Below are 144,179 nucleotides of genomic sequence, written 5' to 3' on the forward strand. Positions count from 1 at the left end.
GTACAAGTCCAGGAGGGGGCAGTGCCCTCCCCTTGCACCTATATTTGGACGCCCATGACTGTGGGATAGCAGGCATAGTAGTTTTGCAACAGGTGAAAGGTTTAGGTGGTCTTACATTACAATCATATTTAAAAGTTGATTGCTACAAGAACCATATGAAAACTGTTTGGTGTATGTGATTCCCAAGGGAGCAATTAGGGATGATTTTTTAGTTAAATTTGTTACTGCAGTGACTACAGTTGTTGCCAGGGCTTGCCACTAAGGTAAATCAGAGGTTTTCAGATTTCAAGGTATTTTCTCAAATGTTATCAGGGCCCCCTTCGTTAATAGTATGGTTACAGAAAAGTGAAAACAGTTTCATAACAGTTTTATTCTGCTATAGTTTTTGGCCTGCCACAACATCACAAATAGGGCAGGGACAGTGCTCAGAAATTTGGCTGGGGCTGTCAGAAAATATGGCTTCCATAGCTTTTGGGCATTTGGTCAGGACAAACCCACCAGACCCTCGGGTTTCGGGTTGACTCGTGCAAACAGACAACACAAATAACATTACACCCCATCATACTTTCAGTAAATGCCACCTCAACAATTAATAAATGGGTGGTTCACATTTAAGTCAACTTTTAGTATGTTATAGAATGACTAACTCTAAGCAACTTTTCAATTGGCCTTCATTTTTTCTTTTATATAGTTTTTTATTTATTTGCCTTCTTCTTCTGTTTCAAGCTTTCAAATGGGGGTCACTGACCCCCATCTAAAAAAAAATGTTCTGTAAGGCTATAAATGTATAGTTAATGCTTTTTATTGCTCATCTAACTTCTATCTCCTATTCATATTCCAGTCTCTTATTTAAAGCAATGCATGGTTGCTAAGGTAATGTGGACCCTAGCAACTGGATTGTTGAAACTGCAAACTGGAAAGCTGCTAAATAAAAAGCTAATTAACTCCAAAAGTACAAATAATAAAAAGTGAAAATCTATTTCAAATTGTCTCCGAATATCAGTCTCTACACCGTACTAAAAGTTGTACAACCCCTTTTAAGCTAGGATACAAGCTATATAAAATGTACAATTCTTTCAGCACATCCTGCTTGATACAAAATTAGGGTAGACACATGATGGTCTTTATTTTACTATTCTGTCCATCTTAAATGATATTTAATGCACTCTCCACAGGTATTTAACTTCAGCTGTTGGCCCTGGTGGCTGTGCAGTTTAGTCAGTCTATGGAAATGGGACCACACAGCAGAACTGAAAAGCCTTACATTTTGAGAAAAAAAATCAAATTTTAAAAATAACAAACTTATCTCAGTGGTGACTATTCTTGCTGCATAAATGACCCACTGTGTGGTGTGAGGCAAACTGTATGGCTATATTTGGTAAAATTCCACAGAGATATATGAATAGTGACAGTTACAGTTACTTCAGAGGACCTGGAACATAACCAAGAGACCCTTTGCTTGTATCTGTTATCTGTGTACTTCCATTTTTCTGTATTTCTAAGTGTCTGGCTCTAGTTCCTCATAAAGTATGTTTTTGCAGAACAGCAATATTTATTTTTATAGAAATATTCGATTGTGGGCATGACCAGAGGAATTTTAGAAAGCAAATAGTGTTTTTCCCCAAGCAGGAAGATCCAATGCACTGCAAGCAATGTGTGTCCATGATGAATAACCAAGAGGAAGTGTCTAATCCAGAAGGTATAGTTGAAGGCTACGAGGGAAGCCAGACCCTGGGAGACGATTGCACAGACTGCATCTTGCAGGCTCCGTCCTCACACTGAAGATAAGGTAACTGCGCAGCTACATGAGCTCAGCATAAAATCTCTTGGTCTCAGAGTGTGTCCATATTGAGCCCTCCAGGGAAGAGGCAGAAGAACCGGTATTGGTGGGGAATGTTTCAGTGTGACTGAAAGCGCAACTGGTCAGCCAACAGGCTACAGACCTGGAAGAGAAAATCGCAAGTACAAATTGGAGTGAGGAGGCAGTGCGCCTTGCTGCTAAAGGAGACCTCGTAGTTGTACTTGGGAAGTGGGTGAAGAGAATGGGTCACTTTTCCCGAGGCTATCTTATATGCCTTATAATGTCACTATGGAGGAATCTGTGCCACTGCAGTGGTTCTATAGAAGGCAGCGCTTTCCATTTGGACTCAGAAGGCAGCACTTCAAACCCCAGCGACCAGGACTCGGGAATGGTACAGCTGCAGCATGTTGTCATCCCTGCCAGGCTCGTACCACTGGCACAGGTGAGCAGAGTACTTACTAGAAGATTCGGCATTCAGGGAGTCAGGAGGCACAGGTTTTGTAAAGGTCAGTGGGGGCCTTGTTTAGTCTGATTACATAACTGTCTGCAGTGAGGTAAGGGGGTCACTTGTTTCTCCAAGAAGTTTTCCCCTCAAGCAGGGCAAGAGCAATGGCACATGGTATTAACCATCTCACTGTCATTGCTGTTAATCTGGTTATAGCTTTGCAATGGGATCATGGCTCCCCTGGACCAGTTGTTTTTGTATTTATTCTGTAAGAGAGTTGTATGTTTTATTGTTTGTTATTACCTCTCTCAGTCTCTTTTTATTTGGGTCAGTACTCCCTACTGTTTGTCAGCTCTGCCCATTGATTTGCAGTTCTTTTCCTGTTTGCCAGTCTTGCTTCTAAATAATCTCAGAAAGTTCCTTGATAGAGAACATTTATTAACCATGAAAAAATGTATAAAATGGTGACTGACCAGCTGACCAGCTGACCAGCTTCTATATACACTTATATACTGTGTATATATATGTGTGTGTGTGTGTGTGTGTATATATACATAAAATACATATAGTGGACTATAGTACAAGCAAATTCACCACCTACAGTATATATTATTTCAAAAAAACTTTGTAAAGTTACTGGTTGGGGTGGTTTAAAAGTAGCCTGTTTGATGCTGGTGGAACCTTACAACTCATTCTCAAGAGACATACAGTATATTTTTAGAGTATGTGCACTGATTCAAGGTCCCTCTAGCCCATGTATACTTTGATTAAACAGTTTGGTATAGTTAAGCTGCATTCAAACTGATATCATTTATGATGCTTTCTGTGGATAGTTGAACCTACTGTACCAGAACCTCCAGCAATCCTCCACATTACATCTGGAGGTTTGCTGACAGGGTCGGACTGGGCCAGCAAGACACCAGGATAAAACCTGGTTGCTGCACTGGACTGGGAGTCAAAATAGGCCCTGGCATTCCAAGAGGCCCAAATAGCCCCCCAACCAGCCCAATAAATAGTGACTGTTAATGGCATCTTTCAGCAGCCCCTCTGTCAGTCCCTCTGCCAGACCCGGCCTGCCTGGTTGGTCCCGCCATCCAACCCTGGTCTGATGCCTGCTCTGAGCCAGGTGCGCCTCCCCCACCCCTAATTGTGGCCACAATAAGAGGAATGCATTGTATGCACGCACATGTGCGGGAAGGGAGGATTAGGTATATGCTGACAGCAAGTTTTGCATCTGGCATGGGGGGCCCCTGAGGTGACAACCGAGATGGGCGATGGAGATACCAGTCTGGGGAGAACCAAATAAACACAAGAAAGGGGTTCTCGCAACAGGATCATGCTGGATATCAGCCTGATTTTATATCGGATATTGGGGAAGCAGAGCATTGTAGCCCGCTTGTACACCCTGGCCTTCGGCAGTTCATCGCCTGGTGCACAGTGTTGGAGGGATCGGCACCCTCCTCAGCAAACGATCCAAGAAAACACTGGCACTCAAAGGCAAGCAAATGCAGGGTTATACCCTTGCATATTTTATTCTGCAAACGTTTCGGGGTCAGACCCCTTTTTCAAGCAGATACTGGTCTGGCAGACTTTTTGGGAAGGACTGTTCACATATTCCCTTGCCAATAAGTTGCCAACTCAGGGTAGGTTTTGTTGGTCCATGTATGGCCAACTAAATGGATAGTATATTTGTGCTCTCGAGGAGATTTTGAGTCCCCAGATCCAGTGATTTACACTGCTTTTCTCTCATCTGTGCTGCTGATTTTAAAAAAAACAAAACATGCAGTTAAATTATGCGGTGAAATCATCTTGCTTATCCAATTACTCCCATAGCAGAAGTGCCCTGAAATAATCAGTTCCCAAAGATCTAACACAACAATTGAACCTGGGACCCATTACTAACAGCACTGTAATCCACCTGTGAGTGCACACACTAAAAATATTTTCTAGTCCAAATCAACTCCAGATTACTGTCCTGCCACAGTGTATGCTAATGTTGGGAAGGGGGCCATCAGGTTGGTTGATGATGACTTTTCCCCCACCCCAGCCCCCGCCACAATATTTCCTATAGACACCCATGGATGATTACACACTGCAACTGTGACTCCCAGGGGCTGATAAGGATTCCCACCCTTCATCCAGGCACAACTGCAGCACTTTTCTATAACATTTTATTTATTTAGCACTTCTAATTACAAAGCTGTAAAATAAGGTCCACCAATGGTTTGTAGTGTAATGGTTTGTAGTGTAAGTTTGGTGCCTGAGGTACACAAAAATTGACCACAGGCCATCGTTTATGTGCCTAATTGCTCCTTCTCCCATCATAATGTGGAGCCGATGAACAGGCTCTGTGTGTTATCACAAGTACTCACTTGGAATTACGTTTTGCTCTTATGACCCTTATTTATTGATTTATGAAAGGTATACATAATTTTCATATTTTATAAACTAGGAATTTTATTGGCAGCCTTCACTTTACAATCTCTTGTAATGTCCAAGTGTAAAATTTGCAAATCAGTTTTGTACAAAATAATTTCTAGAGGAATGGAAGTATCTGTACAACGGAACATCTATGTTCAAGGTAACATATTTGTGGAATACAAGGTATATCTGCAATGTAATGTATATGTGACACTTCCGGTGCACAAGTGGAATTTAAGGTATATGTGCTAAGTAATATATATATGTGTAAGGTAATACCTATATATTTCCAGTTTTACAATTTCTTTTGCAGCTATAAAATAAGTTAGACATTGAAGTACCCTAAACAGCACCTGTCATCCAAAAGTTGTTTCTTTACTACATGTGCAGCCTCTGCTTGGGGGAAATGATAGGCTACCCTGCACCTGGGAGGGAGCACCTGGTGCAGGCGGTCATGTTGTGGCACTGAGAATACTACCACTCATTACACACACATTCATGTGACTTCATACGCATGTGCATAATGAGTGCACCAGAAAAAGCAAATTATGCACTTGTGCTCCGCTAAACATGGCCGCCTGCAACCTGCTGCTGGCAGCATAGCGCTAGCAATGGGCATTTCTTCTATTAGACCACACTTCCAGTCAGGGAAACAGAAGCAGTCTGGATAACAGGTCCCCAGGGCCGGATTTATATAGTGGATGCCCCTTAGTCCACTGCCGTTCATTGCCCCTGTCCCCACCCCTTTATTTGTGCATATTTTCATCATCTGAACCGGACAATGGGGATTAGTGCATGGTAAATTTAAAAAATGATTGCATCTCCAGCACATCACCTGTGTTTTTGAACCAATGTGGGTGTGGTTGGGCAGCATGCCGCCCCCCTAAAATTCTGCCGCCCTAGGCCCTGGCCTAGATAGCCTTTCCACAAATCTGGGTAAACCCTGAAAGAGTTCTTAGGTATTAGATGATGCATTAAAATTTGTGTATATTAAAGGGATCCTGTCATCAGAAAACATGTTTTTTTCAAAACGCATCAGTTAATAGTGCTACTCCAGCAGACTTCTGCACTGAAATCCATTTCTCAAAAGAGCAAACAGATTTTTTTTATATTCAATTTTGAAATCTGACATGGGGCTAGACATTTTGTCAATTTCCCAGCTGCCCCTGGTCATGTGACTTGGGTCATGGGTGAGTGCTGACTTCTAATCTTCTTTTCTGTGCCCAAAGCCTACCAATAAAGCCAAAATTAGCTGGTATATGTTTCTAAAGCTCCACGAGTAAGACTTTCCTGATATGACATTTAACCTGTATAAAAGGAAAATCATAAGCCAGCAGAAAATTTTGACTTTTAGATAAGAAGGAATAATGAACTCTGCTTTACAGAGAAAGCAGAGGGGCTTTAAGTCTAGGATATAGCACTTCACAATTGAACAAGATCAGGGAGATGACCAATTTGTTAGGGAATAATCTAATTTAACAATGACTGATCTGTTGTACAGAAAAGCTCAATTGTTCTTTCAGGAAAGTTGATTCGGTCAATGTTGATATTAATTGAATCCTCTAAAAAAAGAAACTATTTTTAGGCAATATAATTGCTCATAGTCTACTATAGCATACTCTATTCCATACCCCATTTTAGGCAATATAATTGCTCATAGTCTACTATAGCATACTCTATTCCATACCCCAGTTCATTCAGTCTTTTTGGGGCTAAGAGATCAATTCCCTGAAAGGCTTGGCCAGTGGTAACAATTTTGATCAAATCAAATGAGATTTCCTGTCAGTTATGCATCTATTTAAAACTCCTTCATAGGTTGAATGACTTGAATTGATATTGATAAATTCCATTGCACAAAAAAGTATAAATGTACCCTTCTAATAATTCAAAATACCTGGGGGCAGATTCCCTAAAGGGTGAAGTGACTAATGCTAGCGAAAATTAGCCAGAGATGTCATTTCATAACTACGCAGATTCCCGTCACTTTGCTAGTGAAAGAGATAGACGCTAGCGTTGCTTCGCACTCTAACGCCACTTCAGACCAGGCAACATGCAATGGAGTGGGTAGGCCTTCCTCAATTTTTTGTTAAAAAAACGCTGGCGTCTTTTCCCTTTTTTTGAGTGAAATCCTGCAAAAGACCTTATATTTTTTTTGGGTAACGGGTTCCCCCCTACATTTCCTAACATATGGGACATAAACTATACATTGGGCTCATGTGTACGGCATTATAACAACTCTTATTTTGTAAAGGTTCCCTGGGCTTGTGTTATGTAATGTATTTGCTGCAACATATACATCCATTCAACTTTCACTTCCCACCGTATGCAAATTAGCCAACGCTAGCACAACTTCGCCAGTGTTCGGCGCCCTGGACGCACCTTTGAATCTTAGGAAATTAGCGTTGTCCTTGCGAATTTACGTCCTTGCAAATTTTCGCGTGCTTAGGGAATTTGCCGTTTGTCACCTTACATAGAAAACATTGCAGGGCTTATTTCCATTCCCAAACAGTGGAATGAGTCCAAGACTACCAAACTTTGATGAACCCTCTTGCCCTCTGCAGGAATCGTAATCAGAACTTCAAGCCAAAAATGCTTCTCAGGGTTGCTGCCGATGACATGGGTCACCCATCTTTGTAAATTGAAATTTGCATTTGTGGGGGGGGGTGTTTACATGTCCTTTTTTATACATTGTCCAGGGTCTGCTATGGGATTCATTACCTTAAATGAGCCAATCTTTTGGGAGGTCTAAAGTAACTAAGGAAGGCTTAGACAATGTTAAATTACAATTTTTGCAAATTACAATTTTTTTTACAAATTGAGTCTTTTTGATAAAATTCAGCAGGGCTTTACACTTCAGTGTATTTCTGCCCTTCCAAATGACAGTATAATAGTGCAGTATATAATTGTAAGAGCGAAGCTTCAAATGGTGCACTGAGAAATATTATGTTATTTTAAGTATTTGTATTGCAGTAGGAATCAAAAATATAGTCCTGCAGTGGGACCATGTAACGTAATTCATATGTTAGAAGTGAACTCAGTAGTAAATTTGGTTTTGTTAGTAATTTCTGTCAAAAGACGTCTTCAGAAAATGTCCTGTGGCTTTATGCCAAGCCAACACAGAGCAGTGTTAGCCAAGAGGCAGATAACTCATACTCAAAGTGCTTGATGTATGAGGATTCCTTACACCTACTCCTAATAAGTCGTATTATTGCCATGGCTGAGATATTGTCCCTAAGTTAAGCCTTTGCCCTATAACCTATAGCTATACTGATATATTTTTATACTGATATATTTTTCACATGCCTAAATAATCCCTTGATGCACTCTGACATTTTCTTAATAGCACAAGGGCTGGTATTCCATGGGGTATTATGATGCTCTGAGAACTATATAACGTTTTCACTTCTTTGGTATGTGGGGGAATCATATTGCCTGTTCTCTGAGAGCTTTGAATCCAATACAAAACATATGAGTCTTCTTATTTACACAGAACATAATAAGTTAAGTTAAAACCACATGAGAGTTAAAATCAAAGCCACCAAAAATAACCACTGACTTTCAATCATCATTTTTAAAATGCCTCAATTAAAAGTATAATTGTTTCTGTACAACCCTGTTAGTGGAACAGTGTGGCTATTCACATGATTAAATCTATAAATGTATGGCCATATTTCTTTTCTGAAGGCACTTTCATCATATACAGTAGTCTTTTTTTTATCTTTGAACATGTTTTCATTTTCATATGCTACAAATTATTCCTACCCTGTTCAACCCATTTGGGCCCCATGATACAGCAAAGTGTTTCCCCCCATCATAATCGAGCATACTTAAGCTAATCTAGTGGATCTAGTATAAGGGCCTTTATAACATTCTTTGCTAATTTTATGATACCTTAACCACTATTACCAAATGAGCACATAAACAGCAAAAAATAAAGCTTTTATAGCCCAGGTACGAACTACTGAAATCCGACTACTGAAATGTAGGAGTCAAAAAATTATATTAAACTAGTATATGTAAATTGATAGAGCTTACATTGTTCATGGCCAAAGAAAGAAAAATGTTTAAGGTTACACAGCTTTCCACAGGATCTTTTTCTTAAAGGAAAACTATACCCCCAAAATGAATACTTAAGCAACAGATAGTTTATATCAAATTGAATGACATATTAAAGAATCTTACCAAACTGGAATATATATTTACATAAATATTGCCCTTTTACATCTCTTGCCTTGAACCACCATTTTGTGACTCTATCTATGCTGTCTCAGAGATCACCTGACCAGAAATACTACAACACTAAGGGGCAGATTCACTAAGCTCGAGTGAAGGATTCGAATGAAAAATACTTCGAATTTCGAAGTATTTTTTTGGTACTTCGACCATCGAATTGGTTAAATTCGTTCGAATTCGAACGAAATCGAACGAATCGAACGAAAAATCGTTCGACTATTCGACCATTCGATAGTCGAAGTACTTCCCCTTTAAAAAAAACTTCGACCCTTTACTTCGGCAGGTAAAACCTACCGAAGTCAATGTTAGCCTATGGGGAAGGTCCCCATAGGTTTGCTAACCTTTTTTTGATCGAAGGATTTTCCTTCGATCGTTGGATTAAAATCCTTCGAATCGTTCGATTCGAAGGATTTAATCGTTCGATCGAACGAAAAATCCTTCGATCGATCGAACGAAGGATTAGCGCTAAATCCTTCGACTTCGATATTCGAAGTCGAAGGATTTCAATTCGAGGGTCGAATTTCGAAGTATTTTTAACTTCGAAATTCGACCCTTAGTGAATCTGCCCCTTACTGTAACAGGAAGAAGTGAGGAAGCAAAAGGCAGAACTCTGTCTGTTAATTGGCTCATGTGACCTTACATGTGGTTTGTATGTGTGCACAGTGAATCTTACGATCTCAGGGGGCGGCCCTTATTTTTTAAAATGGCAATTTTCTATTTATGATCACCCAATGGCACATACTACTAAAAAAGTATATTATTATGATAATGGTTCATTTACATGAAGCAGGGTTTTACACGTGAGCTGTTTTACTCAGTATCTTTTAATAGAGACCTACATTGTTTGGGGGTATAGTTTTCCTTTAAGATACATTGAGGTTTTATGTGGAATATATTAACTAGAAACCCATTAATCAGAAGGCTTGAAAATATGGCAGTGAAATTTTCTACAGAACCGTATAAAACCCCTATACTGTAGGATGTAGGTTTAGGATGTAGCTTCATCTTAAAGTGGACCTGTAACCCAGACACAAAAATCTGTATAATAAAAATCCTTTTCAAATTAAACATGAATTCCAATTTCTATTTTTTATTAAAGCATTCATAGCTGTTGTAAGCTCATTTAAAAATCTCAGCTGTCAATCAAATATTGCTGCCCCTCCTCTATGCCATGGGCATAGAGGCGGGGCAGACAATTACTTTCACTTTCCATTCAGCACTTCCTAGATGTCACTGCTCTCCCCGCATTCTCCCGTTCTTTTCACCATTTAATTCTGTAAGCAGGGAATGGGGATCGGGTTCCCCATTCTGGTGCAAAAACAAGATTCTGAGATGATGCAAGGCTTTCCTTAAAAACAGTGTCCACAAAATGGCTTCTGCCTACTTGCTATCATTTTGAATTCCCAGACTGAAGGAAACAAGATTCAAATAATTTATATAGTGTAATTAAAGTTCATTTTGCTTGACTAATGTGATAAAATAGGATTTTGAATAATTTTTTTGGGTGACAGGTCCCCTTTAACAATTCAGCAGGTAGAACCAGGCAAAGTAGAAAGGGTAACATATTGGAAAGTTTAAACTTTGATACATTTGTGGATTAACCTTTATTCGTCTGAGCGAGAATTCACCTGGAGAAACGTCACGAAAGTTTTCTAGCGCTGAGGTTTTTTGCTAGCAGATTGTCATCTTTGCTTATTAGAGCACAATTTTTCATAAGGTGCGAGGTGCAGAGCCAGGGTCAGACTGGACATTGGTGGGCCCACCGTATTCCAAACCTCTGGGGCCCTCAGTGCACATGCGCAAACGGCGGCACGCCGGAGCTGCCATTGTATGTTTTTTGGGGGGGGGGCGGCAGATCGGGGGAGGGGGTCTGGGTTGCTGAAGGACCATGAGGGCCGGAGCCCACCAGGTTTTTTCCTGATGACCCGCCAACCCTGTGCAGAGTACAGCTAGAACAAGGATCCAAGTGCTTTATAAAACAACAGTAAGGGGGTGTGCGTTTGTGCTCCTTACTGCTCTCGTCTTTAGCTTTCATGCAGGCTGTCAGTAAAAGACCCCCTTTAATATACAGAGGCAAATAAAATAGAATTAAAGGATAGTCACATCATTAGCAAAAGCTGCCTATAGCTCTGTTTTTTGAATGGTTGTTCATGGTCCCCAACATATGCTATTGTTTCTTAAAGGGTTGGTTTACGTTGAACTTTTTTAGTAAGTTTTTAGTGTGCTATAGAATGGCCATTTCTAAATATCAATTGGCCTTCATTTTCTTAATTATTATATCATCTTCTTCTGAATCTTTCCAATTTTCAAATGGGGGTTGCTGACCCCAGCAAACAAAAAAAAAAACAATTGTCCTGTGAGGCTACAATTTTATTGTTATTTTTTATTTCTTATTGTTCTATTCAGATCCTCTCCTATTCATATACATATTCATGTCTTATTCAAACCACTCCCTGATTGCTAAGGTAATTTGAACCCTAGAAACCAGATAAGTTGCTGTACAAAAAGTGAAATTATTAAAAACCACAAATAATACAAAGAGTTTATGATATTACTTATATTTATAATAAAACTCTCCACATCATACTAAAAGTTAACACAAAAGTAACCCCTTTTTATAATGTTTTTATTGATTTATTTTGTCTTAGCAATATAGGTACAAACATATCTGGTGAAAATGTGTACAAGATCTGGCTGTAGGAATTGATTTGAAATTGTAATTCGGAAACAACCAGTACAATATCAGCACATCATTATATGGATACATAACTGAAAATAACTTTACGTGATTTTTACATTTTAAAAATACAATTTTCCTTGTCAAGACAGTGCCACACCAAAATGTTCAGAAACCCATTTATCAGGGACAATAAGACAGCATACTGTATATTGTCACGTTCAAGTGGCTGCTGACATAAAAGCAAAGTCAGGATATGAACGTAATAGGACCCTTAGGAAAACAAATGTTTTAACTGTGACCTTGGAGTATTTCCTTCCATAAATGAGGATTAGTCAAACTTGAACAGAATAGTATGTTTTACTGCACTGAGCTGTCCCATAAATACAGTCTTGTAACATACAGGAAATATAGCAGGAACAGGTAACAGACTGTACTTCTCCATATGGGATACACAAATTGATTTTTTACTACAAACCATGCCAAATGTACTTCATTGGTACAGGTATGGGTCCTATTATCTAGAATACTTGGGAACTGGGGTTTTCTGAATAATGGATTTTTCAGTAATTTGGATCTTCATACCTTAACTAGAAATCATGTAAACATTAAATAAACCCAATAAGCTGGTTTTGCTTCCGTGAAGGATTAATTATAAGGTACTGTTTTATTATTACAGAGAAAATAAAATTATTATTACAGTTATAAAAATCTGGATTATTTTATTATAACAGAGTCTATTGGAGACAGTCTTTGCGTAATTCGATAAAGGGTTTCTGCATAACATGTCCCATACTTGTATCAGGCATCTTTATAATTGTGGTGTTTCAGAAAGTTGTTCTTAGACATGTTAAACAACAAAAATGTTTCCTAGAACATTTGCCTTAACATATTCCCAATAAACTAGTAAGCAAGCATCAGGTCAGGTAGCAAAAATTGTCAGTAAGTTATGCTTGAAAGTTTGTGAACCCTTTAAAAATGTTTGTATTTTTATATGACTGTGTCCCAAAACATCATCCTTTTTTCAAAAAAGTCCTAAAAGTACACAAAGAAAACCTAGCTAAACAAATGAAACATAAATGATTATATTTGGTCATGTATTAATTGAAAAAAATAACATATCTTTATGAAAAAGAAGGAAAGTATCCCCTTTCAATCAAACGAAAACACCCAGGACAAATCTTGGATCCCTACTAACTTACTGGTTTTATTGGGGCGACTAAAAAAGGAAATGGAGGTAATACTAGTCCCCTGTCAGTATTTCTGTATTGTGCTTAACACTTAAATCAAATAGCTCCTTCAGTATTTATTATCATCACTAAATAAATGATCCTATAAAGTGCAAGTGCTTAAATTAATTAATTACCTCTATTGAGGCTTTTAAACAATTAGTTTATATTTCTAAAGTGATTCAGTGCTGAAATAATGTGTAAAAAAGTAAATTAAATTAAATTACAATTAATTACTATATACAATCATTTGTAATTCATTACCAGTTCTTATTTCATTTGTGAACAATAAGGAGTTAATAAATAATTTATATTCCAATACTAAAGTGCTAGAGTGCCGAAAAAGTTAATAAATTATCTAATTGATCAATTTTAATAAAAAAAGAGATTTAGTACCTCTGATTTCGTGAGAAAGTAGGAAAAGGAAATAAGTATGGGTGGAGAAGTCCTGTGTAATCTAACTGATCATTTGGCTAACTGTGGGACCCCACAAAGAGGGAGAAGTCAGTGCTTCTGGGACTGTGGTCTCAATTGTAACCTTATCTAGCTGTAGTTGAGAACTAGCTTTCTAAAAAACCACAAATCCCAGAGCACTTATAGTGAAAACAGATAATAAGAATAAAGTTAAGATCTCCTTAGTCAGAGCTAAAAAGCAGCCACAATATCGCTTTCCAAGAAGAATAGTTAAAAAGAACCCCCCTAAAGGTTTTAGCTAAAATGGTATGAACCGTTTATATTTAAAGGTAAGAAAGTGACTAAAATAAGTGAATCCATAGGATGCCTATATATGGTATATTTATTACTGTAGGGGACAGGAAGAATCCTTCCCCTGTTTGTCTTCCAGTGACATCATCCAGCCCAGTTGCATGCTGGATAGTGACCCGATTGGCTGGGAACCCCAGTGCATCCTGGGGAGAAAGGGTGTGCCTGACTTTGGAGCCAAAAGCACAGGGTCTCCCAGGAAGAGAGCTGAGAGAGCCAGCGTGAGTAGCTGTAAGACTGTGAGGTGCAGAGAAGAAGCTGCTGAATCTGGGGAGATTGAGCCCAGCCTGTCCCCTGCCAAGTTGCTGCAAACTCAGAAGGAGAAAGGTGCCACTAGTGAGACTGATTCTGCTGCAGAGCTGTGTGTGATCTCCAGTGTGAATTCCTCTGAGAGCACCCCGGTGAGTGAGCCACCCAAGGGAGGATACTGGCACGGATACAAGCGTGGGGCCCCATACTGAAGACAGCTGTTAACCCTTTACCTGCTACGAGAGAGCTGCTGCCAACATTCAAAAGGGAGAGGTACTTTTGGGGAATAAGGTAGCGCTACCTGGGGAGTAAGAGCTCTGGGGAAGGGACAATCATTTGACCTGTGTTATTATTAACCCCTTCAGGAGGATTGGGACTGTGATATCTACCAAGGACTGTGATATCTACCAAGGACTGTGTGAAGCAACAGTTAATCACCTAATAGTGGTTTAGGGAGTGTCCCACGTGTCCCCAGTGTAGGAGTGCAGAGTGTATTAGTTGCCCAAGTGTTTACTTTTGTTTATCTAAAGTTTATATTGGTTCAAATTGCAAACTGTGTGTTTTATTATTCCTAGTGTAACCCCCTGAGGTGTCTTCCTCAGTGTTCACTAGGTGGAGGCACTGCGCTGTAATTCCCAGTTCCCAGTACTTTTCAATGCAAAAGGGACTCAGGGCCCCTGGATTGCCAAGGGTAAGTGGTGATTTAAAGAGACAGTAACCAAATTAGTGTTACATTTTGGAGGCACTGCTGAGATGTCGACTGGGAAGCTGGATATGTTTGATGAAAATATGTCTTCATTTGAAACTCCACAAACTGTTCGCCAGTGGTGTACTGCATTGGGACTTAACCCTAGAAAGGTTGCCGCTGTAGGGCCTATGGTGCCCAGAGTGAAAGAAGAATTTATTTACCAAATTCTCGATGGGGAACAGACTTTTTACCGCCCAAGAGTGGCTGCGTCACGGAGAGATTCTGCTGGGGTCCTACTAAATGTTCTTATAGAAAGCCCTAAAGAGATAGATCGTGACCGGGTTCCCCCTGATATTGATGCTGAAAGTGAAGGGCCCTGGAAGATTGTTCTGCCTGATATGTCTGATGATGCAGATGAGTTAACTTCCCAGGGTGATGCCCTTACTACTCAGTATGCTGTGAAGGCACAGGAAAGTGTGCTGCGGGACAAGACATTGTTTGATTCACCAGCTGGGAAGAGTCAAGTAAAGAGATGTCCATCCTGTGAGAGCGTGGTCTCCAAGGGGAGTCGGCATAGCTCTGGTTGCCGGCTGGATACCCCAGAGATTGTGAGCGCGCTGGGACAACTGACTGACCAACTAACACAGCTGGCCTGGAATGGTAATTTTAAGAGACTTAAAGTGTTTTCCGGCACAGATCCTGTACCTACTGGTGAAGAGTCCTTTGAGAGCTGGAGAGACTCCACTGTTGTGTCCGTGAGAGATTGGACTGGCCCCGAGACGACTATGAGAAGGAAGATCCTTGAGAGTCTCCGCAGTCCTGCCGTGGATGTTGTTAAATCCTATATGGTTGGCCACCCTGATGCTACTTCAGGTGATCTGATTGAAGTCCTGGAGGTGACGTTTGGCCCTGTAGAGAGTGCTACAGAGATGCTTCATCGCTTCCACTCTACCTTTCAAAAAGAGAAGGAAGATTTGTCTGTTTATCTTGTGCGGCTAGAACAAGGCCTGAGACTGCTAGTGAGCCGTGGTGCAATTTCAGACGGTGAAATGGATCCTCTGAGAATTCGCCAATTGAAGAGAGGGACCCTGAATAGTGACCCTGTTGCCATGACAATTAGAGCACACTACCAGGATAAGTTACCCCCTGGGTACATTGCTCTGATGGAGAGAGTGCGGCGAGAGGAGGCGGATGCCTATGTGAGGGTCAGACGAAGTCCCACTTCAGGGCATACAGAGAAATCCCCTGCTGATGCTAAACTGTTGGAGGAAAACAAGAAGCTTCGCAAAGAGTTGGAGGAGTTAAAAGCTCAACTGTCAGAGAGAGCCAGACCACCCCCAGCTGAGGCTAAGAAAATTCCTAAGTGTTACCGGTGTGGCAAGCTTGGCCACATCCAGCCAAACTGTCCAGTTCCTGATGAAGGTGAAACCCAATCTGCACTGTGTAAAGTACGCCGCAGGCGTAGAAGTTTCTTTGGAAGATGTTACAAGTGCCAAGTGATGGGTCATCAGGCCCGGAATTGTAAGACTTACAAAAATGTTACAGTACAGAAGTCTTATTATGAGCCTTCCATCTGTGAGAGTGACTCCCTTGAAGAGGATAAGGTGTTGAGTCGAGAGAAGACTACTGTGGAGAACCCTATTGGCATGAAGGTGGTCCCTGAAACCTCTGATACCCCCGATAGATCTAAAGGACTGGGTCTGGGTAAGCGCAGGTCTTCATGTAGGGCAAATGTTAGGGTCTCAGGTAACAGTAGTGACACCAACATTATTGACTGTTTTACTGTTCAGGCATGCCAGGGCGTACGGCAAGCGAGGTCGTTGCCGGTTTGTCCAAGGGGAGAATGTAGGGGACAGGAAGAATCCTTCCCCTGTTTGTCTTCCAGTGACATCATCCAGCCCAGTTGCATGCTGGATAGTGACCCGATTGGCTGGGAACCCCAGTGCATCCTGGGGAGAAAGGGTGTGCCTGACTTTGGAGCCAAAAGCACAGGGTCTCCCAGGAAGAGAGCTGAGAGAGCCAGCGTGAGTAGCTGTAAGACTGTGAGGTGCAGAGAAGAAGCTGCTGAATCTGGGGAGATTGAGCCCAGCCTGTCCCCTGCCAAGTTGCTGCAAACTCAGAAGGAGAAAGGTGCCACTAGTGAGACTGATTCTGCTGCAGAGCTGTGTGTGATCTCCAGTGTGAATTCCTCTGAGAGCACCCCGGTGAGTGAGCCACCCAAGGGAGGATACTGGCACGGATACAAGCGTGGGGCCCCATACTGAAGACAGCTGTTAACCCTTTACCTGCTACGAGAGAGCTGCTGCCAACATTCAAAAGGGAGAGGTACTTTTGGGGAATAAGGTAGCGCTACCTGGGGAGTAAGAGCTCTGGGGAAGGGACAATCATTTGACCTGTGTTATTATTAACCCCTTCAGGAGGATTGGGACTGTGATATCTACCAAGGACTGTGATATCTACCAAGGACTGTGTGAAGCAACAGTTAATCACCTAATAGTGGTTTAGGGAGTGTCCCACGTGTCCCCAGTGTAGGAGTGCAGAGTGTATTAGTTGCCCAAGTGTTTACTTTTGTTTATCTAAAGTTTATATTGGTTCAAATTGCAAACTGTGTGTTTTATTATTCCTAGTGTAACCCCCTGAGGTGTCTTCCTCAGTGTTCACTAGGTGGAGGCACTGCGCTGTAATTCCCAGTTCCCAGTACTTTTCAATGCAAAAGGGACTCAGGGCCCCTGGATTGCCAAGGGTAAGTGGTGATTTAAAGAGACAGTAACCAAATTAGTGTTACATTACATTGTAGTTTTAAGGCCTCAGCCTCATATTATTTAGATTACCCTAATGTCTCTCTGCTGCATATCAGAAGGCTGCGTTTTATTTACAAGGCTTCAAAGGTGCATTGCATTCAGTTGTTACTGCTCTTTTACTAGTTTTGCTTCTCTTGAATTATGGGCATGAAGAAAAAAAAAAAGAAAAGTATATTATTATTGAAAATGGTTTATTTACATGAAGCAGGGTATAACATATGAGCTGTTTTTTGCAATATCTTTTTATAAAGACCTACATTGTTTGGTGGTATAGTTTTCCTTTAATTGTCCTTTTTTTTATTATTTATAGATTTTGAATGACTTACCTTCATCTTCAGACTCTTTCAAGCTTTTAAATGGGGGTCATTGACCCATCTAAAAAACAAATGCTCTGTACTGCTACAAATGTATTGTTTTTGCTACATTTTATTACTCATCTTTCTATGCAGGCCTTCTCCTTTTCATATTCCAGTCTCTAATTCAAATCAGTGCATAGTTGCTATGGTAATTTGGACCCTAGCAACCAGATTGTTGCCATTGCAAAATGGAGAGTAGCTAAATAAATAGCATAATATCTCAAACACCACAAATAGAAAAATGAAACCAATTGCTAATTGTCTCAGTATAGCTTGCTCTACATCATACTAAAACTTAATTTAAAGAGATACTGATATCAGAAAATAACCTTTTTTATTATTTATGTAACATTGCATTGTTTTTGAATGCTCTTTATAATTTTGCCATAAAAGTATCTGCCTGATGCTTTTACATTACCTTTCGTACTACCCTGTTCCTCTGTGAGGGGGCTGCCATATTTGTGCAGCAGTAGTCTGTTAGCATTAGAAACTAACTGACAGGCTGAGAAGGGACTGTCAGGTTGGTAAAACAGTCCTGTTTAGGAACTTCAAGTGACAATTACAAAAGCAGAACTACGAGTGAAAAATTATCAACCTCTTTTCATCCTAATTTGCATATGCATATTTTACTTTATTGTTTTGTGAAAAAAAGTCACTTGATTCCCCTTCCAGCCCTTAATTTGCATATGCAAATTAGGATTCTGATTCAGTTTGGCCGGCAGAAGGATTCGGCCGAATCCGAATCCTGCTGAAAAAGGCCAAATCCTGGCCGAATCCTGTATTCCCTACTTTTAATGTAGATTCATATATTGAAAAGAAAATTTTTAGTGTCAGTAACACTTTAAAAGTGAACCATTTAATAAAATAATTGAAGACAGCCTATACCAGCATGTTTATATAATGAAAAATCTACTGATCATAGGTTAGCATACCCGGCAGTCTCAAGTAGCTCCCCAAAGTCTTTCCCCAGTTTTTAGTCATGAAAATGTCATGACAGAGTGAAAATAAATGATTCATCAGTTTCTATAGATGCTTGGGACCTGAGGTTGTCTGAATAACAGGCCTATTGGTAATCTAAAGCAAATCAGTCAAAGCATTTTTTTTAAAATCACATTCCTTTATTTCTGAGCTTTCTAGAAAATGGGTTTCTGAATAATGGATCCCATACATCACAAAATATCCACATTTGTATCAACCTCATAGTAGCTAAACTCAAAGCATGAATGTAAATGGGATATATGCATCCATGTATAAATATATATGCACACATACATATGCTATGCAGACAAATGCAGGGGTCACAGGTCAAGTATGTTTTAGATCCTATGCTGTGTAACTGAGCCCCTAACTGAGCCCCAGAGATTAGTTACACTGTTTTCTTTTGCAGAAACGACGGAGTTAAATTTAAACAGGTCACTGGAAATCAAAGCCACTTATGTTTCATATAGGAATATGGTAGTTTCCCATGTAGATCTTAAATGAAAATCAGATGTCAGAGAAGAATAATTCAACATATACTCTACCAGCAGTGTTCAGTCGTTCTTGTTACAAGATGTTTGCAATGTAGGTGTTTTGCAATAATGCAAACCAAAAATAATTTTTAGTTATATATTAAAGATATAAACTGCTTAATTCAAAATCATCTTGAATAACGCAGAGCAACACCTGTAATTACATAGCATAATTCATATCATATCTGAAAACTCTAGAAAGATCAATTAAAATCATTGGCTATGATAATGTATATTTTTAGTACAGTTCCAGAAGTTACTGGTGCACTGTAACAACAGAGGTTGGATATACAGAATGCACCCTCTTCATATAGCCTAGAATTGGTAACTAACTGTCCGGCTTTTGACAGCCCAGCCAGCATACTTACTGAAAAAAAGCATTTCGTATCTTGTCGGTGCTATATATATAAATGATGATGATATCCTGACTTTATCTTTGATCTCCTGCACCGACTCCAGAAAAAAACGTTTCTGAAACTTAATTAAAATAAGAGTCTTTTTAACAGAGAGCCCAGCAGCTGCACTTGGATACTTTTGTAACAATTTTAAGATAAGCAAAGAATCAATTGTAACTATTTAAGATAAGCCTTAGTGATGTGCAGGCCGGCCCGATACCCGCCGGTGCAGGCCGGCCTGATACCCGCATGGTCAGGCCAACTTCACTCGCTTCTCTGCCATCGTCAAATGCCGACTTCTGGGTTCGTCTTTTATAGACACTGCGCCTGCTCGTCCTGCTCCTTTTGTGGCATCATAGGCAGGGGCGGGAGAGCGCGGGTCTATAAAAGCAACCCAGAAGTGTGGATGCTGGCGGGCTAAGCGAGGGTGGGTGTGGGTCAGGGAGATGCTGACCTGCACATCACTAATAGGCAGGTCTCATGGGAGAACTGAGACTCACAGCTTAAAGGGCAACTCACCATCATTAGCAACACTTTCATAACCTGCCACATTTTGTAAAATGGACATAGTAATTCGTTTTTGTCCCTCATTTTTCGAATGTTGGAAGGTATGGTATCAGGATAGGGTTTGTTTATAGTAGGAGGAAAATCCTGACAAACACAGGCATACTCTTGTTGCTGTAATGTTGTGCTGCCTTCTAGTAACAGTGTTAATACGTTTTGTCAGTGCTACACTAAATACACTGTAATGTTGTTTTGCAATTGACAGAGTTAAGCTTTCAGCTGCTGACTTTCTTGCAAAGTGTTAGTTACATGTACCCATAAAATGAGCTGCCTTGGAGATAAACCTCTCAGCAGTACATTCCAGAATTTCAGTGTCACATAGAGTATACAAGGATCCAAATTAAACCTTTGTCTCACTATATATGGAAATTGTCCCAGGCGGCATATTAGTAACCATTTGTATTGCTGCAAAAGTTGCAGATGAGTTTTTAGATCAAATACATTGATTTATCTGAAAGTTGATAGGATTAATTGTATGGGTAGTTATTATTCCTAAAAACTATTCTTATGTTCATGATTACATAAAATGTATATACAGAGAAGCTGGTTGAGTTGAGGCTATAACAAACTTGTAGTTAAACTCTCTATTACACATGTGTTTTCAGATTTTTTTAATATAGGATAGGGCTTTGAAAAAGAAGCAAACCATGGTCAAATGTACCATCGGCAGATACTGAAGAATGTGGCCAAAAGCAAGACAGATAATTTACTAGTGCCAGCACAAGCAAGAGTCTGAAGAAAGAACACCATCCAATATCAGTTAATTGGCCCAGGACAGTCTAGTAAAGAGAGACCATCAGTAAAACATGGTATACTGGAAGTGGTTGCTATTTATACTTCATCATGGTGTGCCAGGTTATGAATCATTCATTAATCCATGTGCTAGCCAGGATGCCTCATATTCACCACAGCCCATTCTGGCTTTAAGTTTTGGATTTGGTCAAGGTCTCTAAAATGCAAATTGCAGAGGAAGGCATTAATGTGGCAGCACATAAAAACAGCATGCTTTAATCCTCTCTCTGCAAGTAGATTAGGTTCTATCGTTTACAGCTTTTGGTTAGCCAAGGAACCACTTTTAATCTTGTGGTTTATCATTTATCAAGCATACTGATTATTGGCTCTCCAACGCAAGGGGTTGCTGTGCCTGAAATATTCTGTGTAAAGCAAATCATTCTGTTATATGTAAACTATGATGATAAAGCAGTTATTGTCCAGCAAGATCTACACAAATGCAAATTTGAAACAAAAATGTGATGAAATTGGAAAATATGAAGTCATTGTATAATATAATATCTAGATGAAGATAGTGCTAAACACTATAGCTGTCATACAGATCTATGGTGAAAATAAACACCTGATAGGAATTATCCTTCGCTGGGGCACTTTTAGAGATTCTGTAGTACACTGGCAAACCACTCCAGACCTGTTTGTATCATTTAGTCACATGCAAGATCTCTCTTACATATCAAAAACAGTTTGTAATAAGTCTGAGTTTACTCATATCAAATGAAACGGGGGCATTGCCTGCTCTTGCCAAGCCCAAGTTACTTTCCAGACATTATGCAATCAGTGTAGGCCCTCTTAGTATCTTTAAGGAAATATGATGTACTTACTGTATCTCTAAACATTGATTGTTAGAAGCCACAAGTTCCTAGTACAAAAAATTTTAGCCTCATGACAGCTGTGAATTAATAACACTAGTTATTTCCCTGTACTAGAAGGTAATTTATTATTTTATTTGAAATGCTTGGGGTTTTCCAGATTTTTTTCAGTCATTTGCATCACCATTCCTTAAGTCTGACAAAGTCATATAAACATAAACATTGAAAAAAATACCAATAGGGTTCATTACACCTCTGCCATTAGTTAATAGAGCTTATAAATAGCTTATTTTATAAGCATAAATACACTCCAAGTCCTGCTCTTTATTCTGCCAATCTCTTTCTTAATAATTATCTCCTAGCCTCATCTTACTTTTGCCTCATTGACTCTTCTTTGTTTGTTCTGCAGTTGACTTGAGCCTGTGCCTTTCTGTCCTAGGCTTTCTTAACTACTGGTTAAGCATATTTCACCCATATAACCAAGGCCGGATTTACATAGTGGGCGCCCCTAGGCCCACTACCGTTCGTCGCCCCTGTCCCCTTCAGGGGGACAGGAGCAATGGGGATTGGCGCACGGGAAATTTAAAAAATTATTGTATATCCAGCGCATCCCCAGTGTTTTTAAAACAATGTGGGTGTGGTTGGGCAGCATGCCGCCCCCCTAAAATTCTGCCGCCCTAGGCCCGGGCCTAGGTGGCCTTTCCACAAATCCAGGCCTGCATATAACACCCTGCCTGCTTTTAACATGATTACCTATTCTCATCTTTTGATCAATGGACTCGAAAAAGCTAGCATATTTCTGCTTCTGAAATAGAGGCCTATACACTGAGGGGCACATTTACTAAGCTTGAGTGAAGGATTAGAATAAAAAAAACTTCGATTTTCGAAGTTTTTTTTTTGGCTACTTCAACCATCGAATTGGCTACTTCGACCTTTGACTAGCATATTTCTGCTTCTGAAATAGAGGCCTATACACTGAGGGGCACATTTACTAAGCTCGAGTGAAGCATTAGAATAAAAAAAACTTCGAATTTCAAAGGTTTTTTTTGGCTACTTCGACCATCGAATAAGCTACTTCGACCTTTGACTTTGAACTAAAAATCGCTAGACTATTCGACCATTCAATAGTACTGTCTCTTTAAAAAAAACTTCGACCACCTACTTCGCCACCTAAAACCTACCGAGCATCAATGTTAGCCCATAGGGAAGGTCCCCATAGGCTTTCCTAGCTTTTTTTGATTGAAGGAAAATCATTCGATTCGAAGGATTTATTGCGGTAAATCCTTCGATATTCGAAGTCGAAGGATTTTACTTCGATAGTCAAATATCAAGGGTTAATTAACCCTCGATATTTGACCGATAGTAAATGTGCCCCTGAATGTGGCCTTCAAAAATATTTTTAATTTGCTCCATATGGTCCTAATTCTTGTTCCTTTTATGTTTATGCATTTTCATAATTTTTTTTTATTTATTTATTGCTTTTAAGAGATGTCATTTGGGATTTTATTATTCAGTTTCTGGAGAATGTTTACCCTGTAATTGCAATGGAAACTCTCTAAAGTGTTTGGATGGATCGGGAGAATGTCTGGTAAGCTCATGTTACCTCTCAGATTTTTTTGTTTTAAGTGATTTGATTTTAAAAACTGTAAACAAAGACCCCTGCAGAAATGTTATTAGATCCTAGAGCAAAACTGTGTTTGTTTCCCAGGACCCTCCTGTACATATACAGTATACAGGGAGAGGACCGCCTATTCCTTTCCTGGACCTCACCATGTCAGTAGAACCCTCCTATCCAAATCAATAAAGCTGACTCCTGAACCATGACCCGGTGTCCAGTAACAAGCTTCAAATTTAAGGTCTCATTTGGGAGGGCCCTACTGACATGGAAAGGTCCAGGAAAGAAAAATCACGGTAAGTATGATGCAATTTTCCCTATTCCCTTACCCTCTCCATGTCAGTACTTACTGGGATGTAGCAAGCTACTTAATCCTGGGTGGGAGACCAAGAAAAAGTGCTGCAATAAGTTTATTATTTTCTAACAGCAGATCTGAGGACATTGGTACCAAATTAAGAACAAATTTTCAATCTTTCTTTCTTTCTTTTTTATTGTTTTTTTTTAATTTGCCTTTTTCTTCTGTAGAGCTTTCAAATGGGTGTCACTGACCCCATCTGAAAGCAAATGCTCTGTAAGACTACAAATTTATTGTTATTACAGGTATGGGATCAGTTATCCAGAAACCCGTTATCCAGAGAGCTCCAAATTTCGGAAAGGCTGTCTCCTTTCCCTTTTATCCAAATAATGCAAATTTTTAAAAATTACTTCCTTTTTCTCTGTAATAATAAAACAGTACCTTGTACATGATCCTCCAAACTAAGACATAAGAAATCCTTACTGGAAGCCGAACCAGTCTATTAGGGTTATTTAATGTTTACATGATTTCCTAGTAGACTTAAGGTCCAAATTATGGAAAGATCCATTATACAGAAAGCCCCAGGTTCCATATCTGTACTTCTTTTTATTACTTATCTTTCTATGCATGCACTCTTCTATTCATATTCCAGTCTCCTGACAATTACATTCATGGGTCATTTCTATTTTCTTTGAATGGCCATAAAGCAGATCAACTGTCAAGATTTCAGCAAATCACATCTAAGTACCAGATTAAACTGTAAAAGAGTGCAATAGTGTGGATCAATGGATTAATGAATTATCTGAAGGTAAATAAAGTCTAATTCTCAAGTACATCATCAGCAGCATTAGTTTTTGCAGGTTATGAGAATTCATTCACTGCCTTTTATAAAGATACATTAAACTTAACTAATCAAACCACCTATTAAAGTGGATGGCTTCTTAACTCATATTACTGCATGTTTACAAAAGTGGCAGATGCCTGTGGTGATGGAATTTACTGCTCAGTGTCAAGGGCTGGTTCTTAAACACCCCCTTAATTTATGCAGTAGAAAAGCTGAAACTATGAACACATGAGCTAAGAATCTGCACTAAAATTTTATCATATAACTTGAGCATTAACTGAAAGGAAAAGTAGTAAGGATTACATTTAGAACTGACTTTATCAACCAATTTTTAAAGGGACCATCTGCCATTGGCTTCTAAATGATTTGGGCAAGTTTTAGCTGGAGTATATACGGATCTGCATTTTTAGCAGCTTGAGAGCATAATAAATCTAGAAAGATTTGCTATTTTTTCCTCTAAAAATTTGAGTTTTTCCCCTCAACCAGAAAAATTTGAGGTTTTCCCCAACCAGAAAAAATTGAGGTTTTCCCCTCAACCAGAAAAAATTTAGGTTTTCCCCTCAACCAGAAAAATGTGAGGTTTAATAATTGGGCCCCTAAACAAAACACTATGTTCTATTTCTCTAGTAGAGTTTTAAAGGGGGAAAAAAAAAAATTTTAGAGTAAAAAAGAAACTCGAGATTTATTATGCTCTCAATCTGCTAAAAATGGCAGATGATCCAGTTAATCTTTGGAACATGTGTTTACCTTATGGATTCTCAAGAGTTTCCGGCTGTTTGCGCTGTTTTTCGTTCAATAATCTGATGAATTCGGGTTTTTATGGCAACAACTCGATAAAGTTGAGTTTTCAGAGTGTTACTTTCAAAAAGTCGTACAATTTGAATTGACACTCGATTTTGTCACAACGTTTGCAGTGAATTTTTATTAGTAAATAAAGGGGATTCAGGTTTGGGAGTTTGCAGTGAAACAGTTAAATACCTGACAATGTAGAAGGCAGGGTGCAAAGTACAAAAAAAGTCTGCCTTGATTTTGCAATTTACACCCAGCCTTCTACTTGATTAACTACACAGAGACCTGTGGCTATCTGCATGAATAAATCCCTGCTGCATATCCATGAGGGGCAGACAGGGGAGGCACATAGTCGTCCACCCCCTACCCATCCCATTACTGCTCATCATTTAGTTGCCCAAGTTATGGAGTCCTGGAAGACACAGGCCGCAACAAAGCCCTGTTCTTACCACTTGCCTTATGACAGCTAATGAATGATTTATAAGAATTATATTATCCCCCCCCCTCTCAGCATGCTTCTCTCTTGATTCTCTGTTCATGCAGGAGTTGGGAATATGATTTTGATTAACGGTTAAATCACAATTATTTGACCTAACTCAAATAATTGATTACAGCACAAACCAAATACAACAAAATAACTGACTTTAGCACCATTCCTGGATGCAGGGATACAGGATTTCTAAAAGAGTGAGCTATGATACATCTTCTAGGCAAAATAAGCACCTACCATGGCTACAGTAGACCTAACTGTCAATCAAAATCTGACACTGGCTCCTGCATAAAGAGAAAATGAAAATAAGCCATTGCTAAGAGAAGGATAGTGAATAGAAACTTGCTTATTTCATAAATGGGCCCAAATTAATAACTGATTATGATGACGCTTATACAGTATAAAACTTTCATTTTAATGATTCCCCATTACTAAAAAAAAACAAATCAATTATTTTCATTCTGTATTTATTAACAAATCATTCACAAATGATAAATTCATATGTATCATATGATACCAGATATTACTTTTCACTCACTTCAGTGGATTTTGTAGTTTTTTTTCATATACAGGTATGGGACCTGTTATCCAGAATGCTCAAGACCTGGGTTTTTTTGGAAATGGAGCTTTACATAATTTGGATCTTCATACCTTAAGTCTACTACAAAATCATTACATAAACTCAATTGGTTGGTTCAGCTTCCAATAAGGATTAATTATATCTTAGTTGGGATCACGTAAAATGTATTGTTTTATTGCTACAGAGAAAAAGGAAATCACTTTTACAAATTATTTGGATAAAATGGAGTCTATGGGCCATCACGTAATTCAGATCTTTCTGGATAATGGGTTTCTGAATAATGGATACCATACCTGTACTTGTAATGTCGCTCTACAGGTACAAATAGAATGTGGCATCAATTTAGGTATTTCGAGGCAATACCTTTGGCACAAGACTTTAGCAAACAAAAATTGACAAAAATAGGTAACACAGCATGTGTACTGTATGCAAAATGATATTTGTTGTGTGCCAGAAGAAATGCACAACTAGATTAGTGATTGCAGCTTTGTAATAATTTGAGGGCAAGTTTTTTGGTAAACAGACATTCTTTATAGCAGTGACACATTATGCAACACGTTACAGAGATTAGAGATTATACATAGTGATGGGCGAATCTAACCTGTTTTGCTTCACCAAAAATTTGGTTAGCAGTGAAAAATTTGTCAAATACATTGAAGTCTATAGGCGACAATTTCTTTTTGAAATTTTTTCACCCATTGAAGTCTATAGCCGTCTTTTTTGTGCCGTAACTTGGCGAATCTCTATCTCTCTCTGACACACACACACACAGCAGAATACCCAGAAGAAATCCGCATAAGCACAGGGATGAGCAAACTCAGTGTGTCATGTCTGGAATGAAATCTAGAATCCCAGAGCAGCAAGGTAGCATCACCTTTGCACCATGCTTGTTATTACAAATTGTATATTTTTAGCATTTTATTTTAAAATATCTTTTCATAGTAAACAAAATATTATATTTATATTTTTATTATACTGTAGCCTTTATTTTTGCTATGCTACAGTCAAATTTATATAAACTATTGTTATCCCTCCAGCATGATTTAATTTATGTGTCACTTTCTGTGGATTTTCTGTGGCGTTATCTATACAAATTTTCTAACCACATGTTACTGGAGCTTTACCTCATGCTGTTGGTTTCTCAGTGGAAGTTGCAGGCTGCATGTATGTGTATGTTAACAGCTGGAATTATCAAAACAACGCTCTTTTACAGAAATCCATAGGCAGAGAGTAACCCATCAGATTCTGAACAAGAATATGGTTATAAACAAATCAGGGGGAATGTTATTTAAAATGTCATTTTTGCAAATGTTTAGAGCTGCTTGCAATGTAAAATCATTCGCTGGCGAATGGTCTTTGCAAATGTAACATATTACATACCCCCAATAAAGCACCAACACAGCAATGTAAGCAAAAAATATGGTTGATGTTTGTAGGAGTAGGGAAAACTTTGCCCTGTTATTAGTTTAATTTCCTAGGAGGAAAACTTACTCTGTTTCATTTATTTTTAGATTCCTTTTTTTTTCATAGAGTGCATCTTGTACTTTTGTATTTGTATCCCATTTAAAGGGGCTAAAGAGCCTATCACTTGACTTACCATAAGAATGTAGAATATATTTCTTCGGCCAGAAGACTCAATCCTCGTCAGACCCATTGGGCTTTGTTTTTCTCCAGATTCAACTTCTTTATTTCTTATCGCCCTGGTTGGAAAAACACAAGGCGGATGCTTTATCCTGATGTCTGGTTCAGAGAGAGGTGAATCCAGTCCCACCCATTTCTATAATTTCCCCTGACTTAGTGGTGGCGCCCACTTCACTTTCATGGTCAGATTTGTCTAATGTGGAACATCCTCCTGAGTGTCCTCCTGGTAATATTTTTGTACTCCAGCAAAGGGTTGCCCAAGTCCTCGAGTGGGCTCATTCCTCTAAGGTTTTCAGACATCCCGGCATCAAGACTCACGACTTAATTTCAAGATATTGTTGGTGGCCTTCTATGCTGTAAGTTGTAAAGTTTTTTTGTCTCAGCCTGAACGGTGTGTGCACAATAGAAGACTCCTCGTTCCTTGCCATGTGGTCTTCTCCAACCTTTACCTGTTCCTGCTCGGCCTTGGTTAGATGTGGCTATGGACTTCATTCATCTCAGAATATGACTACTATTTTAGTAGTAGTAGACCGGTTCTCCAAGATGGCCAATTTTATTCCTTTGAAGAAACTTCCCTCTGCGGCTGGGTTAGCCCAAGTTTTCACTAAAGAGATTTTTAGTTTTAATGGAGTTCCACAATCTATTGTGTCTGACTGGGGGGTACAGTTTGTCTCCAGAATTTGGCGAGATTTTTCTAAACATCAGATCCTGGAGCTGTTCCTGCGTTATTTTATTATTATTATTGGGTTGAACTTCTTCCCTGGGCTAAGTTTGCTCATAATAACCTTCAGCACGATTCTCTGGGTTTTTCTCCGTATTTGGTTATAATCCATCTGCTCTTCCGCCTGATGTTTTCAAGACTGAGATACCTGCAGCAGACGCACTCGTTTGTGATTTCAAGACTGTCTGGTCCCAAGCCCACCAATCCCTTCTCAAAGCATTGTCTGCTGCTGACAAGCATCGTCTTTCGAATCGCTCCTATCAAATCGGAGATTACGTTTGGCTGTCCACAAAGCACATCAAACTTCATTTGTCTTCTCCCAAGTTTGGTCCTCATTATGTGGGTCCTTTCAAGATCAAGGAGATAATCAACCCTGTGTCTATCCGTTTGGATCGTCCATGAACATTTCAAATTCGTTTCACGTTTCTTTGCTCAAACCTTTTGTCAAGAAGATCTTTGCTGCCAGATTTGACCCCTTGCCTGATTTTCGACTACGTCTTGTCTTATCCTGCCGGTACCTCGTTTACGGCATTCTATTTTATGCACGTTCCTTGTTGGTTTCAGCCCTTAAAGGGCATCAGTGGACACCTGAATCCACTGGGATTCCCTGTGCATGCGAGTGTACCCATCATCGTTTAGGTTCCTGATAACGAGAACGTTACAAATACCCTAAATTGCATGCCAGTTAGAGCCCACAGCCTGAGAATGCAAAATGTAATTTCTCCTGACAGCTTTGCACAGAGCACATCAACATGGAGGATAAGCCTGGGCTCTAACATTTGCACCCCTTCTGGTACTTTTGCTTATTGTAAGTGAGCCCTGAAGTGTGTTATTAAGATATTGTGGAAGGTATGAGTATTGTGTAACCTGTAGTTAGGACCCAAAACTGGATTGCAGTTAGAGTGGTTAAATTTTCTAATATACTGAAATATCGTGCTCTATACAATAGTTGATAAAAGCAGGTATATATTGTATTTTACACCAAATCTTGGCACTTGAGGAGAAATCACAGATTGAACTTGGGTCCCAAGTTGGTATAAGTCTAGAGCTTTTCAGTTGCAGAACTGTACATGGGCATTTTCCCTGTTGTTATAACCAAAACAGTTGCTGTTACAGCTAGGCATATTATTATAAAATTAACCAGCAAAAGGAACTTCAATAAAGGATACATGCAAAGTAGTTTACTTTTTTTTTTTTTTACTTTTTCCAAATGTCATATATAAGTTGCTGATATTATTGTTGCTATTAATATTATCTTATCAGTGACTTTTGTATGTATTTTGCTCTAACCATATTTTAAATTTAAATGATTGACTGATGATGAGTGCTCTACCTGGGTATTTGGTGAATTAATTAAAATGTATTTTCTACAATTTGTTCCTTGCAAGGCTTTTGAACAGAATATGCAATATATCTTCAGAATATCTTCTGACAGCACACAGGCATATTAAGATACTCAATATATCAGTCTGGTCCATAATTTTATGTCAATTTTTGTGCAACGGTTTGCTGCTTATTTCAAGCTGACAGGTTATTTTGCCAAAGAGGTACCAGGCAAAGAGAAAAGACCATATCTCACTTGCTGTAAAAGCCAATGTAATAAGAGCAATTAGATATATATATTTTCCTAAAGGCAAGTGTAAAATGAAATGTCTTTGTTGTTTTTTTTCCACAGGATTGTCAAAGGAATACAACAGGGAAACACTGTGAAAGATGTCCACCAGGTTACCTTGGAAATATGGTCCGAGGAATACCCAAATCTTGCCTGCCATGTTCTTGCCCGTTACCATTTAGTCCTAACAAGTATGTATTTGTTGTGTAGTATTATTATAGAATGTTGAGATTTAACATTGATGGCACTTCTACCCATGTATCCATTGCTTTTACCAGTATTCTAGTAAATGTTGTTTGAAATGAAACATGCCTACACTATGATTTGCCGGTAACATTTGATTAATTAGCATGTCACATTTTTTATTCCTGAGGTTAATTTTGCATTATAGCTATTTAAAGCAAATCCTATATTAAATAACCACCTAAAATATACTCTCAGATAGCTGTTTCAGTTTTTTTGGATGAAATCAGGAGGTTGAAACCTCCAGCTATGAATGTAATTTAATCTTAAGAGACAGATCCCATGTCCTTTTTTTGGTCTGCTTCACTATGGTCATTACAGTGCTTGCTAGATATATGCATCAATATTATATTTTAACCTGGCATGCCTAGCTTTAAGGTAATGGTAAAAACGGTGCTAATTGTTAAAATGCTTATTTGACTTCAAATTTGTGCGTATAGTATTTAAAACATCATTTGCATTGATTGTTTTTACTGTTGAGATGACTGAGAGTTTAATTTTTCCTCTGGGGGAAGTAGAATGAAGCAGAATACATGATCTCATTCCTGCTGTGATGGGAACATTTATTTTTGTGTAGTTCCCATGAAAGGAATTCTTATTAGCTTGTACTATGAAGAGACAGATGTAACAATCTCTCCAGATTACACCAGATGTCTTTTCTCATCATACAATGTCAGAAGTTGCCGATCCTTGATTACCATAACTCATAGCATAGAAATGTTATGGCTCTGGACACTGATGTAAAAATGTGAACCCACAGCTGGTAAAGGGAATTTCCAAGATCCTAATCATTTGGGCAGATATTTTCAGTAAATTTTACAGTGGTTCCTGAAGGAATAAAATGGCACAGGGAAAGAATGGAATGTGCATTTCTGAGTGGAACTGTAAATGTGTTAGCATCAGGAAGTTTAAGTAAGTGGAAGTTGAAAATGGAGACAATAGAAGGGAAACATAGCCTTTTACTATATATTTATTATATGGATATTGTTCTAGTGATTCTAGACAAACAATGGTGACCATAATAACAAAACTATGTTAGCTGCATTAAATGAAAGGGTTTCTTGATTCTGCCAACAATCTGAGCGGCCATTCTTCCTTTTAATTGTTTATACATGAGATACTGGGCCTTAGCAGGCCAGTTTCACACTCAAGCATGCAGCAGGATTGCCACCTGTCCAGTAAATAGGAGACAGGATGTCATTGTTGTTAATAGGAAATAAAGAGAACAGAGATAGGAGAGCTATATTTTTCTAAAGTAGAATTTACTTTACCATGGTGATTGTAAATTCTAGGACATTATCGGGGGAATGTAATTAAAGTCACAAAGAGCAAAACAATTTGCACCAATAAGACTAAAAATCCACATCTCGCAATGCAATATTGTTCCTTACACTGTTATTGCATTGCAAATTAAAATTGTACATTGCAAATTATAATTGCGCACTCTTAAGAAGTGCTTGAAGGTGTCGTAATCTTTTGGAGCAAACATAACGACTTTTTCAGTAAGAAGATTTATTACATTGGTGCAAACTATAAAATTCGCAAACAGTCTTCCACTGTCGGAAGTGGTCGCTAAACAGTTTCCAGGGTCACAAAAGCGAATTATTAAATATATATATATATTAAATACACGCAAAGGCATAACTTTTCACATTGTGAATAGTTTTTCTGTTAGCTACTTTTATTACATTCTCCCGTATGTCCTTTGATACTGGTTGGGCAATCCAGGGACAAAATATGCTGCTGTCAAGCTGTTTTGTTTATCACCTTCCAATGTAAATACATATTCTTCTTTCCAGTCACTAGAATGTCAACACATCCAAAAGATAAACAAGTAAATAACAGACGGAATCTGATTACACACAGACCTAGATATATAGATATTTTGTTGTGACTTGCAATGATAATGCCAGTATTACAACTTACAGATGAAGCATGGATGATTGGAAAGTATCACCTGGAACGCTAGTGATTGTAGAAAGTGGTGCAGAGTGCCAAAACAAATTATAGAAGCAGTAACAAATAAAAAATAAAGCAGTAACAAATAAATAAAGAGAAGAACTCATGATTCACCCAGTCCAGGTTCACATGAATATACTGCAAAGCTCAATTGTGAGAATCTTCAAAAATTAAATATGCTGAATTAGTATAAATAAAACAACATGTATTAGGACAGAACAAGGCCTAATGTGTTTCATGCCTACTGTGGCTAATGGACACGCCCCTGTACATTCCTTATATACATTGACCAATCACAATTGTGATTGAAGTCAAACATGGGCTTTTTACATAGTGAAGTGAAACAAAATTATCACACATAGCAATGAAGGAAAAAGAAAAATAGAAAAATAAATGTGAAAAAATAAAAAATCAACCTGGAGCTCTAATGTGGGACTTCAAGCTATGACACCACTCTCTACTATTAACAGTATCATGAGCTGCAACAAGGAATTATTATATTCCATGTCTCTTCAGTTCTAATCAGTGTCTGCCTTTTGATTTCAAATAGGTACACATTTTGGTTCATGCTTAAGACGTTATGCCCCCCCCAAAACACCATATAGATAATACATCCATATATTAATGGGGTAATATATTAAAATGAGCGAAGCTTGAGCCAGGTTTGGTATCCCACCAAAGTCAGTACTGTTTTTAAAACAGGTTGAATGATAAATGCTGATTTGTGGGCTAAAGATAACTAGAACTGTACCAAACTCTGCATCTTTTGTTGCATAACCCCTAAATCCACTAAGCAACAGGTACCTGCTTACTTGATAAACAAAGAGCAGAAGAAGTTACTCTCTAGCCTCAAAGTGACAATCATTTCTAATAATCCTTTCTGGTAATGATAATGATTTACCAACAGTTTTGCTCTTGCTTGTGGTGTCAAGAGTGGTTCCATGCACTGCATTTGCAAGGATAATTATGCTGGGCCAAACTGTGAAAGGTAAGTATGAAAATAAAACTTGTAATTTTATGTCCAAATTTTCTCCTTCTCTTTGCATTTAGTGTATTTTTAAATGAAACCCATATCCCCATTTGTAATAAAAGGCAATATGTTTGCTCAGGTGCATTATCCCATAAAAGTCAGTAAGAAGCTTGCTTTTAAACCAGGGACCAATGCTACCTGCTAATTAGTTACTTTGGGTTACTGCTCCTGGGCGAATCTATTTCCTTTTTTTCATAATTTCACTGAAGTATCAGTAAAATAAAAGTGTATCACAGGTGTGGGACCCATAAGAACCCTATTAGGAAAAGCATTCATTTACATCATAACCTTGAAATATGGGTAGACCCTGTACATACAAACACTTCTTACTTACACTGTACTTAAAAGACCAGTAACATCAAAAATTTTTACAAAAAAATTCGTGAGAATACAATGAAAAAAAACACCAAGACAAATTAAAATTTAAAATAACAAAGCCTTTATTAAGAAATAACTTACAGAAACTCCACTTCCTGTCCTCTACAGAAAAGGCGAAGGGGCGACCATCCATCCTGCTGCGATCGATTTCTCCCTGGCTCTTCTCTGACATAGTGTTGATCTCCTTCTCCAGCTCTTCAAAGGGCCGCAGCTGTATTCCTCTCCCCACTGTAAGATAGCAGACCGGCAGCGTACCTTCCATGAACAAGGGTAACCAAGATGCATCGTTTCCGGATCAGCCAAACATGACTATCCTGGCGCAGAGAAGATTCCTGCTGCTGCAGGCTGCTGGGGAGGCGCGCATTCACTGTATGGAGCAGTAAAGGGAGCCGCGTCTATCTGAAGAGCCTGCCTTCGGGAAGTGAACCAGCTGGGCAGCGTGTTTGTGAATGGCAGGCCCCTGCCCAATGGGAGAGAGCAGGGAACTAGGAGAGGACAGCCAAGCACATTGGCAAATGGATACAGAGAACCAGAGTGATTCCAGCACGGAAAGGAGGAGAGCCTTGCACAGAATAAGGAAGCCAAGCGGGACAAAAAGCTGAGGCTGGTATAACCTCCACTTCGGAGGAATCGGGAAACAAGAGGCAGGAGCTCGGTGCGGGTGACTAGGCTGGAAGATGTGATTGGAGCCATCGCAAAGGCGGCAGTTTGCCTGGGGGATGTACTGACAGCGTCTGCAGCTCACATCCGCAGCCGGATAGCATTGGGCAGGGGCATGCCATTCACAAATACGCTGCCCAGCTGGTTCACTTCCCAAAGGCAGGCTCTGCAGATAGACGCGGCTCCCTTTACTGCTCCATACAGTGATTGCACGTCTCCCCAGCAGCCCGAAGCAGCAGGCAGAAGGAATCTTCTCTGCGCCAGGATAGTCATGTTTCGCTGATCCGGAAACTATGCATTTACTATTAGAGAGAGCCTAAAAATAATGCAGGGGCAGGGGGTTCTTGGTTACCCTTGTTCATGGAAGGTACACTGCTGGTCTGCTATCTCACAGTGGGGACAGGAATACTGACTGCGGCCCTTTGAAGAGCTGGAGATCGACACGCTGTCAGAGAAGAGCCAGGGAGGAGAAATCGAGCGCAGCAGGATGGATGGTCGCCCTTTCTGTAGAGGACAGGAAGTGGAGTTTCTGTAAGTTATTTCTTAATAAAGGCTTTGCTATTTTAAATTTTAATTTGTCTTGATGTTTTTTTTTCGTTGTATTCTCACAAATTTTTTTGTAAAAATTTTTGATGTTACTGGTCCTTTAACAAAAGAAAATATTTAATGTAGCACACAAACCATAAAATATTACTGATTAAGCTATTCAGCAGTTCATTAACAAGTTCACAGTTGCCTTTTAGCATGTATCATGGTACTCTATCCACTCTACTTAACAAGTACTTTTTCATGGGTAGTACCTCACTACTTCCTTGAGAGCATATAGGACTTTCCATTCTGCCTATCTTTTTAATTTATCAATTTATTTAGACTCTATTCATAAATGGAATATGGTCCCTTACTGACCAATAACAAATCTCTACAGTTGCAAAAGATTGCTGAAAAGTTGATAGATTGTATTTTTATTGAAATCAAATGTATTACATGCTGCTGTTCATTAGCAACTATGGATACATGTTGCGGTTATATACTTTTCATCAAAGGTGTGCCTGCATTTTTATTTAAATCAAAAGGTATTACAGACTGGTGTTCTAGTGATGTGCTGGCCGACCCGATACCCGCAGATTTAGGATGACCAGGCACCCCCCTTTACAGGTGGCGGACAGGTCCGGGTCGAGCTCTTCCTCTTGCTCTCCCTGCCTGCCAACTTCCAACTTCGCCTCGACCCTTCTGTAAAGTCATCGGTGGTGTGGATTGGCGTGGGTCTGTAAAGGGAAGCCGGAAGTCAGGCTCGGGTGAATGGAAGAAGGGTGGGTGCGGGTTGGGGAAAACCCGACCCGCACATCACTATGGTGTTCATTAACAACAATGAAAACGTTACGGTTTTACTCTTTTCATTAAAGGTGTGCCCCAGGTTATTATGGAAATCCTCTTCTAAAGGGAAGTACATGTAAAAAATGTGACTGCAGTGGGAACTCAGATCCTAACCTGATATTTGAAGACTGCAATGAGTTGACAGGACAATGCAATAATTGTATGCGCAATACCACTGGTTTTAACTGTGAACTATGTGCACCGGGATATTATGGAGATGCTAGAGTGGCTAAAAACTGCAAAGGTAATTGGAACATTATTGTTTGAACAGAATAATTAATACTAGAGGCGTGTTGTATTTTCAAGCCCAATAATGCGTCCATAAATTATGCAATCCATAATGAATGCATAAGACATTTCTGCCTACAAAATCAGCACAAGAAATTGCACAAATGCAGTTACCAGATCAAAGATGGAAGCCTTACAAATTCAAGTAATCCTAACCAGTTTGTAATTTAAACAATTTGACATTAAATGTGTGAAACCGATTATCCAAAACATTATACTTTTACATTTAGGGGGGTTATTTACTGAAATCCAAAAATGTCTTATTACTTTCTTAAAACCACTTCAACCAAACTCCCATCCACATTTTTACCGTATTTATCAATAAATTAACTCTAAAAACCTAGTGCGGGAAAAGACTCGATAAAAGGGTGAAAAAATCTGAATTGTCCATTTGTTTCGGATTTGCTGCCCGATAACGGATTATCGCCCGTAAACCACAAATTATTTGGATTATTGTACGAAACCCAGCGCAGATCATGATAACTTCCAATTCTGAATGGACCATCTGCCATTGACTTTTCTACATGACCTCGACAGGTTTGGAATTCAGTACTTTTTTATTCAGACTTTTAGCAGCCTCTGGGTTTAATAAATCTTGAAAAAATTCCCCTACGACAAAATGAAAAAAATCTGACTTTAGTAACTAACCCCCTTAAAGAAGAGAAAGGAAAACCTTTAATAGTCCTTGCTATGAGCATTAAAGAAAAAGAAAGTATCCTACTGATGGAGGTACCAAATGTTAGGGCAACTTATCTGATACCCCGGTTCGGTGCTCCTGTTAGCAGAGAACTGCACCAACCCAGGATACTTGCAAGAGATCCTCTTCCTTCTTTCCTCTCTGGGGTGCGCATGCACATTGGATTTAAAAAAGATGACTTTTTTGTTCTGCTGTGCATGTGGCAGCCACTGGATTTTGAAGAAAGAAGAAGTGAAGAAGAGGAGCACTCTCTCATATGTACCCTGGGCCAGTGCAGTTTTCTACTAACATCACCCCCCCCCCCCCTTGGATTGGAGCTTCCCTTCTCATTTAAACGTGTAGGACAATGACACACTTTGAGCTGTTCCACCTAAAGCCACACATACCATATCCGTTTGAGTTTATGAAATACTGTATATTTCTAATTTTGGGGCAGTAGTGGCCCATGAATACCTCAAACCTCTTACATGGAAAAGAGAAAAAGAGAAAGAAGTTAAGAGGGTTTATGTAATACTTGCACCTACATAAGCAAATTGAAGACCCCTTATGATTTATTATCTGCTCCCACTTTTATACAAGCACACATTTGTATATTACCCATCACATTTCTCAATTGCCTGGGAAGTCCACTCCTATGAACCATGTTAAATATGTTTATGACATCTAATTAAACTGCAAATGTTTCAGAGTGTCGTTGCTTAAAGTGTGGTACAGAAAGATGCAATGATGTTACTGGGACATGTCAGTGCAAACCCGGAGTCACGGGTGTTTTCTGTGATCGTTGTGAAGTAAGTAAAATGATAACTTCTGATCCTATAGATTTTTTTTATATTGATTAATGTAAAAATGTTAATATGAGGGCATTATGTATGCATTTAGTGGGTTTATGTGTGCATAATAGACAACAGAGCAGCTACTGTTTTCTACTGAATATAACATGAATGAATTATGCAATAATAATAATTATTGTGTTAAATGTAATTCAAAATGAATGTGTGGTATGGCAGAATGTTCAGAACATGGGTTCTGCTAATATAACATATTTGCCTACCCTGTGGGCAAATACAGGAGCACATGAAACATAATGATGATGAAGGCAGGAACAGCTGCCTTGTGGCTCAGCATCTCTTAGAAGAATAAAGCCTAGAGCAGAATATGACTAAATGATGAATCTAAATTCATCATAGATCATCAAAATATTGCAAAAAGTCAAGTTAAATCTGTCATGTAAGATGATGCTATAAGGCTGATTATTAAATTGTTCTGATACAGAATTCAATTGTTTCCATGCTACATCGCATTCAATATGAACTGTGTATTATGAATATATGTTAAAAGAAGACAGAGAGCTACTGGGGAAATGTTCTGTGATAACGGTCTGTGTTGCTTCTGGATAGTACAGAGACCCAAAACATACGTTATAGCATGTCTAGCTTAAGTCTTTAGCTGTCCCCTTAAATAGAGTTGCCACCAGCTGGTATTTGACTAACCTGTCTGGTAAAACTGGTGCTTTTGTTATTAATATTAAAGACCGTATGGGTACTGTATGTGCTATTGCAGGGCTAAAAATGCCTTAACCGCAATGTTATTTTACCTTTCCATTGGCAGTACAATACATTTCAATAACATTTTGAGGTTATGCGAAATTTTTGATGAAGTGAAAGGCCATCAGCTCACTCATCAGTAGCTGTAGTAAATATACACGTATTTATACACTAGGATTTGTGTGTGGATTACAGCATTTCTCAAGCTCGTGTTAAAAATAATATCTTTGGGTGCTTCTCATTACCCAGCCTGCAGTGGGTTCCTCTGCGTTAGTAGATCCACTTGCCCATGATTTATCAGAACTGGCTCTTGGCATAAATACATGCAAGTACAGGGAGTGTACAGGAGCAAGAGCATTTATTGAAATAAATGTATGCAACAATTTCACAATAATGATTTTAGTCATAAATGTAAAGGAGCCCTAGTATGTATTATGATCCTTTTAAAGTCCTTTTGAAAAATTCAGTAACTTAAACCAAGTGTGGGATTATTTTTCCATGCCCAATAATATAAATCCTACCAATCAAGCTGGCCACTTCCACATCTGTTGTTGCTTTAGTCACTGGATATATATGGCATAACCTAATGCCTGTGTTTTGTTTTTCTAGACTGGTCACTATGGTTATAGTAGTTGCTTGGGCTGTCAGAAATGTATGTGCAGCCTAGCTTCTCTGGATAACAACTGTGACCCCGAAACACTACAGTGTAATTGTAAGGCTGGTGCTGGCGGCCTAAAATGTGAGAGGTGCAAGCCAGGATACTGGAATTATAGACCATCTGGATGTCAGAGTAAGTACATACGCACTCATAAGATAAAAAGTGGCAGATCTGTACTGGTAACGACATAAGTATACTGTAAAGGCATTAAAATATCATCACTGGCCTACTACACAAAACTTTTCTAGTCTACATAGCACAGCATTACCTTAGAAGAAAAAACAATCTTTTTTTTAAATTATTTAAATGTGTTGTATTTGCCATTATTCATGTGTATTTATTGTAATTATGTGAAACTATTTTTTTTTATCTCATGGGTTATGTATATGTTTAAATCTAGTCTTACAGCTGTTGGAACTACTCTCTGCTTAGTTATCACACAGCTGAAGGGCCACTCAAAGCATACCTGCAGTTTAAACGGCAAGTAAACCTTTCCAAAATTCAAACATGTTTTGTAACAAAGTAGTTCTGCAGGATTTACAGTTTTTGCCCATCAAGTTTAACCCCTTCAAACAAACCCCAGTTTACTTATATACACATTAGTGTACAGACCTAGGGGTATATAGTAACATAGTAAGTTAGGTTAAAAAAGACACACGTCCATCAAGTTCAACCTTTTAACTTTTTTTAACCTGCCTAACTGCTATTTGATCCAGAGAAAGGCAAAAAAAACCCATCTGAAGCCTCTCCAATTCCCAATTCCTTCCCACTCCAAAATGGCAATTGGACTAGTCCCTGGATCAATTTGTACTAAAAGCTATCTTACATAACCCCGTATTCCTAATGTATCTACCTGCGCAACTGATTCAGGGAGAGAATTCACAGTTCTCACTGTAAAAAAAACCTTTCCGAACATTTAATGGAACCTCTTTCTTCTCAATGGAATGGGCGACCTTGTGTCAGCTGGAAAGACCTACTGGTAAATTAAGCATTAGAGAGATTATTATATGATCCCCTTATATATTTATACATAGTTATCATAACACCCCTTAAAGGAGAATTGAACCCGTAATAAAAAAAAAACCTCCCCCTACCCTGGATATACCCCCCATCGGGCAAATGCCCCTAATTTTTTACTCACTCCTCCGTGCAGATTCTGGCCACAGGAGTCCGCGGGCGCCATCTTCTTTCTTCTGTCTTTTTTGGATATTTCAGCGCATGTGCAGTTGGAGTAAATTTCCAGTCCCAAACCACTGCGCATGCACCGGAAGTCACAAAGATTTTTGTGACTTTCGTCGCATTCGCGGTTGTTTGGACCGGAAATTTACTCCAACTGCGCATGCACCGAAAATGCCATCAATACACGAAGATTACCGGAGAAGAAGAAGATGGCTGCCATGAACTCCTAGGCCAGAATCTGCATGGAGGGGTGAGTAAAAAAATAAGGGGCATTTGCCCGGGGGGGGGGAAGGAGGGTTTTTTTTATTACGGGTTGAATCCTCCTTTAAGCGCCTCTTCTCCAGCGTTAACAACCCCAACTTGGCCAGTCTTTCCTCATAGCTAAGATTTTCCATACCTTTTACCAGCTTAAGCTGGCCATAGATGTAAAGATTTTTAAAAGATCCGATCGTCATCATGAGACCACGATTATCTCGAAACGATTGTACGATCCTACGAATTGTCCATCAACTAAAAAGACCATTTCAGGTGATATTGCCAGGAAAACAAAGGTTAGCTGACTGCTTGTCCCTGCAAACATAGATAGATTGCTCTGGGACCGATAAAGATCTGTACCTGATCCTGTAGCCAGTTTCCTATTCATGTGCCCACAGCAGTTGTTTGTGGTGCATGGTATCAAATGCTTTGGCAAAATCATAATAGATCACATCTACTGCCCCCCACCCCCACTGTCCAGAATCTTACTTACCTCATCATAAAAAGCAATCAGATTTGTCTGACATGACCTATCCTTCATAAAGCCATGCTTTTTGCCAGGGCCGTGCCAAGCCGTCAGGGCGCCCTAGGCACCTGGTTGGCTACCTCCCCCCGCATGCGATATAGGGATTGACCGAGGCTGACATAGTAATCCCATTTTAAATATTGGAATGACATCAGCTTTTCGGGGGTGTATCCCATCTGGCCCTGGCACCTTGTTTACATTAATTTTTATTAAAGCTTAATGAATCATATCCTGAGTCAGCCACTGACTAGATTGAGCTGAGCCATCAGTGCAGCTATGAAGTGAGCCTGGGAACTCAGACTCCTCTATTGTATACATTGAAGAAAAGAATTGATTTAGCACATTTGCCTTTTCTGTATCTGTTACAACCATACTGGTACCATTATCTGAAGGAGCAACACTCATAATTAAAAACCTTTTTGGGGTTAGTCTTAGCGTCAGCCGCAATGCACTCTTCATTTCCTTTCTTTGCCTTCTGGATTGCTGTTTTACAACATTTATTATAGTGTTTATATTCATTAAATGCAGCTTCTGTCCCAACAGACTTGTAGTTTTTAAATGCCTTTCTCTTCTTTCCTATTAACTTTTTTACTTCTGTATTAAAGGAGAAGGAAAGCTATAGAGGCATTTTATTGCCAATAGATTAGCTGCAATAGTGCAAGCTAAAATGCTATATTTATTCTGTAGAATGTTTTACCATACCTGAGTAAATAGCTCTAGAAACTCTCTGTTTGTTTAGGATAGGAGCTGCAGTATTAACGTGGTGTGACATCACTTCTTGCCTGAGTCTCTCCCTGCTCTGTGCTCAGATTACAGTAGAGAAGGGAGGGGGGAAGAGGAGCAAACTGAGCATGCTCTTGCCCAGGGCAATGAGGTTTAAGCTGAATGCAGAAGTCCATGTGTACACAATAGAAGGAAAGAAATGCAGTGTTTCTTTTGACAGGGGACTCAGAGCAGCACTACTTTGGGGGTTTACTGGTATATTTAGATAGACCTTTCTGATAAGGCTTACTTAGTTTTAACCTTTCCTTCTCCTTTAAGGGAATAAATTGAGAACAGTAACAGTTTAATATAATTTTAAATGACAACCATTTATTTTCTGTGTTTTTATCTGAAAACATAATGCCCCAATCAATGCTCTGAATAGCAGCCCTCAAGCCACTAAAATTAGCTTTTCAGAAAATCATGGTTTTTGTTGCCCCAGTGTATATTTGTTTTTTGCACCAGACAGCAAATGATATAACATTATGGTCACTATTACCCAGGGGTTTAATGACTTGCACATTTGCTATAAGTTCTGGGTCATTAGAGATCTCTAGATCCAGAATAGCATTTTTTCTGGTTGGCTCCACAACAACCTGTGCCATAAAATTGTCAAGCAACAAGTTTATAAACTGGTTCCCATTAACTAATCTGGCAGTACTGCTGCGCCATTCAATATCTGGGTAATTAAAATCCCCCATTATCATTACTTTATCCAAACTAGAAGCCTTTTCTATTTTAATCAGGAGCTTAGCCTCCTCCTCCTCACTTACATTAGTGGGTCTATAGCATACTCCTACAATTAATTTGCTGGACTCTTTAATATTGGTGAAGAACTCGACCCATAAGACTTCTGCCCCCTCATTTTCTAACATCACCTTCTCCTTTATATAAGCTTTTAAATCTATAATGTTCTCTAATGTACTTGCAAAGAGTCATTATGTCCCCTCGCAAGTACCTTTTCTCCAGGGAAAACAACACCAACCTCAACAGTCAAATCTTCTGTCATTTTTACCAGTTTAGTTGCATTTCTCTGCACTGTCCCCAGCTCATTTATATGCTTCTTAGAGGAATAGTTCAGCGTGAAAATAAAAACTGTGTAAATAGATAGGCTGTGCAAAATAAAAAATGTTTCTAATATAGTTAGTTAGCCAAAAATGTAATGTATAAAGACTGGAGTGACTGGATGTGTAACATAATAGTAAAAGAGTCAGTCAGCGACTTGAAGGGGGGCCACATGGTACATATCTGTTCAGTGAGTTTGCAATTGATCTTCAGCATGCAGCTCAGATTCAAAAGCAACAGATATGACCCATGTGGCCCCCCTTCAAGTCTCTGATTGGTTACTGCCTGGTAACCAGGGTAACCAGTCAGTGGAAACCAAGAGAGTTGAAAAGCAGTAAGTTGGGCTATGTTCTGTTATGTTAGACATCCAGACATTCCAGTCTTTATACATTACATATTTGGCTAACTAACTATATTAGAAACATTTTTTATTTTGCACAGCCTATCTTATCTATTTACCCAGTTTTTATTTTTACACTGAACAATTCCTTTAAGGGCTGGAGTCTAAAACTGCACTGCATACTCAAGGTAAGGCCTTACCAGGGAGTTATGCATGGATTTGGTATTAGAGTGGATCCTAAAATTGAGGATTTAATGCATACGAGCTGATAAGATTTTACAGATCATGCTTAAAACAGGGCACAAATGTTAATTGTGCATGGATAATCAGTGGTTAAATTAGATATATAGTCTTCAACAAGCATTTTATAATTTTGTAATCTTTTTTATCATATTATTTATTTACATCAATTATTTATTGTGTGGCATACACTTAACAGAACATCAAAGTATAACTTTAAAGCACAACTCTGCAGGTAAAGAGAACTAAAGCCTTTTTTAAACCCTGGGGCCCCACCAGAGGCCTACCACCTCATACAGTTCAGTAAAACAAAGTGACAGTTGTGCTTGTTGGTTATTACAAAGTTATTTCTGTATTCGTAGAAATTATGCTGTACTTAAAAAATATGTATTGTCCTTGAAACAATAATACTAATTCATGCTGTGCTAAAAAAAGATGTATTGTTAATGTTTTATGAATAAAATTGATTGCATGGTGCACAATACCATATATAGAAGCAGCACCCCATAAATAGCAGTACTGTGGGATTTGATATTTCCTAAAAAAATTGACTTTTAGGAATAACAGTTCAACAGCAGTGAACAAGCAGTGCAGTGCCAACATGAAAATGCATATTCAATTATCCTTGATAATTTTTTGTCCTCCCCTTGCAAACAAAAGAGAAAAGTAGCTAGAGAAAAGGAAAGACCAGTTTCAGGGTTCTTGCTAGATATCCTTAAAAACCATCTATTAAAACCATTTGGATGACATTGTAAAATAGGGAATGTTATTGCGTAAAACAGATGCTTTACATCAGACATAATTGTGAATATATGCACTTCTTTATAATAAATGATGATGTATTTGTTTTAGATAACATGAAACTTTAAAATGGTTTTGTCTTATAGAATGTGACTGTGGAGGAGGACCATGTAACAATATAACTGGGGAATGTTTATTAGAGGACCCAGAATCCCTAGCAAATTCAGACTGTTCATTTGGTAAGTGTCATTCTATTTTAAAAATTAGGATTTTAAAGCCTTTACGGTTGAACTGTACAAAGAGAAACAGTGGAGAACATGTAATATACTTATTGGCTATATGATCTGGCTCTTCTTGCAAATTCTATAGAGAGATTGGGAGTTTTGGCAAAGACATCTGTTATCATAAAAGCTGCTGTATGACCTATCCAATAAAGTTATTGCACAATCTGTAATCTTGTGTAGTATATATAACATCATCAATTAATCTAAAAGAGAAGGAGGTTTCACAAATATTTAGATTGATATTAATGGTATATATTTTGCAACTATCTGAGAGTTTTTTTAGTTACAGTGTGTAAACTTGAGATACAAATTATGGAAGACCTTTCAGTGACCCAGTCTAACTTTTATTTCTGTATCTTCTGGACAACAGTTTAGCATTAGCTTTTCCTCCTAATCTCTCTCCCTGATAGTGACCTCTGTCTCTACTATTGCCAAAAAGGATGGCCACCTTGTTTCCTGTTCCTCTTATTAATTTCCCCACTTAACACAACTTTATTATTAACTTTATCCTTAAGACTCGCTGCCACCTAGTGGCCAACTAATGCTTCCACCAATGCATGAAAAAGTAAAATTTTGTCACTTATATTCCCCCTGTGGTGAACCAGACACATCCTTGTTTCTGCCAATTACCACGATTCAGAAATCACATTCTCCATCATCATCAAGATAACATTTCACATAATCTTCGGCAGTCTCTCCTAAGACCTGCAATGACACAATGGCTGCTGCAAAATAAACTGAGGTTAACACAGCCTAACAGTTTAACCTTTACCTAGCAATAACCCAAACTATTTATATATCTTCATAACTGTTTCTCATCATTTACGCCTCAAACACCGCCTGCACATACTTAATTACCATAAACATTGCATATTAACTAGAACATTCTCATCTGAGTGGCCTGCCAGCCCATCTTGGGTACAATGGCTTGCTGTGGGAGAGACACCATTAACCAACACCCATTTCTACAAGTTATAATCTGTTGACCTTGTGGGCAGCTGTTTGCTGGTAGACCACACTGGATTGTGTCCCATCCATTTGCCCATCAGGATGGTCCCCAACCCCATCACCTCTGTTCAGAGCATCCCCCTCCTTGGGAGCAGGCTCCTCTAGTTCCTCCTCTTCAAGTCCAAAACTCCAGTGGAACAGGATCCTCTAATGCAGGAAACCCCAACCTCCTGGTAGGACCTCTTCCGGTTTCTCTGTTTGTGACTTCTCCTATAAGGCGATTGTGGGTTTTGCAACCCCTCCCGGTCCTAAACCCTCAAGCCTGCCTGCTGCAGTAGGCGACCTCAACCCCTCTCAGTTGGTAATGGTCACCAAATAATCAGCGGTCCCACCGGTGCCGAGGTTGGGGCCTTCTCGGGCCATTCTCACTCTGTCAACAGTCTGTCCTTTGGGACAGGTGGACCACACAATTTGAGTTGGTCTGTGTGTACCTGCTTTTTCCCCAATCCTGTTCAGGCTCCACTTTAATTAGCTTGTTCCAGAGGTCCTGTAATGCAACCACAAACTGGGGGTATAAGATGCAGAGGTCTGTGGCTATTGCAACTTCTGTCGCTTGTAGCTGAAGCACTCCCTTGCTAGTATCACTGTTCAGTGAATCGAGCACCAGGTCAGTCACATATTTGGCAAGTGGGCTGTTCCTGAAGCCACACGTTCAGAGTCTTCCATCCTGCTACTCCAAATGTAAGCTTAAGACACAAATTAAATTATGGAAGACCTTTCGGTGAACCAGTCCAACTTTTATTTCTATATCTTCTCTACAATAGCATAGCGGTAGCTCTTTTCCTCCTAACCTCTCTCTGATAGCAGCCTCACTCTAAGACTGCCAAAAAGAATGGCCACGTCGTTTCCTGTTCCTCTTATTAATTTCCCCAACTCGCCCAACTTTATTTCACAATTTAACCTTAAGACTCACTGCCACCTAGTGGCCAACTAATATAGCTTCAACCATTACATGAACATGTTCCATTTTGCCCCTTACAAGTGGGTTTTCTAGAACAGTCCTTTGAAATGGCTTATGTATAAAATGTACACACTGCATAACTGGCTTGTTTTCTTCTACATATATGAATGCTTAATAAACAGCACAGTCCCAAAATGTATCTTTTTTAAAATGGGATATTTGGGATATGGCCTTCATGTAATTCAGATCTTTCTGGATAAGTAGTTTGCGGATAAGATATTATTATTACTATTAAACTTGAATATTAAAAAAATATAAACAAGTAAGCAGACCCTCTTTTAAAATCCCTTTTGAGACAAATCCCTAGCAGCATGGATATCAAGAGTACTCAGCTAGAGTTACAAGCTAATGGCATGTTTTTTCCACTGGCGTATATATGACAGCAGATAAAAGCTGACCTGCTGCCTTCCGCAGCGTATATGCGTGAACTTACAGGCATGGGATCAGCCTGCCTGCGCACACACACATAGTGGATTTTTGTTAAAAAGTAATTCTTGCTGCCTGAGCAAATTGTGCTTGTTTTATTACCTATAATGAAAAAGAGTAATGTAAAATATGGTGTTAAGTTTGCTATCTGTCTGGTAACTAATTACAGGTATGGGACCTGTTATCCAGAATGCTTGGGACCTGAGGTTTTCCGGATAACAGATCTTTCTGTAATTTGGATCTTCATACCTTAAGTCTACTAGAAAATCATGTAAATATTAAATAAACCCAATAGGCTGGTTCTGCTTCCAATAAGTATTAATTATATCTTAGTTGGGATCAAGTACAAGGTACCGTTTTATTATTACCGAGAAAAAAGGAAATCATTTTTAAAGATTTGGATTATTTGATTATAATGGAGTCTATGGGAGAGCGCCTTTCCGTAATTCGGAACTTTCTGGATAGCGGGTTTCTGGATAACGGATCCCATACCTGTAGCAGGTAGCATTTATCGGTCAGCTGTTTAAATAGAAACATCTAAATTAGTTGCTGTGGGCTACTAGATGCGGCCAAACATAAAGCTTTTTATTACATTATAGGGCCTATTTATCATACTGTTTTAAAAAAGGCGACCACAAATCACCAGGCGTGCTGTGTAAAAAAAAAGTATTTTATCAAGTTGTGTATTCATTTTCAGTGATCATGTACTTCTGTGTAAAAAACTGGCATGAAAGTAAAGGCAAAAAAGGTTTTAGCCACTGTGTTTTTTCCAATGACTTTGTTGGAACCTACACTTGATGCTTACCGTATTGTTTTGACATTGGAAAATAATACACACCTTGATAAATTCACAACACAGTTATTTACACAATTTTTTCAGTGTTTTTACACAGTATGATAAAAAAGCTGTAAAATGTTCCTTCAAGGAATGCAATATATAATGTACATTTGTTTAGGAATAACTGCAATCTCTATATTTTTTCAGATTGTGATAAGTGTATATGGGACTTAATTGATGACCTCAAAATAGCTGCATCACTAGCAGATGAAACAAAGATTACAGCACTTAGCATATCAACTGGTGTTATGGCTCACAAACATCTAAATTATATCAATTCCACGTTGATCCATCTTACGGTATGAGATACCATTTTTTGGTTTGTTTTGGTAGGAAATTTAAAAATGTTAAATGACATTGTGATTGCAATTAAAATTTTTACGGGGTCATTAACAAAGGGAGGAGCAGGGTGCAAAATGCAAACAATAGTTCCAAGCTTTCATGGTTTTTCAGTGCCATGTTTTGCACCCTGCCCTGCTTTGAGTGCACAATATATGCAGTGCAGCCTCTGAACAGGCGCATGGTGCATCAAATCCCTGTATGTGTAAGTACATGCTGTCCACAGCTCTCAAACTAATGCCTTGTTCATAGTGAAAGAAGTAGGCTGCGCACAGTGCTATGTAACACCAAGGGGTAAAGTGGTGCGATTTTGTGCCTCTTGGTGCTCTAGCACTTATGGCAGAGGGTTTTGTAAATTTGAGAGTTTACTGATTTCATATAATTTGCAAATGAAAGAACAGCTGATTGAAGTTTTATACTTAGGGGGCCGATTTATTGAATCAAAACTTTTTCAGGTCTTGTTTTTTTTACTCCAAAAATCCTCTTTTACATCTGGAAGATCTTTCTTTTATTCTTGGTGTTTGGGTGTTTTTAACACTGTAGATTCATAGTTATTGTGCCAAAAAGTTGTGATTTTCTGTGACTTTTCCCATTTGTGCTTTTTCAATTCGGATTTTTTAATAAATGTAATTTATTATTTATTTCATTGGTGGTTTTAGAGAAAGTGAGTTTAGTCGTGGTTTCACGATTAAATAGGAGTCTACAAGTTAAAACCTCAACCCTACGACTTTTGGTATGTCCCCCTCATATTCATTGTGGATAAATTGTTAAAGAGAGTCGCACAGACATCATATGTGTTGCAGGTGGGGAGCTTACCCCTTTTACTGTGACCACCTGTGTGCACAGGGGGTCACAATAAAAGGGGTAAGCTCCCCACCTGCAACACATATTGTGTCTGTGCAACTCTCTTTAAGAATTTATCCACATTGTACTGACATGTGCTAACCGTCTAGGGTGATCTGCACCACCAAGGCAGGAGAGTCATAGGAAAGGTGAGAGGTGCGGTTCATCTACATACCCCGTAATATTCATGCCACAGTGTGTGCCGCTGATAATGTCCTGTAGTTATGTTTAAAATAAAAGAATTATATTTCTAGTGATTGCAATTGTGTAATTCCATTTAAAGGAAATGCTAGAGGAGAAGAACAATCAGTCAGTATTTACAGATCTCATAACTGAAAATGCAGAAAGTAAAGCGGAAGCTCTCCAGACCAATGTAAACAAGCTTGCAGACAAAGTAAGTATTATTTGTTAAACCGGCACTCACCATCGATCAATCAAGTCCCTTCTTCAGGAAATAACATAAAATTATAGTTAAGAGCACTCACGGGTATTGTGAAAAAGGCTTTTATTGGAGTATTACAATCTACCCCACATGTGGGGTAGATTGTAATACTCCAATAAAAGCCTTTTTCACAATACCCATGAGTGCTCTTAATTATATTTTTATATATATATATATATATATACATATATATATATATATATATATATATATATATATATATATATATATATATATATATATATATATATATACTGTAGATAGACAAATACAAGATTCCTCTGCACTCAACCCATTATCAATATATTTAAGACAGAGACATTTTGTGCATACTGCTACTGAAAAATGCCTTACCCTTTAAACAAAACAGGGATTGTTTGTCCATATATTGCAATATATTTAAGCTGGCCAACTACGTCAAAGTCATCCCATATCTGGCCAGTCCTATGCTCAATTTTCATCTGATTCATTAAGAATTCTATGGTTTAATTATACATTTTATAAAAGGGACAAATACGTTTTACCTGCAACTTACTAGCTGCTTTCAAAGTAAAACTCCCAAACTTGGCTGCCCTTTTATTAGACACCAGTGGGATCACCTGACTATAGTTGGAGGGGGTTGGAGCTACAACATGGAGCTGGTCACTGCTCTTGTAGAACTATAACAAACAAGGGAAAGTTGTACTCACCACTAGTTTTTAAAAACATTAGGCGGGGGTGCAATGAGGGTGTGACCACAAAATACATATAGACAAATACAAGATTCCTCTGCACTCAACCCATTATCAATATATTTAAGACAGAGACATTTTGTGCATACTGCTACTGAAAAATGCCTTACCCTTTAAACAAAACAGGGATTGTTTGTCCATATATTGCAATATATTTAAGCTGGCCAACTACGTCAAAGTCATCCCATATCTGGCCAGTCCTATGCTCAATTTTCATCTGATTCATTAAGAATTCTATGGTTTAATTATACATTTTATAAAAGGGACGAATACGTTTTACCTGCAACTTACTAGCTGCTTTCAAAGTAAAACTCCCAAACTTGGCTGCCCTTTTATTAGACACCAGTGGGATCACCTGACTATAGTTGGAGGGGGTGGGAGCTACAACATGGAGCTGGTCATTGCTCTTGTAGAACTATAACAAACAAGGGAAAGTTGTGCTCACCACTAGTTTTTAAAAACATTAGGCGGGGGTGCAATGAGGGTGTGACCACAAAATACATATAGACAAATACAAGATTCCTCTGCACTCCTCCATTATCAATATATTTAAGACAGAGACATTTTGTGCATACATATATATATATCAAATTATTGTATCTTACTTATATATATGGCTCAGAGGATCACTGGGTTTAAAGTAGTTTGGTATGTGTAGACCATGATATTCAGAGACAGTTTGCAATTACATGTTGACAGGGTTCTAATTATTCTACCAACCAGTCAGTGGTTTAATTAAGAGAATGGAATATGAATGGGAGAGGGAATGAATAGTAAGATACTGTAAGTAATAAAAAAAAAGTTAAAATGGTTATCACCTTTAAAAGTTAGAAATGGGTATGTAGCACACCCTTGAGTGTACTTTTGCTGTGTATTAAGGCTGTGTGTGACCAGGCTAAAACTGCTTGTAGTGTGCCCTGGACCCCCAGTGTACCCGTGCAACTCCCTGCAACTCCCGGTACCTGGTGTAGATCAATGCAGCAGGATATTCAGCCAGACAATTTCTTTGCAGTAAACTATAACTTGTTTATTAACAGAGAACAGTGGCAAGGTTGTGGTTCACAAGCACTTCGATGTTCACAGTAATCATAGAGTAGCTTCAAACAGTAGTATTCCCTCCAGGGGGCAAGGTGCAACAGACGGGCTAATATTCAATAGATATCAAAGGTACAGCAACAATAGACTTGGGAAATAGTTACCACTCTCACTGGCACTATCCTTATGGTTGAGCACTAAGGCATGGGTTTCTCAGCATGGGGTCTTGTATCTTGGCACCGGACTTGATCCTCACCTCACCCACTGTATTCAGCCTGGGATCTTGGGTCTTGGTATCCTATCTGGTCCTCAACTCACCCACTGTAGTCCCTGCACTAGTGGTTCAAATACCACGGGGTCCTAACCCCACTATTTCTCCTCGTTGGAGCCACGTCTGCTCTCTAGCTACCCTGGGCTAACTTTCACTCCTAGAGCGACTATTACTGTAAGGGCTATTCCACACGGGGAGATAGCGACGCGTTTGCGGTCGCGGCGACAAAGCGCCGCGACAGTCGCCGCGACCGGCGCAGGCGACAGTTTTGTATGGGCGCCTATGTAAAAACGCCTGTGCTAACCACACGAGGCGATGCGCTTTTCAACAGTCGCCTGAAAATGCCTCGCCAGGCTTTTTCAGGCGACTGTTGAAAAGCGCATCGCCTCGTGTGGTTAGCACAGGCGTTTTTACATAGGCGCCCATACAAAACTGTCGCCTGCGCCGGTCGCGGCGACTGTCGCGGCGCTTTGTCGCCGCGACCGCAAACGCGTCGCTATCTCCCCGTGTGGACTAGCCCTAATACTATCCCTATCTCACGCTTCACTAACTTTTCCGGCAGACTTGGACCTGTAGTACCTCACACTGAGGCAAAGTCCCAGGACAGACCCAGACCGCATGGTGCTAAACCCTTTTATTTTGACAAACAGTGCCATCTAGTGGACAATCTCCATGAACTAATTTGGACCCAGCAAGGGACATAGGTGCCTGAGTTAACTAAAGGACCCTTAGGTGTCCAAATACTAAAGAGGAATGCCTGAGATAAATACACCCAAATCTCAGGGTCTCTACAGGTAGAAGAAAAAAGCAAAACAAACTATGGTGCTGCATGGATAACTAGATCACACTGTGTGGCTCTATCTAATGGACCTACATCAGACCTTATCCATTTTGGGATTAGCCAGAAGATGCAAACTCCGACAATGTAATTGTTGATATCAGCTGGAGGCCCAGCAAACAACTACACTGCTAAATATTTCTTGCAACACTGTTATAAGTAAATGCTGACCAAAGTAATTTATCAATACTAGGCAAATTTGCTCATAGGCAGTAGCTCATAGCAACTAATCATTATTGGCTTTTTTCTGCTGGCTGAAGGTAATGAATTTGCCATGGGCCTTGTTTAGTGATAAAAAGTAACATGATTTTAAGGATTTGATTCAGCTAGGAGCTTGGATTCAAATGAATCCTGCAAACAAAAAGGCTGATTCCTGGATTTGGTGCATCCCTGATTTCTCTGTGCTATTACAGTATATATATTTAAAATCTGAGAAAGCTTTGTTTTTATTTTTTTATATCAAAATCATTTTACATGATGGGAATGTTTCAGGAAAGCATGGGCTGAAAAACTGTAGCTGACGAGAAATATATAATGTTATCTTGTGTCTGTACTGTATTATCTACAGCTGTGTTTTTGGTACTCTGAGTCTCTGCTATAATCATGCACAATGTAGCTCATGAAGTGTTGACATTGGCCATTTCTAGGGAAATCTAGCTGAGATGAAAGAATCTCGGTTTCACAAAGAAACCATGGAAACCATGAAACGGGCTAAGCTTACTGCAGGACAAGTAAATGATATAGAAGATGGCATCCAAGGTAAACAACTTTTTTTCAGTGCTTTTCAAACTACTGTGTTTGATACAACATTTATATGGCATTTTATATGGCCAATGGGAAAACTGGGGGAATAATGCTTTGCAGAGAGAATGAAAAAGATGAATTATATCATTACAATACATTCATAGAAAGCATTAAATGACTATTTAAGATAGGACTATCATTTACAGGAAAGACCCAGTATTAATTTGGTCACCCAACACATAAGCCAAAGGCTCTTATGAAATTGTCTGAAGTGATAAATGCTGATGGGATAATTTTTTGCATGTTAGTATGTTTCCATCAGATAGTATGCATATGTTGGTAACTTGTATATGTTTATACATATTTATATTTATGTTATATACATACATATTGTTTATACCTGGCCATTATTTTACCAGCCTGGCCAGTGAAAATGTATGCTTGATGCCAATGTTATCACAAGAAAAGAAAGATAAAATATAGGAAAGCCAGTATGTTTTTTTTAAAAAGGGTGGCAACCCTAAATATTAGTAATTACATGTTTGATTATTTGATTAACCTTTATACAGAAATTGTAGTGTCTATTCTATTATTGTACAATAATTCCTTGGTGCTCATTTTAATCATTATTTTTTTAATGATATACAATCAAAAAAAGTTTAATTGGTGTAGATACTTTGAGGATGGATGTGAAAACTCCCAGTTTTGTAACTCATTGCAATAAAACAGTATTTTCTGGTGTACTGTATAATGCTGATTGGTCAGTATAACTTATTAGACCTGAGGGATAATTTATGAATGCAAGTACAATGTGCAAAATGTGTATGTTTTTATACAAATTGGGTGCTATTTGCACTGAGCAATTTAAGAGTGGAGGTTGAGTCACTTGTAGAGTGCAGTGTGAGAACCATGAAGCTACCACCAGGTCCAGGGTGGCAGTAATAGACTAGTCATCAGAAGAGGCAGGATGGACGCATTGGCAACCATGTGGTAGAGCAAGAGTATGTTTGGATGCAAGTGCTTTACTGAATTGCATCTACATGTGCTTTACATTGTGTCCATTTCAAAGCACCTGCACTTGTGAGTTTATTCATATATAATCTCTCTGGAGAGAACTTTAGCCATCTTATTATTCTCTTTGCAGAACTACTTGGCAAATTAGAATATTGTGAATCGTTGCATGGAGACATGAGCAAGGCTGATCGTGTTACAACTCTTAAACAAGCAGAGCAAATTCTTAAGGATATGGCAGATCTGAACTTCAGTACACAGAGGATTGCATTACAAGAGGAGGAGGAATATGTTGAGTAGTGTGAGTTACCTGAGTCTAGATCTCTGTCCCAGTCAACTGCTTATCAGTAATGTCTGTTCAGCCTAAGGGCTGATTTGACAAAGATTGTACCCGGTTGTAAGGTCACCTTAGCACCTAACTAAGATTTTTTTGTTGGTGATGGTGTTTCCTTTATTAGGCCATATATTTATATATTCATGTTATATATACATGTCTGGTTTTTAACTTTAAATGCTGAACATAGCTTGCTTTAAATAAAAGTGATTCCTTTATGATTTCTTTCATTTTTTTCTTTTTCAGTGCGGACTGAAATATTATATGAATGGCAGCAAGTACAAAACAACACCCAATCTCTTCTTCCTAATGTTAACGAGAAAATTGCAGAATATGATAATGAACTTGCAGATCTGTATGAAGCAATGGAGGAAGCACGCCAACACATCAACCAAACTAAAGAAAAGAATATGGCAAACATTGGAAAGCTTCAAATGTCTAATGTAAGATGGAATCTCTTTCCTGTATAGCACAATAAAATTTGGAAAAATCACTTCTCTAACTATGGGCACAAACAGTATAAACAAAATGAATATACCATATAATTGACATCCTTAAAAGCTATATTAATTGCAATGTTGCACAGTTTCACATTTTTTTGTCTTATTAATAGATTCAAACAGTAAAGCTGAATAAGGAAGTGGAAAATGTCAGTGGATCATTGACACAGTCCAACATAACTTTGAGTGGCACACACAAACTTATTTCCAACATCAGCGATATCACCAAGGTAATATACTAAATAAAAGGAAGGAAAACTTCCTTGGCCAATTCTTATTCCAGTAACATCCAATTCAGTTTCAAAGAACCAAAGTTGAACTTTTAAATTTATATGTAACAGTATGAGATTTATCTGGAATGTCTGGGATGTTTCTATAATTTGCTTTACCATACTTTATATTACCGAACCAATGGAAAATCACACAGCTTTGTTAGGATCTGAAGCAATGGCAGAGATTTAATTTTAGATTTGTTTTTGTATAGAACATGACTGGACATCATGCTGAAGTTGATGGAGCTTACACAGGACTAAAAGAAAGACTTGCAAATTTGTCTCGCAATGTTGAAAATATAGTTGAAGAAGCTGTGAATCACTCTCTTACCCTTCAAAGAGAAGCAAATGGGCTGAGCAGGTAGGGGAGCAAAATTGCAGAGAGTTAAATAAAAGAAATATAATGACTATACTGCTTAATGTTACATATTTCCATAACAGCATTTGTAGAACCTCATTTTCAACAGAGTGATCAGTGGAAACAATTTTGCACATGCCTGTAACACCAAGTATGCTACAACATGTGCAAAAGGTTTGTGCCTGTTTGTAATATGCACATAGGTGTATACTAATTATAAGCATCTTTCAAATGCACACAATTTTGTGGGCGCAAAGAAAAGCAAGGCAGTGCACAACGGAGACCCTGTACCTGGCAGGTGTAAAGCAGGGGCACCATCAGAAGTCTTAAAGTCCTATAAAATTAAATTACCAGTGCAGTGGGCCACTGTTTCCCAGATTTTCTTTGCTTGCCCTTAAGCAGGAGGGACTGAGTCAAGCCCATAGCCACAGTCAGGGTCCCGGTATTGTTGCACAGATAAAAAAATTTGCACAGAATTCACTATGTATGTTGCAGATACAACTTGTTTCCACCTTGATAAATTGCATCCAAGTTGTAGTGCACATTTTACTTATTTCAGTTGTGTGCAAATGGTATAACTTTCAGCATATCTGCAGCATTACCATCCTATACACTGGCAAATCAGAAGCATGTTTGTAGCTTGCTAAAGATACCCCAGAATAAGATGCAGCTAAAGGTATGTGTTAATTATAGGGTTCAAATCACGCTGAACTTTACTTTCAGTCAACATAAAAAATCAGAAGTCTAATACTCCGTACACTAAGGGAGTTATTTACTAAAGATTTTTTTCTCATCTGAGTTTTAAAGTGGAAAACACCATTTTTTTGTGGGAAAAAAAAAACTCAAATGTTTTAGATTTATTATCCCCCGTGGCTGGTAAAAGTCAGAAAAAAAAATACTCCATCTCAAACCTGCTGAGGTTATTTCGAAGTCAATGGCAGATGTCCCTTTTACAATTGGAAGATGATCTGCACTGGGTTTTGTAATATAATCTAAAAAATTTGTGGTTTTCGGGCGATAATCCGAAAAAGTTGTATGGTTCAAATTTTTTCACATATACATAAAGTCAAATTGTGGATGAGAGTCTGGTTGAAGTTATTTTACTAAAATAAGAATATTTTTGATTTTATTAAATACCCACTTAAAATATATTAAGAAAGCAATAGGCTAAATAGACTGGCTTGCTCAATGAACCTGTCTGAAAAGACTGATTTTTCATTGTTTTATTTTACACCACTGCAAACCAAGGTGCCTTGGCTAAGAGTGATCAGGTGCTATGTTTTAGAAACAGTTAAAGGGGATGTTCACCTATAAATTAATGTTTAGTGTGATGTTGATATTTTACAATTGCAAAATTTTGCAATTGCAGTAGGTTTTTATTTTTTGTTACTTGTGGTTTTACATTTATGAATAGGATAGACTGGAATAAGAATAGGAGACAGACTGAATAGTAAGATGAGTAATAAAAAGTAACAATACATTTGTAGCCTTACAGACCATTATTTTTTTTAGATGGGGTCAGTGACCCCTGTTTGAAAGCTTGAGAGTCAGACGAAGAAAACAAATGATTAAAAAACTACCTAAAAAAAAGACCAATTGAAAATTTGCTTAGAATAAGCCATTCTGTAACATAGTAAAAGTTAAATTGCCAATTGATGCTTTATTTGGGTGTGGTTCTCCAGATCAATGACGGCCGCCTCCCCAATCCAGTCATTGCAAAGCCTCTCAGCTTTGGCTTTAGCCAGACACCAAAACGGTTATGTATGAATACACAAAAACAAGTTCTTCAAAATAGACGCAATGCAGAGCACAGAATTGATGCAATTTATTACATTGTTCACATACACTACTGCACACTCCCCATGATTTTAAAGTGTGTGTGAAATAAAGTGTAACGGTGGCCATAGACGCAAAGATCCTATCGTACGAATCGAGGATTCGTGCGATTTTCAGACCATGTGTGGAGATTCCCGACATTTTTCATCCGGCTGAGATCAGTCGTTTGGTCGATCGGACAGGTTTGATTTTGTCCTGACCGTCCAGCCAGAGCCCATTGCGCTCTCATCGTAATCCGATTGTTCGGCCATAGGGCCGAACGTTCAGATTATCCCCGATATAGCCATGCCCGTTAGTGGCATATTGGGGATAGATCGGCTCTATCGCCAAACGACATCGCCAAACGAGCGGATCTTTGCGTCTATGGCCACCTTAACTGTGCAATAAGATTTGCAAATATGCAAAATCATATTAACTAAATATACCATTTGGCAAGGGGTGCCCACACTTTTGCTTTCACGTTTGGCTTTAGCCAGACACTGAAGGGGTTATTTATTGGCATTCGCCAGACAATGAAGGTGTTATTTATAAAAACACAAATATAAAAATAAATAAATAAAGCATGGGCTTGTGTGACTTGTGAGGGAAAACAATTCTTCACCTTGTCTGTCAGGTGAATAATTTTGCCATAGTGCATTATTGCAAAACTGGTAATTAAACAGACAGTAATATTTTTCTATTATTTTTTACCAACAGACTGCAATTTTGCACTGTTGCAGTAACCTATACCAATCAGTAACCTATACCAATCATACAGTATATGTTATTCCCCTGTCACAGTTCTAAAGTGCACCATCCTTTTGTCAGTTGTGTACATTGTGTTGTAATGTTTTTCCTTTCAGTAACTTAAAGGGAATTGATGCAAATGGATTTGTTCAAAAAGCCATTGATGCCTCTAATGTCCACGAGAGCATTGTTAATATTATTGAAGCTGCTAATGAGACATCTTTTATTGCACTGGGTACAGCAGAAAGCGTTAATGATGTAAGTTGCCATGCTTTCATTTACTTATTATAGTCATATTGACATTTTGGGGTTATTTATCAAAATCCAAAATGTTCTCACTATTTTCTGAAAACTTTTCTGACCAAATTGACTTTTCCCCCCTATTTATCAATAAATTTTCTTGTGTGTAAAAAGTTATGATAAAATCGTAAAAATATATTGAATCCTACGATTTTTTAGGATTTTGCTCTCAAATCCTACAATTCTTTTGTAAAATAGCGAGAAAGCTACGATTTTTTCAAAAACCTAGCACAAGTCAGAAAATCTTCCAATTGTTGACAGGACATCTGCCATTGACTTTTACATGTTTTTGGCAGGTCTGAGTTGGAGTACTTTTTCGTCTGACTTTTAACACCAGCTGACTTTAATAAATTCTGAAAAAAAATTGTATTTTCCCCTTTAAAAGTCTGACCAGAAAAAAATTGGAGCTTAATAAATAACCCCCTTTGTGTTTAGTTCACTGATCTGATAGTTTAAATTTGTTGATTCTGGATACAAACATTGCTATAAATCCATTACAGTGCTATGGTAAACTCAGATGTATTGCAATTATTATTTGGTTTATGCTTTAACTGAATATTTTCATAGCATAGCACTAGTATTTTAAGTTTTTCAATTTGTTGCAACACAACAATCCTTCTCAATAGTAGAGGTTAGCTCTGAAAAAAGTAATACTTCAATTCTCTGAAATGGCAGCATCCAAATAAAATAAACTATATAAACATATCTATAAAAATAGAGTGTCAGGGATGTATAGTGTTATGTTTTACATACATTTGGTTGTGGTGACCCCTTCTAGAGTGCAGTCGGCAAAACATACATTTGCTGAATGCCGTGCCTTCTTTGTTAGCAGTTCATCATATCTATCTTCACATAAGCCACGCCTATTTTATTGCTTGTTAACGTTCCAAAAATGTTTCTGGTACAGGTGGGGAAAGGTGAAGTAGCTGTCCAATTAGTAATGTTTTCTCTTCAGCTAATTGTCATTGACATCAAATTATGTCACTGGTATTTCAAATACTTGGATTGGATTGTTAGGGGGTATTAAAATACTGATACAGTTTTCTCTCACTCTGGCATATGGAGTTTTTCATTCACTTATGTTTGGAATTTGCACAAACAGAATTGGCTAACTTAATTCAGTGGTATTTTGATTGAAGTGGAAGACGGAGACGTTACAACAAAGTAGTGTTAATGAAAGTTTTTAGGATAAGTTTCAAAGCTTGCAGATCCCTTCTACCATCTGACTGAAGAAAAGCCAGGGAAGTTCAGAATGTGGTCCATATGCTGGAGACAGACTGACAACTTCTGCTATCTAAATTCAACCCTTTAAGTGCCAGGAATAATAAAGTAGCAGCTGCCAGTGCTGTATATTTTCCATTTGTCTCTGGCAAGTAGCAACATGTGGCATAGCAAGATCAAAGTGCTCTAACAAAAGGAATTTAAGTGAAGAATTGTGTCTTATTCATCCAATACCAGAACCTTCTGTTTATGTTGGCTGATAATCCTGTACACTCATCTAATATGGTTATTGGCTGTCCTTGTATAGAAATATCACTGATATTTTGCTTGACTAGTATCAAATATAATTCCATGCTGTCTACTAAAACAGACCTTTGTTTGTATATTGTTCATGTAGGCTTCAGATGGAATGGACAACCAGATAAAGTATCAGATGACAGAGAATGAGAAACTTTGGTTTCAAGCTAAAGAACTGAAGGAGGCATCTGATTCAAGTAAGCTTTCTTTACATTACTGCACATTAAGGAATATGGACATGACGTTTTCCATTGATTTCTTATTTCATAATGTTCTAGAAAGTTTTATGTTTGTCCTATACTTTTTATTAACTAGTATAACCCTGTTGCATGTTCTGGTAGAAGACAATCCACAATAGTTTCAGCAAAGTAGCATTCGTTACTATTGGTGATATATCTTCCATATCAAATGCTCTGGTGTCAAATCCCCAAACATACTTAAAAATACAAATCCTATAAACCTTATATTCATGGCTACAGTATATAAATGAAGGTCTTAAGCTCTACACTGGTTATGTTCCATTTACTTTTTACTCCAAGTTGATCTACTTTCCATGCCCTTTATGAAATCAAGGCTCTTAGCATTTTATATATATATATTTCCAATATAACTTATGGGTACAAATCAACCCTGGGGTCAGAGTTATTTCAGCAACTAGCTGAAAGAATATTGACATTTTGATAACCTGCTTGCAGTATTTGTATTTCAGTGTCAAAAATCATAGATGTCAGAGCTACTGGCAAATTAGAAAAATATTTCCATAAATACTTGGTTATAAAATAAATAAATCGAATTTTATTATTCTTTCTGCCAAGGTAAAGACTTACGAATTTCAGAAACTAAACAACGTGTAAATGCTGCTGCTCTAAAAAATGATGCTTTAAGTGATAGGCTAGAAAATGCCATTTCTCAGATTGAAGTACACGAAGATGGTAAGTCAACATAAAAAACACATTCTTGTTTATTATTTATTTTGACCTAGTTTACATATTAATAGTTTGTGAGGTGTAGAGATTATGGGGCAAATTCACTAACCTCTGAAAATTTGCCAGAGACGGCTTCGTTCAACACTTCGTCAGGCGTAGATTCGCCAGGACAACTCTAATTCACTAAAATCCGAAGTTGCATCCAGGGCGCCGAACGCTTGCGAAGTTGTGCTAGCGTTACTGCACCAAGCGCTAGCGTTGCCTGATTTGCATACGGCGGGAAGTTAAAGTTCAATGGACGTATGTGTTATAGCAAATACATTACACTACACAAGCCGGGAAACCTTAATAAAATAAAGTTGTTATATTGCCCTACACATGAGCCCAGTGTATATTTTATGTGCCATATGTTAGGAAATGTAGGGGGAAGTCGGTTACCCCCCCAAAAAAATACGCTCTTTTTCAGCCTATCACCCTGAAAAAGAAAAAGACTTGGGACTTAGAAAAAACTATTTTTTTAGGAACTCCTATCTACTCTATTGCACTTCGCCTGGTCTGAGGTGGCAAAGGCAAGTCTGGCGCAAGAGGTAACGTTCAGTAAAATCTGCAACTTGGTTAATTTGCGTAGTTACGTCCATTCGCCAGAGCACAAATTCGACAGGCGTTAGGGAGCATAGTACCACTAGAGTCTATCTCCTTCGCTAGCGAATTTATGCCAGTGACCGTTAGTAAATCGGCAAAGTACCAAAATGACGTCACGCTGGTGAATTTTCGCCCTTTAGTAAATTTGCCCCTATGTTTTTTGTAAGCGGGGAATCTTACTTACTTGTGTATTTGTATATCTGTATATATGAGTGAGCTAATACTGCTTATTTTGTCATGATAAAATTAAATATTGCCCATAAACCCTAATGAAACATTGCTTCTAGTGGCCTAATATACAAGCATTAAAATGATAGATAGTCCTTTTAGTGTTCCCTTAATACTGCTAAACCTCAACAGTAGCATGATGCACATGTCTTACATAATTCACCATGATGCTCGTGTCTTACATATTTCTAAACTTGTGTATTTTTTGCAATTTCTACCCTGCCTTTCAGCCTAAATGAATTGCAGCAGATTTCTGCATATTATTTACGATGTGCAGAGATCTGCAGCAATTCAGAAACCTACAGCCATCACATAAATACAGAGCTACCTGCATTGGGCAGAGCTGTATTCATTTTGGGTGGCACACATGGGGTTTACTTTTACAAGTATATAGGGGGTTATTTACGAAAATTCAAAATTTTCACTAGCGTTACTTTGGCAATAAAAGCTAAGATCCGACAGCGTTGCCTAATTTACATACGGCAGGAAATTATAACGTTACATGGACTTATATGTTGCAGCAAATACATTACACAAGTCCAGGGAACCTTAATAAATAAAATAGAGTTGTCATAATGCACTAGACATGAGCCCACTTTATAGTTTATGTTCCATTTGTTAGAAAATATATAGGGAAACCCGGTTACCAAAGAAAATGTTATGGACCTTTGCAGGCTATCACTCAGAAAAAAGGAAAAGACGTCAGCATTTTTTGGGACTTATAAACATTTTACATTAAAAATTGACTGGCGAAGGCAAGTCAGGCAAATTAGGTAACGTTCAGTAAAATCCGCATCTTAGTGAATTTGCGGAGTAACGTCTGTTCACCAGAGCGAAAATTCGCCTGTCAGAGCGCGAAGCAACGCCAGCATCTAGCTCCTTCTCTAGCGAAGTGACGCCTGTGCCCGTTAGGAAATCGACGAAATCGTCCAAAATGACGTCACTATGGTGAATTTTCGCTAGCTTTAGTCACTTCGCCCTTTAGGGAATCTGCCCCTAAAAAATGTTGATAAATCCTTTAAAAAAAATCACAAAATTTTTCAGATTTGACGCCTGAAACGATATCTTTCAATTGTAAAAGGGACATCTGCCATTGACTTCTACATGACCTCTGCAGGTTTCAGATGGTTTTTTATTCAGGTTTTTAGCAGCCTTGGGTATAAGAAATATTTTCAGTTCACATTTTAGGGTTAGTGGTTGTAGGAATACGCTTTCGCAGTATTAAAGCCCGAACAACCAGGCTGCGCGAAAGCTTTTTTCCGCAAGCTATCAGACTCCTCAACTCACTGCCTGTCCTCCGACTACATACCAGACACACCTGAACTGTGAACTTAACTTTGTGAACTGTTAATTTATTTGCATAATTCTAAAGGTTTACACATGTATATATCCAATTTCTGCCTATATATTGCACATTTCATGTTTACATATTTATTGTGTATTTTTAAGTGCCTTTTTTGTGATATGTACTAGCTGGAGCCACATCGTCTCGTCTCACTGTATATTCGTATACTGCTGAGATGACAATAAAGTTTACTTTACTTTACTTTACTTTGGTTGTCTAGTGGGGTTGCGGGGACGCCTGCTGTGCTCGCATCGCGAATGTTCCATTCTCATTGCCCAGTGTAAAGGTCTATTCCGATACAGCAGTTCCTGTATGCTCTTCTCTTGTCTGATTCCTGACCCTTGCCTGTTCCTGACCTTGCCATTCTGCCTCCTGTGCTGACTTCAGCTTGTATTTGACCATTCCTTGAATTCTGATTTTGTACCACGCTGCTGTGACCTTGGCCTGTGACCACGACTTTGCTTCAGTTATCTGATTTGGTACCGCTTTGCCCGTCTGGTATTGACCCTGCCTGCCTGTACATTCCGTTCCCTTGCCTGCACAGAACTCTCTCCTTGGTCCTCTCACACTAAGTCCTGGAGGCATCTTGAGTAGTGGAGGTCTCCTCCCATAGCCAAAGGGGGCTGCTATAGGCCGTGACCGGGTACTTGGAGTTAGTTCTGCGTTTGGAATAACTTGCGTTACAGTGGTCTTTTCTTCTTGGAAGTCTAGTAGAGAACAAATTTTACTTTTCAATAGTGTAGAGTGTAAGCATCTTGTACCATTTTATCCATCCACTGAAGGAACTGTGATGTTAAAAAGTAAAAATGTATATATATTTTTTTACATTTTTTAACATTGAAAATATGTAACTGTTAATTCAGCTGCTACAAATGCTATTTCTTGGCAACAAATGTCCTATTTTAATATGCGAAAGGTTTCATTTTATAGTCCTGTAGAGAGCCATGGCTACACAGCAATTTATTTATGTAAACTATAGTAGTACTTCTGAAATAAAACACAGTTTTTAGCAGTGCACAGTAATGGTACATTATGGTTATATGCATATAAAACATATATTCTTTCTTTCTGTACACAGTTAATTAACATACTGTACACAGATTAATTAATTTGACATGTCCATTTACTTCGTAGAAAACACCAGAAAGCGACTAAAAAAATCTAAACTGGTTGCTGAAGAAGCCTTAAACATCACAGCTATGATAACAAAAGTGACCAATCCAATGTCTAAAAATGCCAAGATTTGGACCAAAGAGTTTAGTAATACAGATTTTGATGCTTCTGCTTATAACAAGGTTGTAAACTCAGCAGGAGAGGCTGGTAAGTCATTGATGTAAAGTATACTGGTTTGATTTGCTGCATGGATTGTTAGGCATCAGATGTTCTGTGGCTATAATTTAGGGGGCACATTTATCAAGGGTCGAATATCGAGGGTTAATTAACCCTCGAATTTGACCCTTGAAGTTAAATCCTTTGAATTCGATATTCGATTTAGCGCAAATACTTCGATCAATTGAAGTAAAATTCGACCGATTCGAACGATTTTAATCGATCGATCGAAGGATTTTTCTTTAATCAAAAAATGCTTAGAAAAGTGATGGGGAAGGTCCCCATAGGCTAACATTGTACCTCGGTAGGTTTAAACTACCGAAGTATGTAGGCCAAGTTTTTCTTAAAGAGACAGTACTTCGACTATCGAATAGTCGAACGATTTTTAGTTCAAGTCGAAGGTCTTAGTAGCCTATTCGATGGTCAAAGTACCCAAAAAAATACTTCCAAATTAGAAGTTTTTTATATTCGAATCCTTCACTCAAGCTTAGTAAATCTGCCCCATGGTGTTCAAATTTAAATGTTAACACAACAAACTTTATGGATAAGAAACAAAATCAATATCTTTTATATACTTTAGGTGTGTACAAGCATTTAGCCTTTAATTGCAGACAAATTATTTCATCTCGCATCCACTTCCACTGATTAGCCTCCTGGGTAGTGATTATCCACTATTTGCTACTCTGACAACCATGCCAGAGTTCACTCAAGGATAATCATATTAAATTGATTGCACCTATAATGATGCTGCAAATGTGTTGTGTTATTTTAGCACATGGTGCATGAATATATGAAAGGTTAAATTTCACTAGTAGCCTTTTTACTTACAAACAAAACATTGTCAGTCACTAGTGATGAGTAACTGGTACAGTATATTTTGTGTGTGAACATCAACATAGATCCCCATTTCTTTAGTTACATTCTGGCTGTTGAAGATGTTCACCACATACAATGACTCCCATTGGATCTTCTAGTAAAAATTCTATTGTGTTTGTTTTAACTTTTGTCTTTTTTTTACTTCATCACAGCAGAAAATATATTTTCGATGTGTTTCACAGCTTCAGTTATCATGTCATGACATGTGAACCTTTTACAATGTATATTCATGCATCATGCTGTTTGAGACACATTAGAAAGAAAGTACATATTTTGTATTTATTAGTCTTTCTTTTATTACAGTGAGAAATCTCACAGAAGTAGTCCCCTTGCTCCTGAATAAGCTGCACACAGTAGAATACAAGTGGCCTACAAACAATATTTCATCAAGCATTCTCCGCATTAGAGAGCTTATAGCACAGACTAGGAGTGTGGCCAGTAAGGTAAATGCCATGGTTCTTGTCATACCTGAACTATCTGTTATGTATCATATTATAAGTCTAGCTGCAAGTGTAAAAGGTGGGTTCCGCACTGCTCATAATTCTCTAATTTAGACCTATTTTGGACACACACACTTGAGTTTGCATCCTTGGAACTAAATGTTGTTATAAGCCTACCCACCAGAATTGCTAGGAGGACACTTGTAATAAGCCTTGTGTTATGATTACTGGAGTGGGGAAGTGCCAGGCCCGGACTGGCAATCTGTGGGTTAGTGATAGTAAGGACTTGCAGCGGTGCCATGGCAGTAGGGTCTAATATTGTATCTGTGCCTATTAACTGTGATATTTGTCAATGTGGCACAAAGGTCACTGTCTCACTTGCTGCACAATAGCGGTAACATCAACGAATGCTTAATTTATACTGGATTTTTTTCTGCAAAAACATTTCTTTGATTACTTAGTTTGCTTATCCTGTTGTAAATTTAATTTCAATAATAAGGCAGAAATGAGTGAACTTTGTTAATATAAACCACAAATAAAGCAGCAGTCTATTTATGGTCTTGTAGTCAACACAATATAACTTAAGTGAGTCAAGCAGTTATACATAATGACCAGTGCTTTTTAAGGCACTGTAAGTCCAGTTACGAACAATCAAACCTTATACAAGGTTAAGAGTCGTAATGCCTTAATAGAATCTAGGGATGACAGCGCAAAAGGGAACTAATTATACTTTAATCTCTTAATATGTCCAATAAACAAATATATAGGAGAGAAAAACAAGAAGGTAATTAAAATGCATGTTTCCTAAAGGCTTATGAAAGGTCTTTGTATATAAAGTTGTTTGTGTTTTCTTCTCCAGGTCCAAGTGTCAATGAAGTTTGGAGGTAAATCAGCTGTTGATGTGAGTCTAAAAACAAATGTGGCAGACCTGAAGGCTTATTCCTCCATCAGTTTGTTCCTAAACCCAGTAGCACACCAGGAAAAACCTCATGACAAATTCATTATGTATTTCGGAAATAAGAATGTAAGTGCTTAGACTGAAAAGTACTAAATAATATGTTTTATTCTTTAACTTGCACATAATGGGACTATTAAAAAGCAGGTATCTTCTGATAAGGGGATAATAGGGCCATAGAAATAGCTGCACAGAATAACAATCTTTATACTGAAGCTATAGCAGTTTTCACTCTTATGTAACTGGAGCACCTTTGTTATTAAACCTGTTCTTCATTCAAATCTGTCCCCACTGACGCTTACAATCCAAGATCACATTCACACAAGGGTTGATTTAATAAGGAACCAATAAACCTGCCTGCTATGTTTTTGGAGGGTGGGGAGAAATTCACACAGATGTAGGAAAGATATACAAACATGCTTTTCCAGCAAGCATTTTTTTAGCGATTGCAAAATTCTTTTGCTTCAACATTTAGCCATTTGGCATTAGCAAAGTTTTATTTTGTTAACAAATAGCCATTATTATGGGTCAGTTACTAAGGGCAGCAGAAACACTCTGACATCACATTTTCCCATCTAAACAAAACAGATAAAAGCTATAAACTGTCTGAGAGACTTTGTCAAGGAATATTTTCACTGTCCTTAAATTCCTCCATAGCATTACATGCTTTTGAGCACATAGAAATGTAAATAAATATCAAACCAATAAATGTACAAACATTTTACAAACAATGCAGGTGTAAGTGCAATTTCAAGTGCAGTCGGCATATTTTTTCCCCAAGAATTCCATCATCATTGCAGACACAAAGAGGCATAGAATCTGGCGCAAATGCAATGAGCCCAGAGGAATTATGTCCAATTTGCCAAAATGAATGCAATGGCGCATATGATTCATTGCAAATCAAGTGCTGTTATGCAGAATATTACACAGAAGAGTCTGTCTGGCATAATTTCCATTGTTCAGTGTGCAAGTGACGTATGTGCCCTGTTGTTTTGGCACAACCGTGCTGTGGTGATTGACATGGGTCATTGTGAGGACCCTGGAGCTACTTCCTGGTGAGGAGGTGGTGGTAGATTCAGGGTTACCCTGTGTCGATAGCCGAGGCAGTATCTGATTCAGAATAGAAGGCAGGAAGGACTGAGCAGCTCCACGGAAAATATATGGAGGTGCATGTGCACATTTTGATGCATGCACCTTTATTAAAAGTGGTTTTACGAGCAACTTACTGTGGGGAAAAGTGCAAGTTGCCTACTCCATTTGTGGTGGTAAATGTGCCCTATATCACTGGGTGCCTACACAGGCTGTTCTACAACTCATAAATTCTACTAATAAAGCAAAAGAGATAAACATATTGGGCCATAAAACAAAGTATTACTTTTTAAGTACAACATCAAAGTGCAAGTAATTGTCTTTACTTGCATTAGGGCATCAGGTTGTGTGTTGGTGCAGAAACCTGTTATGTTACAGCCCCCTGCTCAACCCCAAAAGCCAGAAGAAAGTCGAGGTTGTCTAACTATTTAAAACGTCTAGGTGAGTGTGTAGATATAGACTATATATAGCTTAAAATAAATACGTTTGGTAGCAAACAGACTGTAAGATGGCACTACACAGTTTGTGTACCGAGATGTGCTTGCTTGTCAGACTTTAAGAAAGGTGCCTAGATTTCTGTATTTTGTAAATAAACTATATTTAAACATATTAAATAGGCTAATCAAAGTGTCAGTTGTTGACAAGCATATACAGTATATAATATCATCCTTTGTAAAAAGATATAAACCAGTCTGAACAATCAATCACAGTTGAATATGAGAGCATATATGTCATGTCCTAACTGGCACATTACCAAATGGCAAATCATTTGCTTCAGCATTTGTGTTTTTTTCAGTTGTGTCTATTGTGGGAAGAATATGAGCTGATACAGGAGATCAAAATTATTTTTTGTATCATCTCACTAACCCTCACTTCTTGGTCAGGCAAGAATACTGTTTCCTTATCCTCTCTATTTACTCTTGTCTACCCCTCTGCTCTCTCTCTGGATCTGTTCCTAGATCTATCTATTGCTTTATTCCTATTCTGACATCTACTACTCTGTTTTTTGGCTACTCTTTTTTTTGGCTACTTCGACCATCGAATTGGCTACTTCGACCTTCGACTTTGAATCGAACGTTTCGAACTAAAAATCGTTCGACCATTTGATAGCCGAAGTACTGTCTCTTTAAAAAAAACTTTGACCCCCTACTTCGCCACCTAAAACCTACCGAAGTACAATGTTAGCCTATGGGGAAGGTCCCCATAGGCTTTCTAATGTTTTTTTGGTCGAAGAAAAATCGTTCGATCGAACGAATAGCGCTAAATCCTTCGATATTCGAAGTCGAAGGATTTAACTTCAACAGTCGAATATCAAGGGTTAATTAAAACCTCGATATTCAACCCTATGTAAATCTGCCCCTAGGTGTTACAGCTACATCTATTTTTCACTGTGATATATTAACTTTTATAGCCATATAATACTATTATATAATAGTAAATAAATTATGTAATGGCAGCATAATGCATTATTTTATATTATTTGAGTTAAACATTGTTTGCTATTTAGCTATTAACAAGACTTTACATTAATTAAGTTCCAATTAATTTGTAAGGATTTAGCAGGCTTCTGTTGCCTCACAAGGGCTTTATAATTGGTTTTATTTCTTTAAGCTATAAATATTTTTGTTTTTGTGGATCCTTCTTTATTTTGTTGTCTATGATAATGTTTTGCTGGCAAGTAAATTATGCACAAACCAACTTGTTTCTTCTAGGCTACATCAGACTACATGGGTCTTGCAATTAAGAGCAACAATCTGGTATATGTGTACAATCTGGGAAGTGGAGATGTTGAGATTCCACTGGACTCCAAGCCTGTCAACTCCTGGCCAGGATATTTTAGTCTCATCAAAATTGAAAGGTAGTATATGAAACAACTGTTTGATGAAATAGAGGGAAGATGTACACATCCTGCCTTCACTGAAAATAAGTATTCCATCTGTCTAATAATGGCATTACAATCTTTAGATAAACTAATGTATAGTTGCAGCATTTAACTGTTTATTACCAAATCTAAATACCAGGAAGTTAGGGATACTGTCACAGGAAAACATTTTTTTCAAAATGCACCAGTTAATAGCGCTGCTCCAGCAGAATTATGCACTGAAATGTGCATTACTGTCTCTTTCTGAAAGCACATGACCAGGCAAAATGACCTGTGATGGCTGCCTACACTCCAATATTACAATTAAGAAAATATACAGTTGTTAGGAATGGAATTGTACAGTAGAGTGAATTATTTGTAATGTCAATAGAAATAAAAACTACACCATAAAATTCATGACAGAATTCCTTTAAACATCATGTTTGATGCTGTTGCTATTGTTTATATTTTATCCTTATGTGTCCCAAAGTACACATACAGAATGTGTAGTCATTAAGCAGCAGTGTACTCAACCAGCATACTGCATCAGATTATTATAGATATGTAGCAAGTAGTAATAACAATTACTTTACCTTTACAAAAAAAAAAAAGAAGCAGTAACTATTTTTATGTGTGACTTAGCTGATCAAGCTAATAGTGGAGCAGACACTCTAACACAGTGGTCCCCAACCAGTAGCTCGCAAGCAACATGTTGCTCTCCAACCCCTTGGATGTTGCTCTCAGGGTCCTTAAAGCAGGTGCTTATTTTTGAATTCCAGGCTTGAAAGCAAGTTTTGGTTGCATAAAAACTGAGTATAGTGCCAAGTAGAGACTCCTGTAGGCTACCAGTCCACATAGGGGCTACCAAATAGCCAATCACAGCCCTTATTTTGCACCCCAAGGGACTTTTTTATGCTTGTGTTGCTCCCCAACTCTTTTTACATTTGAATGTGGCTCACAGGTAAAAAAGGTTGGGGACCCCTGCTCTAACAAATATTTATTACTTAATGATCCAATGGGAAAGCAATATAAAAGAGAATAATCTTAATAAATTAGTTGCAGCACTCCCCTTATTCATATACTGTATTTTCCTAGCATAATTTCTTACACAGATAGACTAGAATACATTTTAAATAACTGTAAGTAAAAATGTGATATCATTTTATTGACATTTTTTCACAGGCTGGGTCGACACGGCAAAGTTCTTTTAACTGTACCAAGTCCAAGTAGCACAGCAGAAGAAAAATTCATCAAGAAGGGCGAGGCTACTGGAAAAGATTCTGTTCTGGATCTTGATCCCACCAGCATGGTGTTTTACCTTGGTGGGGTTCCTCCAGGATTTCAGGTAAGTGGAAATAACCCAACTGGAATTATTGTGACTCTTAAGTACTGCTAGACAGAAACAATTGTGTAGCACTACAGACACATACAATGGCAGAACAGTATAATCATATTTAGTGAATCAAAACCATAATTAGAAGTAATTATAGTTTAGTATACTTACTAAAGTTTAGTATCTTACCTTCAGTGCTTGAATACTTAAAAGAGAATGGGAAGTTAGGGAAGTCTGTCACTCTTCCTGTCATTATGGAGAAGTTTTTGTGATTCAAGAATGGCATTCCAAACCAGTAAGCATTACAACTCAGATTAAATAGCTTTTGGGGTACAAGCATATTATCTTTTCTTAAAAATTAAGTGGAACAAGGATGAAAAGGAGCACACTCCTTAATGCTTTTCAGAAGATAACCCGGTGCACAGAGTAAAGGGTACGGCAATCCCCAGACAGATACTTCAAATAAAGATACACTGGCACACAAGGCAATTGCAGTGCAAGGTGACCCCTTGCTGTTTATTTGTACGGACGTGCGACGTTTTGGGGCTAACCCCTTTCTCAAGCATACAAAAGTCTTTTGTATGCTTGAGCGTTGCACGTACGTACAAATAAACAGCAAGGCGTCACCCTGCACTGTAATTGCCTTGTGTGCCAGTGCCATCTGTCAACTCTTAGCGCCTTGTCTGCAGAAAATTTCTCCTGACAGTAATAATTTACAGGATATCGGTTTCTTATATGTTTTGAAATGAACAAATCAAATATGTTCACTTTGGTGTCTCACTTTGCTGCCTTCTCTTCGGACCTGAGCCTTGCTGCTTTGTATGTTCATCTTGTGTCTGCGTGGGACACCTGTCTCCTCCCACTTTTAAATACATATATAAACATATAGGGGCACATTTACTAAGGGTCGAAGTGAATTCGAAGTGAATATTCAAATTGAAAAACTTCAAATTCAAAGTAATTTATGTAGATTAATTCATAGTAGAATTGAAACTAGGATCTATATATGATAGTAGACTGATACTGTAAGTTCCACTGATGAAGGTACTAAACTGAAGTAATAAATGTGGAAACCAACATCAGCATCACAAGAAAATTTTTGCTGATGCTTAATAATTGTATTTCTAGTAACTTCAGCAACGTAATTGAAAAAAATATTTGGAACATTATATTTACTTTTTATGATATAACACATAGCCTATATGAGGCTGTCCAAAATTGGTCTGCTACTCTGTAGACTATAGTTACAGTATATAAGGACCACATTAGTGCAGTGTGCTTCTTTGCTATTACTTCTGCTTTATGGTTAGAAATATAGCCCAGCTCTCCCCCGAATATTTTCTTCCAAATGTAAAAATGCAGAGGTTCAGTTTAATAAAGTCGGTTAGCAATAATTGAAAGGCTTACCATTAATGGGCAGCACTTTATGCTGCCCCACAATATAGAAACAAACATAGATTGCTACATATAATGACATAGATAACATTAACAGCAGGTAATTACAATGTGTTCCATCAAAGCAGCAAAAGGTAGAATTTTTTTGCTGTAATTACGGTACCCGGCACCCTCCAGATATTATTAATCTACAATTTTTCACCTCCGAGAGCCTTTGCATGCTATAAATTGTAACTCAAATACAAAAAAGGGGGTTGTGGGTGAACACCTAAGGCTAAATTTTAATACATTTAAATACAATGGAAGTGCTGCTGATCCTGCCAGTCAATCAATGCACATTCCCTGATGCCCTGTCTGAGTAAATCAATAAATATGCAAGTGCATGTATTTTAAAAACAGGGTTTTTTTGCTCCAAAGTTATGATATTGATAAGCCACCATACCATATTTATTGAACTTCTCAGACAGGGCATCAAGGAATGTGCATTGATTAACTGGCCAGATCAGTAGCATGTCCATTGTATTTAAAAGTATTACAATTTAGCCTTAGGTGTGCACCCACAACCCCCCTTTTTTGTATTTATAAATTGTAACTCAACAACATCTGGAGCAGTTTGCAAAAGAAATTCTGCAGTTTTAAACAGTTACTAGACAGACAAATAAACAGATACCATTATAGCTTGTATTATTCTGATTGTTATGAGTGCAAACCTGTTTTGTTTTTTTATATGTATATATTTCAGTAAGATATATTTTACAATATATTTCAGTAAGAATGAGCATAACTGCTACGATATGTTTTCATGGCAGTGAATTCTGAGGAATGTTGCACCACAAAATTAAGATACTTTCTTAACATCTCTCCTGCCAGTAGAAGTGATTAAAAGAAAGAGAGCAATTTATACAAACTAATAACTAATTCCAGTGTTCTACTTAAAGTAGAGTTGGGTAGTTGCCTCTATGTACTGTACATACAAAGACTGCAGCAGAGTGAAAGTATTAAAAGTATATATAGGAAATAGTTAATCGTGTGATACAAGTTGCAGCATTTCTGTTAACCAAACCAGGCATATGCTTACAAATACCAATATGTTTTGCATTAGCTGCTGATTGCTATAGTTTACTAGAATTGTTTGCACATATTATTATGTTACTTTGTACATTTTTTTTATTCCAAACATATCTCTACTAAAGATCTACTATTGCTAGCGCAAAATGAATCTTCAGCTTAGAGGAAGACTTAGAAGGTTCAATATAGTGGAGCTGATGTTTAACCATTTTTACTGTAGAATTCAGATGACTTTGGTGGTATATGTGTTCCTCAGGTGTCATATTTTATCATCCAAAACTATTATTATGTAAGTTGTGAACAGAACATTGTTTCTATGTGATGCACAATTGCTTTCTCTGCTTTTTTCCTTTAGCTTCCTGCCAGCTTAAATCTGCCAGGCTTTGTTGGTTGTCTAGAGCTTGCTACTGTCAATGATGAGGTTGTTAGCTTGTACAATTTTAAGAACATCTACAACTTGAACACGCTCACAGCACCACCGTGTGCCAGGTAAAGAATATGTCATCATTAACATTCCGTGTTGTACATTATGTTTTTGTCCTTTTACAAAGCTTTTCAAATACAATGCAAACACACGATAACAGTTCTTTCCTTTACCTCATGTGCTGATATTCTTATTTTTTTACACCTTTTCTGCAAATGAAAAATCATATTCATCAAGAGGTTACATAAAGCTAAAAACACACATATTTAGCAAGCAGAGAAACTAAGCTTTAAAATATTCTGTGAGAGACTACAATAACCGTTCACAACCTTGGTACATTTAGTAATTTCCCTTGAGGAGTCTGGAAGTTACGCTCTTTGATAAAGCCTTCTTGAACTTATAGCCATCATATCCTTCACAAATATTAAGGGGGTTATTTATCAAAGTCCAATTTTTTTGGTTGGACTTTTAAAGGGGAAATCCACAATTTTTTCATAGGAAAAAAAAACCCCAATGGTGTTAACCTCCCGTTCGTTTTGTGAATAAATTCAAGTTTAATAGAGTTTAAAAAAATTCACATAACTTCGAAATTAATCTTTGATAAATCTGCCCCTTAGCTGCTAAGCATAAACTGAAAGTGTATCTGTACTTTATTTATTGTACTGCAATTTATGAGGAATAGACTTGCATATTTAGTGCAATCAAGATGAAGCTTTTCCTTACTATTTCTTCTAATTTCTTCTATCACAGACGCAATTGTATTTTGCCTTTCAAAGCTGTTGTGCAGTCATCAGCTCTTTGTACAAAATAATAACCATTTTATAGCTGCAATTTTAAACTTCAAATATTCACTGAGATCATTTCTATTTAGTTTTTACAATACATTGGTAACAAGCTCAAACTGACTGAACTGTGCAACTAAAGGTGGCCATACACGGAGTGATCCGCTCGTTTGGCGATGTCGCCAAACAAGCGGATCTCTCTCCGATATGCCCACCTTGAGGTGGGCAATATCGGGCTGATCCGATCGTGGGCCCTAGGGCCCAACGATCAGATCCTAACGAATGGGAACGGGCGGTTGGATCACGGGACTGCATCAAAGAACAGATGTGGCCGCGATCTGACGGGATTTTTAGTCCAATCCGATCGAGATCTGGAAGACTTTCGGCCAGATCTTGATCGGGGAAGCCCTTCGGGGGCCCCATACACAGCCCAATAAGCTGCCGACTCGGTCTGTCGGCAGCTTTTATTAACTTTTTGTCAGCTATAGAGACAGCTGTTTTTGTGCCTTTACAGTTAAGCCAAGGTTTGCCTGTGAAGTTGAAATTTTGATTTTGATTTGAGTGATTTCAAGCTTCGGCAACTTTGAAATAACATTATGCTGATACAAAATGGTTATTTTTCCATAGGAATAAATTGGCCTTCACACAGAGCCGTGCAACAAGCTATTTCTTTGATGGCACTGGATATGCTGTTATACGCAACATAGAAAGGAGGGGTCGCTTTACCCAAGTCACCCGCTTTGATGTAGAAGTCCGAACACCAGTAGATAATGCTCTTATTTTACTCATGGTTAATGGAGTAAGTACGATTTTTTATTTCATACTCTTGTCTTCATAAATAACAGGTTATAGGGTTATGGGAATATATCATTTTTCCATATTGCTTATTCTGTTTGTTGGATGGGACTTACGTAAGAGAATGCTTTTGAAAATGCACAGTGGCTGAACCCCCAAACTTAAGGGTAAAAAAACAAACGTAATTTAGGTCTGTCCAACTGGCAGACCTCCAACTTTTGTTGAACAGCCTTAAAGGAGAAGGAAACCCCAGGGCGCTAAACCCCTCCCCCCCTCCCCTGTGCTGCCCCCCCTCCCTCCTCCCCCCTGGCCTACCTGTCCCCCTGGGCAAATGCCCCTAACTTTTTACTCACCCCTCTGCGCAGGTCCTGTCCACGGAGTACGCAGTCGCCATCTTCTCCCACGCGCGTCTTCTTCCTGCTCTGATCGGCGTTTTCTGGCGCATGCGCAGTAGGAACAGGTACCGGTACGGCTCTACTGCGCATGCGCCGAATGTCACGAAGTGAAATCGGAAAACTTCGTGACATTCGGCGCATGCGCAGTAGAGCCGTACCGGTACCTGTTCCTACTGCGCATGCGCCAGAAAACGCCGATCAGAGCAGGAAGAAGACGCGCGTGGGAGAAGATGGCGACTGCGTACTCCGTGGACAGTACCTGCGCAGAGGGGTGAGTAAAAAGTTAGGGGCATTTGCCCAGGGGGACAGGTAGGCCAGGGGGGAGGAGGGAGGGGGGGCAGCACAGGGGAGGGGGGGAGGGGTTTAGCGCCCTGGGGGTTTCCTTCTCCTTTAAGTTGTCAGTTGTTAGTTTGAGGAGTAGCAGCCTGGACTTTTCTGGCATAAATATGAAATAGTAATGTAAATTAACATGTTTTTGTAAGATATGTAATTTGTAATTTTAACAAGGTACATAGCAAGGCTTTCTAAGGGTCACGTCCAGAGGAAGGATCACACTGCAAAAAATTCAAATGCAATCACATATGTATTGTTATTGTACATTATATGCCACACTTAAAAGTCTCTTACAACACCCTTTGGGGTCATTTGCTAACCAGTACTGAAGAACAGTTTATATGCTGTGACATAACTTGCCCTAGTTGATAGCTGTGATACTTGTGATAATGTCAGTTGTAAGTGGGTATTCTAGGGTGTGAGATTGACACTATGAAGCCTTTTGTTTTGTCCTCACAACTGCCCTTCATGAATTATTTATAAGGCCCTCGTTTTCTAAATTTCTTATAGCAGAGCCTGCTACCTCTGGCAACAACAGATCGACAAATTGTAAACAGAACAGCAAAACAGTCAAATACATATTTATTGTAACTGCCAGCAATATGGCACAGGTGTATTACTTTATTGCAAAATCCCAACAACATTTTAAAAACACAATCTGTTTATTTTTTAGACCAAATTCTTTAGTCTAGAACTCCAAGATGGCTATTTGAGACTACAGTATGATTTTGGCTTTGTCAGGGGGCCTGTGCTTCTTGAAGATTCAGCGAAGAAATTCCAGATAAACGATGCAAGATATCATGAGGTACTCTGTTTATCCCAATGTCTACACTATTGTGCTAGGGAATAGGCCCCTTCTATGAATTAAGGGATGCACACACACAAATATAAGAATTTATAAATACAATAATATTTGTTTCCTGTATTTAGCATTACTTGCATCTTGGCGGGTATACAGACACCAGGATCAGTGTCCCTTTGATCATAGATATAAACACCAAGTACGATCTTTAGTCTTGAACACCTTTGTGAACAAGGTCATGGGTTTTGTTTTTGTCTGAACTATATCTTATTACATTCATTACTTTCTCAATTTTTCACCCTCAATGTGTAGGTGTAGCTAGCATTTGTTCATTTAGCAGCAGATTTTTTCTTAATTTGATCAGATAAAAAAATCCTAATAAACTCATTAAAATCACATTTTTCCATTCATTGTTAAAATATAACTGCTTAAAAAATCTCTGCTTCTCATTTGAATTATTAAGATTTTTTCAGTTGTAAAATTTAAAAAATGTACATTTGGAAAATGTTGAGATTGTGTTTTCCACAGCAAAACTTAAGGTCAGTATACCCCTGGTTCAATAGAAGGTCAATGAATTTCTGCTGAACATGCTTTTTTTTCTCTAACCTCTGTCACAACTTAAAGGGGTATTAAGTACCCTTGTTCATAGTTACATAGCTAAAAATTCCAATCCAAAAAATACTCCAGCTAAAACCTGTCAAAATCATGCAGAAGTCAATGGCAGATAGTCCCTTTTACCTTTGGAAAGCTTTATGCCTTCATGGTTCTCGAAAGTTTCAGGCTGTTTGTGCTGGTTTTCAAATTATTCGAGTTTCTCCGATAACAACTTGTTAAAGTTGCGTTTTTGGAGCATCATTTCAAACTATTTGAATTGATGCTCGATTTCTTCTCTACATTTTTTTCGCACCAATTTTTCAGAGCAAAATTATTGATAAATAAAAGCGATGCGATTTTGGAAGTTTGGTCGGATTTTTTTAATAAAGTGAGAAAAAGTTGAGTTTTGGTAAATAACCCCTATTATGTACAGTACATTGCATAAAAGATTTGTTTAAAATAGGTTTTTAAAACATACTTGCAATCAAACTGTTGAGTGCAAAGTTTCTTCTAGAGTGCTCTACAGTATTCAGGATTGCAGAAAATTATTACCATAAATTATTATTGCTTCTGTGGAGCAGCAATTCAATTTCAAATATTTCATGTCATACTAATATATAACGCCTGTATATATATATATATATATATATATATATATATATATATATATATATATATATATATATATATATATATATATATATATATATCACATATTATATATATATATATATATTTATATTTATTTATTTAAGCAATACTCTCATGAAAAATCTTTATTCAAACTGCTAATTTAATACTTTGAAAACAATACAGCCATTTCTTATAAGTACTTTAGGAATTTGATAGAGAATGCATAATTTCACTTGCACTCGAAGAGTTAAAACCTAAGGAATGTGTGTATTAAAACCAATTTTTTTCATGTTGTATCTTCCAAGATCTCAGTCATTTATCACAATTCCAAGAAGATGATATTGGTGGTTGACAGAAGACATGTAAAGAGTGTTGACAATGAAAAGACAACAATTCCTTTTTCTGACATTTATATTGGAGGCGCGCCTTCTCCAATTTTGCAGAGGTTGGTGCCAATTTCAACTGAAAACTGTTAAAGATGTTTTGTGTTATCATGTTATTTCTCTCAGAATCAGACTTTGGCCTATATGTATTTTGTGCATATTTTCCACTGTATTACCAGATTAGCTGTGGGTCTGCTGCTGTGTGTTATTCGTTGCTATAAAGCTGTGCCACGTAGTGAATACTGCTGAGAGTAAAGTAATAATTTATATTGAAACTCAGCACCTAGCTATTTATCACTGTGGGAGCAGTATCAGACATTGTAAATGTGAAAAAATACACCAAAATACTGTACTACGCAGCTAAGACAGAAACGTGTTCAGGAAATCATATTTGGGAGACTTCAGTTTACTTTTTCAGTTTAAGGTGTGATATTTTAGGCATGATTCTGGCATTAAATGGAATTTGGTGTTAAATTGGAATAATATTTTTTACACCACAAAATCAGCTAACAACAAATTCACTATTGTCTGAAAGACAATTTTCAAAGAAATTTTAACTTCATCATTTCTAAATGTACTGTAGACTTTTACCACCAGCAAAATGTCATCAATGTAAGCAAAAAACATCCTCCAACTGTGTAATTGTATTCCAGATATGTCTGGAGAAATTAGGTGCTTCAAATTCATAAAATGTTCAGAAACAGTTTCAACAACTATTCATGAAATGTAGTAAGATTTTTTGTGAATTTAATGTTCTTTTAATGACAGTATAATTCCAATAATAGTTCTTACTCCAATTTCACTTTACTCCACTTTTGTGAATTACCTCCTTGGTGTGTTATCCAGTTAGATTACATTGAATGTTCTCTTTAAAATGTACAAAAGCATAAAAAATTATATATTATATACAGTACAATATGGACATCTGGTATGAAGTTTTTCAGCAGCTATTGAACATTGATCTCCCTGGATTGATTTGACACCTCACTAGTTTAAAGCCAGACGTTAAATTTATGTTGTTCATGGTTATCTAACAATTAGTTTAGATGTACATTGCCTGTCCACTCAGAAGCCAGTCAATGTGCAGAATAAATCTACATTAACTGCTAATTAGTCATTCAGCGTATGAGTTAAATGAGTGTTTGGTTTTAAAGCATGAGGTGGCAAAACATTCAACAGAATAATGAATGTATAAACAACAAATAAGGTTATAAATAAATAAAACATGCAGTATCGAGCAATAATCAAGCTTCTGTAATTAATTGTTATTCCTTTTAGTGTGAAGAGTCACATAGCTGCAGACATTTCTTACAAAGGATGCATAAAAGGTTTCCAGTTTCAGAAGAAGGATTTCAATTTGCTGGAAGAACCAGAGACGCTTGGTATCAGCTATGGCTGTCCTGAAGAATCACTTGTAAGTTTAGCACCCAGTGGCCTGAATCATTTGTCATATAACTGACATAAATTGGTTGATATTAAATGCAATGAACCTTGGACACCTCTATATTGCAAGTGGTGGAAGAAAGAGTCTGTGTATTTGACAAATAAGGATCAGATAATAAATTTTTTCTACATTCTGTGAGGAAAAACAATCTCTTTATAATTATTAACATGTATTTTTAGTGAGAACATATTGCGCAGAGCTGTGTACATGGAATGTGGCAAACAAATACAGTTCTACAATGTCATCTCACTAACATTCCCAGACATCCCTCTTCAATTGCAATTTGATTCACAGGGTAAAATATTAGCAACCTCCAGTGAATTGCCATTTTCTTGTCATTTAACAGTTGTTGAACACATTATTATTATCATAGTATACCCCTGTGATATAATAATGCTGTATTTAAGTTTGTTTTGGATCATATTAATGAAGAGCAAATGGTTTCTTGTTTCAACTCAGATGTCCCGCCGAGCTTATTTTAATGGGCAGAGCTTTATTGCCTCTAGCCAGAAGCTGTCTCCTTTCGACTCCTTTGAAGGTGGCTTTAGTTTCAAAACTTTACAGCCCAGCGGCCTGTTGCTTTATCACTCTGAAGGGGTAAGTATATCTTAATGAATGTAGATACAGGTATTGCTTAAGCTAATGTATTTCCACTGGGGGGGGAGGAATTAATGAGATCAAGTAATATGTTTCTTCTTTTTTCTATATTAGAGGGGAATTGTGGAAGCACTCAAGGCTAAATCAAAATATATTCAAATATAATGGAAGTGCTACTTACAATGCACTTCCCTGGGCCCCTGTCTCATAAATAATTCAGTATAAATGCAAGTGCATATGTTTACAAAACAGGGGTTTTTAGTTACCAAAGTTATGATCATAAAATTGAAAAGCCACCATACCACGTCAAGGTAAACCCCATATGGCGGTCCCTAACTTGCTTACTTTAAAAAGAGATACTTCTCTGCATAATAGCATTACCTGTGTTCAGTGTGTGTTGAGCATTGGTTTCAATTTGAAGGCTGAATCCTCCCCCGCCAGTGAAGGCTTTTAAGAGAGAGAGATTGCCCAAACCAACGCCCATATTTAAAAGCGTAGGACCACCATTAATTTTAAGGGGGGGTATGGGGTGCTATTGAAAAACCACATAAAGCTATGCCACAGCTTCAGGCCAATATACAATATTAGAGGGGAATTGTGGAAGCACTCAAGGCTAAATCAAAATATATTCAAATATAATGGAAGTGCTACTTACAATGCACTTCCCTGGGCCCCTGTCTCATAAATAATTCAGTATAAATGCAAGTGCATATGTTTACAAAACAGGGGTTTTTAGTTACCAAAGTTATGATCATAAAATTGAAAAGCCACCATGCCACGTCAAGGTAAACCCCATATGGCGGTCCCTAACTTGCTTACTTTAAAAAGAGATACTTCTCTGCATAATAGCATTACCTGTGTTCAGTGTGTGTTGAGCATTGGTTTCAATTTGAAGGCTGAATCCTCCCCCGCCAGTGAAGGCTTTTAAGAGAGAGAGAGAGATTGCCCAAACCAACGCCCATATTTAAAAGCGTAGGACCACCATTAATTTTAAGGGGGGGGGTATGGGGTGCTATTGAAAAACCACATAAAGCTATGCCACAGCTTCAGGCCAATATACAATATTAGAGGGGAATTGTGGAAGCACTCAAGGCTAAATCAAAATATATTCAAATATAATGGAAGTGCTACTTACAATGCACTTCCCTGGGCCCCTGTCTCATAAATAATTCAGTATAAATGCAAGTGCATATGTTTACAAAACAGGGGTTTTTAGTTACCAAAGTTATGATCATAAAATTGAAAAGCCACCATACCACGTCAAGGTAAACCCCATATGGCGGTCCCTAACTTGCTTACTTTAAAAAGAGATACTTCTCTGCATAATAGCATTACCTGTGTTCAGTGTGTGTTGAGCATTGGTTTCAATTTGAAGGCTGAATCCTCCCCCGCCAGTGAAGGCTTTTAAGAGAGAGAGATTGCCCAAACCAACGCCCATATTTAAAAGCGTAGGACCACCATTAATTTTAAGGGGGGGGGTATGGGGTGCTATTGAAAAACCACATAAAGCTATGCCACAGCTTCAGGCCAATATACAATATTAGAGGGGAATTGTGGAAGCACTCAAGGCTAAATCAAAATATATTCAAATATAATGGAAGTGCTACTTGAGTGCTTCCACAATTCCCCTCTAATATTGTATATTGGCCTGAAGCTGTGGCATAGCTTTATGTGGTTTTTCAATAGCACCCCATACCCCCCCCCTTAAAATTAATGGTGGTCCTACGCTTTTAAATATGGGCGTTGGTTTGGGCAATCTCTCTCTCTTAAAAGCCTTCACTGGCGGGGGAGGATTCAGCCTTCAAATTGAAACCAATGCTCAACACACACTGAACACAGGTAATGCTATTATGCAGAGAAGTATCTCTTTTTAAAGTAAGCAAGTTAGGGACCGCCATATGGGGTTTACCTTGACGTGGTATGGTGGCTTTTCAATTTTATGATCATAACTTTGGTAACTAAAAACCCCTGTTTTGTAAACATATGCACTTGCATTTATACTGAATTATTTACGAGACAGGGGCCCAGGGAAGTGCATTGTAAGTAGCACTTCCATTATATTTGAATATATTTTGATTTAGCCTTGAGTGCTTCCACAATTCCCCTCTAATCTTCTTTTTTCTAGGCTGATGTGTTTTCAGTATCCATGGATAAAGGGTCAGTTGTTTTAAGAATAAAAGACATCGAAGTGCAATCTAAAAATAGGAAATACAGTGATGGGCAGAACCACTTTGTGGTTGCATCAGTCTCCCCAACAAGGTATTGTATGCACCTAGTATAATATAGTATACAGTCATATGAAAAGGTTGGGAACCCCTCTCAGCCTGTATAATAATTTACTCCACTTTCAACAAAAAAGACTCCCCAACAAGGTATTGTATGCACCTAGTATAATATAGTATACAGTCATATGAAAAGGTTGGGAACCCCTCTCAGCCTGTATAATAATTTACTCCACTTTCAACAAAAAAGACAACAGTGGTTTTTTATTTCATTTCCCCGGAACATCTGAGGTGTTTTCTGAACAAATATTTTTAGTGAAGCAGTATTGAGTTGTATGAAATTAAATCAAATGTGAAAAACTGGCTGTGCAAAAATTTGTAATTTTACTAATTTGAATGCATTTAATTGCTCAATGCTGATTACTGGCAACACCAAATTGATTAGATTAGCTTTTTAAGTCTTGAACTTCATAGGCAGGTGTGTCCTATCATGAGAAAAGGAATTTAAGGTGGCTAATTGCAAGTTGTGCTTCTGCTTGACTCTCCTCTGAAGAGTAACAGCATGGAATCCTCAAAGCAACACTCAAAATCAATATCATGGGATCCTCAAAGCAACACTCAATATCATGGTTTAGGGGAAGGCTACAAAAAGCTATCACAGAGGTTTAAACTGTCAGTTGCAACTGTAAGGAATGTAATCAGGAAATGGAAGGGCACAGGCACAGTTGTGGAAACCCCAGGTCTGGCAGACCAATAAAAATACAGGAGCGGCATATGCGGAGGATTGTGAGAATGGTTACAGACAACCCAAAGATCACCTCCAAAGACCTGCAAGAACATCTTGCTGCAGATGGTGTATCTGTGCATCGTTCTATAATTCAGTGCAATTTGCACAAAGAACATTTGCACAAAGAACATTTGTATGGCAGGATGATGAGAAAGAAGCCCTTTCTGCACTCACGCCACAAACAGGGTCACTTGTTGTATGCAAAAGCTCATTTAGATAAGTCACAGTCATTTTGGAACAAAGTGCTTTGGTCTTATGAGACAAAAATTGTGTTAATTGGTCATAACAAAAAGCTCTTTGCATGGCGGAAGAAGAACACCTCATTCCAAGAAAAAAAAACCTGCTACTTCCTGTTAAATTTGGTGGAGGTTCCATCATGCTGTGAGGCTGTGTGGCTAGTTCATGGACTGGGGCCCTTGTTAAAGTCGAGGGTCAGATGAATTCAACCCAATATCAACAAATTCTTCACGATAATGTTTAATACCGCCATCCAGTATCCAGACACTCATCAAAGGCTATAGGAGGCGTTTAGAGGCTGTTACATTTGCAAAAGGAGGCTCAACTAAGTATTGATGTAATAGCTCTGTTGGGGTGCCCAAATTATGCACTTGTCTAATTTTGTTATGATGCATATTGAATATTTTCTGTTAATCCAATAAACTTTATGTCACTGCCGAAATACTAATGTTTCCATAAGGCATGTCATATATTAAAAGGAAGTTGCTAATTTTGAAAAAACCCTCTCTTGATCCCTCCAATCTTGACAACCTCCGACCTATCTCTCTGCTACCTTTCATCTCTAAACTACTTGAGCGCCTAGTCTACATCCGACTAACCTCATTCCTCTCTGACAATAACCTGCTGGACCCCCTACAATCTGGTTTTAAGCCACAACACTCCACGGAAACTGCCCTGACTCGACTAACTAATGACCTTTTAACCGCTAAAGCCAACAATCATTTCTCACTACTAATACTGCTTGATCTCTCCCGCGTTTGACACTGCAGATCACCCTCTCCTCCTTCAGTCCCTCCATTCGCCTTCGTGACACAGCCCTGTCCTGGTTCTCTTCTTACATCACCAATCGTTCCTTCAGTGTCTCCTACAATGGAGTATCATCTTCTCCCCTACCTCTTTCTGTTGGAGTTCCTCAAGGCTCTGTCCTGGGACCATTACTATTCTCCCTCTATACTTCCTCCCTCGGCAAATTAATCAACTTGTATGGTTTCCACTACCACTTCTATGTTGACGATACTCAGATCTATCTCTCATCTCCTGATCTCAACCCAGTGTCTCCTCCTGCCTGTCTGCTATCTCTACCTGGATGTCGCAACGCTACCTTAAATTAAACCTCTCTAAAACTGAAATGGTTCTCTTTCCTCCAACTCACACCAGTAACATCCCGGAAGTATCCATCATAGTTAACAATTCCACTATCATCCCTTCTCCCCAGGCCCGGTGCCTTGGGGTTATCCTAGATTCTGCCCTGTCATTCACTCCTCATATCCAGTCACTTATTAAATCATGTCACTTCCACCTAAGGAACATATCCAAAATACGATCATTTATCACCCAAGATGCTGCCAAAATTCTTATTCAGTCTCTTGTCATATCACGTCTAGACTACTGTAACTCTCTTTTAATTGGCCTTCCCCTCCAGAGACTGTCACCTCTCCAGTCCATAATGAACACTGCTGCGAGGCTCATATACCTCAGCAACCGCTCCTCCTCTATCTCGCCATTCTGTCAATCCCTGCACTGGCTTCCGTTACCTTTCAGAATCAAATTCAAATTAATTACACTGACTTTCAAAGCACTTCATAACTCTGCCCCACCCTACATCTCTGAACTCATCTCTATATACTCACCCAACCGCTTACTACGTTCCTCTACTGACCTGCTACTCAACTCTTCTCTTATTACCTCCTCACATGCTCGCATTCAAGACTTTGCAAGGGCTGCACCCCTCCTCTGAAACTCTCTCCCACGGTCTGTCCGACTTTCTCCCAACCTTTCTGCTTTCATGAAATCTCTTAAAACGCACTTCTTTCGAGAAGCCTACCCTCACTCTACTTAACTACCAAACGCAACACCACATACAGTACCACATTTCTCACCCACTTAATTCGATCTTGCCCACTCCCACACCTTGTGTATTACTCCCTTCCCTTTAGAGTGTATGCCTATGCATAAGGCCTGCCTCACCTTTTTGTACCTGTATTGATTGTGATGTATGTAACTCCCTATGTTCTATGGATATAATTCATGTGATTTAGTTGTATAATCACATTTACTTTACAGGGCTATGCAATATGTTGGCGCTATATAAATATATGTTAATAATAAAATAATAAATAATTTGAAAACTCAAACTTAAAAGAATTAAGAGGGGTTCACAAATGTTTTCATATGTCTGTTTTATAGCATAGCTAGTAGGCAGCTGTCAGATTTTTTGTTTTGGATTCATCAAATCTTTAAGAACTCAACCAGATTTTGTATAAAGTAGAATAGGTTTTCCAAAAATACTGTGATCACACTGCATGGTTGTACCTCTAATTCTATATGTACATTAGTTTAGTAAATATGTTAGTTTGAAGACTTTGTCAGTTGCATGGATTGTCCTGCCTTGTTGCCATTCCATTCTGCAACTAAAACACTTTGGGGGGGGTTATAGTCTGAATGCTATTCAATATAACCCGAGGTAAAGTCAGAATATGAAAATTCTCCATTTTCAACCTGTCGAGGTCCTGTAGAAGTCAATGGTAGAGGTCCTTTTTGCAATTTAAAAATATCATGGTCTGCACCGGTTTCATATGATAATGCAAAAATTTCGAGCTTTTCTGCTGATTTCACCAAAAAATTCAGATTTTTTATTTGTCAAATCCAAAAAAATTGGGTTTTTCATGTGATACTCTGAAAAAGTAACTGTTTTCATGCGACAATTAGAAAAAGTAGTGGTTTTCCCAATTCAATTTTTGAGTTTTTTTTTAATGGTAAATAAGGGTAAATATTCTAGTTTGGTCAGATTGTTTTTTTTATAACATGAGAAAAATTCGGATTTTTATAAATAAAAATGTTTTTTTTCTGCTTGTAGATATCAACTTTTGGTAGATGAAACAGATGCAAGTGTCCAAGATAGACAGAAATCTGAATCAAGCTCTCCAGTGGCAAGAAAGTTTTATTTTGGAGGCACCCCAAATGGAGTTTCCTGGGCCAATTTTACAGGGTGTATCAGCAATGCTTATTTCACAAGGTATGTTATATGTAGATTGGGGGAGGGGTGGAGGCTTAAATGGACATTTTGCTGCACTACTGGGTACATTTTCTGAGTGAAATCTGAACTATCCACCTGCTATGGTTTACAAAACGACTGCTTCATTATAGGAAAATGTTTGCGGTGACCCTGTTAAAGTGGTCACAAATTTTCAACAAATGTCAGTCATATGTCACCAATACATTTTTTCTTGGGGGGGATGTGAGGGCTTCAGTGAAATTTTAAAGGAGACATATATCTTCAATAGTAGTATTGCTCTGTATCGAATGTTGCAGGACCACAACTGTCAGTTTTTTCAGTATATTCAAGGTTTCAAGCATGAAGGGAGCTGTAGTCCAGTAACCATAGAGATGGATTCCTAAAGCAACAATACATGATAAAACAGTTTTCCAAATACTCCAGGTCCAGTTGTCCAGTCAATTTATGAGTATCCTCCAATAAAATTCCACCTACTTTATATATACACATGAAAATGTATTGTGTTTTTGAAAACATAATAATTTTTTGTAGCTCTGAACACACTATATGCACCCTTCTGAAATTTGATTACAGCATAATTTTGGCAAGCAAAAATTTCAAGATAATCCTAATATGTTGGATAGCAAGATGATGGCTGACAAATGCTAGTAGGCATGATTTTCACTGAAGAATTTTCTAGAATCTGTAATGAGGCTTAGTATACCTACTTTTGACAACCAGGGGGGAGGCAGTAGAGTTAGTATAAGAGAAAGGCTATTGTTGTAGCCAAAACATCAGTCAATTGTTTCCACACAAGACTTGCGAGTGTGGGCATTCTGATTTTTATTGCAAGGCAGGACTGGGTGGGACTGAGAAGTGAGGATGAGAGAGACTGAATAACTTTGCATCTTCTTTACCTTACTGGACTGAAACATGGTCATGCTAAACAAAAACAGGAACAAATGGATACAATCACTGGATTTGATCCTCCCTTTGAGTTTCCTTATTCCTTTGTAAGAATTCTGTCAGTTGGTAAAATATGTTTACATGGGTTCTTTGTTTAAGATTAGATACTTTTGCAGATGATTTCTTCTGAAGAATATACAGTAACAGTGTTTCTTGTAATGTTTTATATTCTAAAGAGTTGACAAAGATGTTGAAGTTGAGGATTTTCAGAAATACACAGAGAAAGTACAGTCTTCTCTTTATGGGTGTCCAGTTGAATCACCTCCTATTGCTCTGTATCAAAAGAATGGTAAAAATTCCAAAAAAGACAAAGGAAAGCTAAAGAAGAGTGTAAGTTTGTTACTGGTGCTAATCTTACTTTCTGAATTGCAAGTCTAGCTGTCATGTTCAACGGTATCCTTACATTGTTTGAGTCCCTTTCATTGCATAGCTATGCATAAATGTGAACAGTGATTTTGCAATTAGACTATCATCAACCCATCTCAGAGGTATTATCAACTGCTATGCAACTTGTTTGAGTGATATTTTCAACCCAGAATGAGTCAGATTTCATCCTCTTCACCCTCTAATAAATATGCCCCTGCATGAGTTAATGAATTATGTACGTAGTTAAAGGAAAAGTAACACCACAACATTAAAGTGCTTTAAAGGAAAGATAATAAAAATGTACTTGTGCCCTGCACTGGCAAAACTGGAATTTTGCTTCAGACAGTAAAAACAACTATAGTTTATATAAACAAGTTGCTGTGTAGCCATGGGGGCAGCCATTCAAGCACAGGATACACATTACACTATAGAACGTATCTGTTATCTGCTGTATAACCTGTGCCTTTTCTCCTTTTTTCCAGTTTAAATGGCTGCCCCCATGGCTACACCACAGCTGGTTTATATAAACTATAGTAGAGTTTCTGAAGCAAACACACAAATTGTACCAGTGCAGCACAACAGTGCATGATATTTTTATAATGTTAGGACACTTTAATTTTTTGGTATTACTGTTCTTTTAAACAATGTAGACTTAGTGGCCGATTGCTGTTTCTATTTTTAAAGGTTGGAATGGAAAAAAAATTAGCGTCTGAAGCTGCAAAATGGTCCAAAGAAAAGGAAGAAGACTCAGAAGAACTCTCCCAGTGCTCACTCTCTAGCAGGCCAAAAGCTGGCAGACAGGCACATCTCTATGGTGGCATAGCTAACAGCCGTCAGGAATTCAACCAAATCCCTAATGGCTTCAATGAAAAGTAAGTAATCTTCATAATACGTCTGCAATATCAAATTTGTTTCCAGTGCCCCAACCCAGGGGTCCCCAACCGTCTGGCCGCAGACACTCCCGCACTTGGCCGCCTAGCCCAGTGCGCAAAAATTGGATGCCGGCGCTCCAAAATTGGACGCCACCGTGGTTGACGTGCTTTAACCCTAGATAGAGATTGACATTGGTGAGAATATAATATTACAGTGTGTATAAATTTTTTGGTATTTGTGTCAGTATTGTGCAACCTGTGGTTCTCTAGAAAAAAAATTACAATCATTAGTGAAAGTTGTAGTTCAGCAACAGCTGGATAGCCGCATGATTCTCTGAAACTGGGGCCAGGGCTACCAATTCTTACCCTACAAATCTTCTGCAGTTGATCAAGTCAGTGTAATTATATGAAAGAGAAAATAAACATAACAAATGTTTCCAAATTTCTTTTAAATATGTATAGTACAGATCAGATTCTAAGAATTAATATTACATTGTTTTCACTCTCTATGAAATATGGCACTATAGGGTATATAGAGCAATCCTTGTTCTAAATAGCAAATACTTAAAATAGATATTCTTATTCTGTATCATCACTCTCCTTCACTTTTGAATTTAAAGTATGATCAAGGAACAAACGTATGTGTAGAGAGTATTGTACATGCCTCCTTTTGTCGTACTGCTTGTGTAAACCAAACAGAACATGTTTGTAAAACTTTTGCCATAAATTCACCCTCAAAGTTGATATGTGCTGCTCATTACATTGTGGATAATGGAAAAACAGCCCACCCAACCACACAACAGAGAAAAGCCTGAAACATCACTTGGATGTTCCAGCAGTGTGTACTTTTTTATTGTTTATTTTGTTTTTATTTTGTTTATTTATTTCACTGAATTAAAAATCATGTTTGTTGTGGTTTGGTTTCATATGCTTGGATTACCCTGTGCAATTTAAAAGAATCATTTGGACTGAATATTTAAAAGCCTATTCCTGTGTTGGGCAGGTCTGAACTGTTTGTAAGACTGAAGACACACTCGTCCAATGGAATGATCTTCTATGTCTCAGAAAGAGAGTCATAAAATTGTTTTCCTCTTTATCAGTCTCATGGCCGACTCACTTTCATGTTTAACCATGGCCAGCAAAAGATACGGATCACGTCTCAAGAGAAGTACAATGATGGCTTGTGGCACAGTGTAAGTTGTAGATCATTGCTCAATGACTCCTTTCCAGGGCCCAGTGCAAATTAAAAAGCCCAAAAAAAGCCATATTTTATATATTAAAAAATCTGTAATGCCTAAGTACCCGATATTAAAGGACTGGTTCTCCTTTCATTTGACTTTTATTATGTTATAGAATGGCTAATTCTAAGCAACTTTTCAATTGGCGTATGTTTTTTTCTTTTTTATAGTTTTTAGTTATTTTTCATTTTCTTCTGACTTTTTCCAGCTTCCAAATTTGAGTCACTGACCCCATCTAAAACCAAATGCTCTGTAAGCCGACAGATTTATTGTTGTTGCTACTTTTATTACTCATCTTTTATTCAGGCCTTTCCTATTAATATTCCAGTCTCTTGTTGAAATCAGTGCATGGTTGCTAGGGTAATTTAGACTCTGGAAACCAGATTGCTGCAAACTGGAGAGCTGCTGAATAAAAAGCTTAATAACTCAAAAATTACAAAAAAAATTAACACCAATTGCAGATTGTCTCAAAATATCACTCTCAAGATCATACTAAAAGCTATTTTAAAGGTGAACAACCCCTTCAATACATTTACACATAGGGGGTGATTTATCAAGGCTCGAATTTAAATTGTTGCCACGATTCTAATTTTTTTGCACAAAAACTCACAAATTCTAATTATATTTTCAAAAACTGGAATGTCTGGTATTCATTAACCAAAAATGCAAACTCGATTGTAAAAACAATTGGCATCTAAAAGCTGGCGAGTTCTTGTAGAAAGCAATTGGAGTTGCCCTAGGCAAAATTCAAGCTTTTTTTTTTTAATTTGAGCTTTAGAGTTTTAATTCAAGTTTGTAAACTTACAAATTCAAGTTTTTAAAGCCTATAAACTCAAAACATTCTAGGTATTCAAGTTTTTAAGCCTATAAACTCAAATTTTCTTTACGTCCTACGGCAACACACACAATGGGTTAAATCCCCGCTCCCAACCTGGTAGGACAGAATATCAAGTAATTAGAATAAATAGGTTCAGGCAGCCTGCCCCCCCTGTGTTTTTTTCTGTCCTTCCCAGGTAGGAGAGAGGATACAGATGAAGATCCAGGTTCTTAGGAACTTGTGGGCCGTAGGAGTTACCACGCTAGCGTGGGTAACCCTGGGGGGGGTGAAAGGAAGGAGTAAAGTCCCCCCTTAGGCTATCAGTACCTTATGCACTCGACTGCAAGAGTTTCTTGGCAGGGGGAAGTCTGGCGCGATCGCCGAGAGGTGCTGAGGGAAGCTGGCGGCTCTGGGCGCTTGGCGCGCGGGAGTGACGTCACTGCAGGCGCAAGGGATCTGGCAGCGTTCTGAATGGAGTCAGAATCGGCTGTAAGTATGGCAGACGGCTTCTGGTGCCTTATATAAACCTGCATGTTAGGTTTCTCTTCCCCTGCTTTTTCCAGTTCCTGTCTGCGTGTTGCTGCCAGGCTGCTGAATTCTGAGGGCTGTTAAAGGTACAGTGTTAGCCTTTCTTCCCTACTGCTCCCAGTAAGGTTTGAATGAATTAGTAATTGTTACTAATTATTTATTTTGTTTCCTAGATGTCTCAAGCTGAAAAGAAAAAGAGGAAATCCAGACATATTATGTGTGCTGGTTGTGATCAGCCTCTGCCTGAAGATAATTCAGGATCCCTTTGTGTTACCTGCTCTCAGGAACCAGTGGATATTCCATCTAGTAACCCTGAGGATTTCATGGGATGGTTTAAAGGCATGTTATCCAAAGCTTTTGAGGAAGTTAGAGCCTCAGCTGTTCCTGGCCCTTCTAGGCGTACTACAACGACCAGTGTCCATGATGTCTCGGCTGATTCTGATGCTTCTGCCTCTACTTCCTCTTCCTCTCCTCAAGCTGCTAAGGAGGAATTTTTTCTCTTCCCAGTAGAGAAAGTAAATAAGCTTATAAAGGAAGTTAAGAAGGTTATAGGGGTGAAGAGTTCTGTCCCAGATGCGGAAAAGAAGCAGGATCTCTTATTTTTCTCGGGGAAGAAGTCTGCCGAGTTTCCTATACATCCTTCTGTTAAACAGCTAATGGAAGCTGAATGGCAATGTCCGGGTAAGAAGCCGGATTCCTCCAAGAGGTTCAAAGTTATGTTCCCTCTGGACTCTCAAGAATTGCTGAGATGGGAGGAACCTCCAAAGGTTGATGTTCCAGTTGCTAGATTAGCAAGACGTACAACTATTCCTGTGGAAGAATCAGCAATCAAAGACCAGATGGATCGAAGGGCTGAGTGTGCCCTAAGAAGATCATATATTAACGGTTCAAATATGTGTAAACCTTCATTGGCTGCAGTGTCAGTTTCCAGATCCCTTAAGTTCTGGCTAAACTCCTTGGAGGAGGAGATAGATACTGGCACTTCCAGAGACGACCTGTTGGACATGCTCTATCCTATCAAGCTGGCTACAGATTTCCTCTGTGATGTCGCTGTTGACACAGTCAAATTGGGAGCCAGAGCTATGGCCTTGTCTACAGCAGGAAGGAGAGCTCTATGGTTAAAAGCATGGTCTGCAGATGTGGCCTCAAAGAATGCACTGATTTCAATGCCCTTTGAACCCGGCAGATTATTCGGTTCTTCCTTAGATAAGCTTATCGATAGTTTGGCTTCAGGGAAAGGGAAGACTCTTCCTCAGGATAAGCCTAAAGTTCAGAAGAGACCCTTTTTTCGTCCCTATGCTAGAAAATCTCCCTCTCACTCCAGGTCTTACACAGGATCCTTTAGGGACCGAGACAGATACAGAGATAGAGACAGAGGTAGAGATTATAGAAGAGGAAGATTTAGTGGCAGATTTCCCAACAAGGAAACTGGACAAAAGAAGGAAAATCCCCTCCCTAAGTCTGCGGGATTCTGACGCCAGAAGTCAGGAGGAAGTAGGCGGAAGGCTGTCCTTTTTTCTTCCTATTTGGCAGAATACAACAAGAGACTCTTGGGTCTTGAGTATTATAAAAGACGGTTATTTCATTGCTTTTCAGTCCCCTCCTATTCAAAGATTTTGTGTAAATCAAGTTCTTCAGAATCCAGTGAAGCAGAAAGCTGTAGAGACAGCAATTTTGGACTTTCTGGAAAAAAAGGTGGTCGAGCCGGTTCCCACTTCAGAAATTCGAAGAGGAGTTTATTCCCGGGTTTTTCTAGTGCCGAAGCCAGACGGTCAGTTTCGGCTGATTATAGATCTAAGCTTTCTCAATCAGTTCATCAAACAAGAAAGATTCAGAATGGAGACAGTAAGGTCTGCCATAAGTATTATCCAGGAAGGGGATGTTATGATTACGCTAGATCTGAAGGACGCCTACCTTCACATTCCAATCCATCCAGACAGCAGGAGATTTCTCAGAATGGCTGTCTATCTGAATTCAACTCTCCACCATCTTCAGTTCAAAGCCCTTCCCTTTGGGATATCTTCGGCCCCAAGGGTCTTTACCAAGGTCATTGTGGTGTTGGCAGCTTTCTTAAGAGAAAAAGGTCTATTCGTCATTCCGTACCTAGACGATTGGCTGCTCAAGGCTCCTACTCTCCCTGTAATGAGTTTACATCAGGAACTGGCTCTATCTGTTCTGACCAGCCATGGTTGGATTATAAACAGGAAAAAATCCAGCTTGCTGCCTTCTACCTCAGTCAGGTTCTTAGGTCTGAACTTGGATTCTGTGGAGATGAAAGTCTTCCTTCCACAAGAGAAAAGAGGGTCTCTAGTAACCGAGATAAAGAAGCTCATACAGAGCAAGAGGATTTCTCTTCGTCAAGCGATGAAGGTCTTAGGACTAATGATGGCAGCGATAGAGGCAGTCCCGTGGGCGAAAGCTCATATGCGTCCCCTGCAACAAGATATTCTTCTTCAGTGGAACAAGGATGTGAATTCTCTGGACAAGAGTTTCAGGGTCTCCCTCAGTCTAAAGAGAGAGCTGAAGTGGTGGTTGCGGCCTCGATCCCTCTCTCAAGGAAGGTCTTTCAGGGCCCCGAACTTTGTTCTAATAACAACAGATGCTTCAGCATGGGGTTGGGGGGCCCATCTATTAGATCAGATTGTACAAGGTCAATGGTCTCCTTGGGAGAAGAATCAATCCTCGAATTTCAGGGAGTTGAGAGCAGTGCGTCTGGCTCTTTTGAAGTTCAAACACTTATTGAGGAACCGAGAGGTGATGGTCCAGTCGGACAATGTAACTACAGTGTCTTATCTGAATCGTCAAGGGGGGACCAGAGCTCCCCTGCTGATGAGAGAATGCCAGAGGATTATGTCTTGGGCGGAGAGCAATCTACTTCTCTTGAGATCAGTACATATCAAGGGGGTGGACAACACCCTGGCGGATGCTTTGAGCAGGAACTCCTTAAATCAAGGGGAGTGGGAGTTACATCCTCAAGTTTTCGAGCAGTTAGTTCAAAGATGGGGCCTTCCCCAGATAGACCTTATGGCCACACGCCGGAACAGGAAGGTCCAAATCTTTTGTTCCCTGAAAATATCAGACAACCCCTCTTATCTGGACGCCATGTCGATCCCTTGGTCCTTTCAGCTGGGATACATTTTTCCTCCTCTACCAATGATCCAGAAGGTGTTACAGAAAGTGAGGTGGGACAGGGCATCGGTGATAATGATTGCTCCATTTTGGCCGAAGAGGTCTTGGTTCTCGGATCTGATGGAATTGTCCAGGGGCCAGTTTTGGAGACTCCCTATCAGAGAAGATCTTCTGATACAAGATCGGTGGAAACATCCGAATCCATCCTGGTGGAACCTGACAGCTTGGATCCTGACAGGGAATTTTTAGTAGATCAGGGATTATCCGCAGAAGTGGTTAAGACTCTTTTATCTTCAAGGAAGCCTTCTACTTCAAGAGTTTACTCTAGAGTTTGGAGAATTTTCAAGAGTCGGTGTGCGGAGAAACATTACAACCCTAAAGCTTGTTCCACAGCTCAGTTTCTTCAATTCCTGCAGGAAGGTTTTGATAATGGACTGAGCCCTAATACTCTTAAGGTGCATGTGTCAGCCCTGTCAGCAATGTTACACAAGAGTTTGGCTTCTCTTCCTCTGGTCAGACGTTTCTTTAAAGCTTCTCAAAAGTTGAGGCCCAGAGTGTCAACATTAATCCCTCCATGGGATTTAAATATTGTGTTAGAAGCTCTCTGCCAAGATCCCTTTGAACCGATTTCTGATATTCCAATGAAGTTTTTGTTCTGGAAGACCTCCTTTCTGGTAGCGATTACATCTGCTAGAAGGTTGGGGGAGTTGCAGGCGCTATCAGCTCATCCTCCTTATACTACATTTTTTCCGGAGAAAGTAATTATGAAGACGTTGCCATTCTTTTCTCCAAAGGTGACAGCCTGGAAGAATGTTAATGCTCAGATTATTCTTCCGGCCTTTAGCAAATCTCCTGTAGATGAGAGTGAAGAAAAACTGCAATTTTTGGATGTTCACAGATGTCTCTCCATGTACATTCAGAGAACCAAACCAGTAATCAGAAAACCTCTTTGTGGCATTTGCTGGGAACAGAGAGGGATTGAAGGCATCCAAGACGACTATAGCAGCTTGGGTAAAGAAAGCTATCTCTGTAGCATACGAGTTAGCTGGAAAGGATATGCCTCAGAATTTGAGAGCACACTCGACAAGAGCGGTTTCTACCTCTTGGGCAGAGAAGTCCTTCGTGGAGATAGCAGAAATTTGTAGAGCAGCTACGTGGTCAAATCTCCACACCTTTGCAAAGTTCTACAAGTTGGATGTGGCAGCCTCTCAGGATGCAGCTTTTGGCAGCAGAATTCTGGAGTCAGCGATCAATGCTTAACCCTCCTCTTTTTTTGTTTTGGAGTTAGCTTGCTAATTCCCATTGTGTGTGCTGCCGTAGGACGTAAAGAAAAACAAAAATTTAGTCTTACCTGAAATTTTCATTTTCTTTAGTCCGTAGGCAGCACAATTTTCCCTCCCTAAATAAAATTTTCTTGAAGCATATGTGGTTCTTGGTTTCTTTGGAAGTAGCTTGAAAAATAACACAGGGGGGGCAGGCTGCCTGAACCTATTTATTCTAATTACTTGATATTCTGTCCTACCAGGTTGGGAGCGGGGATTTAACCCATTGTGTGTGCTGCCTACGGACTAAAGAAAATGAAAATTTCAGGTAAGACAAAATTTTTGTTATTTCTAGTTTGTTTATAATTATATTCAATCAAGTTTTTTACATTCAGATTTTTTCGGAAATAAGCAAAACAATTTTTTTAAATTGTGAGTTTTTTCGAAGTAGAAAAAACCTCACAAATTAAATTTTTGATAAACAAGCCCAATTTTCTCTATTTTTAACTAACCGTACTTCATGATTACATGCTTAAAGGTGGGCCGCTGTAACTGCTGTACAATTTGTATCATTGCCATGAATCTTAGATAATAAGTCTACTACTGAAAATTATGCTTTAATTCTTTGGGGATTATTTATTAAAACTCATTTTTTCCTCCAAAAATCTGAGTTTTTTCACTAAAAAAAACTCTGATTTTTAGAGATTAATTATGCCCTAAAGCTGCTAAAAATCCAAATCCAAAAATACTCCACTTAAAACCTGTCAAAATCATTTAAAAGTCAACGGCCGCTGTCCCTTTAACCATTTGAAGATGTTTTTAACCTTCACAAATGTTGGGAGTTTTAAAGGTGTTTGATGCTGGTTTTCACTCAAAAACTCGATAAATTAAAGGTATTTAATCATTTAAACTCAAAAGATTTGAGATATTCATAAAAACTTGAATTTTATGAGGTTTTTTTATTATCAGATTTTTTGTGTTTAATACTTAGTAAATTAGCCAAATTTGGGGATGGGAGTTAGGTTGAGTTTGTTTATGGTATAATATGAGAAAAAAATGAGTTTTAGTAAATAACCCTCTTGGAATCTGGTACATAAAAAAACATTGAACCGTCTTTTTCTTAGAAATCACTTACGGTACATTGTTTGTTTGATATCTAAATAGAGAGGAGATTGGGGCCATGATTTAAACAACCTAGATTTGGTAACGGTGCAACCATTTCATAAATCTGCTTTTAAAAATCCTATAGGAATAAATAGAAAGTGGGGTTTTCAGAGGTGAACTCTAATTAAATAAATGTCCAGTGCCCCTGCAAACTATATCATTGTGTTTTAGAACCAGACCATTTTTTGTATGTGTTTGTTTATATTTGTTATAATATTAAGAGGTTTTTTTATCAATAAGACAATGAAACATATTTCAAACGCATATTTATAATATTTTTTTTTTTCATATGGTTACTACTGGTATAGGATCTGGAATCCTTGGGACATGGAGTATTCATGATAGGGGGTCTTTCTATAATTTGGATAACCATCTTAAATCTGATGAAAATAATATAAATATTAAATAAACCAAATAGGATTGTTTTTCCATCAATATGGATTCATGCAGCTTAGTTATCATCAAGTACATGGTGTTGATTTATTTTTACTAGGGATGCTCCGAATCCACTAATTTGGATTCGGCCGAATCCTTCGCGAAAGATTCAGCCGAAAACCGAATCCGAACCCTAATTTGCATATGCTAATTAGGGGTGGGAATGGGAAAACATTTTTTACTTCCTTGTTTTGTGACAAAAAGTCACGAGATTTCCCTCCCTACCCCTAATTTGCATATGCAAATTAGGATTCGGTTCGGCTGGGCAGAAGGATTCGGCCGATCCTGCTGAAAAAGGCCGAATCCTGGATTTGGTGCATCCCTAATTTTTACAGAGAAAAGGGAAATCATTTTTAAAAATTCGAAAGATTTAATCAAAAAGGAGTCTATTCCCCCAATTCAGAGCTTTCTAGATAATGAGTTTCCGGATAAGGGATTCTATACTTGTAATATGTTTTGAGAATAAATGAATGCACTCAACTGCATACAGAAATTTTACTTTCAAAGTGTTATACGGCACTACAACTTCTGCATTGATATGGTATTTATTATTTTATTCATAATGAGATGTTTGCTTCTGCTCCTGTTGTAGGTGTTATGCATCCGGGAAAAGAACAAAGGAAGATTAATCATTAATGGGCTCCGGGTATTAGAAGACAGTATTTCTGCTGCTGATGTTATGTGGACTGTGTGATGTTATGTGGACTGTGGATACTCCACTCTATCTAGGAGGTGTAGCACCAGGAAAAGCAATCAAAAATGTTCAGGTATAGACATGTACTTTTTATTATTGCTACAACCAAGGGTAACAATATACTGCAGAATAAATAATGAGCCAACATAAGGCTAATGGCACTGTGTCAGGCTGGGTGCAAGAACACGGAGTGGATTTCAGCACATGTATCCAGTTTGTTGCCGAAATATTCTCCATGTGCCCTGGCCAAAGACACAGTTGCTCCAAGTGCAGTCACAGAAGAAGGCAGATGCCAGTGTTGGGGTTAATTATCGTCAATGAGGCCAAGAATTACCCCTGTCTGGCATTAGCCCAATAGTTTCTAACTCTTATTATACAATTCTAATAATTAGGTGATACTATCACTCCACCAAGTTCCCCACTATCTCCTAGAATAAGTTTAATTGCAGAGCTGCAGTTGACTTGTCCAGTGACCTATGCAAAGCTAGCATTTCCTTGATAAATGGTTTTGAACAGTAATAAACAATAGATTTGTTGAGTACTATTTGCTTTGGTTAAAGAGACTTACAGTATTCCAATAAAATGCAAAGTAAGATTGAGAGGTAAAATGTGCTTTTTCACTGAAAAATCTGCACATCAGGGAAGTCTTTAAAGTATCACAGGGAAGAGTTGTTATTACTCCAATGTGATATTATGATGATTATTTATTAATCTTAGAAACATTTGTAAGATTGATGGGAAAAAAAAGACTTTCCATAGTACAGATCAACAAGGTGAGGGACAATTCTGCTGTTAGTTGTTGAAACAATATCATTCTCAATGTAAAGGTCTGATCTGTCATTAAAGGAGAACTAAACCTTAAAAATGAATGTGGCTTAAAATGACATATTTTACATATGCACTAGCCTAAACAGCTTCTTAAGCCAGCTTCTTAATAGTAGCAATGATCCAGGACTTCAAACTTATCATTGGGGGTCAATATTTTGGAAACACTCACATGCTCAGTGGGCTCTGAGCAGCTGCTGAGAAGCTAAACTTAGGGGTTGTCACAAATTATCAAGCAGAATATGAGTTTGGTCTGCAATATAAGCTGATGCATTTATATTCTTTGCGTATCATATATTTTGAGTCGGTCCCTAAGCTCAGTAAGTGACAGCAGCACAGAGCATGTGCAGTGAATCAGCAGAAACATAATGCACAACATTTCTAGCCTACTTTTTTAGTTAGGCTTTAGTTCTCCTTTTATAACACTTAGGGCCATGGCACATGGGGAGATTTGTTACCCGTGTTAAATCTGCAATACGCTTGGCGATAAATCTTTACATAGTATGACATTATGATCGCTGCAAGTAAAACCTATGACGGTGATCCAGCTTAATCACGAGTAATTGTCTCATTTCACAGGTTTCTGAATTAAGCCAGATCACTGTGAGTAACAGGCTTTATGACTGCATAAATACTGGAATCCATGAAGTATTTGGAGCAAACAGAATTTTTCACTACAGCAACTGTTGAATAATAAATAATACTAGCTTCTCACTCTTGCCATGATTGTTCGGTTTTATAACCATGAAAAATCCAATAAATTTTGATTTTAAAATAAAGGGGACCAAGCTACCACTGCAGATACTGCAGTTTTATGTAGCATCTCTTTTTAAGTAAACACCGGTCATTTTAATTTTCCATGATATATATAATATATAATATTTATACCATGCATTACAGTATTACCACTGGAAATAAAACACAAAAATGTGTATTTATAGCAGTTATAATATAAAGAAGCTATCAATAGCCTATTAAAAAATGCTTATCAATAGTTAGAATTGGCACTTGAGAAAACCTGCATCAAAAATAATGTACCTCCTGCTGTAAAATTTCAGAATATTATGAGTTATCTTGGAGTTTCTCTTGTCCTTTGTTCTTTTGTATCTCTATGGTCACCGAACTCCTTGGTAACTTTTATAAACATCTCTTTTACAACAGAGAGTACACGGTTCCCTATATGGAGACACTACCTGTTGGTTTCACCACAGGATTAGAGTTCTGTTATGATGTATCATAACTACTCTGCAATTGTACAGTGATTTTGCTTGGTTTTCATTCTTACTTGCCTTTTCAACATTACATTTTAAGACTAACTTGAGTGACAATGTAATTACTATAGAAAAACTAGCTAGAATCCTTGGCAAGAGATCAGGTTGAATCCTTGGCAAGAGATCCAGTTGTTGCAGTTATTTGTGAGAGTGTGCTAAGAAACTAAGTGGGCGTCATTGACGAATTCATAATTTTCATCGATACTGTTTGATATCAGCTAGTGCTATCAGTTAGCCAGTGCTGTAAAGACATGTGGCTATTTGGGTAATTATATAAGATCTATAAATATGACCTTTATAAATATGCTGCTTTTCTACCAAAATGTTTAGTTTATTCCCAATTCTCTAATTTCCTTAGATCAACTCAGCGTACAGTTTCAGTGGCTGCCTTAGCAATTTGCAGATGAATGGAAGGTCTTTGACGTCACCTTCCCAGACATTCAGTGTAACACCTTGTTTTGAAGGCCCCATGGAATCTGGAACCTACATTTCATCAGAAGGAGGATATGTGATTCTTGGTAATGAACTACTGAATGAAAACATTGTTACATACCATCAATGCCCCATCGTGAATGTCTGGACAAAAGTGTTTGTTTGACAGAAACACATGAATCAACACCGACAAGTAAAATATCATGCAGGAATGATATACTGAAAGAACCCTCTAATACTTCAGCTGTCTGTGAACATGAATATATTTTAATTGCCTGCACAAGACAACGTTTTCAAAATAGCAAATAGAAACAACCACATGAATGTCAGTCACTGAAAAGAAAAATAAGCTCTCTTATTGGAATATCAATTATAAAGTACACTTGTGTTTAGTAGAAAAATGATACACAGCTTTTCCTTTAACCAACAGGAAGATCAGCTTTAGATACTTTCATTAGTGTAGTTCACCAAGGTGATTCAAACGAGACAAGTGCTTAATAAATTATTCTAAAAAAAAAATTAATAAATAAATTGATCAACTAATATCATTCATCTAAAATCAGTTTAAGAGATAAATTGATAGGGATGCACCGAATCCAGGTTCGGCCGAATCCTTCTGTCTGGCCGAACCGAATCCTAATTTGCATTTGCAAATTAGGGGCAGAGAGGGAAATCGCGTGAATTTTTGTCACAAAACAAGGAAGTAAAAAAATGTTTTCCCTTTCCCACCCCTTATTTGCATGTGCAAATTAGGATTCGGTTCGGTATTCGGCTGGATCCTTCGTGAAGGATTCGGAGGTTCGGCCGAATCCAAAATAGTGGATTGGGTGCATCCCCATAAATTGATCAACTAATAATTGATAATAATTTAGGGAAGAAGTGAGTAGTTCACATCATTAATATAGTCTCGCTTCAGTGACGTGTAATTATGTCATTTTAGCACATTTTCATCCACTATGGGGGAAATATAATACAATTTACTAAGAGAACAAATTTGTGAATTTAAATTCACGTCGCAATGCATTATTCTTCATTAGGCATTTATTTCATTGCAAATCTTAAATGCGCATTGCAAACCATTAACACCTGCTTGAAGGTGGTGCAAACTTTTGGAGCAAACACCACATATATCTGAATATTGAATCTTAGCTTAGGCAGTAGATATGATATCAGCAAGAGATAAAGGCAGAATATAAGGCTGTTCCTCAAATTACATTTGTCAAGTGTAACATTATTATTCTGTTTACAAGGTAAATGGTGCCTTCAATATTTGCTGAATGATCAAGCACAGCAGAATGTTAGACTTTCTAACAGCCATTTGAATGATTACTTTATCTTTCTCTCTTGTAGATGACTCCTTCAGTACTGGGTTAACATTTGAGTTTGCCCTTGAAGTCCGGCCACGAAATAACACTGGAATTTTGATTCACTTTCAAAATGTGAATGGAGAGTATTTGAATTTGCACATGAAGCAGGGACAGGTAGGCAAAATATAAGATGCCTCTTTATTTGGTTAATTGTACAGAGAAAGCATATACTTTAAATTTCCACCAACATACTGATCAATCAATAAATAGCTCTATCTAGACACGGGAATCTGTTAAGAAGACTTGGATAGACACTGATAACATTTAGGGGGTTGTTTACTAAACTCTGAATGCCAAAAACCTGAAAGATTTGTGGGGTTTTTTTTAGTATAGAATCAGAATTTTTAGTGAAAAAAATATCACAAATTTTTCGGAATTTACTATACCCCAAGGAAGTCAGAATCCGAGTATCTGCCATCATCTGTCGGGGTACTGTAGAAGTCAATGGCAATGGTCCAATTTATATATCATGGTCCGCGCCGAGTTTCGGAAAATCTAACTTTTTTTTTTTTTACTTTTTTTTTATCCCGTTTTTGGGGGGGGGTTTTATTTTTCTGCCCAAACAGATTTTAGCGAGCTTTTTTTATGATAAATAAGGTCATTCTTTGTTGGTCCGACTTTTTTAATAGCAATAATGAGATAAATTCGGACTTTGATAAATAACCCCCTATATGTTATTACTTTATTTGGAATGGAATGCAAATAAATGTATTTATAAGTCCCTAGTTCTGGATACAGCTGCTAGTTTTTACCAAAACTTCATGTATAAACTGATTTTTTGTTAATGTTATTTAATATATGTACGCAGGAGCTAAAGTATTGTATGTGAACCAATATTAAAAATATTTGTATCTCTATGCCAGTACAGGAATTTTCCCAAGTGCCAGTACAGGAATTTTCCCGAGATATTTATACTTTTTTGTGCACCGTATTATTTCATGTTATATGCAGAAATATGGATTTTACTTTGAGATGATTGCATGCTGCATAGTGCAGAATACCTTTCAGAAGTCTTTTATCACTTAAATAAAAAAAAAAGTAGGATTAAGAGATGGAAACCTAGTACAACTGGATGTGGATTCTGAGATAAACCATGTGGTCGGCCCCATTAATACCAAGGTGGTAGATCTGAAAGAGCCTGTGTTTGTTGGAGGTGTCCCAGGTAAATTTCTGTAAAGTGGGTTGGATATTCTTTCTGGGCCATTAACTTTGCAGCATCCTGCTTACTTTGCAGCATCCTGCTTAATATAAAAAATAATACCTACCAGAAACCCAGATGCTATCAGTTTCATTTCATTACCATATATAATTGTACAAGACATGTACCCAAGATACATTATAAATAAAGCTAGTCAGATTGGCAAATAAGGACATATTTGCTTGATTCAGCAACTTGGGTGCAGGGCCATATAGGTTTGTTTCAATGTTGGAATGCAATTAGATCCTATGCAGAAATTTGTGAAGTCCTTATCTGATGAGATTCTGAAACCTACACGATACTGGTTTGGCATAATATGATCTTGACACCATAAATAGGACAATAAAAAAGCTAATGCTGTTCTGTGTATGGTCTGCTTTAATTCTTTATTATAGAGTTACTACTTTATTATAGAATACATAAAAAAATAAATGTTATCAGTAGGGCAGCACTCATTGTGAAGTGGTTCTCTTTAACATATCAAATAATATTGTGTGTTCATTGTACTCATTTAGCTCCAAGGCTTTGATGTGGGAAATGTATATGAAGAGAGGTATGCTGCTGTGAAGCTCATAGAATTAGAGCCATCCTGCATTAATGGGGCAACTCAAGTCCATAGTAAATGTTTGTTCTGCTGAATAAAATGTAGTAAGCGATGTAGTAAAATAGCTGCTCAATTCAGATACAACCCTACAACACTGTAGGTGTAGCTCTATAACTCTGAGCTAGTCAGCAACTTGAAGGGGGGCCACATGGTACAGTGTTTCAGTGAGTTTGCAATTGATCCTCAGCATTCAGCTCAGATTCAAAAGCAACAGATATGACCCATGTGGCCCCCCCTCAAGTCACTGATTGGTTACTGCCTGGTAACCAGGGTAACCAGTCAGTGTAAACCAAGAGAGCTGAAAAGCAGGAAGTAGTGTTCTGGCTATTATGTTAGATATCCAGTCACTCCCGTCTTTATACATTACATTTTTGGCTAACTAACTATATTAAAAACCTTTTTTGCTTTGCACAGCCTATCTATTTACCCAGTTTCTATTTTTGCACAGAACAATTCCTTTTAATCTTTTTTTCTATGAAACATTAATGAAAGTCGCTCAAAAAAAAACTTGAATAATTCATTATAGACCTTGTCAATATCCTTGAATTACATTCATTTTAATGCAATGCTCATTTTTTTTAGACAAACTTCATTAGAGTATTATACACCAGTGCTACCGCTGAACATTACCATCCCTTAAAGCAGTCCAATGCGGATCATTTATCAACACTTGGCAAATTTGCCCGTGTCTGAAAAAAGCCAACAACTGATTGGTTGCTATGGGTAACTGCCCATGGGCAAATATGCCCAGTGTTTATAAATGAGTCCCACTGTCTAATGTTGATTTAAACTTAAAAACAAATGTGAAGGTAAATGTGCCTTTCTGTGAAAATCTAATGAAAATATATTTGCATAGCTTCCTTGACAATGTTATGTGAATAGCTACTTTTACCCTGAGTGCTTAAAGGGGACCAATTCCAAAACCTTCATACAGACACTAACAATTATTATATTTCATGTTCTTTCTGTTTTTAGCTTCTTTACTGGGACCTACACTGACTACACGCAACTCTTTTACTGGCTGTATCCGTAACTTTGTGATAGATCAACATCCTGTAAGCTTTAATAAAGCATCTCTTGTCAGTGGGGCAGTGAGCATCAATTCATGCCCTGCAGCTTAGTTGTCCATGCTGTTACATATTCATAATAAATGATTTCTAAATGAATGTTGGTTTAATGTATCTAAATATAGGAATGACAGTCTTACAGGCCTATGAAATATAACATTCCAGATGTATACCGTATATACTCGAGTATAAGCCGAGTTTTTCAGCATCCAAAATGTGCTGAAAAAGTCTACCTCGGCTTATACTCGGGTCAGCGGGCAGTAGCTGAGATTGCAGTCACTTTTAATCATTCCTATACCAACAGATCACTTGGGGAGAGACTGCAATATCCCACAATGCTCTCTGTTGGTTATATGAAAGAATAACAGTGCGCCCTCTGTTGGTTATATGAAAGAATAACAGTGACTGCAATATCACACAGCGCCATCTGTTGGTTATATGAAAGAATAACAGTGACTGCAATATCACACAGCACCCTCTGTTGGTTATATGAAAGAATAACAGTGCGCCCTTTGTTGGTTATATGAAAAAATAACAGTGACTGCAAAATCACACAGCACCCTCTGTTGGTTATATGAAAGAATAACAGTGCACCCTCTGTTGGTTATATGAAAGAATAACAGTGACTGCAATATCACACAGCACCCTCTGTTGGTTATATGAAAGAATAACAGTGACTGCAATATCACACACGCCCTCTGTTGGTTATATTAAAGAATAACAGTGACTGCAATATCACACAGCGCCCTCTGTTGGTTATATGAAGGATTAACAGTGATGGCAATATCACACAGCGCCCTCTGTTGGTTATACGAAAGATTAACAGTGATGGCAATATCACACAGCGCCCTCTGTTGGTTATACGAAAGATTAACAGTGATGGCAATATCAAACAGCACCCTCTGCACATGGTAGTGGGACAGTGGGACAATGCACACAGTAATCCGTTTGGCAATTCTCTGTCACCATCAACTTTTCAAAGAAGTCCGGTTGATCGCTGGGGGGGTCGCTTTGGCAGAATGTGCGCTGCTGGGAGACAGGGCTGTAGTTGTGTCTAGGCTTATACTAGAGTCAATTTGTTTTCCCAGTTTTCGTAGGTAAAATTAGGTACCTCGGCTTATACTCGGGTCGGCTTATACTCGAGTATATACGGTAAATTTCTTTTAGCCAAGGAACCAGTTGCAAGAAGTTTGTATTCTGTTCCTTTGTGTGTTTAAATTTTCTGTGGGTACAGAATATTTGATAAGGTTAGGAGTGATTAGAGTGGGGACATGGCTGGTCAAAGTAGGCCAAGGGCATTTGAATTATAGGCAACTCATTTCAGTTTGCCAGTCAGCAGAGATCCAGGTGAGCCCCAACCAAAGAGAGTTATCACCCTTTTCTTATTCTTTTTATATATTTACATTTTTTTTCCAAAAGTTTAATGTTCCAGCTCAGTGATCCAGGAGCAGATTCTGAACAGTTACAATTTGCTACAATTAGTTGATACATTTCTAAGCAGTATCTGTGGAATATTAGCAACTATTTTAACAGCTGCCTTTAAAGGGATACTGTCATGGGAAAACATGTTTTCTTCACAATGCGTCAGTTAATAGTGCTGCTCCAGCAGAATTCTGCACTGAAATCCATTTTTCAAAAGAGCAAACAGATATTGTGATATTGAATTTTGAAATCTAGCATGGGGCTAGACCAGGGGTAGGCAACCCGCGGCTCGGGAGCCTCATGCGGCTCTTCATCCTGCTTGCTGTGGCTCAGTCTTGCGTCTTTGCCTGTCACATCATCTATAGAGTCCTCGCACCTGCTGGCGGCTTCTTGAGTGTGCGACCGTGGTAAGCTAACCGTTAGCTTACTGGTGTCGCACACTCGAGATGCAACCAGCAGGTGCGATGCGTGTATAGACATCCCAGGCAATACAGTACCGCAGCAAGATGATTCATTATGGTCCTTACCGCGGTCGCACATTCAAAACAAGAGAGAAGCCTCCAGAGTCCAGCTGCAGCAGGTGCGAGGGCTATAGACTTGGATGTGACGCATATTTTAATGACGTCTATAGCCCTCACCTTTAAACAGATGAGAACATTAGTATTTAATAGGGCTATTCATTGTTTAATTTGTGATGTTTACTAACCATAGTGGGTCCATTACTTCACTACATCACTTGACTGTTCTGCTTGATGCCTGCAGGCTCTATGGGGAGTTCAACCTGTGCAGCCACACAGGAAGTGAGAGGTACCAGACTAAAATATTCTTTCATTAACTCTTGTTAAATACTCACCTGCAATATTTCACACTGATATTTCTCCTATGGTTGGGCCTGCCTGAAGATGCTACACAATCGCAAGTAGATCTTGAGGTCAGAAATTAGAAGAAAGGCGGTTTCAAAAAAGGCCGCTTGGCACCCACCACTGAATAAATTCATATTTTTACCCAACAACGCTTATCTTCTGCAAAAAAATCTTCTGCGCACACGCTGACCAGGGCAGCACAAGGGATCCCTGTGAACATGAAACAAGATGGCATTCGGATAAAAAGTGTCCCATGCAGTGTGTTTTTTTTATTACAAAGAAGGAGCACCGAAACAGGGTATAAGTGCTATTATGCTCAGGAAGTTGCTTAACAAATTGGCCCTCCCAGCGAATTTAAGTTTTCTTTTAAGGTACAAAAAAACTTTTGTCTTTTTTTACAGTCAGACCTGTTACCCTTGACAATACTCTTTCTTAAAGGGGTGGTTCACCTTTAAGTCAATGTTTAGTATGTTATAGAATGGCTTATACTTGTGTTATAGAATAGAAAAAGCAACTTTTCAGTTCAGAATGTCCAATTCTAAGCAACTTTTCATTTCTTTTTTTTATTGTTTTTTAATTGCCACTTTCTTCTGATTTCAAATGGGGGAGGGGGTCACTGACTCCATGTCAAAACAAATGCTCTGTAAGGCTAAAACAATGTATTGTCATTGCTACTTGTTATTATCATTTCTATTCAGGCCTCTCCTATTCATATTTCCATCTCCTATCAATTCAATGCATGGTTGCTAGGGTAATTTGGCATTTCTGCCATTGCGTACACACATGGGATGATAGTGGGCCTTATCGCCATTTTCCCTGCAGGTGAGGAAAACACGTCTTAAGAAATTGCACTGGTAGATACATTAGATAATTTCAAGAGTGAAGAATGACTTTTTAAAATAGTGAGAAAATACAAGGTTGCAACAGTGATCAAGGAAGTGGTTCCAGTGCATATATTATATATAGGCAACCATGGGAACATGCCTAGGGCTGCAGTTACGGGGCATTACTATATGTGCCTATATAGAATTAAAAACCCAGCAGTGGAGTTTTTACCCCTCTACTCCACAAAGCATACAGCAAGCACGGGCATGCGTAGGATAGCAAAGGTGCTAATCCAAGGCAATTTAGAGGCGGAATCAAGCTTCATTTTCTTTGCCTTCCTCTGGATCATGTACCAGTAAGGTAAGATTTACTTAGGTAAAAGGTTCAACTTTATTTTTATACTTTGTCTCTTTCTTTGCAACCTTTACTAATACTGTAAGTAATTATACCTCTTAATAAAGACAAAAGGTCCTCTGCATTCACTCATTATCAATTGCCCCAAGGCCACAGGGTTCTAGTGCGCATGTGAGCATGTGCCTGAGCACTGTGGATTATGAGTATAGCGATACGCGTCTACAATCTTTAGAATGTGCCTTAGTGGCATGCTGCCCCTAAAATCTTGCCGCCCCAGGCCCAGCCTTTGTGGTCTCACTACAAATCCGGGCCTGTCTCTCCTTTAAAAATGGTGCCCACAACTGAGATCACCTGACTTTAGCCGGGAATAATGGGCGTTACAACATGGAGCTGGCTATAAACTATAGCAAAAACAGAATCTATGAATTGAGAGTATGTAAAAAAACTGGTTCTGGCAAAAACCAATATCATACAGAACTAGAAACTATGTACCACATAAATGATACTTAAAACTAGCAATCTAAATTAATATACAACTATTCCATCTAAAATCCATCTGTTCACATGGTTACCAACAACAGATTAAAAACCACTCTAACCTCTAAAATCAATGCATGCAGCAGTTGGACAGGATCCCCTCCAAAATCGAATAAATTATGTCATCTGCAATGAAACATTCTCCTTGCAGATGAAATGGAAGTTATGTAAAAGTTTGAGAGTGTTGATAGACAATAAGTCTCTTAGTCTTCTGAGCCCATATAGACCATATCAATAGGAAGTCATAATGCTGATCGACATCAAGTTTGCCGGCAGCCAGGGCCACCATTGGGGGGCAGTCATACCAGGCCCAGTACATTTTAAGTTTAAAAGAGAAAGAAAGCTATGATGCAAAGGGGGTGGTGCCACGTCACGCGATGGGCAGAAGATGGAGAAAAGGTAAGTGGAGGGCCAAGGGCTTTTGTTAAGGGTATTACAAATTTACCGGCAACTACATTGCCAGTAAATTTGTAATACCGGCCCCGGGTGGCAACCCTATCAGCAGCCCACAAGCAGCCTATCAACAGAACTATGGGCAGCTAACCAGATAGCAGCCATCCGACACCTTTGTTTGCATTGCTAAAAGTTGTGTAAGGGTAAGTCCACACTGGGCGTTTTGGGGAGATTTGGTCACCGCAAAAACGAGGCGATTAGTCGCCAGGCGACCAAATCTCCCCAAAACTCCCTGTGTGGTCTGACCCTTAATTACATTGGGAAGGGGAGATAAAATACTGTAGCTGTCTCAAAACTGTTCCATCCTGAAGAGCAGAGTTCTTGTCAAAGCTCAGGATCAGGCACAATGCACTGAGACGGCTGCCTCAATCCCAATATTACAGCTAAAAAATACATTTGTTGGTAAAAAAAGAATAAAATTTTGAAATGGTAGAGTGAATTATTTGCAATGTAAACAGTGTAATTCAGAAATAAAACATAAACTATAAAAAATCATGACAGAATCCCTTTAAGGTAAGTTCCATTGAACACCAATGTTTTTTTATATCCTCTATGGGCCCCTGGCCACCAATTATTTAAAAATTTATTTACATAGTTGTCCATATCATTACCTTCTAGTATGCTGTTCTTGTGTTCTATACTGCAGCACTCCATTCTCCCCTTGCCTCTGTTATCACCAGTCGTTGTCTTGGATGCCTTCTATGTTCTTAGTCTTCACCTAAAACTTTCTGGAATGTAATACCACCTTTTTAGAAGTAACATTCCTCTTTTTCTCCCAAACCACCAAATGTCTGATGTCTCACTTTGTACTATCTTTCTATAATATAACATTCATTAATGCCACCTCTATAGCAGTAATAGTATAGTAATTGTCCTGTTCATTTGTGCAGATAATTTATAGAAAAAAACTGTTTAAAAATGTACTTGAGCAAGAAATTATCATATACATTTACTAGAGAAAGATTAGCAAAAAGCAAATCATTAGGTCTACCTTTACTTTAGATCATAATGAAATATAAAAAAACATTAATTATCTCATGTAATTAATGCATGCTTAAAGGAACAGTTTAGTATAAAAAATAAAAACTGGGTAAATAGAAAGGCTATGCAAAATAAAATGTTTTTCTAATATATTTAGTTGGGCAAAAATGTAATGTATAAAGGACGGAGTGACTGGATGTCTAACATAATAGCCAGAACACTGCTTCCTGCTTTTCAGCTCTCTTGATTTCCACTGACTGGTAAACAAGCAGTAACTAATCAGTGATTTGGGGGGGGGGCATAACTGTTGCTGACCTGCATGCTAAGAATCAATTGTAAACTCACTGAACAGTTATGTCCCATGTGGTCCCCCTTCAAGTCGCTGACTAACTCAAAGTTAGAGAGCTGAAAAGCAGGAAGTAGTGTTCTGGCTATTATGTTAGACATCCAGCCTAACTAACTATATTAGAAACATTTTTATTTTGCATAACCTATTTATTTACTGAGTTTTTATTTTTACACTGAACTGTTCCTTTTACTTCACATACTGTATCAGGTAAAAGTTACAAATATTAGCCGTTACGTATGTATTCCTGAATAGTGAATAATTTAAGGCATCAGTGTCCTAAGATTGATCCGGTGCTGTTCAAACACATCTAACATCAACAGGCATGGCTGACAGAGCTATTACATTCTTGAAAGTTTGTAGATATTAGTTTGGTTATTAGTTTAGAAGAAAGCAGGGATACATCTTTAATGCTAACTAAAGCCCAGAGCAAAATGAATCTCTATTCCTGGTGAGTTACAGACCATTATTCTAATAGGACTTGCCTTCTGACTTGCCACAAAGCAAGCAAATATTTTTTTTCATGGTTAGTGAGACACCCTGAAGTGTATTGGTTCCTGCACACTATGATCTGGGGCAACATTCTAAACATTCACATCTCACCCAAAGAAATAATGGGATATTGTTTTAAATATTTAAGCACATCAAAGTCTTGCACTCACACTTTCAATGAAAATAAAGGTGTTTATAATTAACAACTTAAACTGATACTATGCCCATGTTTTGTGAATAATTTCATTAGTATGTTAATATTTTTTAGTAAAAGTGCCAACAAAAACTCCTGTGGGATTGCTGAGTTGGTCAGTTGGATGTGTGCTGTTAGTGAGCTTACACCTTAGGACACGCCACACTGAAATCCACCCCTGATAAATCTCTGTAATGTACTGCAGAATACCTCGGTTCTCTATAAATAAAAGATAATGATCTTATGGTATATGGCCACCATACTACATTTTTTAAAACATGGTACATCTTTATTTCTAGTTTTAATCCATAACAGCCCAGCTTTCTCTCTCTCTTTCTTTCATTTTGCACAGGCTGGACCAAATGTTTTCAGATATTTTCAGTAGCTTTCAGTAAAGGTCACCAGTTAATTTGTGCTGATCCTAAGCACAGCCTGTATCTTGCATGTGCTTTGATGGTGAGTGGAAATGTGCAGATTTCTGACCTTCACAGGAACATTGAAAGGTTTGAATGGAATGCATATTCTACGTATTCATATTCTATGTATTGCAAATACTATACCTTGCAGTCCATCTTCCAAATTAAAGACTACTGCTCCTGTTATCTTCATTCTTGTCCATCCACCAGTATAAATGAACAGTAACACCAAAAAATTTAAATGTTTTAAAGTAATTAAAATATAATGCACTATTGCTCTGCACTGGTAAAACTGGTGAAACACTACTATAGTGTATATAATGCACTATTGCTCTGCACTGGTAAAACTGGTGAAACACTACTATAGTGTATATAAACAAGCTGATGCGTAGCCATGGGGGCAGTCATTCAAAGCTGGAAAAGGAGAAAAGGCACAAGATGAAAAGCAGGTAACAGATAAGCTCAGTTTATGATTCTTTAGATCTTATCTGTTATCTATTGTGTATCCTGTGTTTGAATGGCTGCCCCCATGGCTTCTTTATATAAACTATAGTAGTTTCTGAGTTTTCTGAAGCAAACACACCAGATTTATCAGTGCAGGGCAACTGTACATTTTTTGGTGTTAATGTTCCTTTAATTCTCTCAGCCGGCATTGTTTCTATTAAAATCATGATAGCCTTTTTGCCCAGATCATTGGGTCTTTTCAGAAAAAATGTAGTGGTCCAGGGATCTAACTCACTATGCACTTATGCTACAATCTTGGTACTTTTTCCCACCTGTCTTTTGCTGTTTTTTAAGCTCCAAAAGAATGATTAATACACTAGTGGTTCCAATATGTTAGACACCCCCAGTTGTATTAAATTGCTAACTCCCCCACCCCATACCAATGCACTTTTACAGGAAAAACGACACTTGTCTGGGATCTCACTCACTTAACACCACACGTCCACCTTTGTAGCTTTTCCCAAGGCTCCCATGCAGCAATATTGTCGTGCGAATGGACATTACAGAATAGTCCTACTTTTTACTAATGTTCAGGAGCCGAAAAGGATACTAAGGAAACCCTGGGAAATACTACCAATATGACTATATGATGCTTTGTGAGAAAGATCCAATGACCACTGCATTGTTTACTGAAAGGGAGCTCTGGTACAGGTGAAAGAGTTTATGAAATGTACTGGAAGCCCCCTAACACATTAGCTCCGCCAAGGTTTTAAACTTTCCTTGGCATTTAACTGCTTCAAAATGCCTTTTAATCGTCTGTGCCCAAAGTCTTTATAGATGCTAAGGGGTATATTTATCAAAGAGTGAAGTTAGAGATAACCACAGTCTGCTAAAGTGAAATACCGCCTCTCTATCGAATTTTTAAAGGCGTATTTATCAAAAGGTGAAACCCGTAAGTATTTTCCCAGCATCACAGTTTGTCACTTTAGATCTCATTATATTTGGATGCTTTTCTGTACTTTCCCAAGAAAGCAGTGGGCACCAAGAGCAGGAATTCGTTTAAAAAAAGAGCCCTTTATTGCAAAAACATGGTAAAAAAATACTTAACCATAGACATCTATATACCGAACTCAGTCTCGAGTCTCAGAGGTCTATGAATAGCCATGTTTGATAATCAAAATAAGGCCCATGTTGAAAATGTTTTCACAGATCATTAACTCTTTCTATACAATCTCTCTTGTGTTTGAGTGGAGAATGTAATACTCCATCGACTTCCTGTTTAATAATCTGGGCTCATGAGCTCTGTATATTGAATACCTCCATTCATTTGAAGTACTGCATGTACTTGCAGACATACATTAATAAGAAGGAATTCATTTTACAGAAGAGAATATGTTTGATGGAAACGGCATATGGTTTCTTGGATGAATATGAAGGAATTTACTGTAAAAAGCCCTATTAATAAAGGACAGTATTGTTTAACAGTAGCACCTATAAACCCCCCAAAAATGTTATCCCAGTGAGTGGCAGATTTCCACATGAAGTACAGAATTTCTAGCATGGTAGCATGCTGTACGTTATTAATAAATAACAATTGCACAAAAAGAGATATTACAAGGAGTTTGCTTTCACAACATACAGTTATTGATACAAATATTGTCAACTACAATGTCATAATTAGTATATTCATACAAAATAGGGATTCTGAGGTATTTTGGTCAGGATTCATAGGGATCATATCCATCAACTGGCCCAAAATTGTGTAGGGGCACCTCTTTTAGTTTACTCTTAGGGGGCGATTCACTAACTTCAAGTGAAGGATTCGAAGTTAAACAACTTCGAATTTCGAAGTTTTTTTTGGGCTACTTCGACCATCGAATGGGCTACTTCGAACTTCGACTACGACTATCGGAGGATTCGAAGTAAAAATCGTTCGACTATTCTACCAATCGATAGTCGAAGTACTGTCTCTTTAAAAAAAACTTCGACCCCCTAGTTCGCCATCTAAAAGCTACCGAAGTCAATGTTAGCCTATGGGGAAGCTCCCCATAGGCTTGGCTAACTTTTTTTGATCGAAGGATATTCCTTCGATCGTTGGATTTAAATCCTTCCAATCGTTCGATTCGAAGGATTTAATCGTTCGATCGAAGGAATTATCGATATTCGAAGTCGCAGGATTTTAGTTCCTAGTCGAATATTGAGGGTTAATTAACCCTCGATATTCGACCCTTAGTGAATCGGCCCCTAAGTATCCAACGTTGGTTTGTGGCTTAGTTTGCCAAGCTGGAAAGCAGAAGTTTCTACTTTTTTGTGTAAATAACTGCTTTGCTAATAGTGCTTCTTGGATAAAAGGAGTCTGCTATTGATTTATTTTCAAATACAATAACATGACTAAAATACATGCTTTCGGGGTTCTCCTAATTTTAATCATGAAAGTATTATCAAAGTTATCTAACATATTTTCCCAATAAGACCAAACTAGGAGACAGTCCCACATTATCCCACAGTATACACCATGTAAAATTAGCAGCATTTATATAGTATAATCTTACTGGAGTTTAATATGCCCTTTATATTCTTATCAAACACAGTTAGTTGGGTCCCAAAAGATGATGAGCATCCTCTACACAAAGAGCCAAATGTGCTGTATGAGTAGGTAAATATCAGGGAAAGCTCATAAGTGTAAGCCTACTTCTGGAATTGCAGACTCAATAATTTCTCCAAAGCATGCTATTAAGTAAAAAATACATATTTTATTCACATCAGTAGTTAAAAAACATGTTTCTGCCAATGACTAAGTGCTGGGTAAGCATGAAACGCGTTAGGCGTTAGAGGGAATACTATACATGTTTTTTAACTACTGATGTGAATAAAATATATATTTTTTACTTAATAGCATGCTTTGGAGAAATTATTGAGTCTGTAGTTTTACCTCTGTTTGGTCACTAGAGGTCTCCGGCATGCTTACCAATAAGATTTACTGATTCTGCTCCCAATTTGATTCTAATAGTACTTCTGGAATTGGCCCAGTAGTTGCCACATAGCATTGATTTAAAGCAAGTAAGATTTGGGGCCCATACTTGGGAATGCTGAAAGGCACATAAAAGTTTAGGCAGAAGAAGCATTTTTATTAAATGTTGTCATAGGGCCTATAGGGAAAATCCAAGATATACAGGGTCTAGGTTTTGCATTAAATGTTGAAGTGACAGTGCTAGATGTGTGAACTCTTTTACCACCCTAAATGCAAAGTTAGTAGGTGGGTTATTCACCTCAGATGGGTCCTCCATTGATTTAAATGTATTATGTATGCCCTTCAAAGATATTTATATGTATATAGACTGTATATAGTTCCCTGTCTCTTAATTGAAAACCAGGTATCCCATTGTGGGTTCTGATTAGCTAAGCAGAAAGAACCATGGTCAATTCAAATATAATGGGGCATCCTTTCCTAGTATATCTATGTAGTGAAAATAAGTCTTATTTCTCATTATTAGCACTGGTTTTGGGAGCAAAATAAAGCAATTTAAATATATTTTATAAACTTGAGTCCAAAGCCACAGGTTTCTAAGACTTGCCAAAGACAATGGCTCTCAGTTGTATCAAATGCTTTGGCTACATCTAAGGCAACGATAGTCCTTTGACCCCTATCTTTGTGACAAACTAAAAATTGGTATACAACCTACTAATATTTCTAGCAGGAGATTTACTGTATCTGTTGTGTTATAATGTTACCTAATCATAAAATCAATAATTTAGCAAATATCAGTTGTAGGCAGCGATATTGGGCAATACACGTCACAATAAGAAGGGTCTTTGCCAGGTTTGCACTTGGTAGCTTTATACATCGAATTTGAATGGTAGCGTCATACATTCATATTTGAAATCTAATGTCATTAGGGGGATATAACCTTGTGGAATGCCTTGTGAATTTGAACTATTTAGCTATTTGGAAAATTAACACACAACATTATACTAATTAAATTAATCACATTTGAATAGACTAGCTTTAAATTATGTAAAATAGAAGTGTATTACTGTTATGTTTGGATGCAGTTAATTAATTTGTTTGCTTTGCTTTAGGTTAAAACCATATCTGCAGTTTGTTACTTGGGATCAAGAGGGATGGAAGACCGGCCTGTGTTCAGTGCCTCCTGTTGGCCGTTCCCTTTCTTTGCTGGCACTAGCAAACAATACCTGTGTAAAGCCAACATTCATAGAACTGAGGGACAGGTTCAATAAGCTCTACAGGAAAAAGGTACAGCCAAATATATTTAGCTGTTTTGTGAGACAATGTAACTCTTCTCTGCAACTGTTGCAAGATTTTTTACAGGAATTAGTTTTTTCAAATTCTTATAAAACTGGTGTGTGGTCTGACAGAATTAGGTTCTTGAAATGTAAGGTCACATTGGTCACCCAGCACAGCCTAATAAAATATAGCTTTATAATAAAGGGAATCTAAATCTGAAAATGTAAATTATAGTGATCCGCTAAACATGTTTGCAATTTACATTTAAACTTTTAGTGGTTTCTGAAATATTGGTTTAATATCGGCTCAACAGCTTTCTTCAAAGGTCAGACAGTTGTCGACCTTACTTTCTAAGCATATTCCTGTATAGTCAGTTACAACTAGGATTGCTGACTCTAAATTAAAAGAGGGCTGTTAAGCTGAAAGCCTGGTATAAGTAGTCTTAAACACCTAGAATCTCAGAAACCACTAAAAATGAAATGTAAATTGCAGAACTGCTGAGAGAAGCACTTAGTATTTCTTAGTATTTATTTACTTATGACCACCTCCTTAACAAGCTACAGTTTCTATTTTCCACATAAAAGCAAGGACTGATCTCTCCGCATCTTCTTGGCTACAGAAAAAAAAGTGCTGGCAGCCAGATTGAGAAGCAAATGTCTTAGATGGTATCTTACTCAAAAGATGATTTTGATTACATATTCAGTAACTTTTCTGTCTGTCGCTTATTAATAGGGATGTAGCGAACCGCCGAGTATGTGTTCGCGAACACCGGCAAAAAATGCGAACAGTTCGCGAACTTCGAACATCCGAAAATCGTTCGATTCGAACGATCGAAGGATTTTAATCGTTCGATCGAACGATTTTCGTTCGAATCGAACGATCGAAGCCATTCGATCGAATGATTTCATTCAATCCAATGGCTTCGATCGTTCGATTCGAACGAAAATCATTCGATTTTAGCGATCGAATGGTCGAACGATTTTGACGCGAACGCCTATTGGCGAACGTCGCGCGACGTTCGCGAACTTGCGGCGGACGCGAACAGCCGATGTTCGCGCGAACAAGTTCGCCGCAGAACAGTTCGCTACATCCCTACTTATTAAATGACACCGTTTTAGATCAGCTTGTTTTCATTTGGAACAAAAAAGTTAGGCAATGGTTAATATATTCCTATTTAATGAAATATCCTTTTTCATTTGCAAATAAGAAAAATCACAGCCATACAGTTACTTTATTCTGTTGTGGCAGTAATGTGTTGCCAATGCAGGCTCACCAACATCATTACTTACAAGTAGATTGCATGGAGCAACACTGTTTCACAGAAGCAATTTCTTCTTGGTCATCCCTTATTGAAGAATACACTGGATGCATTTTAGGCATACATATGCCAGATCCTCCTAGACTAAGCATTATATGACAATATCTGCTTGTTTTGTGGCCATTTTATAGTGCAGCCCAATATATACTTTCATCAGTACAACTGCAAAGGACACCAATGCAATGTGACATTTCCTTGGAACATAAAGAGCAGTGTTTACATTTGTACTAACTTGCAATATCTGTAATACCAGATAGTAAACTAGATTAACTATATAATTCGATTAACTGAATAATTAATTATGCCAGTAATGATTAGCACTGTTTTGCTGCTCACCAGATATTTTTATGTGTTTACGTTTACATCTGTATACATTTTATTGATAATAAAAACAGTATTTCTCATATATAATATAATTTTAAATAGTTTTGGGCCTGGTTTGCCATGATGTAGGATGTATATATCTACCTGACCCCAATAAAGCAAAAGTATGATTAGTTTTATTGTATCACTCATGATATTGTGTGCAGAACATTGTGTATTTTATAATATATATATATATATATATATATATATATATATATATATATATATATATATATATATATATATATATATATATAACAAACAAGGGAAAGTTGTGCTCACCACTAGTTTTTAAAATCATTAGGCGGGGGTGCAATGAGGGTGTGACAACAAAAAACAAATAGACAAATACAAGATTCCTCTGCACTCAACCCATTATCAATATATTTAAGACAGCGACATTTTGTGCATACTGCTACTGAAAAATGCCTTACCCTTTAAACAAAACAGGGATTGTTTGTCCATATATTGCAATATATTTAAGCTGGCCAACTACGTCAAAGTCATCCCATATCTGGCCAGTCAGTCTGGCCTCAATTTTCATCTGATTCATTAAGAATTCTATGGTTTAATTATACATTTTATAAAATGGACGAATACGTTTTACCTGCAACTTACTAGCTGCTTTCAAAGTAAAACTCCCAAACTTGGCTGCCCTTTTATTAGACACCAGTGGGATCACCTGACTATAGTTGGAGGGGGTGGGAGCTACAACATGGAGCTGGTCACTGCTCCTGTATAACTATAACAAACAAGGGAAAGTTTGTTTGTTATAGTTATACAGGAGCAGTGACCAGCTCCATGTTGTAGCTCCCACCCCCTCCAACTATAGTCAGGTGATCCCACTGGTGTCTAATAAAAGGGCAGCCAAGTTTGGGAGTTTTACTTTGAAAGCAGCTAGTAAGTTGCAGGTAAAACGTATTCGTCCCTTTTATAAAATGTATAATTAAACCATAGAATTCTTAATGAATCAGATGAAAATTGAGCATAGGACTGGCCAGATATGGGATGACTTTGACGTAGTTGGCCAGCTTAAGTATATTGCAATATATGGACAAACAATCCCTGTTTTGTTTAAAGGGTAAGGCATTTTTCAGTAGCAGTATGCACAAAATGTCGCTGTCTTAAATATATTGATAATGGGTTGAGTGCAGAGGAATCTTGTATTTGTCTATATATATATATATATATATATATATATATATATATATATATATATATATATACATACATGTATATATACTGTATATATGTGTGTGTGTGTCTAAAAACTGTTTTATTGGTAATAACTATAATATCTTAATTAGAATGCTTTCATAATGCAGTTCAGCATATTTTAATAAAACTACTGGAAACTAAAAAAACATTATAAATGGAAATTATGGCTAAAGATGGTTTAGGGTGACTTATTTGCAAGACTTAACCTTCAAGTATCATTATGCTCTCTCTTTTACTCACTTAATATGGGCTGCACAGACAGACTTTATAAATCATACAGTCTACAATAAAACCCCAGTGTTTATCATTTGATATGTTTTGCTTATTTTTTACATCTTACTTGTTCCATCCCATCCATATTGCTGTTTTTCTTTCTCTATCACCTGTTGCTTTTATTTTTGTTACTTGACAAACCTAATTTTAAAAAAATCACAGAAAATGGAGTTTGCACAAGCATTAGTCATAACGTTTACAAATATTCTTTCATGCTTCTGAATGGCTGGTGACATTTATTGTTTTGTAATGCCCTGAATGGCAACAGATTTGGCTATTCTTACTTTAAATGTGCATACAGGTCAAACATTGATTAAAATAAATGCTCACATGCAAGTGAAATCTCAAAAAGGAACCTATGACTTAAATCAGGCATTTTCACATACTCATTCATTTGGATTATCATTTTAAAAATTGAAAGTCACAATAGAGGATTTAACTCCATATGTAATAAAAAGCACTAATTACGAGCAATAACCCATAGCAACCAATACAATTTTTGCTTTTAAACAAATGACCAGTAAATGCTACCTACTCATTGCTTGTTATGTGTTAGTGCATGAGGGCAAACTAAGGGGCACATTTACTATGGGTCTTATATCGAGGGTTAATTAACCCTCGATATTCGACCATCAAAGTTAAATCCTTCGACTTTGAATATCGATGTCAAAGGATTTCGGCAATTCGTTCGATTTTAATCCATCGATTGAACGATTTTCCTTCGATCAGAAATTGTTAGGAAAGCATATGGGGACCTTCCCCATAGGCTAACATTGGTGCTCGGTAGGTTTTAGGTGGCGAAGTAGGTGGTCGAAGTTTTTTCTAAAGAGACAGTACTTCAACTATTGAATGGTCAAATAGTCAAACGATTTTTAGTTCGATTCGAAGTCATAGTCGAAGGTCGAAGTAGCCAATTCGATGGTCAAAGTAGCCAAAAAAATACTTCGAAATTCAAAGTATTTTTTATTCTAATCCTTCACTTGAGGTTAGTAAATGTGCCCCTTAGTGTATTTTATTACATACCTTTATAAGAGGGGTACATATTGTGTGTGTGTATGTATGTGTGTGTGTGTGTGTGTATGTATGTGTGTGTGTGTGTGTGTGTGTGTGTATATGTGTGTGTGTATATATGACCGGAGACCTCATGGGACGTGCACCGCAAAGATACTGCAAAGCGTGAGTTCTGTTACTAGCATTTGTATCGTATATATATATATATATATATATATATATATATATATATATATATATGTATATATATAATTTTTTTTTTTTTTTTTAAGATTCAGGTATTTCCTTCAACAAATGAATGCAATAAAACATATTACTTTAAATAGGTAGTAGAAGTAAGAAGTAAGGGGGCACAATAATTCAAAAATATGAAATCTATCTGTGCACACACACAGGAACAATGTGACCACATTATATAATATGCCTTGTTTCAAAAGTGACTTTAAATGATCTCATCACAAATGTTTATGCAGGACACTAGAAGGTGGCAAGGAGAATCCATTCCAGTCTCTGGCACTTAACCTTATTTAGTTTGTTGTAATGGGTTTCTTATTTGAAGGTACGTGATTTGACTTTTATTCTTGTAGAGATGTTGTAGAATTAGTCTTCATAACTCCTTTATAATATCCTTTCCACATTGTGATTTTTCCAGACTTGTGTATCCAGAATGTTTAATGTTTAATCCCATCCAGAGGTGCTTCCCTACCTCCAGTCATTGTTTTCTCCCCATTTTTCCACATTTGCGAGCTCAACAATGCAAAAATGAGAAGTATACTTACAGCCTGGAATCAAAACATGGGAGGGGCTGCTTACAAAAAAATAAGGTGAGGAAATACATCTCTAGGATGATTGCATTGTTTCTGACAAACGCAGGATGTTATCCACATAATTTTCCACGAAAAAGATCCTTCATTTGGGCAGTTGAAACGGACTGTTATCATTTTGGATTTGTTAGGTATGCAGCACCTGCGATCTTTGCACACCCCGCAATAAGTTGGTTTGTAGGTACGCACTGATGAACACTCTGATATCACCATTTTCACTGGCTGAGGAGGTTGGAAGGTGGGTTGGCAAGTCTTTCCTTTTGGAACCTTTAAATTATAGTCAGATTAGAATTATCTTTCTCCTAAATATTCATGTATAAATAAGCAAGCCACATGCATTCCATTAATATTTCCCTTTAATTACAAAGTTTCTCTGATACAAAAGTTGTACTACAAGGCTAGGGTCAGACGTTGAAGACAATTATGGATTCTCTGCAAGCAGAGAGTCTGCTGCCCTGCTGCTCCCCTTGTATTCTAACAGCAGGGCGGAAAATGCACAATTTTGCGTTTTGTCGCGAAAATCCACTGCACTGAGCGGAAACAGTGCAGGCAAAGCAGGATTGGAGGAGCAGCGAGGGAGGGTATTCTCAGACAGTTGTCTGGCCCTAGCCTAAAAGAGTATGAAACTGTAACTTTCCACCATTAAAGCATGGCTATTAGTCACAATGCCAAGTAGTAAACTGGTCACTATTATACTGTACTTGCACAAGCTTAACGAGCGAGACCACAAAAATTAATGAGACATTTGGTGCAATGCAAAAATAAATCCATTAAAGCAAAGACCTTGGGCCTGTAAGATGGAAGAGCTTGCAGTGACAATCCCAGAGAAGTAAGCATGTAACTTTAGTGTACCTTGATAGTGCTGAGTAAGGTGGAGTTGCAGGGCCTGAGAAAGCAGAGCCGCCTCTCTTGCCTACGTTCACATTTGCTGTTTTCATTGGTCACTCGGATAGAAATCCCCATACCACAGGTTTTTGAGCAAGGGCTCCATTGCGTAGCATGGACAAGGCATTTTCTTTTCCAGACAAGTGGCAAAACCTTATAAACTTAAGTACAAGGTAACAAGTAAAGTTGATAAGTAAGGAAAATATATAAAATCGCAGTTAATATCATTATTTATATTTATCAAAACAAAATAGCAGGCCAAAATGTGTCATCCTTATATCACCATACACAGGAAGATGGCTTCATTAGGAGAGTTGGGTAAACGTTTTTTTTTTTGTCTTAAAACCCCCTGGGCCAACAATCTGATCTCAAGAAATGGAAGGTATGGGGCATGTAAACCACTGACTGTGGATCACATCTACGTGCCTTCATCAGGACAGCCATCATTATGGCACCATACACAGGCCAACTGGCTGCAAACCTGGTCAGCAGCAAATTCAGGAAAGTGAACATATCCAGCAAGCCATGTTCTTCTTGGTTGAGAATGAGTAATGCTTTATATTATATCTAAGTTTCAAGGGGAAGTGAACATTAGAATGAACTGTTTGAACATATTTTCTAAAGGTCAAGGTTCTTCCCCTGTGAAAGAACTTCACTGGAATATTCTGTTTTTCTACAAGATTATATATTTTTTCTTTCATAATCATCCAAGTTAGTTTTCTAGCATTTTGTCATCAGCATCAAGAAAATTTCTCTACTCAAGTTTTTTGGGTATTACATCATTTTTCAACCTTCCCCACTGATGTTTAGAAAAAGAAAGCTCTGAGATAGCAAGAACCATACTACCCTATGAGCAAAGTGGTTGTGAGTTTATAAATAAGTGATTTCCACTTCACCCAGGCAAAAAAATGCAAGATAACAGCAACTTGCCCGTAACAAATATAATATAAGGAAACCCATTATCCAAAAAGCTCTGAATTATGGAAAGGCCGTCTCCCATAGATAGCATTTTATTCAAATGATCTATAATTTAAAAAAATATTGAATTTTTCTCTGTAATAATTAAACAGTACCATGTACTTGATCCAAGCTAAGATATAATTAAACCTTATGGGAAGCAAAACCAGCCTATTGGGTTTATTTAATGTTTAAATGATTTTCTAGTAGACTTATGGTATGAAGATCCAAATTACGGAAAGATTTGTTATCCAGAAAACCCCAGGTCCCAAGCATTCTGGTCCCATACCTGTAATATTTATGATAAAAATATATAAAACCACAACTTGATGGATAGTTTGTGCCAGAGAGGTAACATAAGTTAAGGCCACCTCATATATGGCAGGCTGTTTCCAAACCAATAAGAGATATGTGTTAGACTATTCTGTTAGCAACAGCTAAGTAACATATCTACAAATCATTGCAATGCTTATTAGATTACCTTTTTTATGAGGATAGAAAAAAAGCTATGTAACTAAATAAGAAGGGCAGATCTGCACGGGTACCTGAAAGGTAGATATTGGCTTAGGGATGTCAGAGCAGGAAGCAGGTTAAAAGCCCAGCAAACATCTGCAATACACAAAGGCATGTTATATCTCACTTTTTGTCATAAGGGGTAAATGCAAAAAAAAAAAGAAGTTAGAAAGAATGGGAAGAATGAGATATTTTCCATGCCTACGGTAAATAGCAAAAGCAGAAATCAGATAAAGCAAAGGACATGGTGTGCCATAACAGAGAAATGAAGATAGAGCTGTCATTATTCCTACTACACACAATCCAAAGATTATAATTTAAAGCCTGGATATGTATGAAGTATCCATATAGAATGTAAGCTTGTCATAATATGTCATTTGTATAAATTTCTTTCCAAGTCATTTGTTCTGAATGGGTGCCTCTGGCCTATGACAAATCAACCTCTATTTGCAAGTGGTAAAAATGAGTGCCCATGGCTATCCAAAAGATCAAATGTGTAACCAGTTGGTTACTGAAGATTAGTTGTTAATTTTTCTAGGCCTCTACCATATAATTTGGCCATCTCTCTTGCTCCTACTTCCATGTTTAAACCGCCTAAAAAGCTGTAGGTGACAGAAAGCAGTTTGGTTGTGATGTATTGGTCAGGCCATGTTTTCCATCTTGTTTCTTTTTACATTCTTACATCACAAAAATGATCTTTAATTTTCATTTCATTTTCAAATTGTATGTTCATAGTGAAAGGTGAATCTAAATAGGAACTAAATCATGCATTTCCACACAAAATTTAGTTAGTAAACCCCATGTGCTGGCCTAATACAAGTGCTCATGGAACACTAGGTGCATAATTGAGCTTTCTCACACTCTTTCTACCCCATGAAGGAAGGAAACCCTGTACCCCCACCCCATGTAGACCCCCGTATGGGACATTTCTCCGGGGGGAGGGGGAGTTAGCCTGGGGGGAGGGAGGGGTGTCTACATGGGGTGGGGGGTACAGGGTTTCCTTCTACTTTAAGGCATGGCAATATCACATGCTGCAATATAACAGTCAAGCTGGGGGTAGAAAGAGTGTGAGAAAGCTCAATTATGCACCTAGTGTTCCATGAGCACTTGTATTAGGCCAGCACATGGGGTTTACTAACTAAATTTTGTGTGGAAATGCATGATTTAGTTCCTATTTAGATTCACCTTTCACTATGAACATACAATTTGTTTTAAATGAAAATTAAAGATCATTTTTGTGCACTCTGAAATGCTTTATATGTTCATATGTAGCCATGGAATACAAAATCTGGGTGCAATGGTAAATCACTTTATTGCTTGAGCTAAGGGAGCCAAGAAAACTATACCTCCAAAATGAATACAGGTACAGTTTATATCATGTTCATATTAAAGAATCTTACCAAATGGGAATATATTAAAGTAAATATTGCCCTATTACCTTGAGCCTCCATTTTGTGATGGTCTCTGTGTGTTGCCTCAGAGATAACCTGACCAGAAATACTGCAACTCTAACTGTAACAGGAAGAAGTGGGGAAGCAAAAGACAGAACTTTGTCCGTTAAATGGCTCATGTGACCTAATATGTATGGTTTATTTGGATTGTTTGTGTGAACCTTGAATTGTAGAATCCCAGGGGGAGGCCCTTAGTTCTTAAAATGGCAATTTTTTATTTATGGGGGCCATTCAAAGCTAAAATAAGAGAAAGGACGGGTTGCAAAGCAGATAGCAGATAACCTCTCTAATATACAAGGAGATTCTTATCTATTGTGTACCCTGTGCTTGGATGGCTGCCCCCATGGCTATACAGCAGCTTGTTTATATAAACTATAGTAGTCTTTCTGAAGCAAACGCGCCAGATTTACCAGTGCAGGGCAATAATTTTATTGCCATTTCTTTAAAACACTTTCATTTTTAGATGTTACTGTTCCTTTAAATGGTAAAATAAACTCTAGAACACAGAGACTGTAGATGTATTTTACCAGTCCAGCAGATTCAAATTAAGTTTCTGACATTTGCCATAGACATGAACTAAACAGACTGTCCTTCTCCAGGACACAGTTGGCATTATCTGATATTTTGCGCTGACCTGGGGACGTGGCACATTGAGTTTGGTCCTGTTTTCCAACAAGTATTGGTGTGCATCCAATTGTGTCACTTATACACAGGCACATGTAATAGGGACTGGGCTGGAAAGTTTGCCCGTTTTTATAAAGAATTCCATTGAGCTCACATCCCACTGCTAGCATATCTGAAAGCGAGAATGGATCACATTAGTGTATAACAGCATAACTTTCTATATTGTCATATGCACTGTAGCAATGTAGTTACCTTTTAAACTTTAACTGGACACTGCTAAGTTAGATCAGTCCTGATCCTCTAGATCAGGGATCCCCAACCCTTTTTAACCGGTGAGCCACACTCATCACAAGCATGAAAATGTTCCTGGGGGTGCCAAATTAGGGCTGTGGTTGGCTATTTGATAACCTCTATGTGGACTGGCAACCTATAGGAAGCTCTGTTTGGCACAACAATGGGGTTTTATGCAACCAAAATTTGCCTCCAAGCCAGGAATTGAAAAATAAGCACCTTCTTTGAGGTCACTGGGAGCAACATTCAAGGAGTTGGTGAGCAACATGTTGCTCAGGGGATCATTCATCCAGATGATGGTTTGGACATTGTTTAAGTTTGCTTCCATTTAGCCACAAGACCAGTAATGCATTTGGGCTATAATGGTGTGTAATTAGGCCTGCTTTCATTTGGAAGTGTAATTCAGTGGTCTACTCTGGGCTCTGTAAAGGCCAGTTACATACTTCCGCTCCTTTTTCAGCAATCCAGTTCTGTGCAGACCTCACGTTGTACATTATCATGCTCAAACAGGCAGGGCCGGGCCAAGCCAACCGGGCGCCCTAGGCAGCCCAGCTGACCAGCCCTAGTTTTTAAGAAGCAGTAGTGAATTTTAAAACATTATTGCAAAAGCATTTGCTAACTGCTAAACTGATCACTGCTTTTTTTCCATTCCTCAGGTAATAGAAACAATAAATGTCCTTGATATTTAGTTCTAAATTAAGGAAATAATTACATGCAATTTTAATCAAAAGGCACCACAACTTTGGCAAGTTGTGATGCCTTTTGATTAAAATGACATACAGTATGTTGTTAGGTTGTTCTGTGGTAAATGCAATTTGCACATCTTTGATAGACTTTATTGACCCTGGTCAGTACAGATATAGGATCTATTATCAGTAATGCTCGGAACTTGGGGCTTATGTAGATTAGGGGTCTTTCTGTCATTTGGATCTCTAAGTCTGCTTAAAAACATTTCAACATTTAATAAATCTAATACGACTTTCTTGCCACCGATATATATGGATTTATGGAGCTTAGTTACCATCAAGTACAAGGTACTATTTTATAAAAAGTGATGAAGGAAATCATTTTTAAAATGGAGAATTATTTTCTTAATAAGGACTCTATGGGAGATGGCTTTCTTATAATTCAGAGCTTTCTGGATAATGGGTTTCTTGATATGAGTTCCCACACCTATACTTACAGTATTAAGCTCTAATAATAAACCACATTAAATCATGTTTTTTTTGCAGGGGAACAGTCAAAATAAAGGCCTCACCAAATGCATAATTTTTATGTTTAGCCAAATACAGACTCCGTATACCAAACTAAATGTGAACCCTAGTTTGCATAATAAAATTCCAACAAAGTAACAAAAAAAATGTGTAAATTTCAACTATGTAATAGTTTTGATACAATTTAAGGGCTCAAATTTGGTTAGGCTAAGCACTAAAATTCAACTGATCCAATTCCTACAAAAAGTGCTCTGGTTCAGCCAATGAAAGTCTGAAATTAGAGAGAATCCCTAGTGTAGCGTAATAAGGGCTTTGTCAAAAATGCTTAGCCTGTTTTACTTTATTGACTTTGTAGTGCTATAAAAAGGCAAAGCTCCTAGATTAAAAAAAATGCAGGGAGGACTAGTGTTTCAATATCTTTTGTTCCAGAATGAGAATTTGCCACTACCTCCTGTCTGTATCTACAACTACAGGTATAGGCCCTGCTATCCAGAATGCTAGGGACCTGTGGTTTTCTGGATAATGAATCTTTACAAAATTTGGATTTTCATATCTTAAGACTACTAGAAAATCATTTAAACATTAAATAAACCAAATAGGCTGGTTTTGCTTCCAATAAGATTTAATTATATCTTAGTCTGGTACTGTTTTATTATTACAGAGAAAAGGGTAAGTATTTTTAAACATTTTAACTATTTGGATAAAATGGAGACAATCTTTCTGTAATTTGGAGTTTTCTGGATAACGGGTTTCTGAATAATGGATCCTATGCGTGAACTGCCTACCTGTCTGGAAATGGATCCCTATCAACCAGATAAATTTCAACCAGAGAGCTGCAGAGTAAATTAAATTTAAAAAGAAAACTAAAGAATAAAAATAAACTGTGTGCAGATTTCAAAGACAATCCTGATTTTAATGTAAACCGTCCCTTTTCAGGGTCAAATTAAAATGAATTTGTAAGGAAAATGTTCTCCTTCTGGAGCAACAGGGGCATGAATTATAGGTGGACAATTTTGCTCCTTAGGATCAACAGCTTCTCAAGGGGAGTAGATAACATAGTAACAATTTTTCAGGATAAAACAGGAATAATGAGATTGCACTAGTGTTCAATTGAGTTATTAGGAGGCTTTCTGATGAGAAATATTGAGCCCTGATCATTTGCCAATTCTACAAAGACTAAAAGGACTGACATTAATGGATGTTAAGAACAACAAATGATAAGTCAAATGTATTGTTTGAACAGAAATATGGATACGATTAGAGAAACTTACATTTACAAATTCCAACTTCATACTTAGGTCTGTCAGCGGAATAATCACAATATAGACCTCTATGATGGTCACACACATCTGCTTCATTACAGCTTTCTCCTAATTGTTTGGCACACATCTTACAACATCCACAGCCATCTTTTACCCGGCTCATTCCTGGTAGGCAATTGCTTTGGTGTGAGCATTCGCAAGGCCAATGGCAAAACTGCCTGCGATGGAGAACTTCTGACTCAGCTGATATTATCCCAGTCATCAGGGACGAGTTACCATTTTCTTCTGCACTGGAATCAAACTTGAGATAATGGTGAAATATGAGCAGCAGTTAGTGGCTGTCGTGGAATTTCTGAAAGCCCCATATGCCCACGTTGGCTAGTGGTTATTAAAGGGGACCTGTCACCCAGTCATTTGAAGCTGTATAAGGAAAGTATTTTCCAAATTAAACACAAAACCCAAATTATTCTTTCTATTAAAACATCCATATCTGTTATACAGGTATGGGGCCTGTTATCCAGAATGCTCGGGACCTGGGCTTTTCCGGATAAAGGATCTTTACATAATTTGGATCTTTGTAACTTAAGTCTACTAGAAAATCAGGTAAACATTAAATAAACCCAATAGGCTGATTTTGCTTCCAGTAAGGATTACTTATATCTTACTTTGGATCAAGTACAAGGAACCGATATATTATTACAGAGGGAAGGGGAATCATTTTTACAAATTTGGAATATTTGGATAAAATGGAGTCTATGGGAGAAGGCCTTTCTGAATTCAGAAGTTTCTAGAGAACGGGTTTCAGATAACAGATCATATACCTGTATAGGAATTTAAAAGTCTCAGCTGTCAAATATATATTGCATGCCCCGCATATGCCTAAGGCAAAGAGGTGGAGCAGTCGATTACTTTAACTTTCCCTTCTGCACTTGCTTAATGTTATTGCACTCCCCACATTCCCCCTCACAGTCTAATAGAATAGCCTGTGCATGTGCATGCATTCTGACGTGTAAACAATATTTTGGCATGAGGCAATGCTTGTCTTAATAACAGTGTTTACAAAATGACTCCTGCCTTCTTGCTGTGATTGGCAATTTGAAGACTAAAAGAAACAAGACTGAAATAATTTATATAGTGTAAGTGAAGTTTATATTTCTTCATAATCTCAAAAGAAACTGGAAACATTTCTTAGGGCGACAGGCCCCCTTTAAGGGGACAGACACCATTCAGAACAGCATTTTACAGTTTTTTTAAAGACTACTTTATATGTCTATCCACTTAAATGTTATGTTTACATATGTTTATGAATATAAATAATATAATATACCACAAACACCCTGCAGTTACTTATTAAAGTGGCAGGGAAGCTGAAACCATACAACAAATCCCTTGTTTTAATCATCTGGAAAGTTTTGTGTTAATATTTTCATTACCTTACAGAAGTTTATATGTCTTTATATGTCATATAGCTCAGGCCTGGTAGTGTTTGTCCATACGTAGTGATGGGAAACTCACTTCTTTATACAGTATTTGTTCTCTTCTTCATCACAACATATGCATGGTCCCTAGGGGTCCATTAATAATAATAAAACTAGTAAGAGAACTGATTTTTAAAAGGATCTTTGCATGTTCCATTTAGTCAAGCTATGGGTTTTTTTTTAGCATATAGCCTATTATAATTATTGTATGAGTACAAAGTCGTGTTAGGGCAGTATATCCACAAATTTGTTGAAGCTGGATTTGCTGGGGTCCACCAATGCACCCTGTTCCTGCATCCTTTTAAAGTCTACTGATGCATATGACCAAGTTAAAGATGAAAGTATCTATAAACTAGCTGTGTTTTCAGAGCTGGTCTATATAGTAGATCAGAAAGATGATGTCATTATCATATACAGTATCCACCAACATCTGAATATTAAACAGTTATACAAATTATTTCATGCCTCAGTACATCACAACGTGGACCTGTTATGGCTATGCATGCACCAAGTCCAGCTGAATCATTTTCGGATTTGGCCGAATACCGGACCAAATCCAAATTGTGTCTGGATGTATCCAGACACACTTCTGATACATCCAGCCAAAAGCCTACCAAATTTTCTGTGAGCTTCACCACTTTTGGAGTCAGCAATTCACAACCACCCTGCTTAAATCAGGACAATTATGTGGTATCTTAACCAGAAAATCTGAATGTCTAATGCGTCCCTGCTCAATGGGAACCTGTCCAATAGCCAACTCCCTTATTACTTACAACATTGCTGTAACTTAAGTCATTGTTTATGTTTTGATCTAGCGGAACTGGGGTTGTTTGTTTAAGAAAGCCTTAAGAGAAAATTCAGCATTTTTATTAGCAGATTGGGTAAATACAGCCAAATCTAACTAAAGACACTAAAAAACTCCTCTTTCTTAATTAAAGGTTAGGACATAGGGTACATTTTGCCAGTCAGTGCCATTCAGCAGAAGACAAAATGCTCCTAATACTAGTAAATAGAAAGTAGGAGTGACTGGCAGACCAATACACTTATTTGTGCCATAAGGCAGTGGAGGATAAAACACTTCACATACCATAGCCCTAAGGCTGCTTCATCTTGGGGTAAAGCAGTGCCAGCATCCCATCACACATAGTGGTGTGGCTCTCTACTGAACAAAAGACTGAAATCTCTCTCATATAAAATGTTTGTTGCCAATAAATTGTCTATTCAATAAATACAAGCTTGTAATGTAAATGCCATTTTTAGTTCTAATCGTTCGAATCGAAGTCGAAGGTCGTAGTAGCCTATTCGATGGTCAAAGTACCCAAAAAATTACTTCGAAATTCGAACTTTTTTAACTTCGAAAATTCACTCGAGCTTAGTAAATCTGCCCCTTAGTATGATGTAGAGAGTGGTATTCTGAGACAACTTGCAATTTGTTTTCGTTTTTGTATTATTTGTGTTTTTTGAGTTATTTAGCTTTTTATTCATCAGCTCTCCAGTTTGCAATTTCAGCATTCTGGTTGCTAGGGCCCAAATTATCCTAGCAACCATGCATTGATTTGAATAAGAGACTGGAATATGAATAGGAGAGGACCTTACTTGAAAGATGCGCAATAAAAAGTAGCAGTAATAATAAGTGTGTACACTTACAGAGCATTTGCTTTTTAGATGGGGTCAGCGACGCCCCTCTGAAAGCTGGAAAGAGTCAGAAGAAAAAGGCAAATAATTATAAAACTATAAAAAATAAATAATGAAAACGAGCGGAAAAGTTGCTTAGAATTGGCCATTCTATTACATACTAAAAGTTTACTTTAAGGTGAACCACCCCTTTAAAGCTTGGATGCTATGTTAAAAGGACAATGGAAATGTCAGATGAGCGTCAATGTTGATAAATCTAGGCATTATGCTATTTAATGTCACAAAATTAAAGGGGTCCTTCACCTTTAAATTAACTTTTAGTAGTGTAGAGAGTGACAATCTGAGACATTTTGCAACTCAGTTTTTAATATTCTTGGGTTTGTGAGTTATTTTGGGGGTTTTTTCAGCAGCTCTCCAGTTTGCAATTTAAGCAATCTGGTTGCTAGGTTCCAAACTACCCTAGCAACCATTCATTGATTTGAATAAGAGACTGGAATACAAATACAAATAGGAGAGGGCCTGACTAAAAAGACAAATAATACAAAGTAGCAATAACAATACTTTTGTAGCCTTACAGAGCATTTGTTTTTTGATGAGGTTAGTTATCATGATCTAGCTCCTGCTAAGTTTGGCCCTGCAACCTCATATCAAGGTATAATAAAAGATTGATGTAATTCTACATTAAATCATGAGTCTGCATACCTCAACGTTACCTTTCCCCAGACTCAACCATGTGCAAAGTGTGGTGTGGAGAAAGATCCAATAGGATTTTATGTTCCCTCTAATTCCCCCCCCCCTTTACATTTACCTCTCCAACTGATGGCATAAGCATTATGTCACAGGAAGGGCATGTTAAAGCCATGCAGCTAGCGAGGATGAAAATAATACCTCTAGTGTATACAATCTGCATCAATATCCATCCAATTGAATCATTTTTTCCTACAATAATTGGCTTTATGAATATACAGTATATACTGGTTGCAGTGTCATTTTTCAGTGATGTATCTTTTCCATGCTGACTGAATGCCAGAGAGTTTTCTGTATAAATACATCTACATCATTGTCAAGAGGGGGTAAATGTTCATGCGTGGTGTAGATTCTTTGGAAATGTTGTAATTAATCAGTGACAGTAACCTAGGGTAAGAAATACATTTTGCCATGTTTTTTACAAAAAAACATACAAAAAAGGAATAAAAACCGCTGTTTAAAACAGCTGTAAAATTTTATATAAACTCAAGGTCAAAACCAACAGAAAGAAGAAAATGTCAGTTTCCTCTACTTTATGGTGAGAGGTTTACTAACATGGGTGTTAAATAACAAGTGTTTATCAGTTATCTTTAAGCCTAGTGAAACATAAACAACAAGACCTCGTGGCCAACAGATTGCTAGGGATTACAGCAGGGGTGCACTTATGTTAGTACAATTATGTTATATTCGTTATACATAATTATATATGAAAACTGCATATTGCATTTATGCAATTATGTAGCACAATTTATATAACAGAAGGCATGTGTAGATACAGTAAACATAATTTACAGTACTGGCCTAAAGCACCCTGTTTAGATTGTACTAGAAAAAGGAAAAAGCCTATTTTATAATTAATTTAAACATTAACATTTTCCACTTTCCCATTTGTCCCAATGGCACTTTTATATTATTTATAGGTAAAATATAATACATCTTCTAAAGGGGCTAGTCCAACACAGTCCAGTCATGGCACGGTTAAAGCATTTATAAATATAGTTATCTTTAATAACGAGATATTTCACATTTGATCAGATTTAAAATTGCATTTGCGTGCTTTAGGATCAAGAAGAAAATCATTTCCACACAAAAGTGATTAAAAGTAAAAGAACGTCAATAAGCTAAATACTAATGTATTGCATTAAACAGGCAAATAAAGAATCTGTTTCAATAACACACTGAAATATACACAACTCTTCTGCAAATGGGAAAACCAAACTGAGTAAAAGGAGCTGAATTTTAGCTGAAGGCTTTTATATTTTTTTGCAAATTCTACCGACAGCAAAATAATTTTACAGTCAAGACCTTACCTGCTCTGCATAAAATGTGAGAAGAGTGAAAAGAAGCCACTGCATGTTCAAAAAGGCTGAAATCTGAGTGAGAGATAGCTATGCTGCCCAGCTGAATATGGAACAGCACACAAAGCTCTCCTCTGTCCCAGTTACCTTCCTCTGCACACACATACCCTCCAATAAACACACATATTCAGGAGTACAGGCATCTGCGTCATGTACCCAAAGGCTCAACAGGATTCACACCAACCACTTTCCTTATATTTTAGGCTCTTTCATGTGTATGCTTGCAAGCATTTTAGGAATCAGTTTTAAATAAAGTTGGAATGTTTACCATGGCAATTCCACTGGAAGCAGATTATCCATTTCTTTGTTTGTCTTAGATGTTGAGCATTTTTAGCCATGCCGATGTGTGTTAACATTGACCTTGATGTTGTAAACAACCTAAAATTTAACTGACTGGCACAACTAATTAGTTACAGTCAGATGTATACTCTCCTCATTGCAGAGGTCTCAATTTACCCTGAAACTATATATATTTTGCAAAGCAATGTACTGTAGTTATAGGACTGTCTAGAAATGAGAAGCAGCAGGTGGGATAATGTTGTACTTCTTATGTGCCTTTACCAGTATATCCTAAACCTGCAAGTCACGGACTTCCTATGTACAAGTTATAGACACAGCACCTGAACTTACTGTACATAGAATGGGGTTGAGATGAATCTGCCATCTTGTTTAAGAAAAAGAAAAGCTACCATCAAATTAAATTTTTGAGGATTTCTCCTCTGCTTTCTGTGAGTGTCCTTCGTGGGCTCAGGTTAGGTTTTCCAGAAGTTTCAAAAATGTATTTATAAAATATAATTATGCTTATTATGTTTTTAAATATTTTCAAATTTCTATATGCATACTACGTCAGTTTGCAAAGTAAGAGATGGAAAAAGAAGAGGCAAAAAAAAAGACAGTCAAGAAAATCCTCCAGGGACAACAAAAAAGAAATAACCGGGGTATTCACGATTCACATTTGGTATATGAAAACCAGGGATTTCATATGTCCATAAATCTGGTCATAGTGTCCATCACCCACAACATTCCATAGTGGATTTTAGTTAAAGCTGAAAATCAAGGCTCTCCCACGGACAATGTAAGGCAAGAGTCAATTTGGCTGCAACAAAAACAAATAATGTTAGCTGATTTATTTAAAGGGCATGTAAAGGCAAAAAAATAAAATCCCATTTTTACTTTCTTTAATAAAAAAGAAACCTATCTCCAATATACTTTAAATAAAGATGTGTACTGTTTTTATAAGAAACCTGACTGTATGCAGTGAAATTCTCCCTTCATTTACTGCTGTGGATAGGAATTGTCAGACAGTCCCTAACTGCTATGCAGGGAAACAATCATACTTATGAACAGCATGGGGAGTCCCCGCCTTACTTCCCAGCCATGCAGAACTCAAGCAGCTTTGTTTGTTTCCTTGAAGAGCAGTCGGCGACTGTGTAGAGATTTGTATTGGATTTTATTTGTGCCTTTACATCCCCTTTACTGTTTCCAACTCCAGCTGCAGGGACAAAGATCATGAAGCCAGATTTAAACAGATAAACTGGGATTCTATTTGGAGGATTATTTTGCTGCAGCCACTGGTTCTGCAGAGTTGGAGAAAGTTTGTATTAATCAATACAAAAACTATAAAATCCACATTAGATTACATGACAGCACAGGACCCAGTGCAGTCTGTATATTCTGATTATTAATCAGTCTTGCTGTATCGCCTTCTGGTAGATATTATTTGACTTGTGCTGTTTTGATCATTTATGATCACACTGAGCATGTGCACATTATTCGTCTTTCAAAGATGTATAACAAAATTATAAGATGGTGACCCCCTGTGGCCAACTTTGAAAGCAGAAATAATTAGTTTGATTAGGCTTGTGGTACAGTAAGTTCATGTTTATGTTTAAAAAATACAGCATTTCTAGACTTATTCTATTTTACACTTTACTTGCCCTTTAAGCCTTCAATGGGTATATTTAGGAGCAATGAAGTGGTTCAGAATAGTGTGATTTAGGGGTGTTTCAATAAATCCAGACTTCTTTAGCTATGTGACAAGATTGCCATATACTGTATTTATCTTTTTTTCATTCACTAAAGGAATACAATTGCTTATTTAAGGCTGCAGAGATACTGTACAAAAACCTTCACTGAGGTGGTATTGCAAAAATTGTGAAAGGCTATATTTTATAGAATGAGGAAAAATAAACTTTATTCATATGAATGGTCAATGCAAATGTAAATGAAAGCTAAGTAAAGCATCCGTCGAATCGAGTTTGGTCGAATTCGAAATCAAATTTGATTTGAGTTTTCAAGTCAGTAAAATTTGTCTGAGTTTTACATATTCGATTCGATTACTAGTTGAATATTCGAATTTCCAGTCAAATCAAATTCTTGTGAGTTAAAAAAACTTGAATTCAAATTCGACCCTTGATAAATGTGCCTCTAAAATTTTGAAAGTATTAAACAAACAAGCACAGCATTTCACAGCTGATATAATAAGAGAATCTTAAGAGCATGATATAAAGTCATTTACTGCCATTCAGGCATACAAACTCATTACTTACAACTAGATCAGAGTCTGGTACAAGAGGGGGGTTGTGGGTGCACTCCTAAGGCCATATAAAAAAAAATATATAAATACAATAATCCCCTGTCTAAAAAGCTTCATGTGGTTAGTGCACCCTCATACCCACCCCTTTAAATTAACGGTGGCCCTATGTCCTTGTTGCTTTTTATTAATCCTTGGTTTGGGCATTTTCTCTCCCTTAAAAGCCACAAATGCTAGCGGCTGGGGAGGCTTTGGCCTTTTTATTACCAACGCCTGTGAGACACTCATTATATTTGCTGCACTTATCACTAGGTAACACTTGCACAGACCCACACACATTACACCTATTACACTCCACATTTAGCTTTTCCTTTTTCATCTCCCTCTAAATCTATACTCACACCTGTACTTATACTCACACACATACACACACAAGTGTGCACTTATATATACAACTTTACTTTTCCTTCATTAAAGTCTCTTCACATTCACATTTTTTTTTTTTTAAATGGGCGTTGGTCTGGGCAGTCTCCCCTTCAAAAGCCGCATATGCAGGTGGCAGGGGAGGATCTAGTCCAGATTGAAACCAAGGTTTTAAATTTTGATCGCAGGTAAACAGGTTAGGGACCGCCGTATGGGGTTTACCTTGACGTGGTATGGCGGCTTACCAATTTTATGATCATAACTTTGTAACAAAAAACCCTGTTTTTCTTTTTTTAGACAGGGGATTATTGTATTTATATATTTTTTTTTATATGGCCTTAGGAGTGCACCCACAACCCCCCTCTTGTACCTGAAATGTAGCCGGAAGCTGTGGCTAAGCTTCATGTGGTTAGTGCACCCTCATACCCACCCCTTTAAATTAACTGTGGCCCTATGTCCTTGTTGCTTTTTATTAATCCTTGGTTTGGGCATTTTCTCTCCCTTAAAAGCCACAAATGCTAGCGGCTGGGGAGGCTTTGGCCTTTTTATTACCAACGCCTGTGAGACACTCATTATATTTGCTGCACTTATCACTAGGTAACACTTGCACAGACCCACACACATTACACCTATTACACTCCACATTTAGCTTTTCCTTTTTCATCTCCCTCTAAATCTATACTCACACCTGTACTTATACTCACACACATACACACACAAGTGTGCACTTATATATACAACTTTACTTTTCCTTCATTAAAGTCTCTTCACATTCACATTTTTTTTTTTTTTTTTTTTAAATGGGCGTTGGTCTGGGCAGTCTCCCCTTCAAAAGCCGCATATGCAGGTGGCGGGGGAGGATCTAGTCCAGATTGAAACCAAGGTTTTAAATTTTGATCGCAGGTAAACAGGTTAGGGACCGCCGTATGGGGTTTACCTTGACGTGGTATGGCGGCTTACCAATTTTATGATCATAACTTTGTAACAAAAAACCCTGTTTTTCTTTTTTTAGACAGGGGATTATTGTATTTATATATTTTTTTTTATATGGCCTTAGGAGTGCACCCACAACCCCCCTCTTGTACCTAGATCAGAGTCTGACACTGTTTGTTTGTCAGTGTGAAATTGGTATTTGGCATATTAGGCCAAAACCACCCATTCATGTAGATAACAGACAGCAGAAAGACAATATAATGAAATATATGTGAGTAATGCGGTATATGCTACTCTTTCTGTATACAAGACTTAATTACCTTACGTAAATTTAGATGCTTTTCCCATTTACTGATGCATGACCGTGGTGTAAGATATGGTAGCACACCCTCATATGATCTCTGCAAGTCAATGCCACATGAGCACTGATCTCAAGCTGCTTTTTCCACAGGCCAAGATCAGCTCTTGTGTGGCATTAGCCTTAAATCAGGTAGTTATGTCACTTAACACCCAACAAAACCAAGAACAAACTACACAAATAATAAAACAATAAATACAACAAGGCCCTATAATATGGACCTCCAGTTCAGTATCACTAGATATTGATTTGGCATGTGCAAAATTTTCTCTGGGTACCCAACTATTTTAAACCTGATCAAAATAGGGTTTAACCGGGTTGTTCGGGTCAAAACCGTACAGGTGGCAACCCAAGACAAAAATATACAGTATTTTGGCCAATAGTCTAACAGATTTTGGTCAAAGAGGACATCGTTTTGGCTCCATACAATACAATGCCAACTGATTCAGCATAAGCTCATGTATGGACAGTTGAGAAGCAGCTGTAAAAGTTAAAACAAAGTTTCAGATTGTCCCACTGAAGCCTCTGTAATACGGAATTTAGCTGTGTACTCAGTCTTTCCGTTGAACCTAAAATCTGGGAAAACAGCCAACCTACTTACACATGAAACATTACTGCAACTTTAGGCACTGTTTATGTTTTTAGCTAGTGGGTCTGGAACTATTTATGTAAGAAAGACATAAGTGAAAATGTTGCATTTGAATAGGCTATAAGGGTGAATACAGCCCAATCTAACTAAAGGCACCTGCAGGTAAAAATGTGCATGTTAAGGGTACATCGCCATGTGGGTTATAAAAGGATAAAAATAAATCACTGAAGGATTCCAATAATTAGGACACTACTCAGTAAGCAAACCCATTAACATTCTGCCTCTTCTACAAGGCTGGATAGTGCGGCAACTGCCATCTTTTTTCTTTTTTCAAATAGTCCTTTCCTGGGTTTGGCCTGGACACATGCACAGTATTGTTTTGACTGGTTACAAATCAACACAGGTGCATCAAAGTATAAATCTTTTGGTATTTAATCAGCTGTTTCTGCAAAGAACATAGTTACAGGGCTTGTGCAGCTTGTGACCATACCTGGGACTGAAGGAGCCCCCATGGGCATAAAGTCATTTTTGCACCATAGAAGGGAACTAATATCCTGTGAACATACTACTTCACAAGCCTCTAAGCAATAAAATGATTTTAGCCCATTCGTCTATACAAAACGGCTAGGTCTTTCTACAACATTTCAGTTGGCTTAAGGTCATGACTTTGAATTTTGCCATTCCAGAACATTCACTTCATTCTTTGGTACAAGAACAGCTTGTGTGTTATGATCATGCATGACAATCTATTGAGATTCAGTTCACGGACAGATGTCTTGCCATTTTCCATTTGAATTATACTATAGTTTAATATACTGTATATATAGTTCAATTTTCTTGAACTGCACACCACTACTGAGCTAATGGGACAGCAGAGTCACACGTCCATCAAGGTCTACTTTTTTGTCTAACTTTTTGTGTAACTGTTGATCCAGAGGAAAGTAGGGCCCTGACAGAAATAATGGGCTGATTTGTGGACCAAATAAAATGGAATGGTATTGTCTTAAAATGGGGCCATGTGGAGCTGGTGGGGAGGGGCATTCTATATACATAAGTAAGCATTTGTTTCTAATTGGAACCATATTAAAACCATAGCTTCTGAATGAAAAGGGTTCTTATTAAATAAGGAGTAAATATGCTGCTGTTTTTACCTCTCTCTTTATTGTGTTTATTTAGGGGTCTTACATCTTTACGTCTAACCTTCCCAAATCTCTATTTTATATTACAGGAACATCAAAGATGGGCATGAGTGCAAGTAGCAGGCTTTACTACCAGTGGCGCTATGAAAAGGTAAAGGTGCTCACAGCTAATTTCCTCATTTTATTTTCTGACTGCTGAGAAAGGTATCCAAGGGGTTAAAGGAGGGGCTAACCCAATGCTAAACATGGCATATCTTCTGTGTAAATACTACGAAACAGAAATGTGATAGGATTTAGCATAGTGTGTGCCCTGACCTCAATGTTTTCTTGCTTCTTACATTTTTCTAGCACTCACGGTGGATCTCGCCTGATCTGGACATCTTTAAGATCAGGGATTTTGAGGATCCACTCCCAGGCCCTTATCTCCAGTGCATCAGGGACAAGATCACCAATGACATCGGTTTTGCACTCTAAGATCTGTGGATGGCCAAGGACTGTGTGAAGATTACAAAATGGTGGAAATTACACCTTAAGAATGAGTTCTGGCAGGACTACAGATACATCAAGGCCCACCTGAAACACCTCTACAAAGACCTAGAGAAGATCAACAAGGCCATACTGATTAAGAACAATGAGAGATATTCAGGTGCAGTATATAATCCATCCTTTTCTTTACCACACTTGGTTAATAATTTAATTTTGCTTATTCACCTGATTTGTGCTTAATGTGCTCCTAAATATTACAGGTGTGGGATCCGTTATCCGGAAACCCATTATCCAAGAAGCTCCGAATTACAGAAAGTCTCCCTTAGACTTAATTTTATTCAACTAATCCAATTTTTTAAAAATGATTTCCTTTTTCTCTGTAATAATAAAACAGTTTCATGTACTTGATTCAAACTAAGATATAGTTATTGGAAGCAAACCTATTGGATTTATTTAATGTTTACATGATTTTCTAGTAGACTTGAGCTATGAAGATCCAAATTACAGAAAGATCCATTATCCAGAAAACCCCAGGTCCCAAGCATTCTGGATAACAGGTCCCATGCCCGTATAAGGACTTACCGACGCACCTCAGTCTAGGCACCACATCCTCAGGAAACAGCAGTAAGTATGGGACATCTCAATTCCACCAGTGATGCCCCCTTTCCACCACTGCATTTTCACCAGTGGTGCTTTCAGCCACCGTAGTTCTACCAGTGGTTCCTCCCCTTTATCCAAAATATGGTGTTATACACAGGAACTCCTTTAAGCCACTTGGTAGACCCTGCATTCCTTTTCATTCCATCCCTCAGACTGCAAATGCCGAGGTCTGCAGGCTGCCCAGGGTCCAATGGAATGGAAAGGAATGCAGCATTCATCATGCGTCTTAAATGTGCCCATGTTTATGGTGCCATATTCCCTTCTCTTTCTCATCCTTTCACTGCAGTCCCTTACCTTACCATATTCCCCCCCTCCGCTTCCCTTGATTCAATGTGGCGTATTGATCGTGGGAGCAAATCCGATCACCTTTAAAGGGTCAGGAAGGAATTTTCCTGAAATTCACTTTTCAGAGTTTTTTTGCCTTCCTTGCGATCAAAAAGCGCAGTTTATCTAATTATTAATAAAGCTGTGGATTACACAGATTAACCACAAAGTCATTTTGTGTATCTTTATTGCGGGTATTGGGCTAGGGATTTGGCAGGGATAACATATAGAGAGAGAAGTTAGAATAAGGCTCTTATATATAATAGGAGCCTATGTAATACTGAGAGCCAATAAACATCCTTCCTAAATCTCACCCTAACTGGCCTTTGGACAACTCTTCCCTTTGGGCCCCACAGTTTAGAAGGGCCCTGATGGTCTGTGTTGGTTTAAGGAAGGCATGGAAATTTAATATTTAAAGATAAAACCAGTTACATGCAGATCTGCAACCAAATTCTGTTTTAGAATCATCATCTCATGCTCTTTTACCTTAGTTGTCTAGAATTCCCTGGAATTACGAAGGAATCTACTAATTTAGCCTCTTCAATAGATGATAACAAAGGCAAGTTATACTGGGTTGCAGCTGGATTAGGTGGGATATTTATATCAGTTAGCATGCAACATTGTTTCAGGAGTGAGAACCAGGAGTGCAGAGAATATTTACAGACACATACTGCTTTTCATTCAAATATACAGTGAAACCTTGATTTTAAGTATCCTGATTTTAAGTTTTCCTGCATTTTACATTTTTTATTTGTGGTTCCACCAATTTATAATGCATTTCAATTGGGGAATTTCCCTGATTTTAAGTAACGTTTTCCTGGATTTTACATCAACATTTTGTCCTGATGTACCCAAAAACAGTTTTTTTCCCCTCTATGAATGCTATTGTTTCCGAAATAAAGAGGTTTAAAATACTAACCAGATGTATATTTTGCCATGGTTCTGCCTGTAAATGGTCATTCCAATTAGTCTGCCCCTTATACAGTCCTGCTCCAATCACTTATTGCTTTAGGTTGTGTATGTGACTGACAGAGAGACTTGCAGATGCCCCCCATAATGTAACATTAACGCTGCAATGCTTAACCCTCATTATTAACACAGTAAATATTGTATCTCAAAGTAAAACAAACTCATGTGTTTATATCCTTTCAGTACTTGAAGAAAAACTTACTTTAACACATTTCCCTGATTTTACATTTTCCCGGATTTTACATAATTTTTTCCTGGTCCCCTGAAAAACATAAAATGGGGGTTCTAGTGTAACTTTAAAACCATTGAATATCTGTAATAAATTTATACTAAAAAGTTGCTTAGAATTACATTTTCTTTTACTCTGTAAAAATTGTTTTAGGTGAAGAATCCCTAATATTTAAGCTTTCCTTTCTTGCGAATTTTCTATCCTTAACTACCGATTTTAGTGCGATCTGACAAATCCGTCAAATAATCATGAGGTTAGAAGACACCGAACGATCGTGCATCTAACGTTTTTTTGTCCGACATCCATCAGAAAACTGATTGGGTAGGTTCATATCAAAGTGATATTTATTCACTGTCAATTGTTTGCAGGACCAAGCAGGCAGCTACCCACAGTTTTTTTGGCTTCAACTAGATGATCTCGCTTGAAATGGTCTTTTTAGTTGATGGACAAATTATTTATTTAAATGATCGTTTCAAGATAACCTTGGTGTTACGATAACAATTAGAACTTTTAAAAATCTTAACATCGAATAGATGGTCGCCTTAACAGGGCCACCATCAGGGGGAACAGTCATCAGGGCCCAGCAGAATTTAAAGTTAAAGAGGGGGCCTGGCTGCGCTGCACTTTCGGATTAGCCGGAACCCCCTTAAGATCGTGCAAGCTGAAGAGCCAAACTGCCAAAGACCCGAAGTGCCGAAGACCCAAAGTTGCAAATGGAGATGAAGCTGTGGAAAAACCCCAAGTCACAAAAGGAGCGGAAACTCGTCAAAGAAAACCGAAGAAGCTGCCATCACTGAGGACAAGGAAGAAGGATCTGAGGTAAGTTCCACTGAACCACTTTTGATAAAAAAATGATTATAGTGTGTGTAGATGTGATAGGGACCTTAGGGACCGATGTGAATGATGTATCAAAATCAATAACTATATGTACATCCAATGATAATGGTCAGTTAACATTTTTCCTTAAATCTGTGAGTTCTTGCATTTTTAATAGGTACAATGCTGCCACCTGCTGTTATTGCTTTTACATTGACATGTTAAAAGTATCTTAATGTAAAGATCCTACAGCTATTTCAGTTTGCAGAACACCAATGTTATTTTTTTTTTAAAATTAAACCCCTGGCCACCAATGGTTTATTTTAATCCATTATGGGCCCCTGGCCACCAAAATTTTATAGGGGCCCCTGACCACTATTTTTTAAACTTTTATGAGGGGCCCCTTGACCACCAATTGTTTTTTTTAACTTGTAGGGGGGACCCTGGCAAGTAATGGCTTTTTAGTGTTCATGATTTAGCACCCATGTTTGTGCAGCTTTTTTACTTTGGTGTGGGGGGTGGGGGTCTAGGGCAGAGCCTATGGTGGTGGGTGGGGCCCAGAACATTTTGTTTTACGGGGCCCTGTGAATTCTGATGGCAGCCCTGCACCTTAAGAGAGTGATAGAACCTCTGTGTGGAGAGGAAGGTACTGGTGCCTTATGCCTATGAATAAGGAAGCGACTCTGGAGTGGTTTGCATTCTAA

General features: G+C 38.0%; 2 protein-coding genes across 2 annotated transcripts; one reads left to right on the forward strand and one right to left on the reverse strand.

The window, feature by feature from the left end:
- The first annotated feature begins 1,514 nt into the window (after positions 1 to 1,514).
- On the forward strand, positions 1,515 to 105,136 carry LOC108717424 (laminin subunit alpha-4-like). The gene is given in 38 exon segments (XM_041564625.1): positions 1,515 to 2,243; positions 30,384 to 30,511; positions 33,430 to 33,510; positions 35,994 to 36,208; positions 37,637 to 37,737; positions 39,103 to 39,283; positions 44,406 to 44,498; positions 47,924 to 48,075; positions 49,242 to 49,352; positions 52,923 to 53,034; positions 54,164 to 54,331; positions 54,611 to 54,807; positions 54,978 to 55,094; positions 55,349 to 55,497; positions 58,173 to 58,314; positions 59,975 to 60,071; positions 60,690 to 60,806; positions 64,150 to 64,335; positions 65,524 to 65,663; positions 66,520 to 66,684; positions 69,417 to 69,562; positions 70,748 to 70,910; positions 73,717 to 73,850; positions 75,195 to 75,366; positions 76,764 to 76,895; positions 78,425 to 78,564; positions 79,781 to 79,916; positions 80,406 to 80,543; positions 82,669 to 82,802; positions 86,647 to 86,805; positions 87,927 to 88,080; positions 88,801 to 88,988; positions 89,992 to 90,181; positions 98,154 to 98,234; positions 98,236 to 98,328; positions 100,710 to 100,869; positions 102,134 to 102,264; positions 104,928 to 105,136. Coding segments are annotated over 38 exon segments (5,328 nt in total). The 5' UTR covers positions 1,515 to 2,042; the 3' UTR covers positions 104,952 to 105,136.
- A 15,720-nt stretch (positions 105,137 to 120,856) lies between these two features.
- Positions 120,857 to 134,431, reverse strand: LOC108717425 (cellular communication network factor 6). Its single transcript, XM_041564105.1, has 7 exons — positions 133,969 to 134,431; positions 128,808 to 129,099; positions 126,042 to 126,203; positions 123,989 to 124,052; positions 122,909 to 122,967; positions 122,454 to 122,647; positions 120,857 to 121,868 (listed from the first exon to the last, which is right to left on the reverse strand). The coding sequence occupies exons 1-7, from the start codon at positions 134,011 to 134,013 to the stop codon at positions 121,587 to 121,589; spliced, it is 1,098 nt and encodes a 365-aa protein (XP_041420039.1). The 5' UTR covers positions 134,014 to 134,431; the 3' UTR covers positions 120,857 to 121,586.
- Between the last annotated feature and the right edge of the window lie 9,748 nt (positions 134,432 to 144,179).

Source organism: Xenopus laevis, chromosome 5S (assembly GCF_017654675.1).
Source record: "Xenopus laevis strain J_2021 chromosome 5S, Xenopus_laevis_v10.1, whole genome shotgun sequence".
Lineage (NCBI taxonomy): Eukaryota > Metazoa > Chordata > Amphibia > Anura > Pipidae > Xenopus > Xenopus laevis.

Coding starts and splice junctions, on each gene's coding strand:
- LOC108717425 (XM_041564105.1), bottom strand. CDS start 134,013: ATGCAGTGGCTTCTTTTCACTCTTCTCACATTTTATGCAGAGCAG. Junction 126,204..128,807: donor TGAAGTTGGAATTTGTAAAT/GTAAGTTTCTCT, acceptor TCTCGCTTTCAG/ATATGCTAGCAGTGGGATGT. Junction 124,053..126,041: donor TCAATGTGCCACGTCCCCAG/GTCAGCGCAAAA, acceptor TGTGTATTGCAG/ATGTTTGCTGGGCTTTTAAC.